We start from the raw sequence: 129,021 nt of genomic DNA, 5'->3' as shown, positions 1-129,021 counted from the left end.
AAATATTCAGGGGAAAAATCAAAGCACTAAGCATTTCTTCTGCCTCCATTACTGTTGCCTGCCTGCCACTCTACCCTTTGTATTGCAGGGCTGCCCTCGCCACTCCCACCAGGACTAGCTGCATGCCTGCAGCAGGACCTCCCACGCAGGGCAAGGACAGAAGCACAGTCAACAGACTTGGGTTACTTAGTAGGGAGCCAGGTTTGCAGCTGGGGCTAAAGAGGAAAAGCCCAGAAGGAAGTCCCATGAAGACTTCACTACTAATGGTTCCTGAGGGGCAAGATTCTCTCTCTCTCTCTCAATTCAGTGAATATACTTCAAGAATGTTTTTATAGCTGCGTGCAGTGGCACACACCTGTAATCCCAGTGTTTTTGGAGGCTGAGGCAGGAGGATCCAAGAGTTCAAAGCCAGCCTCAGTGAGACCCTGTCTCTAAATAAAATACAAAAAAGGGCTGGGTATGTGACTCAATAGTCAAGTGCCCTTGAGTTCAATCCCCCAAAAAAAAAAAATGCTTTTACGAAAAGATCCAGGAAGAACAACCAGCAGCAAAAAGGAGGGTGATGCTAAGACTCAGGGTTTTGGTAAGGAACTGGGAATGGCCAGGCAGCTCCAGTGCTTTGGGAGAGCTGGGCTGATCTGGAGATATAGCCTGGGCAGCCCCCTCCCTACAAGAGGCTTTAAGTGGTAGGCTGTTAGACTTTAAGGGAATCGCAGGGCCCACCAGCTCGCCACAGTTTGCTCCAGATATGTGGTCCCCAACCATCCAGCCCAGACTTCAATAACCTCCCTCACCTCCCAGTCAGCAAACAGCCAAATGCACCACAGCTAGATTTAGTACCCTAGACACCCTGAAGGGCTGACTCCCACAAAGGCCCCAGTGCAGTGCACATGTGCAGAGTCCAAGGCTGTGGCCCTCAGAGTGCATGAAACTGCTCTTTGAGACCAACTTCAGTTGCTTCTCAGTGCCTTCAGGGGATCAATACTGTCATTTCAAATCCAAATGACTCTGAGATGTAACCACTCATAGGACTTTGTCATCCAGCCCTTTGGCAGACTTCGGTCTGGTATCTGCTACACTGTTCCCAGCCTTGGAATGAGGAATGACAGGGCAGACCACTGAGTAGTCCACCAAGTAGTCCACCAAGTACTCCCCGGCTGCAGGGCCACTAATGGAATCTGAGCCTGGAGTCTTCAAAAGTTGAACTTTTCAGAGTCCCTGACTCTGTAGCTCCTGCCATTTAGTCTTTCTTTCCTTTCTCCAGCAAGAACCACAGAAAGCAGATGAGCAGTCAGCAAGGAGATCTCTTCCTGTGCTCCTGGCCAAGCTTGGCCCTCAAAAGGACACGGAAAACATCAAAAATGCCTCCATGGCATCACAGCCCCTAAATTGCTCTGAACTGCTCCCCAAAATGGAGCACGTGTGCCTTCCAGTTCATTGGAGAAAGCTCTCCTAGGCCGGCTGTGTTCCTTCCTCTCCTCAGCCCTGTCCTGGACTCTGTCTTTACCTATGGGCCTCCCAGCCTTGTCTGTTTGATTTCTCCTATCCCTTCCCAAATTACTCTGGAGTGTCCTCTTCTGCTCCAAGTAGCACCTTCTTCCCACAGCTGAGGCCTCTGATGCTTCAGACCACACTGCAAGGAAGGCAGTTTTACCTACCTCCATTGTGTCACAGAGAGGGATGGGGGCAATCCTTGGAAACGCGGGGAAACTAGCCCAGAAGGAATTCTGCCAGGATACAGGCCTGGGGTTTCCAACCAGGCTCTGCTCCCACCCAGCACCACCCACTCATCCATCTGTCCTCCCACTCCTCCACCCACTCAGCTCCTGCAAAGTCTCCTTCTTAAGTACATGCTGTCTTATTATTCCTTAATGAATTGTCTCATGTTTCTGAATCTCCAGATGGTGGCTCCATTCTCCTCCCACCCCTCACTTTCATGGAGCTTGAAGCCCTTTCTCAGGGCCACTGGGGTAAACGAAGCCTGAGGAACCACCAAGGGTACATTGAGCAGACAGGGCCTGAAGCTGCCTGGTAGCTGAATGTGATTCACCCATAAATCCAGGCCGTTGTGATGGCAGATGGGGTTGGGGAGGCATGAATTAGGTTTTCTATCAGGAGGGGGATAGCTAAGTCCACAGAGAGATTAAGCCACAGAGTCAGTTAGGGTGGTCAGGACTGGGATTCACATCCACCAAATTGGAGCTTCAGCCTGGGGAAAGGAACCTGAAATCCAAGTCCACAGGACTATGGCAAGGTTGGGGCAAAGCAAGGGAAAGAGGCAGGAATCCCTACTGGAAGGGCTGATGCCTAACCTGCCCCAGAGTTTCCCCAAGAGACCCAGCTGGCTTGCCTGGAGCAGAGCCCAGCTCTGAACCAATCAAAGACAGGTCAAAGAGAGATCCTCAACTAGAGCTCTCTGCACATGAAAACTTAGGTCTTTCTTCTAGAACTTCAATCATTGGAGTCCTAGATTTATGGATGGCTCCAGGGAAAGGACTAGGTACAGCCCCCTCGGAGCCAGTTCTGAGGATTTGCTCAACCCCAGTAGAGTATCCAGGACAGGTGCCAGGCCTAGAAGCATCACAGGGGGCACTGGTGGCCCTGATGCCCATCCAGGCAAGCCCCTGTTCAAACCACTGTCCTGGTTAGTCATTCCCACCACAGTGGAAGAGATCTACTCCTCACTCATCCTACAATCCCAGCAGGCTCAAAATGCCCACCTCAGGGCCCACTCCCTCCCCTTACCCAGATCTTATCTAGGTCACTTCTCATCCCAAGGATTTGATGATTTATGTCCACACCCTTATGAAAACCACATGCAGCTGTGTGGGCACAGTGGTGCACACCTGTAATCCCAGCTGCTCAGGAGGCTGAGGCAGGAGGATTGAGAGTTCAGAGCCAGCCTCACCAATGGCGAGGAGCTAAGCAACTCAGTGAGACCCTATCTCTAAATAAAATACAAAATAAGGTTAGGGATGTGGCTCAGTGGTCGAGTGCCCCTGATCAATGCCCAGTACCCGAAAAAAAAAAAGAAAACTACATGCACTCCAGCATCATGCAGTATTGCTTCAAAGCATTATCTAGACAGTTGCCATTACATGAATTTTTTTTTGTACCAGGGATTAAACCCTGGGGCACTTAACCACTGAGCCACATCTCCAGGTCCTTTTGTTTTTTGAGACAGGGACTCACTAAGTTGATGAGGCTAACTTTGAACTTTAGATCCTCCTGCCTCAGCCTCCTGAGTTACTGGAATTACAGGCGTGCACTGTCGTGCCTGGCAAGTATTTCAAATGATTAAAGTATGTTCTGCATTTCTTCTCAGCAATGCCAGAGATCGAAACCAGGGCCATATATGGAGTTGTATGTGTGTGTGTGTTATTTATTTTTTACTACAATTATTAGTACATATTAGTTATACAAAACTGTGTTTCATTGTGTCAGTTTCGTACGAGCACATGATGTACTTTGATCACATCCACCCACTCTATTTCACTTTCACTCTTTTCTTCTTCCCTAGTCCTGTTCCCCTTCCCTGATCATCCCCTTTCTGCTTTCATGTTGTCCTTTTTGTTTTTTTAGATTCCACTATATTTCTGCATTTATGAAATTATAAAAATAATATTACAAAAGGACAAACCTTGGAAAAGAGGAAAGACAAGATTTAGTTTTGAACATAGGACAAAATAATCGAGGTCAGGGCTGGGGGTGTAGCTCAGTGGTAGATGTATGGTAATACTGTGGTCAATCCCCAGCCTCAAAAACAAAACAAAAAAGGTCATGGTGTTTAAAAATGCAATTTAAAGCTGGATGCCATGGCACATGCCTATAATCCCAGCAACTCGAGAGGCTGAGGCAGAAGGATCACAAATTCAAGGCCAGCCTTAGCAACTTAGCAAGGCCCTAAGCAACTTAGCAAAACCCTGTCTCTAAATAAATAAAAAATAAAGTGTTGGGGATGGAACTCAGTGGTAAAGCACCCCTGGGTTCAATCTCCAATACCAGATAAAATAAAATGTACAATTTAGTGCTGAGTATGGTGGCACATGTTTATAACCCCAGCAGAAGGATCTCTTGAGCCCAGGAGTTCAAGGACAGCCTGGGCTATGGTAGTGAAACCCTATCTCATCAGAGGTGTTGGGGAGGGGAAGGGAGAACTGCTTTGGGTCTGGATGGTAGATGCTTGCATGAGGCCACAGATTCAGTCACCAGCCAAACACAAAAAAAAAAGAAAGAAAGAATCAATGTCCTATAAAATATAATAATGAAACAGATCCACCAGTCAACAACAAAACAATGTTACCAATAATATTGAAGTTTCTCAAGCGCTCACCCACTTGCTTGTCCATCCTCTTCACCCCAGTGACCAATATCCTAAATGTTTAGATTCATCTTTTTTAAAAAAAATCTTTATTTTCTTTATTTATTTGTATGTGGTGCTGAGGATCGAACCCAGGGCCTCTCACGTACTAGGCGAGTGCTCTACCGCTGAGCCACAACCCCAGCCCTAAATTCATTTAAGGAGGATTTCTTTATATATTTACCTTGTATGCATATATCCTTACATCCTGACATTTAGTTTTGCTTGTCTTTTAACTTTTTGAAAATTAGATATTATATATATTGTCCCCTTTCTGCTTTCATGTTATTCTTTTTGTTTTGTTGTCCATTTTGTTTGGGTTTGGTTTGTTTTTTTGGTACCAGGGATTGAACCCAAGGGCATTCAGTCACTGAGCCACATCCCCAGCCCTTTTTTGTATTTTATTTAGAAACAGGGTCTCACTGCGTTGCTCAGGGCCTCACTAAGTTGCTCAGACTGGCTTTGAACTTGCGATCTTCCTGCCTCGGGCTTCCCGAGTTGCTGGGATTACAGGCATGCACCACCACACCTGGCCTGTATGTATTCTTATATTTCATATTTTTGTCATTCAGCATATGCTTGTGGATCTATTCATGCTGTGTGGGTTTCTGACAGAGCTGTTATAAACATTCTTGACAGGTCTTCTGGTACCCATAAACATGAGTTTCTCTAAGGTATATACCAAGAAGTGAACCTACTGGGCAGGGATTGCTTCATGTGTAATTTGCAGACTCCAGTGCAAATGAAAACATGTACTCTTGATAAATTATTAGGGATTTCAAGATGACAGCAGCAGCAGAGAATCAGACCAGGTGTGAGCCCCACGTGATTGCCCAGGTGCACAGCTATGAGGCCACCCTCCCTCAGTCTTCATCCCTACTCAACAAGGTCATACAATGGTTTGTGCCTAATACAAGAGGCAGCCTGATGTCAGTATGTAGCACACCTGCTGTTTCCCAACCTCACCATCACTTGATACCATCAGACTTTTTAACATTTTTGTCCTTGTAATAAGGGTAAAATGGCATTTTGTTGTGGTTTCAATTTGCATTACCTTAGTTACCTAAGAGGGTATCTGCATCCATTTTGTGTTGCTATAACAAAATTCCTGAGGCTTATAAGGAAAAGAGGTTTATTTGGTTCACAGGGCCCCCTGTCTACATCATAATGTGGCAGAGAAGCAGAAAGACAAGCAAGCTTATGCAAAAGAGACTGAGCATATGGAGGGGACTTGCTTTATAATAACAATCTTTTCTTGTGGTAACCAATCCAGGACTGAGAAACACACTCCCTTGAGGTGCATATTATCCCTTCTAAGGGCAGTTTCTCCATGACCTAATTATCTCCCGTAAAGGCCCCATCACCTCAATACCACTACCTTGGGAAAGTAAGCCTCAGCATGAGTTTTTATGAAGACAAACCACATTCAAACCACAGAAGAGGGTGAGCAACTTGGGTGTGCATTGACTGTTGGGTGAGGTTTTTTTTTTAATGTTTTTTAGTTGTTGATGGGCCTTTATTTTATTTACTTGTTTATATGGGGTGCTGAGAATCTAACCCAGTGCCTCATAATATGTGTGAGACAAGCGCTCTATTGCTAAGCTACAATTCCAACCCCGGGTTTTGTTTTTTAAGACCATGGGCAGAGTTGTTTCTTTCTAGTTCTGTTCTTTTTTTAATATTATTTTTATTCTGTATTTTTAGTTATACATGTTTAGTTCTGTTCTTACACCTTGAAAACCTTGTGGACTTGGATAGATCACTCCCATCCTGAGGTCTCATTTTTCTCATTTGAACAATAGAAATATGTTGTTTTGGGTCTGAGGTTATGGCTCAGTGGTGGAGTGCTTGCCTAGCCTGTGTGAGGCACATCCTCAGCCCCACATACAAATAAAGGTATTGTGTCCATGTACAACTAAAAAAAAAAATTAAGAAATATGTTTTGTAGTTATTTTATTTTATTTGGTACTGGGGATTGAACCCAGTGGATGCTTTAACACTGAGCTACACCCCCAAGCTCTTTTTTTCACTTTTTGAAACAGGGTCTCACTAAGTTACCAAGACTGGCTTTGAACTTGGGATCGTCCTGCCTCAGTCTCCTGAGACTCTAGAATTATAGGCATGAACTACTGCACCCAGCTATGTCATAGTTCATGTAGCATTGGTAGTATAGTCCCTTCAGGCCAGGGGATATGTTCTTTTCATCTTTGGGTAATTAGCCAAGGGCTTAAGAAATGGTGTTCACATGAGTCCGTTGCTTCTACTGAATGAAGCATATAATACACCAGGTCGGTCAATAGATATCAACCAAGGTAGGACAGGGATGGGAGCCTCCACCTAGAAGCTAGAAGTATGGCAGAGAGATGTGCAGAAACGTGGCTCAAGTTGAGCTCAGCCCATTTCCACCACTGTGAGCAATGTACCTTCACCTCTCTATGCTCCTGTTTTCTCCTCTGCAAATGGGAATGATGACATCCCCTTCCAAGGGTTAGAGCAAGGATTAAATTAGAGGTAGAAGCAGTGACTGTTCTTTTCACTCTGCCTCTGAAGTTGTAAGAGACATTCCACAGACCAAACCTTGGGGATCACGCCTCTCTCTCTCTGGGCTCAAGTCTTTTTGTTGTCAGTGAGAGGGGTGAACCTACCACTGACTGTCCACCCTGGGCCACAGAGTTTCCAAGATGGATTTGCAGGAGGAAAAGATTAAATTCCATTAAGCTAGAAATCTGCCTGAGATGGTCAACACACACACCCAAGTTTTTTTGTTTTTGCTTTTGTTTTTGACTCAGTTGCAATTTACACAATACTATATTTTGATATTAACCATCTGAGACCTGTGTATGTATAATAGACTTAGGGGAGAAATTGCAATGTTCCTCCCCTTTTCCCCAGTCCACCGATGCCCTAACAGAAGAATTGTTGAAACACTTGGGATGGCTTCATCCTTTCAGCTGCTGAGTGACCCACATGAAGCAGGAGTCAGGGTTGCTAATTCTATCCCCCACACCAATGACCTCTAGTGGGTGAAGACCACATCTCCATCTGCCTCCTGGATAATGTCTCTTGCAAGCTATGTAGACACCTCTGACTACACAGGTCCAAAATTCACTGCCCTCACACCAGGTTCCATATCATCCCAGCGATTAGCATCACCTTCCTCTACCTATACACCCATGGCAGGAGCCTGGGAGCCACCTCCTCCTATCTCCCCAGACCCTGACCATCCCTCATCTTCTCTGTATCCCTCTGAGAACTTTTAAAGATCTGAATAATTTTCATCCAAGCCATGACACCTTTGAGCCTGAGCAAGGGCACTATTCATAAATGAGCTAGAACAACAGGAAAATACCAGTACATCTGGCATGGTGCACAAGAGACAAAGACAATGAATAATGATAACTACCAGGCACTGCTATAATAGCCAAAAATACAACACTACTTTACATGTCCACAAATTGGAGCCAGAGGATGGAATCTCATTCCACATTTGAAAATGCTCTCTCTAAATAATTTTAGGAAATTTAAGTAGAAAACAATAAAACAAGTAGGAAATTTAAATAATTTGAAGAATTTGAAGATAAGGAAAAATAAGTAGGAAAACTGAAAATAAATTATTTTAAATTTCAAAAGCAAATGCAAAGTATATGAAAGTATGTCTAATTATATATATATATATAATTTTTTGTATATTTATATATATAAATATATATATATAATTTTTTGTATATTTATATATATAAATATATATATATAAATATATTTGTATATATATATATATATATATATATATATAAATATACAAATTTTGGTAGAAATGTACCAATTGTATACTCACAGAAAAGTGTAGAAGGAATTAAAGTATGTTCTTCCTTAACCACAATTTCATTTTCCACAGTTTCAGTTACCCGCTGTCAACAGCAATCCAAAAATGTTAAATGGAAAATTGCAGAAATAAACAATTCATAACTTTTAAATTGCATGCTCTGTGTAATGATGAAATCTTGTGCTGTCCCTGCCCATCTGAGACACGAATCATCCTTTTGTCCAGTGTTTCCACACTGTACATGCTAGCCGTTCCTTACCTGTCTCATTTAGCTGTCTCATTTATCAGATTGACTATCTCAGTATTGCAGTGCTTGTAGCCCTTATTTTTTACTAATAATAGTCCAAAGTGAAAAAGTAATGATGCAAAGGAGGCATCCAGGCATAAAACTTGGAAGATAGCCAGGCAAGGTGGTGCATGCCTGTCATCCCAGCAATTTAGGATGATCGAAACATTCTGTCTTGATTTGGAACTTGGAAACACAGATAAGTACATTCGTCTAAACTCCTTAGATAATGGCTTAAAATTGGCACAGTATGTGAATTACACCTCAATAAAGAATAAAAAGACTCAGGCCTGACTCTGGTAATCTCAAGCAATAGGATCTGTAGACCTCCTCACTGTAGAGAGAGCAAGACCCCAGGAGGAGCTATGAGACAGCCACACTTGTGAGTGGTCATAGGCCAATGGCCAAGAGAGGTGATGTTAGAGGTTGTATCCACTGATCAATCAAATGCCTGCACTGATGATCACTTATCTGAGACAGTCACCAGTGGCCCTGGGTAAATCCTCATGGAGTGGGGTCAGGAGTTAGCACTGAGGCTTACTGTGAGCCAGACCTGGGCTAGACAGCCTGCAATTTATTCAGTTATCTCTGCAGACCTAACAAACATTATGAGAGCTCTGGGCAGAGGAAACTTAAGGTCATGGTCAGCATACAGTAGACCCCAGGATGCCTCCTTCCTGAGAGTCAGAACTGAATGTTCTCACCTCTGGTCATCACCTGCTGTCGTGTAGAAAGGACAGGATAGCAGGTGAGTGAGTGAGTGTGTGTGTGTGTGTGTGTGTGTGTGTGTGGGAGAGGGGGGGCGGTTGGGGTTGCCCATGTGGCCAAGTAGATTTAAATAGAACAAATCTCTTAGAAATCAGACTTGTGTCAGCAGTTAGTCCTCAGCATGCTTTACTGAAATCTTACATCTCCAGAGATGATCAGTTGCTCAGTTTAGAAAGCAAATATTCAATCAGCACAGAGAGTGTGCGGAGGTTCTCCTGCTGTGGCTGCAGCAGAGCATATGGTGTGTGGAAGACCAGGGACCTTGAATGCAGCAATTGAGGGTTTGTTCTCTGCTAGGCAAGAATAATAAGCTCCCCTTGGCTCTGCAAGAGGAGCAGGGGAAGTAAAAGTGGATTCATAAGTTAGAAAAACCCTCTGTGGTATGTGAAACTGCCTGAGATGGTGCTTGTGAGAGTGCTTTAAACATCATCTGTACTGCACTTGCACTGTATACAAACACAAGGCACATGCAAATAAGATTATCTGAGTTTAATAGGGACTATTTACTGTAATCCCCTCTTATCTGCAATGGATGCATACCAAGACCCTCAGTAGATGTCTGAAACTGAGTATAGTACCCAAACCACAAAGTTAATGCTTTTTCCATTTTGACTAAGCACTTACCACATACTGTGGCCAAAACTTTTGCAGTTTGAGATATGACAGGAAACTAGCATGAGTTTGTCTTTCCTTCACAATTTCATGGATAGATTTGTTCTTACTGTAGATCATAACAAATTTGGCATATGATTTTTTTTCTTTCCTTATTATGTCAAAAATTTTCACCTTTTTATTCTTGTGCTTTGGGGCCATTACTAAGTAAAATGTGAGTTGCTTGAACAAGAGCCCTGCAATACTAAGACAGTTAATTTGACGCCCAAAATGGCTACTGTGACTAATAGGTGGGTAGTATATACAGTGTGGATATGCTGGACAAAGAAATGATTCAAATCCTGAGTGGGATGGAGCAGGATAGCGCAAGTCTTCATCACCCTACTCAGAACAGCACACAATTTAACACTAGTTGTTTATTTCTAGAATTTCCCACTTAATATTTTTGAACCATGATTGACTGAAGATAACTGAAACTGCAGAAATCAAACCATGGCAAGGTACAGGTATACATGCACAGGTATTGATGTACTAAGGGGTTGAAAGTGTCAGGAACCCAAAGGTATAATGCAGTACCATTGGGGCCAACAAGAGAGAGCTGGAGACTGTTGCCCTACCTAGGCACGGAGGTACAAGAGGAGGGTTGTGTGAACAGGGCCATCTACAGGAGCTGCAGCCTTCAATCTTCAATCTTCTGGAGAATACTAAGCAGCCAACCACAACCCTGCAAGGAGACAGTGAAGGAATAAATGCCCTGAACTCATTTTCCTTCCACTCATCAGTCTCCTCCCCACCTCTCATTGCTAAGTCAAGTGAGAGCCAGCCAGAGGGTGCAGAGCAGGGTTCAGGGGGTATTGGCTATGAAGGGCATTGGCATAGATAAAAGTGACCTTTAACAATATGATCTCTATGTAAAAGGATAAATTAAGGTGCATTCTCTTAGTGGATTCTATGTGTCTGTTTAAAATATCATGGTAGATTTATTATACTCAGTCTGCGTGAGAAAGCAATGAAAATATATAAAACCATCCTATTTTTTAACATTTTTTTAGAGAGAGAGAGAGAGAGAGAGAGAGAGAGAGAGAATTTTTTAGTATTTATTTTTTTTTTTTTAGTTATCGGCGGACACAGCATCTTTGTTTGTATGTGGTGCTGAGGATCGAACCTGGGCCGCACGCATGCCAGGCAAGCGCGCTACCGCTTGAGCCACATCCCCAGCCCCCAAAACCATCCTATTTTAACATTAATAATTATATAAATAACACATGTATGTGTTCTGTAAAGCATAAGATGTCTGGTTGCCTCTTGGAGGTGATGTGGATGAGGTAGCTGTGGATATTCACGTCATGCTTTATATGTGTGGCATTATTTGAATTTGTAAAAATGAGCATGACATATTTTTCCAATTAAAAAAAAAGTAGAATATAAAAGTAAAGAAATTTTAGAAGCCAGAAGGAGTGAATAGGCTGAGGAAGAGAACGAGGCAGGAAGAGAACGATGCAGGGAGAGCTACAAGAGCTGCTTGACAGAGAGAGGCCAGGCAGTTAGGGGTCAGGACTAAGCATGGCAGGGACAGTAGGATGCAGTGGAGGACCGGACTGTGAAACATTGCAGATCCTTCTCCTCTCTCTTCTCCCTTGGAGATGGCAACATGGTTGGAAGCCAAGAAGGCAGCTGGTACGGTAGGGAAATTGAGCAAATATATTGAGCATAATGGGAGTCAGGATTCTCACTATCAAAGAACAGAATTACAAATACAGGAAGGAGAAAGGCTATAAAGAATACTGGGAAAAATGGAGATGAATTCTCTCTCTCTCTCTCTCTCTCTCTCTCTCTCTGTGTGTATATATGTGTGTGTTAACTTTCCATTGTTGTGACAAAATACCTGGGATAATCAACTTAAAAGAAGGAAAATTTTATTTTGGCTCACAGTTTCCGAGATTTTAGTTCATGCTCACTTGGATCCATTGCTTTTAGTTCCATAGCAAGGCAGAACATCGTGATAGGAACTGTGCTTACTTCCTGGCAGCCAAGAAACAAAGACAGAGAAGAGGCCCCATCCTCTCAATATCCCCTTCAAAGGCACACCCCCAATACCTAACTTCCTTCTACTCTGCCCCACCTCGTAAAGTCTCAACTACCTCCCATTAGCACCATAGACTAGCCACCAAACCTCTAACACATGGACTTCAGGGGACATTTCAGATGCAACCCATAAATATATGTATGTATTATGTGTATATATACATATATAGAGAGAGATAGAGAAAGAGAGGCAGAGACAGATGAGGGGAGAACTTTTATATACATATATAAAAACTATATATACAGATAAAATTGTACACCACAAAATAAAAAATAATAAAATACTATGAACTACAAATAATATAGGCATCCACAAATCCATATTAATTATAGAGATGGAAAGGCTCTTCCTTACATGCAAAGCCAACTCATAAATGTAGAAGGGGTGATGGAATTGGAGAAACCATAATTTGGTAAGCATCATAGTGGTGGATTGATTCAGGCAGGAGAATCATGGATGCATGGATTCTAAAGCTAATGGATAAAGGTTTGATGAGGAACAGAATATTACAAAATATAAACCAAAATTTGTTTCAACAAAATCACTAGTACACACACACTCTCTCCTGCCCCTCCCCATCAGGAGGTGAGCCTAGTTCCTCTCTTCTTGAGACACCATAGACTTCCAAGGCCAGGTCACAAGGCTTTATGGTGTTTGGCCTCGTCTCTTGGAACTCCCTCCCTCTCTCTGGGAACATTCCCTCTCAGAACCAGCAACTATGCTGAAAAAAATCACAAGCCCCAAGGGAAGGCTACGTGTTGTTGACTCTAGTTAATAATCCTAACTGCACCCCAGACCAGAAGCCATTTTAGAAGTGTATCCCCCAGCCACCAGCCAAACGCAAAAAAAAAAAAAAAAAACTAGTTCTTCATATAGAAGGGATTTAATGTCAGAAGGAAACTTGGAACATCAGGAAGAAAGGAATAACAAAATAATACTGTAGATAATTTTCCTCTTGCGACACTTCTTTAAAATCAGTTTGATGGTTGAAAGCAATATATACATAATATATGTATAATATTTTATATAATATATAATGTATAATATTTATGTAACATAATATATATATAAAATAATGTCTGAAGAGACTTTCAATTTCATAGACATAATATATAAAACAACTACAATATGAAGATGGGCATATAAAGAGATCTGGATATAGTGATGAGTTTCTACAATTCATTTAAGCAATCAAATATTTATTCTAAATAGACCGTGAAAAGTTAAGTATGTATGTTGTAATCCTCACAGAGACCAATTTAAAAAAACACATAAATAAGTATAGTAAAATAATACAGTAGAACCAGGCACAGTGGCACACACCTATAATCCCAGCAACTTGGGAGGCTAAGTCAGGAGGATCACCAAGTTTAGAGCCAGCCTTAGCAACTTGGTGAGACTGTCTCAAAATAAAAAATAAAAAGGGCTGGGGATGGAGCTCAGTGTTAAAGTGCCCCTGGGTTCAAATTCCAGTACCAAAAAAAAAAGGTAATACATTTTTAAAATTATTCACCTATAAACTAGCATCATTATAACTGGTTTATAACTCCATGTTTCATTTTCTGCATAATCTTAGAGGTTAATGCATTTAAAAGTATTAGTTTGTATTTTGGGAAACATAATATTATAAAAGAGTCATTTTGTGAAAAAAAATTGAAAAGGGTGGGATGTAACTCTTAAAGGAACCGTTTTTATATGTTATTGTGATTGATCTGGTATCATTTTAAATTGTAATATTATAACTTTGGATGTTAAGTGTAATCCTATGGTAACCACACATAAAATAGCTAAAGACAATACATAAAAAGAAATAAGAAAGGCATATAAATATCTCACTACAGAAACAATCAACTAAAAACAAAAGAATACAATAATGCGGGCCAAAAACGTTATAAGGCTTATTTATTTATTTGTTTGTCTGTTTGTTTTTAAATACAAGTTTTTTTACTTGTCAGTGGACCTTTATTTTATTTATTTATATGCGGTGCTGAGAATTAAACCCAGTGCCTTATACATGCAAGGCAAGCGTTCTACCACTGAGCCACATAATCCAGGCACCATGGCACACATTTGTAACTCCAGCACCTCAGGAAGTTGAGGCAGGAGGGTTGCAGATTCAAAAGCAATTTAATGAGACTCTGTCTCAAAATAAAAAATAAAAAAGGGCTGGGGATGTGGCTCAGTGTTTAAGCATCTCTGGTTTCAACCCCTGGAACAGAAAAAAAAAAAAAAAAAGGCAAAATAACACAAGTAAGTCCCTTCCGTTCAGTGATTAAATATAAATAAAAATATTTATAACTAAAGATAAATTGACAGATTGAATTTAAAAAACAATCCAACTAATATGCTGACTACAAGAATCTCACATTAGATCCCAAAAGAACAAATACATTACAAGAATGGAAATTCTACTTAAACAATATATGAAAGAAAACAGAAGTGATAGAAGAGATTTAAAATTTTTGAGTTTATGATAGATAAAAAAGGATATCATATGAATAAAAGTTTTGACACAGCACAAAGATATGATAATTACAAGCTTTTGTGTATCCAAAAACATCATCAAAATAAATAAGGCAAAAATTGACAGAATATATAGAGAAATAGTTGCAGTAATGTTGAAGACATCAATATCCCACTCTCAATACTGGGTAGAATGAATGTTGGGCATGGTGGTGGCACACATCTGCAATTCCAGCAACTCAGGAGGCTGAGGCAGAAGGACAGCAAGTTCAAAGCCAGTCTCAGCAATTTAGCAAAACTCAGTATCAACAACAAGAAGAAAAATTTCTGGGGATGTGGCTCAGTGGTAGAGTGCTCCCAGGTTCAATCCCCAGTACTGAAAAAAAAAAAAAAACTTTTTTAATTTTAAAAGGATAAAACAGCATAACAGATGATACATAAGGAAATGGAACACTTGGACAACACAATAAGCCAACTACAACTACATCTAACAGACAGAATATCTAGCATATAGAACAATATACCCCACTGTAGCATTACACACTACTTTTCAAATGCACATAAGATATTTTCCAAAATTGACCATATGTTAGGCCACATGCTAAAGTGTTAGTAGATCGTTGGGTTTTTGTTTGTTTGTTTATTTGTTTTTTGTTTATTTTTTGGTACTGGGGATTGAACCCAAAGATGTTTTACCACTGAGCTACATTCCCAGCCCCTTTCATTTTTTTATTGTGAGACAGGTCTTACTAAGTTGCTCAGGGCCTTGTTAAGATACTGAGGCTGGCCTCAAACTTGTGATATTCCTGCCTCAGCCTCTTGAATCACTGGGATTTCTGTACTACCACACCCAGTGATCTTAATAAATTTTAAATATTTTTTTAAATTTATTCTTAAGTTTTAGGTGGACACAATATCTTTATTTTACATTTACATGGTGCTGGAGGATCAAACCCAGTGCCTTGTGCGTGCATGCTAAGCAGGCACTCTACCACTGAGCCACAACCCCAGCCCTCTTAATAGATTTTAAAAGATAAATATCATTTCTTCCTACCAAAATGAAATGAAGTTTAAAAACAACAACAAAGGGAAAACTAGAAAATTCACAATTTGTGGAAATTAAATAAAACATTTCCCCCCCTCAGTTTTACTGAAGTATGACTGACAAAAATTGTATATATTTAAGGTATGCAATGTGAGGATTTGATATATATGATATATATTATTAGACCATTACCATAATCAAGCTAATATCAGTCACCTCACATAGGTGCTTCTGTGTGTGTTTGTTAAAAACATTTAATAACTACTTTCTTAGCAAACTGTAAGTATATAATACATTATTATTAACTATGGTCACTTTGCTGTTCATTTGATCTTCAGAACTTAATCATCTTATAACTGAAACTTTGTGCCATTTGGTCATCATCTCTCCATTACCTCTAACCCCCAGCCCCTGATAATTCCGCTCTATTCTTTGTCTCTATGGGTTTGATCTTTTTATATTCCACTTACAAATGAGATCATGCTGCCTTTGATTTGTCTTTCGGTGTCTGGTTTATTTTACTTAGCACAATGTCCTTCAGTTTAATCTGTGTTGTCACAAATAGTAGAATTTCCTTAATTTTTAATGACTCAATAATATCATAGGCACAAACACATACATATATACCACATTTTCTTTATCCATTCATCCATCAACAGGATTCAAGTTGTTTTATAATGCTGGCTATTGTGAATAATAAATAAGGGAACTTAAACATTTCTTCTAGATACCTCTGGACATTGCAATGTTTTGAATATGGTTTGAGTGTGTCCCCCATGCACCATATGTTGTGGACTTTGTCCTGAGTGGTAATTTGAGAGATGGTATGAACCTTTAAGAGGTGGGGCCCAGGGCTGAGTTTGTAGCTCAGTGGTAGATCACCTGCTTAGCACATGTGAGGCACTGTGTTTCCTCAGCACTACATAAAAATAAAATAAAGGTATTATGTTCATCTACAATTGTAAAAATATTTTTAAAAAGAGGTGAGGGCAAGGGAAGTTCCTTATGTCATTGGGGATACTGGACTTGAAAAGGATGAAGATATTTAATGTGGAATCCTGAGTTAGTTCTTATGGAAGAAAGTTTTTTATAAGAGTAAATGTGATCCCTAAATCATTCTATGGCTTCCTGTCTTGAGATATGCTCTCTTCCTCCCACACACATTTCTTCTACCACCATGAATTCCTCACCAGAGCAGAGTCAATACCCAAGACATGCCCTTGAAACTCCAGAACTGTGAGCTAAATAAATCTCTTTTCTTTATAAAGTTCTCAAATTTAGGTATATCATTATAGGGATGGAAAATGGTCTAATACAGATATGTATGCAGAAGTGGGATTGTTGAATCATGTGATAATTCTATTTTTAATCTTTTGAGGAAATTCCTACAATAATGTCTGTACCGTTTTACATTTCTGTCAACATTGCACCAGAGTTCCCTTTTCTCCATATCCTCACCAACACTTATTATCTTTTCACTTTTTTGATAATAACTGTATTAACAAGTGTGAGGTGATAACTCATTGTGGTTTTTCTTTGGTACTGGGGATTGAACTCAGCAGCACTCAACCACTGAGCCACATCCCTAGCCCTATTTTGTATTTTATTTAGAGACAGGGTCTCACTGAATTGCTTAGCTCCTCACCATTGCTGAGGCGGGCTTTGAACTCGTGATCCTCCTGTCTCAGCCTCCCAAGATGCTAGGATTACAGGTGTGCACCACCACATCTGGCTCTCATTGTGGTTTTAAGTTGCATTTCCTCGATGATTAGTGATGTTGAGCATCTGTTCATACCCTTTTCTATTTGTCTTCTTTGTAAAAATGTCTATTCAGATTTTTTGCCCATGATTAAATTGGGTTATTTGTTGTTGTTGTTTGCTATTTAATTGTATAAGTTAAATAGCAATACATATAAACAAGACATTCTTTGTTAAATTAATTTTATTATATTTTTAGGGCATGCAACCTTTTTACTCTATATATGTTATGGGATACATATAGAGAGTAAAAAGGTTACTATAGTGAAACAAATTTATAGATCCGTTATGTCACATAGTTACTTTGTTGTGCTTGTGGCAAGAAAAGCTAAGGTCCATTCATTTATCGCAACTCCCATAACAGTACAATTTCCTTACCTATGATTCCTATGTATTATATTAGATCTCCAGACCTGTTCATCTTATACATCTACTATTTTGTGTCCCCTGTCTTATATATCCCTATTTTTTCCCAGCTCCCCACTCCCCACCTGTCCCTAGTATCCACTGTTATGTTTCCTCTATTTAAATTTTTTTAAAAAGTTGCAACTTTAAGCAAAATAATGCAGTATTTGTCTTTCTGTGTCTGATTTATTTCACTTAGCATAATGTTCTCCAGGATCACTGGTGTTATACCAAATAATAAGACCTCTTTCTTTTTTAGGGCATATATACATATGTGTTTATATATATGATTAAAAAACAAGGAAGATTGCAAATTAAAACACAAATCCACAGTTTAAGGAACTAGAAAAAGAAGAAAAAAAAACCCTAAATCCAAAGCTAGCAGAAGGTAGATTATATGTATATAATCATAAGATTTTTTAAAATCATTCATCTGTCAATAGACACGTAGTTTGTTTCCATACCTTGGCTATTGTGAATAATGCTGCAATGAACAAGATTGCAGATATCTTGATGAGGTTATGATTTCATTTCCTTGGGTGTATGCCCAGAGGAGGGGTTGCTGAGTCATCTGATATTTCTCTGTTTTTAATTTCTTTAGAAACAGCCATACTGTTTTACATAATGACCATACCAATCCACATTCCTAACAATAGTTTCAAGGATTCCTTTTTCTCCATATTCCCACCAAAACTTGTTATCTCTTTTTAAATATTTATTTTTTAGTTACAGTTGGACACAATACCTTTATTTTATTTATTTTTATGTGGTACTGAGGATCAAACCCAGGTCATTGACCATGCTAGGCAAGCACTCTACCACTGACCCACAACCCCAGTCCCTGTTATCTTGTGATGTTTTGATAATATCCATCCTAATAGGTATAAGGTGATATCTCAGTGTGGTTTGGATATGTTTTTCCCTGGTGATTTCTGATGTGGAACACCTTAACATATAGCTGTTGGACATGTGTTTGTCGTCTTTGGAAAAATGTCTATTTGGTCTTTTTTAAATAAGGATAATTCATTTTTAATTTTTTTTAGTTTTAGGAGACACAATATCTTTATTTTACATTTATGTGGTGCTGTGGATTGAACCCAATGCCTCATGCATGCTAAGCAAGCACTCTACCACTGAGCCACCACCCCAGCCCCTATTTGATTTTTTTCCCATTTTAAAATCATGTTATTTTAACAACTCACTCTTACCAGGTATTGAACTCAGGGGCACTGAACCATTGAGCCACATCCCCCAGCCCTATTTTGTACTTTATTTATAGACAGTGTCTCACTGAGTTGTTTAGCTCCTCGCAGTTGCTAAAGCTGGCTTTGAACTTGCGATCCTCCTGCCTCAGCCTCCTGAGACGCTGGGATTACAGGCATGTGCCAGCTGCACCTGGCTCCAGCCCCTCTTTCTTCATCTCTTTTTTCTTCCTGACTAACCTGAGGTGAACAGCTTCCTCTGTCCTACACTCCTGCCCTCTTGTACTGAATTCATTTACTATTTCTAACAGTTTTTTTTTCTATAATCTTCAGGGTTTTATCTAAAATCATACCATCTATGAAGAAAATTTTACTTCTGCCTTTCCAATTTAGATGGCTTTTATTTCTTTTTCTTATTTCATATCGCAAGGTCTAACTTACAGTACTATGTTGAGCTGAAGTGGCAAAAGGAGGTATCCTTACCTCATTCCTTAGAGCATACATTTTAGTCTTTCACCATTGGCTATGATGTGCCCTGTGGAATTTTCGCATATGGTTTGTATTATATTGAGGTAATTTCCTTCTATTCATAGTTTGATAAACATCTTTTATTATGAAGGGCATTGAGTTTTATCAAATGCCTTTTCAACATTGAGATGATTGTATAACTTTTTCTTTTATTCTTTTTTAAATTTTGTTTTAAATTTTGTTTTTAGTCATAGATGGACACAATACCTTTATTTTATTTATTTATTTTTATGAGGTGCTGAGAATCAAACCCAGTGCCTCACACATGCTAGGCAAGTGATCTACCACTGAGCTACAACCCCAGACCCCTTTTACTCTATAAATGTTATGTATTACATTGATAAATATTATGTTAAACTACTCTTGCATTCCTGGAATAATTCCCACTTGGTCATGGTTAATAATTATTGTAAGTGCTTAAAAGAATTTAAAAACTAAAGTTAATTTATTGATATTTTGTTGAGGATTTTTGCATTGTAACAAATTGGTCTTCTTTTTTATGTTTTTAAATGGTCTCATAGACTGAGTTAGGTAGAGTTTAAGGAAGACTGATATATTCTCCTCCTTCTTCCTCTTCTTCATCTTCTTCACCTTCTTTTTCCAGTTCTGGGGATAGAACTGTTTTTTGACCTCATGCATCCTGGCAATTCTTTAAATGTTGGGTAGAATTCACCTGTGAGAGCCTCTAGTCCAGAAGGTTTCTTTATTGAGAGTGCTTAGTAGGTGTTGAGAATGTGGCTCTGTGGTAGAGCACTTCCCTAGCATGCCCAAAGCACTGGGTTCAATCCCTAGCACTAAAAAAAAAAAGTATCCCTATGAGAGTGTTTGGTTATTGATTCAATCTCTTTACACATTATGGATTTATTGAAATGTTCTATTTCTTTAGGTCATTTGTGTGTTCCAAGGACTTTGTCCATTATTTTTATGTTATTATTTTTATGTTTATTAGTTGACATGATTATTCATAGTATTCTCTTGTAGTCCTTTTGTATCTCATCAAGGATGGTAGTAATGTCCCTTATTTAATTTCTAATGTTACTTATTTGTGTCTTTTTCCCTTTGTCTGTTTTGTTAATGGCTTTTCAAAGAATCAACTTGGGATTTTATTGATTTTTCTCTGTTGTTTTCCTGCTATTTTATTCATGCCTACTCTAATTATTATTATTTACTTCCTTCTCTTAGCTTTGGGTTAGTTTACTCTTCCTTTTCTACTTCTTTTCTTTTAGTTTTAATTTGTTATATATGACAGCAGAATGCATTGCAATGCATATTACATATATAGAGCACAATTTTTCATATCTCTGGTTGCATACTCCCTTTTCTACTTCTTTAAGGTATCCAGCTAGTTACTGATTTGAGATCCTTCTTTTGTTTTTTAGTTTTTTATTTTTTATCCTTCCTTTTAAATTTTTTTTTTAATTTTTAAATGCCTCAATGCCTTTATTTGTTTTTACGTGGTGCTAGGATCAAACCAGTGCTTCACACTTTCAAGGCAAGTGCTCTATCACTGAGCTACAACTCCAGCCCTTATCCTTCCTTTTTTAACATAGGAATTTATAGCTATAGATTTCCTTCTGATCATTGCATCCTTTAAGTTTTGGCATATTATGTTTTCATTTTTATTTTTATCAAGGTATTTTCTAATTTCCTGTTATTTCTTGTTTGACCTACTGGTTTTTAAGAGTTTTTTTGTTCAATTTCCATGTATCTGTGTGTTTTCTGTCTGATATTCATTTCAAGTTTCACTCCACTGTGATTGGAAAAGATGCTTTGAATGATTTCAACCTTTTAAATTTTAGTAAGACTTATGGCCTACCATATGGTCTATGCAGGAGAATGTTCCATTAGCACTTGGGAAGAATGTGTATTCTGCTGTTGTTGTATGGAGTGTTCTGTTTATGACTATTGAGAGTAATTGGATAGGGCTGGGGTTGTAGTTCAGTGGTAGAGTGCCTTCCTAGTGTGTGTGAGGCACTAGGTTCTATTCTCAGCACCACATACAAATAGAATAAAATAACAACTAATTATTTTTAAAAAAAGAGTAATTGGTTTATAGTGTTGTTCAAGTTCATTATTCCCTTATTGTTCACTGTTCTTCTGTCTGGTTGTCCTTTCCATTATTGAAAGGGGGTACTGGGCTGGGGTTTTGGCTCAGTGGTATAGCACTTATATGTGTGAGGTACTGGGTTCAATCCTCAGCACCACATTAAAAAAATAAATTAAATTAAGGTATTTTGTCCATCTACAACATATATATATCTTTTTTTTTTAAAGTGGGTACTAAAATTTTTGACTATTTTTGTAGAACTATCTATTTCTCCCTTCAGTTCTGTCCATTTGCTTCATATATTTCATGGCTCCTTTTTTAGGTACATATATGTTTATAATTGTCATATATTATTAATAAAATATAATGTCCTTCTTTATCAATATATAATATTATACAAGCACTCTGCTTTTGTACATCTCCATTTCTCCCTCTGTTTTTGTATAAATTGAATTTTATACATTGTATAATATGTATGTGTAAGCCTACATTTATATAGGCTATTGTCATTGTTTTATGCTTTTGCCTCTAACATATAAAAAAAAGAGAGAGAAATTGCTGGGGTTGTGGCTCAGTGGTAGAGCACTTGCCTAGCATGTGTGAAGCACTGGGTTCAATTCTCAATACTGCATATAAATAAATGAATAAAGATCCATCAACATCTAAAAAAAAGTACAATAACTTGGCCTTTATCTTTAAAATTACCTATACTAGTGTTCTTTAATTTTTTCTTTATGTTTTTCAGGTTTACCTTTAGCATTTCTGTAGTGCAGAATGAACTCCCTCAGCTTTTATTTAACTTGAAATCTTAATTTTTCCTTTATTCTTTAAGAATAATTTTGCTTGTTATAGAATTCTTGTTTAACCGAGATTTTTTTTTCTTTTCAGAACTTTAAATACATCATTTACTGCCTCTGGCCTTCATGGTTTTTAACAACAACAAGAAGTCAGGGGCTGGGGATGTGGCTCAAGCGGTAGCGCGCTTGCCTGGCGTGCATGCGGCCCGGGTTCAATCCTGAGCACCACTACAAACAAAGATGTTGTGTCTGCCGAAAGTTAGAAAATGAATATTAAGGAATTCTCTCTCTCTCTCTCTAAAAAAAAAAAAAAAAAAAGAAGTCAGCTGTTAATTTTATTGAGAAACCCTTGTACATGATAAGTCACTTCTAGTTGCTTTAAAATCTCTCATTGTCTTTGAGTTTATACACTCTGTATATACTGTGTCTTGGTTTAGATCTCTTTGAGGTTAGCTTGCTTGGAATTTGAATTTCTTAGTTGTGTATCTTCACAATTTTTTATATCAGATTTTGGAATTTTTAGCCATTTTTTTCCTCAAAATTTTTCCTGTCCCTTTTTCTCTCTCTTCTCATCCTTAGAATCCTATGAATATGTTGATCTACTTAATGAAATCCCACATTCTCCTAATCCCATTAAATTTTCTGTCAATTCAATTGTTGTTTCTGTAGATGGACCGATTCCTGGACCTTCCTATTCTACTGTTTCCTGACATTATCTCCTTCCAATTGACATTTTACAAAGATGCCAAAGTAATTCAATGGAGAAAGTATAGTGTTTTTAACATAATGGTCTTAGAGCAATTGAATCTCCATGGGTAAAAAAATGAACCTTAATCTAAGCCTCATACCTTATGCAAAAATCACCTCAAAATGAATAAGAAGCTAGGTATACTGGTGCACACTTATAGTTCCAGCATTTGGGAGACAGAGGCAGGAGGATCACTTGAGTCCAGGAGTTCCAGTTCCAGGGAGGTAACATAAGGAGACCCTCTCTCAAAAAAAAAAAAATCAGAATTATAAATGTAAAATGTTAAACTATAAAATTCAAAGATGAAAACATGGGAGATACCATTACATGGATCTACTAGGCAAGCACTGTACCATTGTGCTACACCCCCAGCTCTTAAGTGTATGCCTATTAGAATAGCTAAAATAAAAATTATTAACAATGCCATGGGTTGGCCAGAATGTGAAGTAACTAAAATACTCATATATTGCTGGTGGAAATGTAAAATACACAATCACTCTGGAAAACAGTTTGGCAGTTTCTTATAAAGTTAAACATACATTTACTATATCACCCAGCAATCTCACTCCTGAGTATTTGCTCTAAAGAAATAAAAACTAGGGGCTGGGGTTGTGGCTCAGTGGTAGAGTGCTTGCCTAGCACATGTGAAGCCCTGGGTTCGATCCTCAGCACCACATACAAATAAAAATAATAATAAAATAAATGTATTGTACCCAACTACAACTAAAAAATAAATATTAATAAAACCCAATCATTGAAAAAAAAAAGAAATGAAAACTATATTCACACCAACACCTGTACAAAACCGTTCAGAGCAGCTCTATTCATAATAATTCTAAACTGGAAAAAAAAATAAATGACATTCCCCTGGTGAACAGATAAACAAACAGTGATATATGCATACAATTGAATGGAATATTCTTTAGCAATGAAAATATAAAAACAATTGATACAACTTCAAAGGCATTATGCTGAGTGGGAGAAGTCTGGAGGAAAGGGTTCAAACTTTATCTTATGGACTGTTTGTGTCACTCCAAATCGTACATAGAAGCCTGAATTCACAGTATGATGACATTGTGAGGTAGAAACTTTTTGTAGGTAATTAGATTATGAGGTTGGAGCTTTCAAAAATGGGATACCACAGCCAACTCCCTAGCAGCCTGAGGGTGATGCCTAGTATACTTTGAATGTGTTCCCTTAAAATTCATGTGTTAGGAAGTTAATCCCCATATTCATCTATTGATGGTATTAAGAGATGGGGCCTTTGGAAAACAATTAGGGTTAGATGAGGTCATAAGAATGGAGTTTCCTTAATGGGACTAGTGGCTTTATAAGAAGAGAGAGATCTGAACGGGCATGCTGCCCCTCCCTCCCTTGCATGTGATGTTTTTTACCAAGTTGTGAGGCAATGAAGTATGCGCTGACCAGATTCAGTCCCTTGACATTGGACTTCCTAGTCTCCAGAAGAAATAAAGTTATGTCTTAATAAATTACTCAACCTGTGGTATTTTGTTACAGTAATACAAAACTTACTAAGACAATGCGAATGCATGGAAGAAAGTTGAGCCTCAAAAACAGGGAAGCAGAGCCAGAATTTTACCTATGTTAAATGAGATAGTCCTTACTGTTTATACCAATTTGGCTTGTCAGGGCCAGGACTAAGATAAGACAATTGCGCTCCTAGGACAGAATATTTAAGCTTACTCTCAGAGGCTGATGCTGCAATTGCATGACCCTGAGATTATCTTTCTAACTATTGTGCCCCAGGTGCCTTGATTGCCTCACCCTGGTCTTGGTCTTGTTTGATTTAGGGCTTTGGGGGCTTATAGCTGAAAGTTCTAACTGGTAAGAGTAGGAGAGTGAAATTTAAGGAATGGATGGACAAGAGGGACCCAGAAAAGAAGATAAAAAGCAGTTGCTCTGTTTGGGCCAGAGCAATATTATATAATAATAGTGCTTTAGCCTAATATTAAAAGAATTGTCCTCCAGCAGGGTACATTAGTGCACACCTGTAATCCCAGTGGCTCAGGAGGCTGAGGCAGGAGGATTGCAAGGACATTCTCAGCAATTTAGTGAGGCCCCAAGCAATTTAGTGAGACCCTGTCTCAAAATAAAGTGAGCTATGGATGTAGCTTAATGGTGAAGAGCCCCTGGGTTCAATCTCCAGGCAAGAAATAAAGAAAGAAAAAGAAAGAAAGGGGGAGAGAGAGAGAGAGAGAGAGAGAGAGAGAGAGAGAGAGAGAGAGAGAGAGAGAGAGAGAGAGAAAGAATTGTCCTCCAACTTTGCAATAGTAGTTACAGTAGTTAATTTTTATGGTTTCAGGGACATTAGGGGTGGTGATGGTGATGTAATTTATGTAGATATAAAATTCAGCATATGTTTTTGTGTCTTAATTCTGCTGTTTAACTCATATTTATTTTTGTTTTTGTTTACTTTGTGTGTCATAGTCTGATAGTGGTGTGTAATTCATTTTATTATAACTGTATCTGTGTTTCTATTTATTGCAGTTATAAAGATTTTGGTTTCCTGGTTTGGATTGCTATGTTATTTGATGCATTTGGTTTCACAGTGCCTTTTTTTTTTTTTGTAGTTATAGAGGGACATTATGCCTTCATTTTGTTTATTTTTATGTGGTGCTAGGGATTGAACCCAGTGCCTCAGCAAGCACTCTGCCATGGAGATACAGCCCAAGCCCCATCACAGTGCCTATTAAAACCACAATATAGTCAGTTTGTCCTTTGATGTAATCTGAGATTTTCATACAGACATTTAAGTTCTTTTTTTATATATATTTTATTTTTTTGTTTTGTTTTGGGTGGACACAATATCTTTATTTTATTTTTATGTGGTGCTGAGAATCAAACCCAGTGCCTCACGCATGCTAGGCAGACTCGATACCACTTGAGCCACATCCCCAGCCCAAAATTTAAGTTCTTTACATTTTCCTTTTTTAAAAAATTTTTAGTTGTAGATGGACACAATACCTTTATTTTATTTATTTATGTGGTGCTGAGGATCGAACTCAGTGCTCCACGCGTGCAAAGCAAGCACTCTTCCACTGAGCCACAACCCCAGCCCTACATTTTTCTTATTTATTTACATTTGGCTCACTTTTTACATTTTGTCTAACCTTTATTTATCTAATTTTCTGGGGTTTGACATTGTTGTTTATGATTCCTTGCCATTTCTTCTCTATTTATATCTGTGTGGAAAACATCTAATACACTTCCTGGTTCAAAACTTGATTTTTGCTGTATGTATTATAGTTTTTTTTTCTTTTATAATAATAGGTTAATAATTTATATTATTATATAATAATTTATGAACTATATATAAACTTTACATTGAAAGTTTATATGAAATTATACTATTTTTAGAACAGCTTTTATCCTCTTTTTTATATTAAAAAAAAAGATTTAATGTCTTGCTTTCTGCTCTTCTTCTTCCCTGGTTTTCACTGCATAATCTGAGGTTAAAACCCCTATTTAAAAAAATCCTTTCTCATTTTTTTCTTTGCATTTTGTTTGTTACCATAGCAACAACAATTATTTTAACTTATCAGTATCAAACAGTCTCTACTGAGTGGTGTTTTTATTCAGTTATCTCTCTATCTTTAGCTAGTTCCAAGGCTCATTGCCAGTTCTTTTCTTTCATTTCATCATTCATGAGTTTCTGATTCATGTCTCAGTGATTTATTGAACAGTTCTGAGCATTTTTGTAGAAAAGGGAGGTAATCAGTAGTGTATTAGTCAGAACTCTAGTGGTTTCAAGTGACAGAAACTTAACTCAAATTGACTTAAGTAAAAAAGAGAAAGTCTTGACTCATCATCCTGTAAAGTCCAAGCTCAACCGAATGCAGCTCAGACTCTGGCATCAGAAAATTGTTCACATCTTTCAGTCCTGCTTTCCCTGTCTCACCATTATGCTCAAACAACATTTCTCATGTCATAGCATGTTAGGGCCCAGACTCACATTTGCTACCCTAGCACCCCAGCAGAAAGGAACACTTCTTTCCCAGTAGTTTCTACAAAAGTCTGAGTTGAGTATCATTGGCCTAGATCAGGTCACAAATCCATCCTTTGAACCAGTGTCAGTGATTGGAAAGCCCTGGCTCACATTGTACGCTTGGAAGCTGGGGTTAGTGTCAGACCTTCAAAGGACAGGAGAAGCCTGGAGTGGTGGCACAGGCCTGTAATCCCAGCAGCTTGGGAGGCTGAGACAGGAGGATGGAAAGTTCAAAGCCAGCCTCAGCAATGGTGAGGCTTGCTAAGCAACTCAATGAGACCCTGTCTTTAAATAAAAAAATACAAAAATAGGGCTGAGGATGTGGCTCAATGGTGAAGTGCCCGTGTTCAATCCCTGGTACCAAAACAAACAAACAAACAAAAAAAGACAGGAGAATGCAGATGGGACAGTTCACTAAAGTAAAAGGATTGTTGCCACCAGGAGAAGTTGTTGATGATGGGCAGTCCAAAAACAAACAAACAAACAAAAAACAGAATTCTATTGTTTTCCAATATTTTGCAAATCTGTGAATTGTCACTACTTTGGAAAGACAACAAGAAAGACATTCAAGTAGCCAGCTGGCCAGTCAAGCAAGGCCTTGTGCTTAATATGGTCTCACAGTGTCCCAGAGCCTAGTTCTTAGCTTCATTCTTCCAGAAATGTGTTTCTGTCAGCGTGACTAGATGACGGTTCCCTTCAGGCCTGGCTCATGCTGCCCTGACTCAGCAGAGACTCAATCTTAGATTGAGTTTAGACTCAATCTTAGAATGAACAGTAATTGCCACAGGACCTGAATAAGACTGTCCACTAGTCAGGGCACTTTCCCTGTCAGAAAACCACAAGCAAAGATAAACTCTAATCATAAGGCTTCTTAATGTTCATGGAACCAGACAAGGGGAGTTCTTTACAAAAAAAAATTAGTAGTCAGATGCATCATGTCATGACAGTATTTTGAAAGAAAAATCCTTTTATTCCAGTTAACTCTCATTAACAATAATATCTTACAGTTTGTCCAGCCTTAAGTTCTATACCATCTCAGTGAACTTCTATGCAGTAATACGCCTCTTCCATTACAGTTCTGAAGCAAGGAAATTATTAATAACAGAGAAGTTTAATTGATGGTTTTATACTTTATACTTTCACTCTCAATTACATTTTTATTCTAAAGTAACTTGGGGCTAGTGTTGTGGCTTAGAGGTAGAATTCTCGCCCAGCATGCATGAGGCACTGGGTTCGATCCTCAGCACCATATAAAAATAAAATAAAGGTATTAAAAAAAAGAAAAATAAATAAAGTAACTTTGCTATGAGAATCAGTTTTCCATTTCTTCAATTTGAATGTTTCTTTAAAAACATATATATATGAGTGAGTATGTGTGGGTGTGTGTATTTAAATTGTAGATGGACACAATACCTTTACTATACTTATTTATCATTTTTTTATGTGGTGCTGAGGATCGAACCCAGGGCTTCACATGTGCCAGAAAAGTGCTCCACCACTGAGCCACAACCCCAACCTCGAACTTCTTGATTAAACTAACTACTTGCAAGTCTGCACAATTCCAGTAATTCATTGAAATCCTCACAAAGCTTAACATCACCTTCGTTCAGAGTACACTCTAAAAACTGTTTTATCTTGTAGAATTAGAGTCCAACTGTACTGCTGCTACTACGGTGGTACCAGCAGGAATCCCTAAGGCTCCTGGTAGGTAATGTCAGGCCTTGATGGCTCAGCATTTTTTCCCCTACTGAAGCCACCACTCATGGCATAATCCAGTACAGCCTGTGAGTAGAGCCCACAGCCATTGCCACTATAGGTTCCATGTGGCCATCATACCTGGCATCAGGGATGCAGCAGCAGGTGAACCTGCTTCACTGACAATGCTGTCCTAGACACAGTTCTCATTTGAGGTGCTGAGCTGGTCAAAAGGGCCATTCAAGAGGCACAGTTTTGACATCTACAAAGCATCACAAGGGCATTGTGGTTCAGTGTCTAAAAGTATGAAACTCTGCCAGCGTGGTAGTTTTTTCAAATGCCCACAAATGCTGGACAAAAGGAAAATAAAAAATAGCCTAGTGCCACATCGATGTTCATAGCAGCACAATTCATAATAGCTAGACTGTGGAACCAACCTAGATGCCCTTCAATAGATAAATGGATAAAAAAAATGTGGCATTTATACACAATGGAGTATTGCGCAGCACTAAAAAATGACAAAATCATGGAATTTTCAGGGAAATGGATGGCATTAGAGCACATTATGCTAAGTGAAGCTAGCCAATCCCTAAAAAAAACAAATGCCAAATGTCTTCTTTGATATAAGGAGAGCAACTAAGAACAGAGCAGGGAGGAAGAGCATGAGGAAAAGATTAACATTAAACAGAGACGAGAGGTGGGAGGGAAAGGGAGAGAGAAGGGAAATTGCATGGAAATGGAAGGAGACCCTCATTGTTATACAAAATTACATATGTGAGGGGAAAGGGGGAAAAAAAAACAAGGGAGAGAATTGAATTACAGCAGATGGGGTAGAGAGAGAAGATGGGAAGGGAGGGGAGGGGGGATAATAGGGGATAGGAAAGGTAGCAGAATACAACAGTCACTAATATGGCATTATGTAAAAATGTGGATGTGTAAGCGATGTGATTCTGCAATCTGTATTTGGGGTAAAAATGGGAGTTCATAACTCACTTGAATCAAATGTATGAAAGACGATATGTCAAGAGCTTTGTAATGTTTTGAACAACCAATAAAAAAATAAATAAATAAATAAAAAAGATACTTCAAAAAAATAGTCTAGTCTGGCTTGTACATGGAAGGCAAGGAGGGGGAAAGAGATCAGTGTGGAGGGGTGATCAGCAAAGATCTCATTCCAAGTATAATGTTGGACCATTGACTTGCTTTAAGAAAGGGAGGAATGGAGTTGGGGGTGTAGCTCAATGGTAGAGTACATGCTTGGTATGTGTGCTATAATCTATAGCACTATAGCACCAGGGAAAAAAAAAAAAGAAAAGAAAAGAAAGAAAGGAGAAAAACAAGGTTGTTTTGTTATGCTATTATGGAAAGATTGATTTTGGTAGAAAAAGCAATTAAAGACCTGCAACACTGAAAGCAGAGGAGTTAATAAAGGCCATTGTCAGGTAGCTTCAATTAGTGAGTTAATGCAGCAGCAGGCTTAAACCAGCAGAGTTGTAGTGGGGATGAAAGACTATGTATATGGGCTGGGATTGTGGCTCAGTGGTAGAGCACTCGCCTTGCACAATGGGACCCGGGTTCGATCCTCAGCACCACATTAAAAATAAATAAATAAATAAAGGCATTGTATTGTGTCCATCTACACCTAAAAAATAAATATGAAAAAGAAAGACTTGTATAAAACACTGCTTCTCAAAACCTAATATGCATATGAATCACCAGGGGAGCTTGTTAAAATGCAGATCCTGATTCATGAAGTTTGAGGTGGGACCACAGATGCTGCAATTCTAACAAACTTCTAGATAATGCTGATGCTGTTGGTATAGAGATCACACTTTGAGTAGCAAAGATTTCTGTATTAATGAAATAGAATTTACAGGAATTTGTGATCAGTTAGGTGAGGGGGCTCAGAAATGCATTGGCAAACAAGTGTTCTACCACTGAGATATACCTCCAGCTTAAAATGTATTATTAGAAAATTAGAGCCAAATTTCCAGCTTGTATCTGGGTGAAGCTTATGCTATCCACAGATACAAGATGTGGAACAGGTTTGGGTGGGGTAGATAATAAGAGATAACATTTATTGGGTACACAACATAATATGCGCCAGGCTCTTCATGTATGTTGTTTTATTCACTCTGCACACCACATTTATAAGGTAGGTATTACTGTAATCCCCTTCTTAAGTCTAGGGAAACCGAGGCCAAGGTCACATAGGTGGTAAGTCAATCAGCTGAGATTCAAACCCTCCAGAAATCTAAGCACAAAACTCATGAAATTAACCATTGGCAGTTTTGGTATGTGGAGTTGATGCACCTGTGGGATGTTACATGGAGCTGTCCAATCTAAGATACTATGCTAACCTAGAGCTCAAGACAGATTCTGAGCAACAGTTAAAGATATAGGAGGAATTAAGGCATTAGAGTAAGGCATTAGATAATCCAAGGAGGGTCACAACCTACTCCTTCAGAATGCTGTCAGTCTTGTTTCATTTTCCTTTTGCACATATTTACTACAAAGATGGAATCTGACAGTATATTTTTCAGCATTTTAAATAAACTTTTTCCCTGTTTGGATTTTGTGCTTTTTTTCCCCTCTGGTTCTGGCGGACAGGATCTTGCTAAATTGCTGAGGCTGGCCTTGAACTTGAGATCTTCCTGCCTCAGCCTCATGAGTTGCTAGAATTACAGGCATGCACCACCACCCATTATTGTTTGCTCTTTATGCCTAACACTTACCAATTTACCAGTTTGTACAGGGTTTTTTGTTTGATATTGAGAATTGAACCCAGGGATGCTCTACCACCGAGTTATATCCCCAACCTTTTATTTTTTTTTTAAGAGAGAGAGAGAGAAAGAGAAATATTTATTTTTTAGTTTTCGGCGGACACAACATCTTTGTTTGTATGTGGTGCTGAGGATCGAACCCATGCCAGGCGAGCGTTCTACCGCTTGAGCCACATCCCCAGCCCCAGCCTTTCAATTTTAAGACAAGGTCTAGTATGCCCAGGCTGGCCTCAAACTTGAGATCCTCCTGCCTTAGCTTCCTGGCACTAGGATTATAGGTATGATCATGGTGCCCCCAGATTGTGTCTTCAAGTTGGTTTTTGCTTATTTTCTGGATCCTAGTGAACACACTCAATTTTCCAAGATCCTAGTTAACCATTCAATTTTCCACCTTCATTTCAGATCTTTTCACACCTAAGTCTTCTTCCATTATAATTTTGATTACTTCTTGCAATTGGTTTGCTGTTTTCCTTTGAGGGACACCTATAATTTGAATTCCTATGATGATCTTCATCTTCATCATCTTCTCTCTTTAAGAATTCCATCACTTTGTTCTATACTCTGGAAGTTTTTCTCATGTACATCTTCTACATTGCTGAGTTACTTTTGAAAGGAAAGTGACCACAACACTCGGAGCGACCAAGAGATCTTTATTGTAGTAGTGAAAAAGAGGAAAAAAGAGAGAGAGAGAAGGAGGGAGGGAGGGGGAGAGAGAGAGAGAGAGACAGAGAGAGAGAGAGAGAACAAGAGAGAGCAAGAGCAAGAGAGAGGGGCCCGGCAGGAGGGAGTTTTTATAGCCCAAATCTAATGGGGTCTCTGGATCTGCAAGCTCCCTTGTTGGCACAAGGTGGGGGTTAAGTGTTCAGCCTTGAGCGGAGGGGTTGAGTGTTCAGCTTTGAGGGGGGTGGGGGGCGAAGCGCTCAGCCTTGAGCGGAGGGGGGGGGCTTGGGCTTTTGGGTGTGAAGCAAACAGTTGATAAAGAACCAGACAGAGGGTTTGAGTGGCCAGAACATCCTGCAGCTAACTTTGTTTGGCATGCCCTGCAGACAACTTATTCAGCCTGTCCTGCACCTAACAACTTTTCTGTATCATTAAGTCTACTTTTTACTGCTTCAACTTTTGCTTTTACGTTATTGAGGTTTTAATTTCATTGTATTCTCCATTTATTTTGGCCTTTAAAAAATACATAATGTCCTCTTTTAATAAAGAATAAGAATCAGGTGTTTTCTAAAATTAGGTTCTGCCTCATGGGATACACACACACACACACACACACACACCACACATTTTTTGTACCAGGATTGAACCCTGGGGCTAAGTGCTTAACCACTAGATCACATCCCCAGCCCTTTTTATTTTTTATCTTAAGGTCTTGCTAAGTTGCTGAGGCTGGCATTTTTGCAGTCCTGCCTCACCTGGTTGGGATTACAGTTGTGCAACACTGCACCTTGCTAAATGTATTTTGAAGGAGTTAATTTTTGGCTGTAGTGCTTTATTTGTTTTCTCATGTGACACATTCCCCCCACCAACACACACAGGGTTGTTGTTTTTTTTGGTGTTGGACACTGAACCCAGGACCTCTCACATGCTGAACATGCACTCTCCCATTGAGATACACTCCCAGCCCTTCACACAGGGTTTTTCAAGGACTTGTTTATTCTCCTTTGCAACTGACTAGTTTATCTTTGTTAATATCTGAAAGTTCACAGTTGATGGCCATGAAGACCTCCCAGTTGGCCAAACAGGATTAGGGGTCTGCCGCTCCTACTTTACCCTCCAGAGATAGCAGAAATGGTGCAGAGGCTCCACGCCCAGTTTTTTTCTAAATCTTGATGTTTCAGTTTTAGCGACTTTTGTGTTTATATTTCATTATGTCTAAGTTTCTGCTCTTCTGTTCTAATCTGGGTCTCAGTCAGTGATGTCTTTCTAAAATGTCTCAACTCACTACCCACTAACTCCTTACTCTTGTTTTATATATCTTCATACTTAACAGCTTGAGGATTTTATTTATGTGTCTCCCCTCTCTAGAGGGTAATAATTTTTTTTGTAGTTTTAGATGGACAGCATGACTTTATTTTTATGAGATGCTAAGGTTCGAACCCAGTGCCTCACACATGCTAGGCAAGCCTTTGCCACTGAGCTACAACCCCAGCTCCTCTAGGCGGTAACTTCTAAAGGATGTATCCCTAAAAATATGGTAGACTCTTGACAAATATCTGAACAAACCTCTGGTTATTGGGTCTACTTAGTCGCTCATTTTGGTCCCTATATTTGTGTCTCACACTTCCTCGGTATGCAAATGTCTTTCTGCCTCGGTCATGCCTTCCGGTTTCTTTCCATATCCAAAGGTCTAAGTTTACCGCTGTGTGAGACTAGGATTCGCACAGGCCGGTAGCGGGGGTGCCAGTGATTGGGGTGTCGGGCGTCCTGGCGTCTCACGTGCTGTCCCAAGTTCCTCTGGCTGTGTCATAACTTCATTCCGGGTTCGCACTGCCCCGTGTCTCTCATGGTGGGTTCTGTCTCGACGCATCCGTTTCCTTCAGAGGCTCGACTGCGAATGCATGTGACCGCGCTGGACGACGCCTCCGCCTCCTCCGCCTCCTTTGCTGCGCTGCCGCCGCCGCAGCCGCCGCTCCCGCCGCCGCCGCCGCCGCAGTGTTCCGCCCAGTGCTCGCCGCTTCCGCCGGTCCGCTAAGCCCCGCCCTCGCTCGTCATGAGCCAATCCTCGAGTACGTCGCTTGTCCCCGCCCCGGCGCCCTCCTCGGCGCGCGCCCCTCCCTCCGCCCGCCGGCCCGCCCGTCAGTCAGGCAGGCAGTCTGTCCGAGCGGTCGTAACTCCTCCAGTTCTCTTGAGCATTGCCGTCCTTCTTTCTTCCTGGTCAGCAACAGCGGCTGCACCAGGAGCATCGCAGTTCCTTCGGGAGGCGCGGCAGGGACTGAGTGGCGACAGCGGAGCATCGAGCCTAGCGCAGCTGAGGCGGCGGCGGCGGCCGGGCAGCCAACATGGCGGCGGCGGCGGCGGCGGGCGCGGGCCCGGAGATGGTCCGCGGGCAGGTGTTCGACGTGGGGCCGCGCTACACCAACCTCTCGTACATCGGCGAGGGCGCCTACGGCATGGTGTGGTGAGTGGCCGCGCCCGCCCGCAGCCCCGACCGCGCCGGGACACACCACTGCCTGGGGCTCCAGCGGACGCAGCCGCGGCCTCACCCGCGCTTTGGCCTCCCGCGCCGCGACCCCAACCATAGGCTTCTTGGTCCACGCGACGGGGTTTTAGCGCGGGGTCCCCGGGGGGTGATAGATATTTAGGTGTTGTTAAGGGCGTTTCCAGGGCTGCTCTCTCGCGGTTGGGAGGGGCTCAGCGGGTGGAGGTTAGGAGACCCACGTACTCGGTCGCAAGCACGGACTTTCAAGCCTGGACCCCCAGGAAGGGAACCTCGGCACCTCTTGTCCCTTGATTGTCTAATATCACGGCCTCCTTTTTGAAGTTCAATTGTAAACCCTGGGATGCCATCAGATGCTCGTCGATGGTGGCGGCGGTGTTCTTGAAAGCCTTTCGCCTCAGCCTATGTGCAGAATACCGAAATACTATTTTTATTCCTTCCATCTCTGTTACCGTGAACAGCTTTCATTAAGTACCTCCAGTGATGCTAATGGTGCTTTTCTGCGCACGCTTTCTAAAAAGCATTAGTGACACCAGTATTGGTTGCGAAATATTTCAACCTTGAAGTCTTTAAGTGGGTTTTAATATTGTGCTGTTTGCGTTTCAGGAAGGACAAGCCAGCATCACTCTCTTAACTTATTAAAAATCTGTTTGAGTTGGGCCTAATTGGACTCCCCTCTCCTTACTCTAAGTGAGCTCTTTTAACAGCATAAATGCATCCAGACATTTTAGCTTAATTATGGTAGACTTTTCCTATTAATGTTTGGTTTGGGGTTTTTTTGTTGTTGTTATTGTTTTTTGTGCTGAGGATTGATTCTTTTGGTGCTTTGTGCATTCGAGGCAAGCACTTTACCTCTTAATATTTTTAGTGGTCAGTATATAAAGTCTAAATGGTATTCTTATCACATTCTGGCTGTCTCATCTTGATCCAGATCTCTCTAGAAACGATATTGTTTTTATTATAATGACCTAATTGTAGTGTTTTATGTTGATGAAGACTTGTGGAAGTAGATTCTCTTATACCTAAATCTTGGGTCTCTTGTATTAAACCAATTTATTGAATGCATCGTGGCAGGTACTGTGCTACCTCCATTATTTAATTAATTTTATCTGGCTAGCACCTTGTGGAAGGAAGACAGTGACAATATTCCTCTTTCAGGTAAGGAAGTATTTATAGGTGAAGCCATTCCCAAGGTCACAGACCTAAAGTCAGGTTTAAATTTATATACTGATATCCTACTTCAAATGCTGCAGCTTTTTTTCTACACCCAGCTTTCCTTAAATAGTATTAATAATAATTCAGAAGTTTAGCATATTTTACTGTTATGAACAAGTCTTTTTTAGAAATGCATTCAAATTTGAATGATCATAATTTTAGAAATGCCAAAGAGGGTATGTTCTTCCAAATGTCTTAACTAAATAGACAACATTTTTTTAAAAAATACTATGAATATTTTCATTTTCTTTAGGAGCAAAATGCTTCACAGTGTACCACTATGAAAATTAACTTGAACTCACAGGCTTAGGAGCCAAAAGAGATAGTAAATTAGGTCAGGCCATAGAGAAATAGGTTCTGAAACTAGTGGAGAGAAAGTACTGCCCAGAGCATCACTTCTGTCTCATATCTTATTGTTCTTGCACCTGCTGGTAAGTATTGCTAGTAAATATATCATTAATAGAGGCTGGAAGTTGCATCCTTTGGTCTCTTTCTAAAAATGAAATTTTTGAAATATGGTCTGAAAAATTTGTAGAAGATGTCAATTTAAAGTTTTACCCTCACACCATCTGATAAGATACTTAAAAGTCTGAAGATTATTTAGATCTGGGAACTCTTTCACCCACTACTGTCAATTTATTTGACCCAAGTCTCCAGTTGAAATGCCAAGTCCTCTTACTGTAATTTTTCTTTTCCTAAGTAAAATACAGATATAATTGGAATTTGAATCCTGGGTCCAGATGATAGCCTTTATCTTCAGGTTGAAAATACACCTTAGTATTAATTGAATCATCTGCATTGCACATTAGCTTTTGATCAATGTTGATTAACAAGTTCTGGGTTTTTAGAGAGCTTCTTGGCTGAAATGTTAATATTTGAATAATAATCTCTTAAAAACTTAATACTTCAGAAGGATTTAAGGCTGTTTTTAAGCAATTTAAAAAAAATTTTTCTGAATCAGTTCATTAGGAATTGTGGTAGTTTTATTCAGGTTTCTTTCCTAATCACTATGTGGATGTTATAAAAATGAAGAGGGTTTTGAGTTAGGCCTTTGAGAGTGGGTGTGATTTTGATAGGCAGATAATAGGAGCAGGTGACAGCTTGAGCTGTGAAATCTAATCCTGGAAAAGTACTTCAGTGACAAACTGTAAAGGATTTTTTTTAAAGATTATCTTTTTTTTTTTTTTAATATTTTTTAGTTGTTGATGGACTTTATTGTATTTATTTTTATATGGTGCTGAGGATCGAACCCAGTGCCTCACGCATGCTAGGCGAGCATGCTACCACTGAGCCAGAAGCCCAGCTCCTGTAAAGGATTCTTAATGGCAAATCTGAGTTTGACTGTATTTGTGCAGTGGAGAGGCATTGACATTTTTGAAACAGGCAGTCATGGTCAGTTTTGAGATTTGGGGGAAGATGGATCAATACTGGTAAGAATGATAGGAAAAAGAACTGGAATGGAGGCCATTGTAACTATCTAATGGAGTAGTAATCCTATGGCAGAGGGAATTAAGGGGTCTTGGATAGATGGCATTAGTCACAGGAGTTCTTATGGGAAGAACGGTAGAAAGACTTGTAATCATGGCATGTATGGGTAGAAGGAAAAGAGATGTATAAAGGATAAGAGAACAAGAAAGGTGGGGTTTATATTTCAGAGATTTCTGAGAGAGAATGAGACAATACCAAGACTGTCTTGGGAACTTGGGAGGATGGGGGTGCCATTATCCAAGAGAAGAGGTAGATTCTGGAGGCAGAGCAGATTTGTCTGGGAGGAGCAGTGAGTTCTGATGTAGGCTCAAGATAGTGATACCTACATCCCATTCAGGTTATATAAAGAGTGTCTTGAAATTTTTAACAGGGGAACAGGAACTAGAGATGAAATTTTGTGTATAGCCAATGATAGCTCAAATCTTGAGTGGAGGAGCACAGATTCTTATTTGGGGGTCATTGATTAGGTAAAATTGCAAGCATGTATTCATTTTTTTGGTGTATGACCTGTAACACTCAGTAGATTTTCAGAGGGGTTCATTATCCCAGAAAGGTTCAGAACCCTGAGATAGAAGAGATGGACCAAAGAGTTTACTCCAGCAAACAAATACTAATAGCAGACAAAGGAAGAGGAACTTGAGGACTGGTGAAATGTGTAAGAAAGACTGGTGGGATTAAGAGAGAAGTGGAAGGTGTATGCTTCATTGTCTTGATAACTAAGATAAGAATTTATCTGTTTTAGAGTAGTTGAGTTTGAAATTGTTTCTAAAAGTGACAGAAAGGTTGGGGTCATGTCCATAGAGATGTTAATTGAAGCCTTGTGAGTGGATGAGAAAATACCTGAGAACTGAGCCAAAGAAATGTCTACCTTTAGGTGTCAATAGATGGCAAGTTACAGAAGAGCACAGGAAATATTGTCTGAGAGATCAAAGAACAAAGTCAGTGGTCATTACAGTATTGGTATTGAATACTGTAGAGGGTGAAAATAATGCATCTGAAGACAAGCTATTTATATTTGTTGATTTTTTTCCACTCCCCTTTTTGAAAATGTGGCACACATCTGCAGTCTCAGGATGAAGGATTCAAAGTTCAAGGTCAACCTGGGCAATAAAATAAAAAAAGGTTGGGGTTTTAGCTAAAGTGGTAAAGTGCTTACCTAGCACACAAGAGGCCCTGGGTTCAGTGCCCAGTACTTCAGAAATGAAAGGATGGTTTCAACTGAAATTTTATTATGGTCACATTCCTGATGGTATGGTATTCTGTCCTGTTGAGGATTTTATAATTATATCAGTCTAGGGGCTGGGGTTGTGGCTCAGTGGTAGAGCACTCGCCTGGCGTGTGCAAGGCCCTGGGTTCAATCCTCAGCACCACATAAAAATAAATAAATAAAAATAAAGGCATTGTGTACAACTAAAAGAAATAAATATTAAAAAAATAAATTAAAAAATAATAATTATTATATCTGTCTAGAACTACTGTCCATTTATTCTATAGTTCTGTTTTGTTTTTAAACATGTATTGTCTAATCTTCAACCACCCTGCAAAGGTGGTTACTCTTTTTCTTTTTTTTTAGTCAGTAAGGAAACTTTAGTTAATTTGACCAAGATGCACAGCTAGGAAGTAACAGGAAAACCCATTCTGCCTGGTTCCTAAGAAAGATTACAATGGAAGAATGAGGGTGTAGTTCAGTGTAGAGCACTTGTCTACCATGTGTAAGGCCCTCAGTTTGGTCTTGGTATCACCCCCCCCCAAAAAAAAAAAATGAAAAAGTATGTTTTCAACAACAGAAAATGTCTTTTGCCTATTTTTCAACCAATCATGGAAATCCAGATGTGGTGGCACACGCTCGTGATCCCAGCTACTCAAGAGGTTGAGGCAGAAGGATGGCAGGTTCAAGGCCAATCTGTACAACTTGGCGAGACCCTTTCTCAAATTAAAAAAATTTTCATGCAAGGTCATTTACTCGAAATATTTAATGTGCCAGGATTCACACATGATCTATGCACTTGACTGACTTAATCCAAATAGTGGGATGAGGTTGGCCAGTAATACAAACACTATACCACCACTATATGGGAGAAATGTATGAAATGCTGGGAGAAAAAGAAGGCCTGAGTGATATGGGAGTAGGCTATTTTTTTAATGGTCTTACACACTTTTGAGCTTGGTGTTGCTGTATGAATAGATGTTTGCCTTCAAAAGTACTTTTCAGGCAAAGGGAAATACACATGGAAAGACACAGAAGGCTGAAAACATAATATGAGGTCAGGAAAACCACACATTGTTTGGGTACCAAGACTATAGAAAGACTTTGGGAGAAGGCTAGAGTTGAGAAAGTTGGGGTGGGCAGGACCAAATTCTGAAGTGCAGTGTTTTTAAGTTTGGTCTTGATTTTGTAGGTGATTGGAAGTCATTAAAGTATGGCCCTCGATATGGCAGTTCTTGTCAAATTTTTTAGTTGCATGCATTCTTTCACTTTGCTTCCCTTATGTTTTCTACTTGCTGTGCCTACTTGCTTTTTTTTTTTTTTTTTGCTTCTTGGTCTTGGGGTGATTTCACCCACCTTCTCCTGAGGTGTTTGGAAATGCAAGGGGCTTTTTTGTTGTCAAAATTTTGGTGTTCATGGATGGGTTGTAGCTCTTGTTGAGCGCTTTCCTCGCATGTGTGAGGGTTCCATCCTCAGTACCACATAAAAAAAATAAATAAAACAAAGATATTATGTCTATCAACTGAAAATTTGTTTTTCTGTGATGATATTGGCCTTTATTATCTATGCAATGAGGGCATACAAGCTAAATGACCACAGTGCACCATATAGTCAGTCCCTCCACTGGAGAATTGTACTGCAAGAGTGCCAATAGTATACCCCTCTAAACCTAGGAAATGTTGGGTTCTTTTCTAGCTGTGGCTTCTGCTAAGACTCATCCCTGTGAACTTTGCCCTCCCTTCCACCCTGAAACTGCTGGGTTTTGTGTCATCTGTTTGAAAGGGAGGAGCAACTTACTATCTTGATTGGTGACAGAGATCTGTTATACCAATTTTGGAGCCTGAAAATAAGAGGAGACCAATTTACATGAATAGCAGGAAATCTAGTGTTTCTGAACAAAGCTTAGAGTGCAAATGAAACTAAGAAGACATTTAATTTCAAAATTAATAGTACCTCTAATAATGTGCTTCTGGTAGTTAACTGTGTTACATTTTTCCCATGAATTTAATTTGTATATTCTCAGTTCTCAGGTATTATAAAAAGATTGTTATGAAAAGCATCCAAATTGAGTTTTCCCAAGAACCATATATAATTTATGCCTCACCTTGCACACACTAAGATATTTGATTAAAAAACAGTTGATTTGGGCTGGAGTTGTGGCTCAGCAGTAGAGCGCTTGCCCAGCACATGCGAGGCGCTGGGTTCAGTCCTCAGCACCACATAAAAATAAATAACTAAATGAAAGGTATTGTGTCTAACTACAACTAAAAAAAAAAAAAAACAACCTTTTTTTAAAAAGTTTATTTTTTTTTTCCAGTAAACATACAGAACTCCCTTCCTCTAGCGTACTTTACCCACCTATCTGCCAAACCTAGGTTACTGTTTCTTCCCTTTTGCTTCTCCTTTCCCATATACAACTTAGAGCTACCACACCAAGAGGTATCTACGAGCACACATTTAGTAGCCTGCGCTCTCTCTACTTCTACTAGAAAAGGCTACCTACCTAAGTTTTGAGTTGGCCCATACTGTACCAGGAGGAAGAGAGAGAACCAGGAAGATTCTGAACCTGGGCTTTCTGGAACCTGAGCAGAAAAACGGAAGGAGAAAGCTCAGCAAATTTATGGGTTCATGTTTTATCAATTAAAAATGAAGGGATTGGGTTCTATCTGGTTTTCAAACAGCTTCCTGAGGGACTTCAGGCCTTACCCTAAAAGGGGAAATTTCATGTGCAGCACACTCTTTTTCCTCATTGAAGCATCTCTGCATTTTCCTTTCCTTTTTCTTTTCTTATCCTCTTCTTCCTTCTTCCCCTTTCTCTTTTCTTTTATTCATTGGTCACCTTCACATATATACTTACAGGATCATCAGGGTAAAATTCCATTTGGGGAAAGGATTCAGTTGCTCTAAAAGCATTAGGAAACCAATAGTATAGATCCTCTCTAAGGTCCATCTCAGGTTCTCTGCCCCAAGAAAGAAAAATAAGGAACAGGTCTCCACCATCTCTGGTATAGTCGTGCATGTTGTGAGATCACTGCTGGAAAGAACAGAGAAGTTCTTCCTCCTCAGTCCAAGAGAAAAAAAAAAAAAAAGGTTTATGCCAGGTAACCTTACCTTCTGAGCCAGGTAGGAGATAAAGTCAGTGTCTGCCATGAATGCATGAGGTATTGGAGGTTTGGAAAATGTGAAGTAAATTTGGGACCACTTTTGTGTGCTTGAAAGTCTTCTAGATTTGACTCAGAGGACTGCCCCCACTCCTTTTAAGCTCCTTGAAAGGGAGGACTTTGTCCCTGCCTTATCTCCAGTATCTAGTGCAAGCATTGTACATAGTATTAGGTACTCCGTAAATATTTGCCAAATCAGGCAGAATGTAATAGTATCTTAGTAATGGTGCATTGAGGCTAGCTAACTCTGTGTTAACCTTATAATCATCTCCACCTTTCCTGTTTTCCATTCACTTTCCTATATTATTTGAATATGAATGAAGGAACAAACTGTAAGCCTCTTTATAAGCAGCAAGAAACATCCCATTTATCAATTTAGAAAACTGCATTTGAAATCTCAGCTCTGGCTCTAAAAGCTGGATGATTTACAGCATATCATTTAACTTCTCAGAGTCTCATTTTACTTTTGGTGAGACAGAGATTATGCTTTTTGAGTGTTGGACTGACTATATTAACTAAATCACTATGTAATTTTACAAATTTTGTATCCCAGTGTAGGGCTAAAGGTTAAAGTGTCAAATGAATGACTGGGGCATAGGCTGGACACCTGCATATATAGGTAACTTCATGGAACCTTTTTTTTTTTTTAAATAATGCTAATATATGTGACATAAAATACACCATCTTGGGGCTGGGGATGTGGCTCAAGCGGTAGCGTGCTTGCCTGGCATGCATGCGGCCCGGGTTCGATCCTCAGCACCACATACAAAGATGTTGTGTCCGCCGATAACTGAAAAATAAATATTAAAAAATTCTCTCTCTCTCTCTCTCCCTCTCTCTCTCTCTCTCTCTCTCTCTCTCTCTCTCTCTCTCTCTGTTTAAAAAAAAAAAAATACACCATCTTAGTTTGGGTATATTCACATTGTACAGCCATTCTCCAGAACTCTCTTCTTGCAAAGCTGAAATTCTAAACATATTAAACAACTCTCCATTTTCCTAGTCCATGTCAACCACCATTCTACTTTCTCTCTAAATTTGACTTGTATGATTGCCCTGTTTCATTTAGCATAATGTCTCAGGGCTCATCCATGCTGTAGCATGTCAGAACTTCCTTTTTAAGGCTGGATAATATTACATTGAATATATACATGTAATCCATTTATCATCTGTGGACACTAGGGTTGCTTCCTTTTTTCATCAGTTGTGATTAATGCTGCTATAAACATAGGTGTACAGATATCTCTTTGAAAGCTATTTTTAATTCTTTTTGAGTATATACCCAGAAGTGATATTTCTGGATCATAAGGTAATTCTGTTTAATTTTTTTTGACGAGTAATCACTATATTTCAAAGTGGTTGTATCATTTTACATTCCCACCAACAGTGGATTAGGATTTCAGTTTCCTCACATGCTTGCTACCACTTATTTTCTGCATTTTTTGATAGTATTGATCCTATTGGGCAGGATTAAAGAACTTGTTTTGCTGGGTCTTGTGCCTGTGTTTGATATACCAGCAGTGCATATTTGACAATAAGACAACTCTTATCTCAAAGGAATCTTTGGAGAATACAGTGGGGAGCTTAAAAACTAAATGTGTGTGTCCGTGCTTGTGTATATATTTTTCCCCAAGTGTGCTCTTTGTTCATAGAAAAAAATTTAAAAGTATTTCTTAAACAAAGTAGTTGTACAGTGTAACCATAATCCACATCTCCAGTCTAATCATGAGAAAACATCAGACAAATCTCAGTTGGGGGCAGTCCACAAAATATCTGACAAATCCTCCCCTAAGTGGTCATAGTCGTTAAAAAAGAAGAGAATCTAAGTAACTGTTATTGCCCACAGAAGAGTAAGGAAGTATGACAATTAAATGTAATATGTCCTGGATGGGACCTTAGAAAAGAAAAAGGACATTAAGTAAAAACTTAGGACATGAATTAAGTGTGGGCTTTAATTAATAATGTATCAATATTGGTTCATTAAATGTGACAAATGTACCATACAAATTTATCAATACCAAGGAAAATTGAATGTGGAGTATATGGAAAAACTCCTATCTTCATAATTTTTCTGTAAATATGAAGCTATTTTTAAATAAGTTTATCTTTTAAAAAACAAGTGATACAGTTTTAAATTATGTATATGGCCTTTTCCTTTAGCATAATGTAACTTCAGATTAGAGAGTATTTGCCTTTTTGTTGAGCTTTAAGAATTCTTTAGGGGCTGGGGTTGTGTCTCAGCAGCAGAGCACTTGCCTCGCATGTGCAAGGCCCTGAGTTCGATCCTCAGCACCACATATAAATAAATAAAGTTAGAAAAAAAAGCTATTAAAAAAAAGAATTCTTTATATATTCCAGATACAAGTTCTTTATTAAATATGATTTGGAGTTTTTTTTTCCTCCATTCTGTGGGTTGTCTTTTCACTGTATTGATAGTGCCTTTTGAAGCAAAAGTTTTTTGTTGTTGTTGTTTTGTTTTTGTTTTTTACCTTTATTTTTATTTATTTTTATGTGGTGCTGAGGATGGAACCCAGTGCCCCACGCATGCCAGGCGAGTGCACAACCACTTGAGCCACATCGCCCAGCCCGTCAGTTCTGTTCTATTGATCTTTCTTCATGCCAGTACCACACTGACTGGATTATTTTCTTGATTATTTAATTTGCAATAAGTTTTGAAATTCAGTACTACAAGTCCTGTAGCTTCACTGTTGTTTTGCAAGATTATTTTGCTTGAGTTTCCATATAAAATTTAGGATCAGTTTATTAATTTCTACAAAGAAGTCAGCTGAATTCTAGTAGGAATTGCATTGAAATCTGTACACCAACTTGGGAAATATTGCCATCCTAACCACATTAAGTTTTCTGATCCATGAACATGAATTTCTTTCTGCTTATTTAAATAATAATTTTAATAATGCTTTATAATTTTCAGAGTGTAAGTTTTGTACTACTTTCACTACATATATACCTAAGTGGTTTTTCTTTTTCCCTGCTGGTACTGTAAATGAAATTGTTTTCTTAATTGTATTTTTGGATTGACTGCATATGTATATGGTCTATTTTTGTATACCATATATTTAGTATATTGATCTTGTATTCTACAACATGTGCTGAACTCACTTATTCCAATTTTAGCAAGTTCTTCATGATTTTCTGTATAAAACGTGTCATTACAAATAGAGATAATTTTACATCTTTCTTTCCAATTTGGAAGCCTTTTATCTCTTTCTTTTCTTTTTTTTGACTAATTACCCTGGCCAGAGCACCACTCCTAATCTTTTACCATTATGAGTACAATATTAGATGGAGCTTTTTGGTAGGTGCCCTTTCCTTTTTATTCCTAGTTCCTTGAGCATTTTTAACTTGAAAGGGCTTTTGTCAAATGCTTTGGTGAGCCTATTGAGATGATCTGGGCTAAAGTTTTAAATGGCTTTCCAAGTGACTAAAGATTTATATAGGATTTCATTTTTTATTTAATTATTTTAAAACCATATTCTAATTTTTCTGAAATTGTATTAAACAGTTTTATTGTGAAGATATTTTAAAATTTTGTATTCTTTGACCAGTATCTTTCCAGTCCCCCATGAATGATTCTTTAACAAAAACAAGCCTTTTGCTGCAAAACACTTAATAAAAATATCCATTTTTGTTACTCTAGCTAGACTTTCCTAGGTCTTGCCCCAGAGTACAGTATGCCATGTTTCCTTTATAACCAGTTTCTTTCAGGAATTGTCTGTATTGCTGTCTTTTCTAGTACTCCTGAGTTTGCCTCTTCTGCTGCTGCTGCTAGATATTCCCTAAACCCACTGTCAACTGGCATTGCACACTTTGTAATTCCTCAGCTTTGATTTTTCTGTTTGGTGATTTTTTTCCTGATTACCTGCTCTATTCCTTCCCCCATCAAACAGATTCTGTGATTTTTCTGGAGCATTTGCTATTGTAAACTACTTTCTAAAATGTTACCTCTGCTTCTTTGCTGAGGCACCTCTTACTGAGTCTTTGGGCCCTTTGTTCTTAGTTCTTGGGCCCTCGTGTGTGTTCCATACAGTCTCTCTGGGTGACCTCATCCAAATTCCTAGGGACTGATGACTCTCCAGTCCTAAAAATAAAACAGAACCAAACCTCCACTTCCCTTCAAGGCATCCTTGTCTCTCCTTTAGGTCCCTGTCTACTGTTTTATCTTTTTCCTCCCACTTCTAGCTAAAGCTCTTTTTGCTGTGCTGGACATGTTCTCAACAGGATTTCTTTTGTTGTTTTAATTCTAACTTAATGCTTATGCTATGCCATTGTGTCCCCTTTTTCCCCCTTTCATGTCAACATAACATTAAATTTTACTAAAAATAGATCATTTAGATAACTGTTACCCTCTTGTTGGACATTCAGATTGCTTTAGTTCGTTCCTATTTTTAAATAATACAGTTATACATATTTTTAGTATAACAGCCCTCATCCCTTTTTGAATAATTTTCTTAGAATTTGTTATATTATGTGTATGTACATACACATGGATGCACAAAATGGGATAACCAGGTCAAAGAAAGAATAATGCTTTCATACTATGTGGCCATATTTCTCTCCTGGAATAGCATTTAAACTATGTTGCCATTAATTTTTTCCATATTTTTATTGGTGCATTATAGTTTTACATAATGATGGGATTTGTTAACATATTTGTACATGCACACAATGTAACGATATAGTTTGACTAATATCACTGCCCAGCACTTCCCCCTTTCCTCCCCACCTCCCACCCCTTGGTCCTTTTCCTCTATTTATCTCATTCTCATTTTCATGAGATTTCCCCCTCCACCTTTCTTTTCCTTTTTCCTTTCTAGCTTTTGCATGTGAGAGAAAACATACAATCCTTGACCTTTTGATATTGAGTTCTTTCTCTTAACATAATGGTCTCTAGTTCCATCTATTTTCCTGCAAATATCATAATTTTATCCTCTATGGTTGCATAAAACCCTATTGTGTATATATACCACATTTTCTTTATCTATTCATTCATTGATGGACAGCTAGGCTGCTTTCATAATTTGGCTATTGTGAACGTGTTGCTATAAACATCACGTATCACTGTAGTGTGATGACCTTAGTTCTTCAGGACAAATACCAAGGAGTGGTATAGCTGTGCCATGTGGTGATTTCTATGTCTTGTCTTTTGAGGGCTGCCATTAATTTTTAAGAGAATCTCTCTTTGCTTTCCCTTCTTGTAACATGGTATTCTTACTTATAATTGAATAGTAGGTAGTAGCTTATAGTTGTACGTAGAATCTACTTAGTTGCTTTATTTGAGCTTTATTTATAAAGCTAAACTTTTTTGAGGTTTTACTCATCTCATATTTTAACTGTATTCAAATTATTGTACTGTTTGCCTATTAGAAGTTGAGTATTAATCTTTATTTCCTGAAAATCATTAAAATATTTCTATAACCAAGTGTATTAATTCTTTATTGTGTTCTTTTATTGCTCCTGAATTGGTAAGTACACTGAGGCTTTTAACCTTTAATTTAGCCTTTTAACCTCTATAGAATTTATTGTAGACAAAAGTGCTACGTTTGGGAGGCGGCTGGGGTTGTGGCTCAGAGGTAGACTGCTCACTTACCATGCGTGAGACACTGGGTTCAATCCTCAGCACCACCTAAAAATAAAATAAAGATATTGTGTCCACCTATAACTGAAAAAATTTTTTTAAAAAAAAATGCTACGTTTGGGATGCTTATTTTGCTTCCTATTAATAGTTTATGTTTTATTAATGTTTACTAATTACTTTTCTTTTTTAAAAAATATTTTTAGTTATACATGGGCACAATGTCTTTATTTTGTTGATTTATTTTTATATGGTGCTGAGGATCAAACCCAGTGCCTTACATGTGCGAGGCAAGCGTTTTGCCACTGAGCCACAACCTCAGCCCCTAATTGCTTTTCACATAGTCATATTTAACTTATACATATTTACTTATGTCTTTCTGGAATCTGTTCCTTTGGTCTTGTTTAATACCAAGCCTTTTAAATTTATTTTTCTTTTTCCCAGATATCTAGTTTTTAATTCCCTAGCAGGATTTTGCCTTGGGGTCCTTGTCAGCTTTCCTACACTGGCAAAGTGGATTGGCCATGATAAAAAGTATCATACACATCCATTTCTTTTAGTTTTGTCCTCTCTAAAAACCCAGAGCCATTTGTCTCCCTGCTCCAGGTTCTCGTGCCTTAATTTGGTTTCTGTTAGCTCTCCAGAGTGAAGGAATCTCTTACCTTAAATTCTTTTTTATTAGTTACACATGACAGTACAATGATCTTGACAATTCATACATTTGAATCAAATGGGGTATAATTTTCATTTTTCTGATTGTACAGGTTGCAGAATCACATTGTCATACAGTCACCTATATGCATACATCAATAATAATGTCTATTATTACCTTAAATTCTTAAGTGTTAGCACTTGACATAGTGATAAAAATTGCCCTGGGGGTGGTAATGGGGGGTTAAAGAGAAAATACTTTCTTTTTTTCTTTTTGTGTTAATTCACATGTCAGAAATGTTCACTCTTTTAAAAGTATATAATTCAATTGTTTTCCATATATTCACAGTTGCATAATCACCACCACCATGTAATTCCAGAACATTTTTTGTCATTCCAAATGGAAACCCTATAACTTGTCTCTTTCCATTTCTCCTCCTCACCATCCTCTAGCAATCAACCTCTGTCTCCTTTAATAGTGCATAACCTGCCCTACTTGCCTCTTTCTGAGCATATGTATTTTAACTTCCTTATTTTTCTGTGTTTTTGTATCAGCATTTACTTTTCAGAGTCATGCCACTGATTTGGCATTAGCTTCATAAAATCAACTTGAAGCATCTTAATTTTTTCTTTTATTTTTAGTTGTAGATGAACACAATACCTTTATTTTTTATTTATGTATATATGTATGTGGTACTGAGGATCAAACCCAGTGCCTCACACGTATAAAGCAAGCACTCCACCATTGAGATACAAACCAATCGTATCTTACCTAATTGTATTAGGCCCAGGTATGCATTGTCTAATCATTCTCTTTCTATATTCTAGACCTTTCTCCCGCCACCCCCCCACTCCCCCCCGCCACCCCTGCCCCCCCGTCATTTAGATTTTGTTATTCGCCCCTTTTTTAAGCCTCTGCCTCTAAACCCTAAACTGTGTTAGGCACAGTGTTCTTTCATTTTCACCAATGATATTCTTCGCTTATATTTTCAAATTTGAAAAATATTCTGTGATGATATTCTTTACTGTGATTTATAAATAGTTCTTTTCTTCAAGTCTCTCTTACTGTGGATTAATTACTTTGATGTTTTTCAGCTCTGATGATTTTCACTTGTACTCCTCTGCCCATTCTGTCTGGTTTCTATCATAATTACTATTGATCATTTTATAATGTATATTCTGCTTGACTCATCTTTTTATCCTGTTTTTTTTCTGTTTCTTCTATTTGTTGCCTTCAGAGATGTTCTCAGTTCTTTTGTAAGGTGTCATAATTCTGCATATTTATTCTAGCCTGTTCTTATTTTGCATTCTCCTTATAGGGAACACCCTAACTACAGTTTGTTAGCCTTGCTCCATCTCTGTCTCTATTTTTGTAGCCTTCTGGTTTTCTCCTGTGTCTTTATGATCTGTTACCACTCCCAGCTCCTGGGTTGCCCTTTAAAATTTGCTCACCGTGTTCCTTGTGGACTAGTCTTATCTTTGTTCTTGTTTATAACATATTTATTTTGTTGGAACTCAAAGGAGGAGGCATTCTGTGCCTTTTGTCACTTAGCTCTTCCCAAAGTTCCATTGTGTGAGACTTTCTGGGCACATTCTTGTATAAATGGAAATAAAATGGAATGATCCTAATTCTTTCAGTGGGTAGCTTTGGCTAAGTCACTTTAATTCAATGGTAGGACTTTGACTATTGTGTTCTAAAAAATAGGCATAACTTTTATATTTAATGATGCAACAGGAAAACTAATGCAAAATTTATAATGATCAGTTGAAAAATAAGATAAACATGATTATTGAATTATTTAACATTACTTTTAAATGATAAAATAAGAAGGGGAAATTATGGTTGGGGGCATGGAATGTGGTAAAAATCTTCCAAGTGGTAAATAATCTTCCATTTATTTGTATTTGTGTTGAATTTATGATGCAAGTTCTCAGGCACTTATTTCTTCCAAATAACCCAGCATGTGAAAGAGAAGTGTGTCTATTTTACAGAAAAAATATTGAGGTTTAGCAAGGTAAAGAGAGTAAATTGTTCGGGGCATAGAACTATGACAGTGTAAGAACTTGAATTCAAGTTTCAAGACTTCCAAGGACAAGATTTGTAACTTGAATCCAAAGAATAGTTTTAAAATTATTTCTTCAGATATACATCACTCTTATCACTCAGTAGGTTAGTATAGATCCTATACTTCATAGAGTTGTGATGATGTGGAGTGCGTGAAGACTGCAAGAGTTCAATCTGTTGTCCTGGAGATTTCTGTTACTCTGAATGTGTAAAGGTCAGGACTGTGGGCATGGTTGTCCTCTGGGGCATAGTGAAAAGCTGTAACATTGCCACTGTCTCTGGCAGAATTTATGTTTAGCTCTTTGGTTTTGTTTAGAAACAGTTGTATTTCATGCTCCAAGGATAAAAGTAAGGAGCACAAAATTAGGAGAGAAAAGAAAAGGAACTAACACCAGAATCTCTACAGTAATTTGAGCAATGAAAAATTTTTGTAATTTCACCAAAACTCATAGTTCTGTTTGACCAGTGTTCTACAGCATTCTTGTGGATCTCTGAAGTCCTTAGAGGATCCTTTGTGCCCCTTCCCAGACTTTTGGAAGGCAGGACATCAGGTCATGATCTGAGGCATGAAGTATTAGATATAAAAATTGGAAAGCTGGGCTGAGGTTGTGGCTCAGCAGCAGAGCGCTCGCCTAGGACGTGCGAGGCCCTGGGTTCGATCCTCAGCACCACATAAAAATAAATAAATAAAATAAAAGATATTGTGTCCAACTACAACTAAAAAATAAGTATTTAAAAAAAAATGGAAAGTTGCCAAGTACAGTTACACACACCTGTAATCCCAATAGCTTGTGAGGCTGAGGCAGAAGGATCAAAAGTTCAAAGCTAGCCTCAGTAAAAGCAAGGAGCTAAACAGCTCTAAATAAAATAAAAAATAGGTCTGGGATGTGCTCCTGAGTTTAATCTCTGTTACCCCTCCCCCACCCCACCCCCCAAAAAGGAAAGTCTTCAAAAAACAATGCTATGGGGCTGGAGTAGTGGCTCAGTGGTAGAGAACTGGAATGTGTGAGGCACTGGGTTTTATTCTCAGCACCGCATGTAAATAAATAAACGTCCTTTAACAATTAAAAACTATAAAAAAAAAAAATCCCAGGCAGTGCCTTTGTCCTTTCAGGAGCATCTGGGCTTGCTCCTGCAGTATATGGCTATTATATACTCCTTCTTATTCCTTTCTGTCTGCAGAATAATCTCGGGGTACACATGGCCCTCCCGGAATCCTCAGCACTCCAGAGAGACATCCCTTTACCAATCTGTGGTCTAGTGTGTGCCTAGACTGTGCTCTAGCTCTGGGTGCTCTGGGAAAAGGAGCTCAATGACCTTCCTCAGCTTTGCATGGGTTCTGTCTGGGATAGGTTTTACTTTGCCAGGGGCAGTATTCTCAAGGGGCATAGATAAAGTGGGACAAATTCCTCTGGGTGAGAGTGATGTGGATTGAGCAGATACCCTGAAAGGCATCTGTCACAGAAAGTCACCTGTGAGAACTTTGTTTAAAAAAAAAAAAATTTTCCCCCAGTCTCTACTTCCAGAGTTTTGTTCAGTCAATAGACGTGAAAAAGTTAATACTAGTAGGTAGGTAGAAGGGGAAGGTCCCAAAGGAAAATTGGGAGAATTTGTGTTCTTTTGCTTGTCTTTGTTCCATAGGGAGACTGTTCCTATGTTAGAAACACGGGGTGCCACAAGGAATCAAACGTGTTTGGAAGTAGCTTGGCAAGGCAAACTTTACTTCTGTAGAAGGGTGTGCTACCAAAAAAGTCTGGCAAACAAGCACACTTGGGTGGGTAGTCTGCCTGTTTTTATACCCAATGCAGCAATACCCCTTGCTCCAATAGGAGCAAGTAGGCTGATTTTTAAATTGGGGTGGGCAAAGGAAAGAACTATAGTTAAACTGACTACAATTAGATCTCAAAATGACTGCATTTGGCTCTTATACCCCAATTAAGGCTAAGTACTGTATTCTGAAAATGGACCACCAAACTTTTCTGTTTCTCACACATAATAGAACTAAACCATGGGATTAGGGCCCAGGACAAAGTGGGCGAAGGAAAAACTGTCTGGAGAAATTATTCTTGATTTTGATTGTATGTCACAGTCACTGGAATCCTTTAAAAGTAAAAAATCCCTGCCCAGACTGCAGCCTAAGCAATTCAGTTAGAAATTCTGAGTGTGACATCAAGTACTTCTTTTTATTTTATTTTATTTTATTTTTTTATTTTCCTGAGATCCCCCACACAGACCTTTTTAGGTGGGTTTTGTTTGGTTGGTTGGTTGGTTGGTTGGTTTCCTCTTCAATTTCTAGTTTATGAAAGAAAACATTCAATCCTTTATTTTCTCAGTTTGGCTTATTTCTCTTAACAAATGCTCTTATGTTCCATCCGTTGTCCTGCAAATGACATACTTTTATTTTTCTTTATGGCCAAATAAAACTCCATTATGTATATATGCACCATATTTTTTTATCTTTATTTTTATTTATGTGGTGCTGAGGATCGAACCCAGGGCCTCCCGTGTGCAAGGCAAACACTCTACCAATGAGCTACAATACAAGCCCCACCATATTTTCTTTATCCATTCATCCACTGATAGATACTTAGGCTGGTTCCAAAATTTGGTTATTATAAACATGGATGTATGCATGTATAATTATAGTGTATGGTAACTTTAATTCTTGAGGTAAATACTAAGGAGTGGTATAGATGGGTCACATGGATCATTTCTAGTCTTTTGAGGAACCTGCATACTGATTTTTCAAAGCCTCAGTGATTCTAGTATATAACCAAGTTTGAGAACCATTGGATCAGAGCAGCAAGTACTTCCTACCATCATAACTTTTCCTGTTTCCTTATTTATACATATATATGTACCAGGAATCGAGCCCAGGGGCTCTTTAACCACTGAACCACATCCCCAGCCCCCACCTCTTTTTTTAATGTATGCGTTGAAAATATTGAGCATTTACTTTGTGCTGGACCCTTTTTTCTGAGTGTTTTTGGTCCCTAATTTATTCGTCTACATTCTCTCTCAAATTGTTTTCTTCTTTTCATAACTTTCCTTCCCATTCCCTTTTCTTTATAAAGTTGAACAAAACTATTAATTATAAACCTGGTTCAGTACTGTTAACTAGGAACAATGTCACTTTTCTTTTTCAGGAATCCATGTAGCATTTCACTGTTGTATCTTCTAAAGTCTTTTCCAACTATGACATTTCTTTGGTTTCTCCCTTACTTTCCACCACCAAAAATTCCCTCTGCCCCATGGTGCTAGAGATTAGACTCAAGGCCTCACACATGCTAGGCAAGTGCTATACCATTGAGCTACAAGCCCAGGCCACCATGGTACTTTCAGAGAGTACTCGACTGTTATCTTGCAGTCTTAGTTGGGGTTTGTTTAATGTTTTCTTATGATTAGAGTAAAATTATTTATATTTAGTATGCAAGAATACCACAAAAGTGATGTTGTACCCTTCTCAGTACATCACATTAAAGTGTTCATGATGTTGATACATCTTATTCCTGAAGATGTTAATTTGAATCACCTGGTTGAGGTGGCGTCTGCCTATTTATCCTGCTGTAATTAATAAATAGGTGGGGGATGTACATTGAAACAATGATCACATTTTCACTCACGATTTTGTCATCCATCCATAGATCTTGTTTGAAACAATTGTGGTATGTGCCTATTGGTGATTTTTTTTTAATTCCCTTCATTTTTGTATTAAAAATATAGGTTTATGAATATTCATTTTATTCTAAGGGCTGTAACCCAGTGCTATCATTATTTATTCCATTACAACTTCAACTTTTGTTTGCATCTTCTGGTTGGCCTCTAGATCCTTTCAGTAAGCCCCATCCTTTTCTTAAATAAGATCTTAAGTATGTTTATTGCTACTGGGATTTCTAGGTCTTCTCAACAGATAGACAAATAAATAAAAATAAAGATAAAAAAATATGGTGCATATATACACAATGGAGTTTTATTTGGCCATAAAGAAAAATAAAAGTATGTTATATTGCCTTTAATAATAAGCCCCATCTTAATCTTAAATAAGATCTTAAGTATGTTTATTGCTACTGGGTTTCTAGGTCTTCTCAACAGACAGAGCTTGGAATATATATGTATGTATACTAAACCCATATATTGCACATGTCTGTGTTTCTGTATCTGTTTACATTGAAGAAACTATGAGTTTTTACTGATACCTCAGCTTCTAATCTAACACCATTTGGTTTATTTTAGTCCTCACATTTTCTTGACCCAACCTGGCTTTCATTATCTTCCTTTCTTTCTCTTTTCTTTTTTTAACATATTCGGCTTTAGTCTATATATAGTTTCAAAATTGCTAACCTGACATGTTAGAGACAAATTCACTAACTAGATTATAGGATATGCATGTGGCTCTGTTATTTATGACTTTAGCTGTACAGTATCCAGGTAAAATACTGTCTTATAGAGTTTTATCCTCATGCCCTTCAGTGTGGTTTGTTCATTTGTAGTGTGGTCAGGTTCATTTGTTTCCATTTTGGATTCTTCCCATATCCTGGTTGGTTTTATACATGACTGTAGTTGTGAGTCATAGCTATATATGAGGTATACTCTGAAATGTCCCTTCTTTATCCCTACCATCTTTTTCCCATTCTCTCTTCCCTGGTTCCTGTAGATAGCCTGTGTATAGTTTTTGGTTTATCTTCCTATATTTCTTTTATACAAATAAGCAGATACATGTATATTTTCTTGTTATCCCTTCTTACCTGAAAAATGCATAGTATAAATATCTTTTGTACTTTGCTTTTTTTCACTTAACAGTACATCTTGGAATTCCCTCCTTGTTTTAGAGATCCTTCTCATTCATTTTTACCGCTGCAGAATACTCACTCCACGGTGTGGATGTATCATTGTGTATTCAGCCCATCTCCAATGTATGGGCAGTTGAGTGGCTTCCAGTATTTTGCAGTTACAGATAATGCTGCTGTGAATAGCTCAGTATATATGTATTTTCATATCATTGAAAGTTTGTAACGTAGAGTAGATTCTTAGGAGTGGGATTGCTGTGTCAAAAGATAGATACACATATATAGTTTTGTTAGGTATTGCCAAATTCTTTTGAATATATATATATATATATATATATATATATATATATATATATATTTAGTTGTTGATGGACCTTTATTTAATTAATTTATTTATATGTGGTACTGAGAATTGAACCCAGTGCCTCACACGTGCTAGGCAAGTGCTCTACCACTGAGTTACAATCCCACCCAGTATTGCCAAATTCTTCTCAAGAAGGATTGTGCAGTTTGCATTCCCAGCAGCAATATGTAATTGTCACTTGCATATATTTTAAAACTGCACATACATATAAATGAGTATCAAATTTTACTCATGGTCTTCCTTATCCTGCCTACTTCCTCATCTGTCATGATGGGTTACAAAACACACTAACTACAGAGACTTTTTAAAGCAAAGAAGTAAATTAGTTTTTTAGGTAATGACTAGAGATTTTCTTACTGGCATTTTAAAGGTACAATTATGTATTACATTTTTCTACTTTAGCACCTATTATATAAAAAAAAAATTACCACCTGCTTAGTTGTACAGGCAGCTCTTTTCAGTTTAGATAATACCATGTACTTCAAGTGTATACATTTTTGCCATCTTAAAATCATTTTTCACATGTGTGAGACAGGTGTTTAATATTTTTGACAATGAGGCAATTTGTGAAAGATTTGCATTTCTTCACTCCTTTATATAAAGTTTCAGTGATGAAGACCACTGAGTCTCTCCCCCTTGGAACTGACTCTGAGGGTACAGCTTGCAAAAGTATATAAGCCCTTATGAAGTTGTTCATTTTTGTCTTGATTTTCCTCACAGGCTGCTGATATATCCTATAGAAAAATAATCTGCTTGTCATGATTGGCACCACTAAAAATCTCTGAATTCTAATTTCCACTGGTCTTCAACACGATCTTTTTGCTTGTCCCATTTGGATCCTTCTTATCTCCCCTCAGTATGGATTGCCTTTACATATCGTGCCTTCATATCTGTTTTCCCATTTCCACACCCCTCTCTCCTCTTGCATGGGAGAGAAATTTTGGCTTATCCTGAAGAAAAAGATCTAAATAGCCAGAACTTTTCTACATGAGAGCCTAGTTTGGGAAGCAGTACATCTTCTGTGCCATGATCAGTATGATGAATTATTATTTTTAAAAAATATTTATTTTTTGGTTGTAGTTGGATACAATACCTTTATTTTATTTGTTTATTTATTTTCATGTGGTGCTGAGGATCAAACCCAGGGCCGTGCATATGCTAGGGGAGTGCTCTACTACTGAGCCACAACCCCAGCCCCCATAATGTTTTTTTTTGTTTGTGTTTTGAAGACCTATTATCTTTCAGGTTGTACTTTAGTTACCTCTGTAATATTCACAATTCTTCAGTGTCCTTCATTTTTTAACCAAGCAGTTGATTACCTGGAGATGTTTGCTCAGCCTGTTATGTCTCAGCTAGTGAGGGATATGAGGGATAGGGCCAGAACTGAAACTTTGCCAGGTCTTTAACCTCTATTTTTTACTGGAGAGATTGAAAAAATGCATATGTATCTGACAAAATTTGTTTATGCTCTAGGCTCTCCAGACAACCTGTACTGAGGAGATTGATATGTAACAGTGACATCAAATTTTAAGCCATGATACCTATATGGTGTCAGGTCATTGACTTTTTTTTTTTTTTTTTTTTATGTTTTTGTAGTTGTAGATGGACAGAATGCCTTTGTTTATTTTTATGTGGTGCTGAGGATCAAACCCAGTGCCTCACACATGCTAGACAGGTGCTCTGCCCCTGAGCTACAGCCCCAGCCCAGGTCATTGACTCTTTTTTTTTCTTTTTAAAGAGAAAGAGAGAGAGAATTTTTAATATTTATTTTTTAGTTTTCGGCGGACACAACATCTTTGTTTGTATGTGGTGCTGAGGATCGAACCCGGGCCTCACGCATGCCAAGTGAGCGCACTACCGCTTGAGCCACATCCCCAGCCCAATTGACTCTTAAAATATAAAATTATGAGTAAGTGCAAAGGCATTTACTAGCATTGGTTTTATAGTCAAAATGACTTTAGACTCACTTTTATTTGCTCACTTAATGGTTTGCACCTTTAAAAAAAAAACAAGAACTTTTGTACCAGCTTTCTTTCTTACTTAGTGAATTATTAGAGAACCAAGTTAAAGCAATAAGTACATTTTCTTTCAAAGCATCATTAGTATTATCTACCTACTTATTTTTGGAACATTAATTTGTATCAGTCTAACTTACTTAGCATCTGAAGACAAGTTAATTTTTATCTGTGAAACGAAGTACTGTAGTTTTGTGTGCAGATAATTAAAGTTCACCAAAATGGGTAGCTTAGAGAACAGCTTAATAGCTTCCTCTAAAAATAACCCATTCACAGTTGATAGGTAGCATTTTAGTTGCTTAACAACATATACAATATGTGCTGCTTGTACATGATAAGATACCATTTTATTTAGACAGACTTTATTATCTACAAAGATTATTTATCCTCTCCTATGAGATGATTGTAGTGATAGAGCTTAGGAGGAGAAAATCTGAATATACAGAAATTTTATATCAAAACCTGATATAAAGTGGGTGTTCACTCTCAAAACCTGATTGAAACATTTCCCTTGGAATAAATAGCCTTCAATATGAGCTTATGAACCATGGAAAGAAATCAACCCCATAATTTTGTAGCACAGTTTGAAAAAAAAAATTTAAATCACCTTTTTGAGGTATAATTTATATTTAATAAAATGCATCTCTGGGGCTAAGGATGTAACTCAGTGGTAGTGGGTGTGCTTAGTATGCATGAGGTTCTGGGTTCAATCAACTAAACCCAGAAAGGCAAGGGTGGTAAAATGTATCTTCTAGGTGCACATTTAAGTGAAATCTTGACAAATGGACATACTTGTAACTGTTACCACAATGAAGACAGACAACATTCATATCACCCCAGAAGGCTCTCTTCTGCCCCTTTGCATTCCCTTTGTACCTCAGACAACCACCGGTCAACTTTTTATCACTGTGGATCAGCTTCAGCTTTTCCAGCATTTCATGCCTTCTTTCACTTAGCATAGTGATGCATCCTTTTTGTACCTATCAGTAGTGTTTCCCTTTTATTGCAGAGTTCTGTTCCATTGTATGGATGTACCAGTTTATGTACCCTTTACTTCTCGGTGGACATTTGGGTTGTTCCCAGTTTGGGAACATTTGTGTACAAGTCTTTGTGAGCATGTAGTTTCTCTTAAGTAAATACTTAGGATTGAAATCACTGGGTTAGTGCAGTAGGTGTATTTAATTTTTTCAGAAACTGTCCAACTCTTTTTCATAGTGGTTTTGCCATCTTGCAATCTCACCTAGTATGAAAGTTCTAGCTTTTCTGTATCCTGATAAGCACTTGCTATGGTCAATCTTTTAGCCATTTGAGTTAATAGGTATGTTGTTTTAATTTGTATTTTCTTTGGTCATTTCCATATGTTTATTATCACACAGAAAGTATGTATTCTTTTGCCTGTTTTTAATATTGAGTTTCCCATTGTCTTATTTTGAAGTCCTAAGAGATTTCATGTCTTCTTAATACAAGTGCTATGTATTGCAAATTTTTTTCTTCCATCTGCATCAGACCCTGATGGGAGGGTCAAAAATCTCATTCTCAGATGCCATTCCACAGTAGCCTTTCCTTTTCTGTCTTGGTATCTCCTGTCTCCATTGTAATCATTCTTGTATACTCCAAAGGCTTTACCACTCCCTTCAGAGGTGTAGTTGTTTTTCTTCTTAAAAATTATTTACTGGGGCTGGGATTGTGGCTCAGCAGTAGAGCGCTCGCCTAGCATGGGCGGGTCCCGGGTTTGATCCTCAGCACCACATAAAAATAAAGGCATTGTGTTGTGTCCATCTACACCTAAAACATAAATATTTTTTTTTTAAATTTACTAACTTGAGAGTGTTGTGGTTTATAGCACTCTTGGGTCTGGGGTACTAATTGTCCTGCAGTAGGACAATTTTACACAATGAACTGATCTGCTAAAAATGCTAGTTTTGTGTTTGTTGCCTAATCCAGAGCACTCTGTTACCTCCTACTGGTACTATTACAGTGCTTCAGTTTCCTTTAAAAAAAAAACAAAAAACAAAAAAAAACACCGTTTAGCCCCTGTCTTAGCTGGAGAAATCATTTAAAAATATAAATTGGGTACTTTTATCCCTAGCTTAAAGTGGAAGCACACTTAAGACAAATCTTAAATCCTTAGCAATTGCCAGGTGCTGCCTATTTCTTCAGCCTCATCATGAACCATGCTTTTGGCTTGGTACATTCTAGCAACATTGGCCGTCTTATGGATCCCCAAATATTCCACATTCCCTGTTTGTAGAATACTTGTCTCCTCTGGTGCCCCCCAACTTGGCTAATTCCTGCTCATTCTTCAGGTCTTTGTTTAAATGCCCCTCTAATTTCTCTAAGGAGAAAGAGCCTTCTGTAAACCACTAACTTAAACCAACTTCTCCTTTTCCCTAATGACGTTAACGATATTATTTGCATTTTCCTCAGCATCCATCATAACTTATAATATGGTCATATTATATGTATTAATATGTAGTAATACCTATGTCTCTATATCACCCTTATTTTGTATAAAACTACGAAGCCAGGAAGTTTTCTGTTTTCATTGCTGTGTCCACAGTGCATCTTTGTGTATACTATGTTAATGCCTTAAATTGCAAGATCAAGCAGCAGATCTAACTACTAATATAATTTCAAAGTAGGGAAGGTTGTAAGTATTCTGAAAATTACTGTCAGAGTAAATTGTAGATTTCACTTTTTCACTTTGATTTAACCTTTTGCCCTTTCCCTAGACAGATTATGAACACCAGCCACATTGAACTGTCCAGCTCTTATACCTAACATTCCATTCTTTAGCACCTGCAGGTTTTTCTTACGAGCTGTGTGTTAAAATCTTGCAGGGCATGGTGCTATATCCCTGTAATCCTAGGAGGATCTCTCTGAAGTTCAAGGCTAGTTTAAGCAACTTAGTGAGACGCCATTTCAAAGTACAATTTAGAAAGGACTGGTGATATAGTTCTGTGATAGAACACATGCCCAGCAGGAGCAAGAATGTGGGTTCCATCCTGGTGCCCATGACCCCCCAAATCCTGCCTGCTTTTGAGCCATCATTAAAATACCACATTCTAAAAGAGGTCCATAGATATTAACATAAAACAGTGTCTGGTACATAAGAAGCACTTAGGAAATTGTACCTATTATTTGCCAGGCATAGTAGTGCACACCTGTATCCCAGCTATTTAGGAAGCCCAGGAGGATCACAAGTTTGAGGGCAGCTTGGGCAATTTCGCAAGACTCTGTCTCCTCCCCAGCAAAAAAAAAAAAAAACAGGATGAGGATATAGCTCATTGATAAAGTGCTTTCCTAGCATGTGTGAGGCTCTGGGTTCAATCCTTGGTACGGGGGGTGGGGGAGTAACTATCACCAAGTAAGAATTTTTCATAGAACTTTTTTCCAGTAATACATTAGTTTTACATGAGTACAATGAGAAAATGATGTAATAGACCCAGACATTTTTTGTTCTTTATACTTAGTTCCAAAAAAATCATCAATCTACAAAAGTCATTATTATGTGTAATAGGTTTAAAGTAGTTTGTATGTTTGTTTTTTACTATGCCCAGGATGGAACGTGGGGCTTTGTGCATGCTAGGCAAGCACAAGCACTCTACCACTGAGCTACATCTCCAGCCCTTTCAGTCATCTTTAATAAAACAAAACCTGCAAATGCCTAAGAGTTCTTTACCCTTCACATTTTTAATGTACATTTGTTGCTGCTGAGTACACATCTGACTCATAATACACACCAAAATAAGAATCTGTGTAGGAGAAATAAGACTTGAAAGTGCTACATTAACTGTGTTAACCGTTGTTGCATTTTACATGGTAGTAAATATAGCATTGGGAGACATGTTCTAGTAATAGGTGGCAGGAAAAGTCCTCAGTGTGAGCCTGTGTGCGGAGATGGCTGCTCAGACAGCATGACTATAGACAGCTTGTGTAAGAATGCAGTATTGGAAGTACAGCTGGAAGAATCAGATTGGTTCACTGCCTCATGAGCTTGTGTGGGCTCTACCAGCACAGAGAAAGGTTTTAGTTGCTAAGTGCCCTACTTTCAGAGCCATGGACAGATCTAAATATATGTAGAAAAAAGCAATTACATTTAAGGATGATGGAAAAGGAATTAACATGAGCAAAGTAGACTGGGAGTATAATTCAGTGGTAGAGCATTGGCTTAGCATTTCAGAGGCACTCTGTTCAATCCCCAGCACTGCAAAAAGATAAAAAGAAAGAAAATGAGCAAAGAAATATATCAGAGAGAGGAACTATACTACAAAAGTAAATCTATTCAGATGAATTGAGTCTTAAGAATAAAGTTTAGGGGCTGGGGATGTGGCTCAGTGGTAGAGCCTTTGCCTAGCATGTGCAAGGCCCTGGGTTTGATTCTCAGGACCACATATAAATAAATAAAATAAAAGTCCATTGACAACTAAAAAAAAATATTAAAAAAAAAAGAAGAAAGTTTAGTTCCTTTAAATTAAAAAAGGCACAGTTTTCATACAGCAATTTAGAAAAGGCCATTTTCTCCCACATATTGTATTTTTTCCCCAAACAAGACTGCTTCTGCCAGTCCTATCTGGCAAATATGGTAGTAGATTTGAAATGTCAAGTGGAAATCTGAAAATTTTTTTCTCTTTTAATCTAAGAGATAAATGCCATTATTATCTGGAACAAGTCTGGGCTAATACTTTGATATCAAAGTTTTTAGTCTCTTTGATGACAGTTTCTTTCACTAATGTCTGTTGTTTAGTTTTAAAACCATCATTGAAATGGCACTTATACACTAGTTTACAAATACACAAATACACTGTATTTGTTTTTTCCTTGATATTAATACTTTTATGAAAATAAGTATTTACTGTCCTTTAAACTTTGTGTATGTGAAGATATTTAAAACTCTATTTAAATGTAGCTTAAGCCACTTAATCTTGCCTACAGCTCACTATTTTTTTAAGTTTTTTTAATATTCATTTTTTAGTTTTCGGCAGACATAACATCTTTGTATGTGGTGCTGAGGATCCAACCCGGGCTGCACGCATGCCAGGCGAGAGCGCTACCACTTGAGCCACATCCCCAGCCCCTACAGCTCACCATTTACTGTTTTTCTCAGATGGCCAGTTCCCACCCCATTTAAGTGTTAGATTTGGGATGCTTTCTATTGCTGTGTCTTAGTTTGACAAGTTTTTGATCAGAGTATAATGTGTTGCTAATTCCAACCATTGTATTTTTTCATCTCTAGACATTCTAGGTGGTCTTTTTTTTAAATTTTTTTTTTAGTTGTAGTTGGACATAATGCCTTTATTTTATTTATTTTTATGTGGTTCTGAGAATCGAACCCAGCATCTCACATGTGCTGGATAGCGCTCTACCGCCGAGCCACAACCACAGCCCTCAGTTGGTCTTTTTTAAGTAGCTTTCATTTCTCTCCTCATGCCCAGGCTCCCTTGTGTGTATATATATATATATATATATATATATATATATATATGTGTGTGTGTGTGTGTGTGTGTGTGTGTGTATTTTGATATATGGAATAAATTTAGAGTAGCTGTTTTTATTTATTTATTTGTTGTTTTGGGTGGTAGTGGGCTTCACCATGCTAGGCAGGCACTCTACCACTGAACTACAACCCCTACCACCACCTGCCTGCCTTTCTTTTTTCTTTTGTTGAGACAGAGTCTCACTGAGTTACCCAAGATGGCCTTGAACTTGCAAACCTGTCTCAGCTTCCCAAGGAGCTGTAATTACTGATATGCATCAATGCATCCAGCTTGTTTTAACATTCTTTTCTACTTAGTCTGTTATCTTTGTTCCTTCTGGGTTTGTTTGTTTGGGATTTTTTGTTTGTTTTGGGTTTTTTTTTTTTTTTTTTTTTTTGGTGGGTTTTTCTTTTCATTGTGGATCATATTTTTTGCTTTTGGAATACTATGATGGGATGCAAGTCATTTTTAACTTTACATTATCGAATACTAGTTATTTTGGTATTCCTTTAAATACTTTTGAGCTCTTTTTTTCCTCTGGGAAGTAGTTGTCTGAAATCTTTTGAAGGCTTGATTTTACACATTCTTGGCAGGACCAAAAGAGCTATTAATGAAAACTAATTCAGTCTCATTACTGAGGCAGTACTTTCTGAGATAATTTCTAAGGGCTCAATTTGATGCTCTGTATGTTGGGATGTCTTTCTTCTCTGACTGATAAGACAGACTATTCCCAGCCTTGTTCCACTTGTTCCTTTCCCATTAAATTTCCCAATAAAATTCCCTTGGAATTTTATTGTGCATGTTCTCTGATAAGTGCCATATGGGAACCTCTGCAGATTTTCCCAACATTCCCTGTGATGTTCTTGCCTCTCTAGTACTCTGCTCCACAAATTCTAACTGACTTGAGCTCTCAAATCCCAAGTTCTTCTGTCCTTGGCTCAAGGAAAATGCCATTTGGGTTTTCCTGTTCTACATTGCAACCTGAAAATCCTTCAGTAATAAGCTGGGTTATTCACAGACCTCACCTTCCTATCTTATGCTGCCTTTTGCACTATCAGAAAAGCATGTGTGCGCGCGCGCGCGCGCGCGTGTGTGTGTGTGTGTGTGTGTGTGTGTGTATGTGTTTGGTTTGGGGGTGGTTTTTGTTTTTGTTTTACAAGTTGTATAAGACAGGAGAGTAGATCTCTTTCTCCATGATGGCTAAGAGCAGAAACCTTTAAAAGTATTTAGAACTTTAGGAACTGCTTTAAAAACTCAAGTTATTAAAAAAAAAAAAGTTATTTCTTTTCTTTTTTTAAATTAAGTTACCAAATTTTCTTTCTTTTTTTAATATCTTTATTATATTTATTTATTTTTATGTGGTGCTGAGGCCTCACGTGTGTGAGGCAAGCGCTCTGCCACTGAGCCACAACCCCAGCCCCTTCTTTTCTTTCTTTCTTTCTTTTTTGGTACTGGGGATTGAACTCAGGGAAACTCAACCACTGAGCCACATCCCCAGCTCTGTTTTGTATTTAGAGACAGGGTCTCACTGAGTGCTTGCGCCTTACTTTTGCTGAGGCTGGCTTTGAACTCTCAATCCTCTTGCCTCAGCCTTCCAAGCCACTCAGATTACAGGCATGTGCTACCACACCCAGCAAAACTATAGTATCTTCAGACTTATTTTAGTGGACATACCATGACCTGTTATTAATACTACATTATGTATTGATCCTTATGTTTGGCAATGAAGGTTTTGTTTTTTTTTAGACAGTGCTGCAGTAAATGTCATCTCTATTTTTAAGGATGCTCAAAGGGAGAAAGGCAAGTGGGATGATGTCTTAATTTATTTCAGTTTGCAGAGTATTTAGGCAATAGCAAGTATTCAATAAATATCAAATAATTTGAGCTGGAAACAGTGACCCATGCCTGTAATTCCAGATACTCAGGAGACTAAGGCAGTAGGATTGCAAATTCCAGGCCATCCTGAGCAACTTGACAAGACCTTGTCTCAAAATAAAAAATAAAAAGGGCTGGGAATGTAGCTTAGTGGTAGCACATCCCTGGATTCAATCCCCAGTACCCCCCACCCAAAAAAAAAAAAAAAAAGTAATAAGTGGGATTTAACTTAAAAGTTTCCGGTGATATTTTTAGGAATATTTTTTTTTTTCTGTCAAACTCACCTGCATTTTTATATCTAAAGTATTTAACTATGAAATAATTTATTCACTCTAGTTATTCTTTTTTTACAAAAATTTATTAATTGTAGTTGGACACAATACCTTTATTTTAATTATTTATTTTCATCGAACCCAGAGCCTCGCACATGCTAGACGAGAGCTCCACCACTCAGCCCCAGCCCTCATTCTAGTTATTCAATTAAACCAAATTATCTACATGCTAATTATTTCATCAGCTTTACAGATATCATTTTGTAGACTACCTTTTTGGGTATAAACCAACCAGTGGGTTAGCTGGGTCAAATGGTGATTCCATTCCAAATTTTCTAAGGAATCTCCATACTGCTCTCTAGATTGGTTGCACCAATTTGCAGTCCCGCTAGCAATGTAAGAGTGTTCCTTTTCCCCCACATCCTCACCAACACTTATTGTTGCTTGTATTCTTAATAACTGCCTTTCTGACTCGAATGAGATGAAATCTTGGAGTAGTTTTGATTTGCATTTCTCTAACTGCTAGAGATGTTGAACATTTTGTTCATATATTTTTTGATCGAATGTATATCTTCTTGGTAATCAACTTAACGAAAGAGATAAAAGACCTCTGCAATAAAAACTACAGAACACTAAAGAAAGAAATTAAAGAAGACCTTAGAAGATGGAAAGATCTCCCATGTTCTTGGATAGACAGATTTAATATTGTCAAAATGACCATACCACCAAAAGCACTATACAGATTTAATGCAATTCCAGTCAAAATCCCAATGACATTCCTTATAGAAATAAAGCAATCATTAAATTCATCTGGAAAAATAAGAGACCCAGAAAAGCCAAAGTACTCCTTACTAAAGAAGAGTGAAGCATGTGGTATTACATTACCAGACCTTAAACTGTATTACAGAGCAATAGTAACAGAAACAGCATGGTATTAGCACCAACATGGACTTGTAAACTAGTAGACCAGTGATACAGAATAGAGGACACAGATATAAACCCATATAAATACAGTTATCTCATACTAGAGAAAGGTGCCAAAAACATACATTGGAGAAAAGACAGCCTCTTCAACAAATGGTGCTGGAAAAACTGGAAATCTATGTGTAGCAAAATGAAACTAAACCCCTATCTCTCACCATGCACAAAACTCAAAGTGGATCAAGGACCTAGTTATTAGACCAGAAACCCTGCACCTAATAGAAGAAAAAGTAGGCCCAAATCTTCATCGTGTTGAATTAGGCCCCTACTTCCTTAATAAGACTCCTAAAATGCAAGAAATAAAATCAAGAATCAATAAACAACTGAAAACCTTCTTCTCAGTAAAAGAAACAATCAGGTGAATTAGAGAGCTTACAGAATGGGAGCAAATTTTTACCACTCCCATATCAGATAGAACATTAATCTCTGGGATATATAAAGAACTCAAAAAGCTTAACACTAAAAAAGAATAAATAACCCAATCAATAAGTGGGCTAAGAAACTGAAAGGCACTTCTCAGAAGAATATCTTAATGACCTGGAACGTCATGTTCAAATAGAAAATTCTCAGGCTTCTTAGAGTTCTGTGCCTTCATTTCCAGGAAAGCAAGCCTCCAATACAGGCGTTCTCTCTTTTGAGCCACAGTAATGTCTCCCACTATGAACTTAAGTGTGTACGCATAGGATCTGCCAGTCTACACAGTCCATGTGCATCTCACACTTGTGAACACCTGCCAATTGACCACCTTTTGGGTGCACAGATTGGAGGGAAATTCCGCTCTCACTAGAGTTGCTGGGCATAGGCCTGCATAGTTCTTGTGCAGGGAAATCTGGGGCTCCTGGTGGGCATGGTCCCCACACCCTATAAATCTCTCATAGAAGGGACATGGCTAGGTGAGGGCCAGTGGTCCCCATAAAATGTCCTGATTATAACCCATCCATGTATTTCTGTTTGCTTTTCCTTGTGTCCTTGCTTTTATTTCCTGTAGGATATGGTTTATATAAACCTCAGTCTTCTTTTAATCCTTCCTTTAATACCCTTATTTGCAATTACGCTACCCAGATTCTTCTTGAGTTTCAGAAGTGCTTTTACTGTGCTAAAAGTGTTATGTGTTCCTGTCTCTCTTTCCTCACTGATTTGCAAGTTTCTCAAGAGCAGGATCATTTGTTTTTGACTTCAATCCTAACATGAAGTCTTACAAATGGGAAGTGCTTAATGCATATGGCTTGAATTCACCACAGCTTTGGCGGCATTCTCCTGTTGTTGTAGTAACCCTATCAAAACAGGAAATGAAGTTAGTTTAACATGACTTGTTCATTATTGACTCATGCTGGTTCTCTTTTCTTACCTACGTGATCACAAAACATGTTAAATACTCCAGAATTTTGTAGAACACATCTGAGACTTGAAGTTGTGTTCATTTAAAATGAATGGGTACTCTGAATTCCTTGAACTCCTCAAGGGCAGAGTATTATCTAGAATCTTCATATCCTAATGTCAGAATGAGTAGTCTGTTTACAGAAGGGACTAACCCAATACTTGATAAATTATTTGCTTAAGTGAGAATGAGGTTAAATAAAGATATTTTATACCACCTTGCAGTAATTATGTTTTAAAAATATTTTTATATTGGTCAAGAATTCCAAAATAATTGTGTCTTCTTTAAAGGGTATTCTACTGGTAATTCTTTTTTTTTTTTTAAACTTAAAAAACACGTTAAAAATTTTTTTGTACTTTATTTTTTGAACAGATTCATAGTAGATCCCTAATCAAAATAATGTAGAATATAGTGTGAACTGTTTTGCACCCCTCCCTATCCCTATATGCCCTGCTTCTGCCTAGCGTTCTGTCCTTCCCCTTATACATACTCATACTACTTTCTTGTGTATCCTTTCCCAGTTTTTTTAAATGCAAATATTAGCAAATGTTGATTTTTATTTATTATTTACTTTAATTCCTCATTAGGAAAAGATAACATACTAGCCACTGATGTAGACCTTAATTTTTTTTTTTTTTTATTTTGTTGTTCTGTTTGGAGGAGTTTTGTTTGTTGGTTTTTTTGGCTTAATATTGAAAATGTTTCCACATCATTTTTCTCTTCACCTCTAGTATTCCATTATATGGAAAACCAATTCCCTATTTGTGGGCTTTTTTTCTTTAATTAAACTTTACTTTGAGTTGATTATAGATTCTCACACAGTTGTAAGAAATAAAACATAGATCCCAGTTCTCCCCAATAGCATCATCTTGCATAACTATTTCAGTACCACAACAGATGAATACTAGTGCAATTTACAGGGCTCATTCATGTGTCACTAGTTTTATAGGCACTCATTTATGTGTATATGATTATTTAGTCCTGTACATTTTTTTAAAATGCTGTCATTTATTCTTTTCTTGGGGGGGGGGGCGGGGGGGTGTACCAGGGATTGAACTCAGGGGCAGTCAACCACTGGGCCACATCTCCAGGCTTATTTGTATTTTCTTTAGAGTCAGGGTCTCACTGAGTTGCTCAGCACCTCACTTTTGCTGAGGTTGGCTTTGAACTCACAACCCTCCTTCCTCAGCCTCCTGAGCCACTGGGAGTACAGACATGCGCCACCAATCCTGGCTTGTACAAATTTTATCACGTATAGATTCGTGTAGCCACTATCATTCTTTTTTTTTTTTTTTTGGTACTGGGGATTGAACTCAGCTGTACTCAACCACTGAGCCACATCCTCACCTCCTCAACCCTCACTGAATTGCTTTTACTGAAGCTGGCTTTGAACTTGTGATCCTCCTGCCTCAGCCTCCTAAGTCACATCCTCAATCCTCACTGAGTTGCTTAGCACCTCACTTTTTGCTGAAGATGGCTTTGAACTCGTGATCCTCCTGCCTCAGCCTCCCAAGCCACTGGGATTACAGGCGTGTGCGGATCCATTCTTTTTTGACATCTGTTGAAATATTTTTTTCTTTTATTAAATATATCTTTTTCTCTCTTTTTTAATGGTTTGAATCTTAAATTGCCCTCCCCCCCCAAAAAAAAAAAAAAACTCATGTCGAAGTCTTGGTCCCAGCTGATGACACAATTGGGTGGTAGTGGAAACTTTAGAATGTGGAGCCTAATGGGAGGGAATTAGGTCACTGGGGGTATGACCATGAAAGGGATATTGAGACTCTGACCTCTCCTTTCTCCCTTTTGACTCCTGGTTGCTACAAAATGAGCATCTTCACTCTACCAGGAAGTCCTCATCATGATGTTCTGCCTTACCCACAGGCAGAAAGCAGTGGGGCCAAATGATTATGGACTGACACCATGAACCAAAATAAACCTTCCTTTCTACAGGTTGATTTAATTTTTTAAATTATAATAGCACAACAAAATTCAACATCTTACCCATTTTCAAGTGTACAAGTAGGACTGTAAACGTATCCATTGTCATGCAATAGATCTCTAGTACTTTTTCATCTTGGAAAACTGAAACGGTACCTGTTAAGTGCATCTACCTATTTCCTCCTCCCCTTGTCTTTGGTAGCCACCATTTAAAAAAAAAAAAAAAAAGATATTTATTTTTTAATTGTAGTTGGACACAACACCTTTATTTCAATTGTTTTTTTATGTGGTGCTGAGGATCGAATCCAGGGTCTCGAACATGTGAGTTGAATGCTCTACCGCTGAGCCACAACCCCAGCCCAGTAACCACCATTTTACTTTCTGATTGTCTGAGTGTAACTAGATACCACATGTGAGTAGAAACATGCAGTATGTGTCTTTTTGTGACTGACTTATCCCATTTAGCTCATGGCCTCACAGTTCATGCATGTTGTAGCATGAGATAAAAAGGTTAAACTTATTCTTGTTTTCTTTTTCTACCTTTATTGGAACATAATTGACAGATAAAAATTTTATATATTGATGGTGGTTATTTTTTGGTTTTGGTGGGTTTTTGTTTGTTTGTTTGTTTGTTTGTTTTTGGTGCCAGGGATTGTTGAACCCAGGGCTATTTAATCCACTGAACCACATCTCCATCCCTTTTTCGTTTTTATTTTGAGACTTGTCTAGCTAAGTTGCTTAGAGACTTACTAAATTCCTGAGGCTGGCTTTGAACTTGTGATCCTCCTGCCTCAGCCTCCTAAACCACAAGATTACAAGCACATGCCACCATTCCCGGCTGATGGAGATGTTTGATGTTAAGTATACATTGTGAAATGATTCCCATGATCAAGCTAATTAAAATATCTGTCACCTCTTTTCATGTATGTAGGAAGAACATTGATCTACTCAGCAAATTTTATGTCTACAATACAGTGTATTAAGTACAGTCACTATGCTGTATATTAGATCTCTAGGATTTATTTATCCTGCACAACAAACTTTGTACTGTTTGACCAATGTCCTTCCACCCTCCAGCCACTGGCAACCACCATTTACTCTGCTTGTATGACTTTTTTAGATTTCCCATATAAGGAAACAACATGCAGTATTTCTGTGCCTGGCTTATTTAACTTAGTATAATGTTCTCTAGGTTCATTCATATAATCACAAAAAAAGAAGTTTTTTTTTGTTTGTTTGTTTTTTTTTTTGGTACCTGGGATTGAATCCAGGGGTGCTTAACCACTGAGCAATATCCCCAGCCCTATTTTGTATTTCATTTAGACACAGGATTTCACTGAGTTGCTTAACGCCTTGCTTTTTTTTGTTCTGAGACTCCTGCCTCAGCTTCCCAGGCCACTGGGATTACAGGCATGCACCACACCTGACCTCCCTTATGTTTTATTCTAGTTTTTTTTAGGTCTTATGTTTAAGTCTTTAATTTATTTTGAGTTGATTTCTGTATATGGTGTGGGATAAGCATCAATTTCATTCTTCTATTTGTGAATATTTTATTTTCCAGACCATTTATTTAAGAGACACGCAAAGATAATTTGACCATAAATGCATGAACTTTTTTCTGGGTTCTATTAATGTCTATATGTCTGCTTTCATGCTAATACATGCTGGTTCCCTGCAAGCATTCTCCCCCCCACCAGATATTTTTAGTTGTAATGCACACAATACCTTTATTTTATATATTCATTTTTATGTGGTGCTGAGGATCGAACTCAGTGCCTCACATGTGCTAGGCAACCGCTCTGCCACTGAGCCCCAGCCTCTTAAGGGTGTAATTGACAGGTAAAAAAAAAAGCAATATATTTGCAGTGTACAATATGTTATGTTACATGTTGTGAAATGATCACATTAAGCCAATTAATCTATCCATCATTTTACATACTTAACATTTTTCTGAAGTTGTCATGCCATACAACAGATCTTCAGAATTTATTAATCTTAACTGAAAGTTCATGCACTTTAATATTTCCTCAGTTTTTCCTACCTCCTATCTATACCATATTCCAATTACTATAACTTTGTGATGTGTTTTGAAATTAGGTAAGATGATACCTCTACCTTTGTTCTTTTTTTTTAATATTTATTTTTTTGAAGTAGTTGGACACAATACCCTCATTTTGCCTATTTATTTTTATGTTGATCGAACCCAAGGCCTTACATGTGCTAGACAAGCACTCCACCGCTGAGCCACAATTCCAGCCTCTCCCTTTGTTCTTGTTCAAGAGTCCTTTGGCTATTGGTTCCTTATAAATTTGGGGATTATTTCTGTGGAAAAAATTTTAAAAGGCCATTGAAATTTTCATAGGGGTTGTACCGAATCTATTGATTGCTTTGGATAGTATAGACATAGACATTTTAACAATATTAGTTCTTTTTTTAATAAATTTTTAGTTGTAGATGTACACAATACCTTATTTATTTATTTATTTTTATGTGGTGCTGAGGATCAAACCCAGTGCCTTACACATGCTAGGCAAGTGCTCCACCATTGAGCTACAACCCCAGCCCACAATATTGGTTCTTAACAGCCATGAGTACAGGCTGTCTTTTCATGTATTTGTGCCTTTGGTTTCTTTTATCCATGTTTTATAGTTTTCAGCATACAGATCTTTTACCTCATTGGCTCAATTTATTCCTAATTATTTTATTGATGCTATCATAAATGGATTTATTCTCTTAATGTCTCTTTTAGCTTGTTAGTACATAGAAGCAGCTGATTTTATGTTAATTTTATGTTTGCTACTTCATTTATCCTAACAAGTTTTTTTTTTATTGGTTGTTCAAAACATTACAAAGCTCATGACATATCATCTTTCATACATTTGATTCAAGTGGGTTATGAACTCCCATTTTTACCCCAAATACAAGTTGCAGAATCACGTCGGTTACACATCCACATTTTTACATAATGCCATATTAGTGACTGTTGTATTCTGCTACCTTTCCTATCCCCTACTATCCCCCCTCCCCTTCCCTCCCATCTTCCCTCTCTACCCCATCTGGGATTTTCTTTTCTTTTTTTTTTTTTTTTTTTGTCTTTAGGATTTTCTACATATAAGGTCATGTCTGCGAGATAATTTAAAAATTTCTTTCCAACATAGTTGCCTTTTATCTCTTTTTCTTACCTAAATTTTGTGGCTTACAGTCCTAGTACTACATTGAATACAAGAATTGGGAGCATTCAGCCCTTATCTTGTTCTTGACTGTAAGGAAAAACTTTTCACTGTCAAGTATGTTAGCTGTGAGCTAACATACTTGATCTTTAGCTGTGAGCTTGTTATATATGGTCTACATTTTGCTGAGGTATATTCCTTCAATACATAATTTTGTGGGGAGAGTAGCAGGGATTAAACTCAGGGGCACTCCACCACTGAGCCACATCCCCAACCCTACTTTGTATTTTATTTAGAGACAGGGTCTCACTGAGTTACTTAGCACCTTGCTTTTGCTGAAGCTGGCTTTAACTCAGGATCCTCCTGTCTCAGCCTCCCAAGTAGCTAGGATTACAGGCATGCACCACCGCACCCAGTTTGTGTACATAATTTGATGAGAGTTTTTATCATGTGAAGGATGTTGAATTGAATTAGCTTATTTTTTTAAGACTGGGTAATATCCATTATATATATATATATATATATATATATATATATATATATATATATATATATATATATATATATACACACACACATACACTACATTTTTAATCCATTCATTGGCCAGTAGATATTTGGGCTGCTTTTACATCTAGGCTACTGTGCTTGATGCTGCCATCAACATGGGTATGTCATTATCTCTTGGAAATCCTGTTTTGAATTACTTTGGGTATATATATCTAGAAGTGAAATTACTAGATTATAATGCAATTCTATTTTTAATTAAAAAAAATTTAGCTGGAAATGGGCACAATACTTTTATTTATTTGTGGTGCTAAGGATCGAATCCAGTGCCTCACACATGCAAGGCAAGTGCTCTACCACTGAGCCACAACCCCAGTCCTGTTTTTAATTTTTTGAGGTAGCTTCATACTGTGTTGTGCAGTGACTATACCATTTTATATTCCATGAACAGCGCATAGGGTTCCAAGTTTTCCCCATCCTTGTCAGTACTTGGTATGTTCTGTTTTTCTCAATAGTGAAAATCCTGGTAATTGTGAGGTATTAACTCATTATGGTTTTGATTTTGTATGCTTCTTGGCCATTTGTGCCTTTTTTTTTTTTTTTTTTGCAGAAATGTGTATTCAATGTGATCCCTTATTTTTAGTGTTTCTTTTTTAATGAACTGTTCTTGGATTCTTATGATAAATATTACTTGGTCATAATATTTTTTTTAAATCACTAGTATTGGAGATTGAACCTAAGAATGCTCTACCACTGAGCTATATCTCAAGCCCTTTGTATTTTTTCATTTTGAGATAGATTCTCACTAAGTTGCCCATGCTGGCCTGAAACTTGTAATCTACCAGGTAGCTAGGATTAGCCTTGCACCACCATGCCCAACTTGGATTATTGTTTTAATGTGTTGTGAAATCACATTTACTCATTTATCTTTTGATGTTCAAGCTTGTGCTTACAGAAAAGATTGATCATTAGTTTTGGTTTTAATTCTTTTGCATCTTAATTTATTTAAAGTTTGTTTGCCTTATAGGAATTAGTTAGGAAACTATTTTTTTCTCTTTGGTTGATGAAACTCTTTATTTTCTCAACTATGAACAATTTATTTAACCTTTGAATTTTTTCTTTTTGAAAAGAGCAAGTTTATCAGTTAAAAGGAAAAATATAAGTATCCTGAATTTAATCCATCCCCAAAACTCTATAATCACAAATCAGATTACAATCCCAAGCTGCAACTATAAATTGTTTAAAAGACATACATTTTGGGGCTGGGATTATGGCTCAGGGGTAGAGCACTCGCCTAGCATGGGCAGGATCCCCGTTCGATCCTCAGCACTACATAAAAATAAAGGCATTGTGTTGTGTCCATCTACACCTAAAAATAAATAAATATTTAAAAATAGAATAAAAGACATACATTTAAATTACAGAACTGTAGTGTGTTTTTAGTTGGGGAGAAGAGGGAGATGAGCAGAGATCCCAGGGAACAAAAACAATATTGGCTCTATCAAATTAATTTTTAAACACCCACTATTAAGAGGCACTGAAAAGTCCACCGTAAAAGATATGCCAATGAAGTATGTTTGCCAAGTATCAGAACAGTAAAATATATAAAACAAAACAGAGACACCCAAAGAGAGATAGCAAATGTTGAGTTGTTAATGGCTGGGGTTGTGGCTCAAGGGGTAGAGGCACTCAAGGGGTAGAGCATGCTTGAGGCACTGGGTTCAATCCTCAGCACCACATAAAAATAAAATTAAGGTATTGTGTCCACCTACAACTAAAAATATATTTTTTAAAAAAGAATGTAACCTCTTTGTGATCAGTACTGTGATGATTGTATTAACCAAAAACTCAGCAAAAAGAAAATGGGGAGAGCATCAGAAACAGACCACACTCCATGGACAGGGTCACACCTTTTTTTGAAGTAGGAATGGCTTTCTAACTTAAAAGATGTCAGTTACAGAGTTGGGGTTGTAGTTCAGTGGCAGAGCACTTACCTAGCACATGAGAGGCCATGGGTTCAATCCTCAGCACCACATAAAAAATAAATTAATAAAATAAAGCTATGGGAAAAAAAAGTTACCTTATTAAAAAAAAAAAAAAGATGTCAGTTATTTCATCACTGAATGTTCATGCAAAAAGAGCACACTGACCTGAAATCTTGTTGAATTATCATGTAAAGCAAATGTGTGATTTGGCTACTGTTTAGAAAAACTAGAAATTTATTAAGTTGAGTTGAAATCAAGTGTTTCACATCTTTTTAAATTATTTCTTCATTCATTCATTCATTTTTGCAGTATGAAAGATGGAACCCCAGGGCTTCATTCCTACCACTGAGTCCTTTATTAATCTCTCTCTTTTGTTGAAGGTGTGGTCTTTATGAGATTTGCATTACCAAAAATGTTTTCTTTCCTAAAAATATGTATTCCCAATATTGAGTGAGCTTGCTTAAACTACACATCCAAGTAGTGATTTTTCTATTTAAGGAAATATATTTCACTTCAGAATATTTAGGAACAGTGTAAAGTATATTAATGATATTGTGAGATCATTGAAGCTGAATAAGTCAAGTTCCCTCCTAGAGCATAGTCTTATGGTAGATTCAGACAAATGCAGTGATTCTTAAAAGAGATTGATAAATATCATTATAGAAGCACAAACTTTAGTCCAATAGTTGTTTTACTTGCCCTTACCCTGAGGAAACAAGAAACAGTGTTTTATTGCCTATAAATATTACTTCATTGCTTTGGTCAATAGGCCAGATATTGATATTTATTACTATAAAAAACTTTTATAGAAAATATCTCAATAGAATGTTGATTATGAAGATATAATACTCAAGGTTTAAATTCATCATGAAATTTTTATTTTTGCTTCTGCTTGGAATTAATATGAAGTTGGATCTTAATTGGGCCCTGTGTTTTGGCTATGAAAATATTTGTTGAAGTCTATTTTACAGGTTTTGTTGTAAAACTATCCCAACCTCCTGGTTCCGTTTCTTGGGAACAGAAAAGAAATATGTCATTTTGCAATTAAGAGAAAAAGTATTGATAAAGAAGTAATCAAGGCATTTTCTTGGTTTGTTTTTATTAGGGTTGAATAAATATGTAGTTGATCATTTGAACATTTCTGCTGAGTCAGAGGAATTTACTACAACAGTAAGCTCTTGTTTTGGAGGCAGAAGTGATTACTCTGATCAGAATGCAGTTGCTGTCTAAGACAGTGGGAAAATGATTTTGTATATCTGGCATAAACCCATGTTTTGGGTTTATGAAAATGGGCATCCACCTAGTGAACAGGGCTGAATCCTCTGTTAAGTTTGAATCCTCTGTTATTTTTTGTCATATTCTGTCAGTATATTTTCTCCCTACTTTGAGACCTTTTTTTGGATAACAGATATTTACACCGAATGATAAAATTTTAATATTTTACCAATTTGTATTCTTTCCACCAAGAGATTGGACTGTTGTTAATGCCGTCTCTCCCTCCCCGCTTTTTTTCAAGCTCTGCCTATGATAATATCAACAAAGTTCGAGTAGCTATCAAGAAAATCAGTCCTTTTGAGCACCAGACCTACTGCCAGAGAACCCTGAGGGAGATAAAAATCTTACTGCGCTTCAGACATGAGAACATCATTGGCATCAATGATATTATTCGAGCACCAACCATTGAGCAGATGAAAGATGTGTATCCTTTTCTGGCTGTTAACTGACTCTACTGCTTAATCATCTTATTGAGTAAAATATAACTTGAAATTCGCTAGATTTATCAGAGTAAAGGAAAAATATATAAAGCACATTTAAGAGGAGATTGTAATCTACTTGCTATTTACCATAATGCTTGCATGATTTAATTTTTTTTCCTCTGACTGATTTTATCTTTTGTCAGTAATTAATTTTAGTATCTCTTAGGTAAGTTTAATGTTTTCTTTGTTGGTTTCAGTAAAGACTTTCTTTAAATGTAGTTATGGAAAGTATTGGTTAATATAATTTCCAGTCATGTGTTTTCCATTCAATGGATGGTTTGTTATCGTGGTAAAAAAAGGAAAGGAAAAATCAGTCAAGAAAGAGGGTTCACCAGATATCGACCTAAGTCAAATCAGTACTGTCCTGATCTTCAACAGTGTCATCGCTCCTCTTTAGGTCTCCATTTCCTTATTTTTAAAGTGAAGTAACTGGACCTCATGATCTTTAAGGCCAACTCCACCTGAAATTAATGTGAATAACTAGGACTAACATTAGAAATCTGGATTAAGGCCAAGTGTGGTGACACATGACTATAATCCTAGCAGCTTGGAGACTGAGGCAGGAGGATCACAAGTTTGAGGCCAGCCTCAGCAATTTAGCAAAGGCCTTAAACAACTTAGTGAGACCTTGTCTTAAAATAAAAAGGACTAGGGATTTAGTTCAGTGGTAAAGTGCCTCTGAATTCAATCCCCAGTGCCAAAAAAAAATCTGGATTAAGCAAGATTACATATGAAAGAGGCATTAAGCATGCTAAAGGCTACTATAATATTCCTACCAATTTGTCCAATTTGTGATTTACTCCTCCTTGGAACTGCATTTTACTGTTTCTAGGGGGCTCTTTACATTTTTCAATAGCTCTGTTAATAAGGTGTAGTGATATTTTAAGTGAAATGCCTCCCATTGCTACCATCTGTAGGTCCTACTTTATTTTTCTTTCACCCTGAAAACAACCTTGAAGATGACAGGGTTTTTACGTCCTGTGTCTTGAGTCCCATGTAGGTCTCATCTAACATGAATATGGGAAACAGAAGTATTTATGCAGAAGTGAATTTTTTAATACAAAAATGAAATATTATGGTAAAGTTAAACAAAGGTTTCTGTAATTTCTGTAAGAAAAAAGGTAGCCATAGCTGTGCTTAGATATACAGCTAGATAAGAAAGCAAGAGAAGCAAAGCCAGCACACACCCCTTCTAAGCATAACTTCCCTTGGTCTTATTTATTTTTATAGGATCTTAACAGTAATCAAAGAATCAAAAAAAAATTAAGACTGAGAGGTTTAGTTTCAACATTTTTCTGGAGTTTTATGGTTGGTTTCTGAGGAGATGGGGAGATGGCACAAAGAAAGGAAGAAAAGAATAGTGACATTTATAAGTGGTTGCTGGGCCAAAGAAATGAAGGAGTGTATGATGCTTTTGGCCACCACCTACCCTCTCTAAACTTGAGTGGGGAGTTAATGATGGTAGATAACTTAGAGAACAAGGGAGTTGAGACTTAGATTAGCCAATATTTCAGTTTCAGGTCTTAGGGTCTATAATCAGCCACATTATACAGGTATAATGCCTGTTTCCCACAGGACCTAGTCAGGGAGTTAACTATTTCAGATTTCTTCCAGAAAGGTACACTAAATTTTCTTCATTTTTCTCCTTTCCCTTGAAAACCTTATGGGCTATTTGGGAAGAGAACTGAGAGAGGGTGAATTTTGTTGTTAATGTTTTGTTAAGTTTGACCAGCTATTTGGTATTTACTTTAACCTGTCCAAACAGATATATAGTACAGGACCTCATGGAAACAGATCTTTACAAGCTCTTGAAGACACAACACCTCAGCAACGACCATATCTGCTATTTTCTTTACCAGATCCTCAGAGGATTAAAGTATATCCATTCAGCTAATGTTTTGCACCGTGACCTCAAGCCTTCCAATCTGCTGCTCAACACCACTTGTGATCTCAAGGTCAGCCAGGTTATTTATTTTTAGGGTGATATATATTTGGGGGGGACTCTTTCATATTTAAGATTATTTCAGAAAACACTTAGCAAAAACTTAGCAAAAAATGCAAGTAAAAGGTGCCAGTCATCATCATCTCTATTCCATTCTTTCTTCCATTCCAGAGATAATAAACTATTAACAAATTGGTGTATTTTCTTCCAGCATTTTTTGTGTTCTCTTATTATGTGTACATTTTAGTATTTTTTTATGTGCAAATAGTTATTGTATTATATGTTAAGTTTTTAAATTGTTTCATTCGTGATCTTTTCGTTCAAGCTTTCTATAAGAAACTCTCAGAAATCAGTAGACAACTTAACCTTACTATCTTCTGTCCTCAGTAAGACCTTCCATAGAAGGAATCTTTTATAGTTTTCAAATTTATATTGAAGATATGCACTGAAATTTATACCGAAGATATATACTGAAGATATACTGAAGATTAATAGATGGCAGAGAAATAAAAAGGGAGATCTACAGGTGTCTTCAGTTGTAATGAAAGAATGGAAATTCACATTAATAATATTAAGATGCAGTATTCCCCACATTGATCTACAGATTCAGTTCTGTCCCTATCAAATACCCAGCACACTGTGTTTTTGGTTTGGGGGGTTTTGTTTGTTTAATAAATTGATGGACGAATTCTAAAATTCATGTAGAAATTCAGGAGGCCAAACAGTCTTACAAAGTTAGAAGACTTGCACTTTCTGAAGACTCAAACTTTTTAAAAAAAATATTTATATATAGTTGTAGATGGACAGCATGCCTTTATTTTATTTATTTTTTTATGTGGTGCTGAGGATCAAACCCAGTGCCTCACACGTGCTAGGGGAGTACTCTACCACTGAGCTACTGCCCCAGCCCCAAGACTCACCCTTTTTGATTTCAAAATTTAATACAAAGTTATGGTAATTAAGATAGTGTGGTACTGGCCAAAGGATAGACAGAGTAGAATTGATAGTCAATAAATAAATCCCATGTGTCTGTGGTCAGCTGATTTTTGACAAGGATATCAAGACCTCTCAGTAGGGAAAGAATAATCTTTTCAACAGATCATGCTGGGACATCTGGATAGACACATCAGAAGAGTGAGATTGGATGCTTCCTTTGTACCTGTACAAAAATGAACTCACAAACAGATCAGAGACCTAAATTTAAGAACTAAAACATGTAATACTGTTAGAAAACACATGAAAAAATCTTTTTGATCTTGTGTTAGAGCTTCTTAGACATGACACCAAAAGCATAAACAACAAAAGAGAAAAACATTGGATTCCATTAAGTTGTGAAGCTTGACCTACAAAGTAATTCATCAAGAAAGTAAAATGACCTGAAAAATAAGAGATACCATATACCTAATAAGGGACTTATAACTAGAATATAGTCAACCTCTGTATATTGTAGGTTCAGCAACCATAGGTTCTGCAGCCATGGATTTAACCAACTGTAAATAGAAAATATTCAGAGAATAAAACACATCTGTACTTACATCAGCAAACTTTTTATCATTTCCCAAGCAATATAGTGTAACAACTGTTCAGTGTTTATATAGCATTTACATCATGTTAGATATTGTAAGTAATCTAGAGGTTAAAGTACATGGGATGATATTTGTATGTTGTATGCAAATATTATGCCATTTTATGTAAGAGATTTGATGAGCATGTGTTGGTTTTTGGTATCCTTGGGGTCCTAGATCCAATCACATACCAGATACCTAGGGATGACTATATATGAAGAATTCTTACAGTTCGATGATAAAAAGATAAATATCCAAATTGAAAAATGGGGAAAAGATCCTAATAGACCTTCCTCTGAAAAAGATATTTAAATGCACAATAAGAATATAAAAAGATGCCTAACATCATTAATAGGAAAACATGCAACCAAAATCACAGATATCATTTAACACACATTAGGATGGCTATGATCAAAACAGAAAATAACAAGTATTGGCAAGGATTTTACTCCTAAGTATATACCTGTCTCCAAAAACATTTGTTCGCCAATGTTCATGGCAATATTCCCTGTAGCCAAGAAGTGGAAATAATCCAGATGCCCAGTTAATAAAGGATTAATAAAATGTGATAGATCCATAACAATGAACTGCAAAGGAGTTAAGTACTGGTAATGCTACAACATTGATGAATCTTTCTTTTTTTTTTTAATTTTTATTGTTGGTTGTTCAAAACATTACATAGTTCTTGATGTATCATATTTCACATTTTGATTCAAGTGGGTTATGAACTCCCATTTTTACCCCGTATACAGATTGCAGAATCACATCGGTTACACATCCACTGATTTACATATTGCCATACTAGCGTCTGTTGTATTCTGCTGCCTTTCCTATCCTCTACTATCCCCCCTCCCCTCCCCTCCCCTCTTCTCTCTCTACCCCATCTACTGTAATTCATTTCTCCCCCTTTTTTTTTTTTTTTCCCTTTCCCCTCACTTCCTCTTGTATGTAATTTTGTATAACCCTGAGGGTCTCCTTCCATTTCCATGCAATTTTCCTTCTCTCTCTCTTTCCCTCCCACTCTCATCCCTGTTTAATGTTAATCTTCTCATGCTCTTCCTCCCTACTCTGTTCTTAGTTACTCTCCTTATATCAAAGAAGACATTTGGCATTTGTTTTTTAGGGATTGGCTAGCTTCACTTAGCATAATCTGCTCTAATGCCATCCATTTCCCTGCAAATTCTATGATTTTGTCATTTTTTAATGCAGAGTAATACTCCATTGTGTATAAATGCCACATTTTTTTTTATCCATTCGTCTATTGAAGGGCATCTAGGTTGGTTCCACAGTCTTGCTATTGTGAATTGTGCTGCTATGAACATTGATGTAGCAGTGTCCCTGTAGTATGCTCTTTTTAGGTCTTTAGGGAATAGACCGAGAAGGGGAATAGCTGGGTCAAATGGTGGTTCCATTCCCAGCTTTCCAAGAAATCTCCATACTGCTTTCCAAATTGGCCGCACCAATTTGCAGTCCCACCAGCAATGTACAAGTGTACCCTCTTCCCCACATCCTCGCCAGCACTTGTAGTTGTTTGACTTCATAATGGCTGCCAATCTTACTAGAGTGAGATGGTATCTTAGGGTGGTTTTGATTTGCATTTCTCTGACTGCTAGTGATGGTGAGCATTTTTTCATGTACTTGTTGATTGATTGTATGTCCTCCTCTGAGAAGTGTCTGTTTTGAGTTCCTTGTATACTCTGGATATTAGGGCTCTATCTGAAGTGTGAGGAGTAAAGATTTGTTCCCAGGATGTAGGCTCCCTATTTACCTCTCTTATTGTTTCTTTTGCTGAGAAAAAACTTTTTAGTTTGAGTAAGTCCCATTTGTTGATTCTAGTTGATGAATCTTTCAAACATTAAGGAAAATATCTAAGAAGTATACATGTAGATATCATTTTCTGGATTTCTGTCTAGTAGACATTCCTGTGTAAAGCTATGTTGGATCAGGGAGATAAGTATCTGCTCCTAAAATCTGAAAACTGATAAATCAGAAATCTGATAAACAGATCATTGTAATAATGTTATAACTGAGATAAAGGGGCTGGTGTTGTGGCTCAGCTGTAGAGCACTTGCCTCAAATGTGTGAGGCTCTGGGTTCGATCCTCAGCACCACATATAAATAAATAAACAAAGGTATTGTGTTCATTTACAACTGAAAAAAAGGTTTTAAAAAAATAACTGAGATATAGAAAAGAGTTGTGTACAAATGCAAAGAAGAGAGATAACCAGTTCTGGTTCAATCTATGAGAGGTGCCAGGAAGAAGGTGGTATCCATGTCAGACCTCTGAGAATGGGTAGACTTTCAGTAGCTGGGTGGCCATATTGGGAATAGGATATTGTAGGCAGAAGGAATGATGGAAATAAAAAGTAAGGAATGAGTACATAAAACACTAAATCCTCTTCTGTGTGCTTGCAGCATTAAATGAATAATAGGGAATTAGTCATTGGCTCTAGGGTGGAGAGGTTGGGTAGAAGTACGTTACAGAGAGCCTTCTGTAACTATCTAAGAAAGGCAGTGGGGACCTAATGCAGCAGCACACACCTATAATCCCAAAGACTCAGGAGGCTGAGTCTAGAGGGTCACAAGTTTGAAGCATCCTAGTCAATTTCTTGAGACTGCCTCAAAATAAAAAAATGAAAAGAACTGGGGAGGTAGTTCAGTGGTAGAGCACCCCTGGGTTCAATTTGAAGAAAGGAAAAAAAAAAAAAAAAGGCAGTGGGTTCCATAGTCAGACAGTTGGCTTATACACTGTCAAGGGATATTTGAAACCGAGTGCCCCACATTCAGTGAGATGTGGAGATTAAAAGTTGGACCATTGCCTCTTAGAATCCTGATATGGATTCTTAGACTTTCCACATGGGCTATAACTGTTTCCTTCTTTCTGGATCTGTGCACCTAAAAGCCAGTGAGTACAATAAGATTGAAGCTGCTTTTAGGAATGGTGTACTACTTCTTTAGCTCTTAGAGATTTTTGTTTGGAAAGTTGCAATGAGTATTTCCCAGTTGTTTTGTTTTCCCTTTAAATGTCTGACAGAACCCTACTATAACAGAATATTTTGAGTTTTGGAGATACATTCTCAGTTCTTTAGTATATAATATTTCTGGAAATAGTTTGCTCTTAATTTTGCTTGAAAATGCTCATCCTTAAGAATAAAACAAACAGAACGAGACTACTTTCTTTATTATCTCTCACTGTGAATGGACTTGTCCTTACCTAGCTAGAGCCATTTTATTCACCTACTCACCAAAACATGTACCCACACTGATAAATGAGTTGGTCATCCTCATAAAAAAACAGGCATTATTTTCAAAACTGAATTTAACACAGAGAGTCAGAAACCCAAGAAAGTATTTTATATATTTAAATTAGTACAATTTACTTGAATGTTTAAAGTGTGCATATGGAGTTTGTATCATGGATATAAATATTCAGGAGAGCATTGTACTCCAAAGATGACTGTAATGCCCATCTCTCAAGCCCCTATGCCTTACCTAACTTATTATTTTTGGTCCTTTAGAATTTCTTAGCAGACAGTAATGTCATTTCTTCCTTTATCCATTAATGTCAGTGTTACTAAAGTGTTTCCTACTCTTCAACTCTCAAGGTATCAACTATTCTTAGTGACTTAAACCTTAAACTTTTGACTGATACCAGACAAGGTCAATAGCAGTAAGTTTTCTTTTTGGTTTCTGTAAACACTTTGCATTTATTATCTGAAGCCCTGAGGTCCAGCAGATGTTGACATTTTAGAATTCTCTGGGAGCCTTACTTATAGACCTTTTATTTCTCAGGGCCACAAAAACATAAATTAGAGACCTTAATTGGAGGTTCTTAGCATATTTTTAGTGTGACTACCAGGGAAATGTGCTATATTGATTGCACTCATTGTTTACTAGGCTGACCACACAGAAATCCCAATAGAAGTCATTGCAGCCCTTGTGATTCTGGATGTACCTATAAAGGAGTATTCTGGAGGATACAAAATGAAACATGTCTTTGGGGCTTACTTTGTTTCATGAAATTTTATTTTACACAGTCCAAAAAGTAGCCAGATAGAAGTCCTAATATTTATAGGTCATTTTATGTTTCTTATACCATATCTTATTACTATTTTATTTTGTAGTCTTAGCAGTTAGTCATTAATGCAATGTAAATTTGGTTAGTCTTTGGTGTTGTCATATTAAGATAACTTGAGAGGGAGAAAAAAATGACATGAACTTTCCATTGATGACCAGGAAGGAAGTTATAAAATCTTCAAGAGTCATAAATCCCACAACTCCTTTATTTTTAAAAATATATCCAGTGACATGGGAAACCTGCTTGTTCCTTGTCCTAAGTATAGGAGATACAAATGATAAAAATATGGTTCCCCTTACACCAGCTCACTTCTCTGAAGAATTGAACATTTCTCCTTTTTTTCCAATGGGAAACTAGATTCTGTGTATCAGGGTAAACCCCTGTTGAACCACAGACCTTTTAAAAGAATACCAGCTAATAAATTCAGGGGAATAATAAAATTAGAAACATCTCCATTTTGCAACCCCCAATGAAACAATTGACTGTATATCATTACCTTATTTTACTCTAGTCCCCAGGTGGGCTGTTACAACCTTTTCTACTAGACCCCTCTTCACCTTTCACCTATAGCATATCCAGATCTTTAGTCTACTATTAATTTACTATCTACATGCTCCATTCCCCACCAAACTGCTGTGCCTTTCCCCTACCCCACTGGGGACTTAATGTTTCATGATCTCACTTAATGGCTTTCAGACCAGATTTCTTGGGGAAAAGAGACAGGGAAAAGCAATTACACATTTGGTTTAAATTTTAAAGAAATAGATATATAATTACATCATTCAGAGTGTTAGAGTATGTTGTTTGCCTAGTGAGGATTTTTAATTCCACTTTTTTATTTTTTCCTTCTTCCTTAATATTGCCACATTTAAAATATAATTTTATTATCATTGTGATATTATAAGCCCTGATGTTTTTAAAAGATATAGTGATTTATATATTATGAAAAATAGTCATTACTAGAATCTCTGCACATTAATCCACCTAGGTTGTGCTTCTCAAAAACATTTCAGGTGAGGCATTTTTTTCATCAAATGTTGGATGTTCACTATGTGTAGCAGGAATAAAAAGTAAATTAAGTACTGCTATTTTCTAGGGACTTACATACTAATGGGAAAAACAGACACTTAACACAGTTGTTTATTATGGATTGTGATAGTATACTTATAGTATAACTCTAACCAAATAGTATGGGAGTTCATAAAATTAAGCAGTTAATTCTTGGTGGTGGTTTTAATTCCTAGGAAACTCCTCAGAAGAGTTTTCATGTAGGTATTTAACTTACTGGAATGGCATGGATAGGGCCCACAGGTGAGATGATATTGCTTAGCCAAGGAAAGGGAAATAGGTGTCAAGTAAATTAGAATCAAAAGTAATGGTGAGAGATAAAAACAATGTGGAAGTTAGGTTGGTGAGAGTTTGAGAGTAGTCTAAAAGTTTTGCTTGAAGAGTTTGGTCTTTGGGCAAGAGTTGTACCTCAGTGGTAAAGCACTTTCCTAGAACATGTGAGGCACTGGGTTTGATCTCAGAACCGCATAAAAATAAATAAAATAAAGGTATTGTGTCCATCTACAACTATTTTTTCTTAAAAGAGAGTTTGGTCTTTATTCAAGCCAAAGGCATGACTTATTTAGAAATAACACTTAATATGAATTTTTATCTAAATCTACACAAACTAACTACAATGGCAGTTGAGATGTAGGAGAAGCAGCCAGTTCAAGAGATGTTTTGGAGAATTCTACCCTACCCTCTCTGCCCCTCAAACATGCCCAGCTGGTTCTTCTCTAGGACCTCGTTCTGGCTTTCCCAGGTCTCCTCAGGGAAGCATCTCTGCAGTATTCTAGAATCATTTTATATGTATCTTCATTAGGGAGTGCCTGTCTCATTAACTCAGCACAGTACCACTGTAGTTACTCTTGCTCTATGACAAATCACCCCAAAACATAGTGACCTAAAAGAGCAATGATCATGTATTGCCTCATGGTTTTCTGTAGGTCCAGAATTCAGTCAAGGGGCAGCCCAGGGATGCCTGGTTTCTCTCCAGTATCTGGGTCTTTGTCAAAAGATAAGATAGGGTGTAAAATCATCAGTTATATGCTTGATGGCAATTGGTGCTGCCTTTTGGCTGGGATGTCTATGTGTAGCCAGGCTTCCTCTTGTGGGTAGAGGGTTCCAAGTACCACAAGAGGATCAAGTAGAAGCCATATGTCAGTTTATAATGTAGAATACTTTCACTGTATTCTATTGGTTCAGGTGCTTAGAGGTTCACTCAGATTCACAAGAAGAGGAGATAGACCCGACATCTTGAAACAGGTTCAACCAAAGAGCTTAGAAGAAAAGCATAGGGAAAACTGGGATATAATTCAGTGGTAGAGTGCTTGCCTAACATGCATGAAGCCCTAGGTACTGCATAAAAACAAAGAGGAGAAAGAAATACAGTGGGGTGGGTTATATTGGCAAGGCAGTCTCTCTCTCTCTCTCTCTCTCTCTCTCTCTCGCTCTCTCTCTCTCTCTCTCTCAAACACACACACACACACAGTTACTCATAGCATTCATTATCCTTGTCTTCATAGATATTAAAGAATCTTAACAAGCCTTCTAAAATACAACTTCCATATTTCCAAAGTCCTAGAGGAATTTAGAAACATTCACTTTAGTACTTAACATTATTGATCTGCGGATTTCATACATTTTTTTAATCTATGTGGGATTTGTTATGTGATTTGAGAGAAACTGGATCACACATACATTGAAAAGTTCAAGCCAGGGCTGGGGTTCTGGCTCAGTGGTGGAGCACTCACCTAGCATGCATGAAGCACTGGGTTCTATCCTCAGCACCACATAGAAATATTGTGTCCACCTAAAAATAAAAAAGTTCAAACCACAGAACTAGGATGAATTAGCAATAGTCCAACATGGCAAATGAAGACTCAGCACTCTTCAGACATGGAAGAAATCAGTCATTCATTACTTCTGTTTGTTGGTTCATGTTGCTAGTGAGTGTTGTACTGGAAAAACTTCCTGCAGTTTGCTTCAGAGGAATTGGTAGAAAAGGCTCAAAAGAAAAATGAGATTTAGATATATTGAAAGCCTTCAGATGGTCAAGCAGAATTGAGAATTCAAATATGTTCCCTCTCAAGAGCTTATGACTGAGGCTAGGATGTAGCTCAGTAGTAGAGCACTTACCTAGCATGTACAAGGCCTTGTGAAAGCTCACGGCTGTTCCTCAGCTAGATCTCCTTGAGAGGCCTATGACTATTGATGAGTCTAATATCATTGGCAAGGAGGCCATCTCTGAGAAGAGAGTCCCAGGATTTACATTGAAGTTTACGTAGATTGCAAGAATGCAGTGACTGGAGTTGATCATAACTACAGAAGACAATATTTCTCACCACTTTACCAAGTGAGAGTCCATATGGAAAGTAATATGTGGAAGAGTCACTGGGACAGCAGATGTGCTATCTGCTCCTTTTAGTGATGCAGTGACAGTGTGTCAAAGACAGGGAAATTATGCAATTCAGATGGGCATTTCCTTGGATGCTCTAGTTGAAGCAGGCAAAAGAGCCTATCGCTACTACTGACAATGCCAGCCTCCAAGGTGGGATGACCAGAGGAAGATATTTGTGAAGTAGGTGAGATCTTTCCAAATCTTTCAATTATTGAGGCACTCTTTTGTGAGATATCTAAACAGACTGCTATTCTGCTAAACTCCCATGTCCTACAGATGTCTCTTAGATTTGTCCCTTCTTCATTGACCCTATTATCTCTAGCCTGAGTTTGGGCCCTTGTTTCTTAGATGACTGATGTAGTAAGCTTCCATATTAATCTATGTCTTCTAGGCTACCTTCTCCTATACTCTGGCCCATCTTGTTAACTTGTCTCTCCTGTGTCTATGTGTCTCTCTCCTGTGTCTATGTGTCTATCTCCTTCCTCCCTCTCTTTCTCATTAGTTTCCCAGAGGCCAAAGAATTAAAATATCCTGCATTTATGGATAAAATACATTATGTTTATATACATTAGAGTTTGATGAAATAGCTAGTCCCTAGTAACCGCACGGTATTAGATGGCGAGATGATGAAAGTCTAGGAGGTGCTTCTGAGAGTGAGAAGGAAATGAGAAACTGGGTATCTTTTTAAAAAGAAAATAATGTATCTTCCATACATGAAACTTTTGAAGCTTTAGAAACTTAAAACTTTTTAAAGATTTGATTACTTGAAAGGGGAAGGAAGTGAAAAGAATCTTGAGAAATACCAACATTCTTGGACTAAGTAGAAGACTAATAGGAAATGGAGCCTAAGATAAGTCCAGTGCTCATTAAAGAGCTCATCACAGGAGCTCTAGTAGTATGGGGCTGAAAAAGGACTCTAGATGGATTTGATGACTACCCAAAACAATTTGTCAAGTACCTAAGCAAAATTGCTGTGTGATAAGCAGATAATGAAATTGACTATTAAAAGGCCCTGTAACCTGTTTCCTAATCTTTAGCACATGGATAGTCATCGCTACTTTTCAGGTTATTGGAAGGATTAAAAAATTCCCAGCAAAGTGTCTGACACAGTATGATAGCAAGTACTTATTATTACTGTTGTCTTTTTTTTTACTTTTAATGTTATGTTTTGATGTCAAGCTGATTAGAATTTCTAATAATGGCATGTCACTTTTTATCTTAGATCTGCGACTTTGGCCTGGCCCGTGTTGCAGATCCAGATCATGATCACACAGGATTCCTGACAGAGTATGTAGCCACACGTTGGTACAGGGCTCCAGAAATTATGTTGAATTCCAAGGTAAGGACCTGTTTGCATAAAAAGAAAATCAGAAGTAAGAGAACTTTCTGAATGTGTGACTGTAAGCCTTCCTTTCCAGCCTCAACTTGGGTTAATCCTTGTCCTGTCTGACCAGCCCACATAGGCCCAGAGCCAAGGTGCTATCTTAATCTCTTCTTCAGCATTGAATTCCTGGACATTGGAATTTGCCCTCTCCATCTCAGCTGAAGTATTGCTGGCCTGATGAGAGTCAGAGGGTTTCATCTCCAGTCACATTTACCATAAATGGTCTGTGTTCCTCACCTTGGTTCATCCTCCTGCAGTCCTTTCTGTGGCAACTTTCACACCTACTGCTGCCAAGGCGCATTCAGGCTGTCTTTTTTCAGAAGTTACGGTAATCTGTATTTCTGTGAACACAGACTAGGGCTGTCCTATAAAAGTCAGATATATCTCTTAATGAAAAAATGTCTCCTCAGCAAAATAATAGTATGATTTGTTATTCTTTCCATTTAAGAACTGTCGTGGAGTCTTTCAAAACTATATAGTCCTGCTTCCAAATGAAATATTTCCTCTACATCTCCCAAGTGGCTAGGGAGAGTACATGGAGGTTTTGTACGAACTCTGTTGACAAGGTCTGTCTCTTGGTCATAAGAAATGATTGAATACATTTACAAAAGCCAGAAAAAGTGAGCTGGGGTTGAGGCTCAGCAGTACAGTGCTTGCCTGGCCAGTGTGAGGCTCTGGGTTCGATCCTCAGCACCATATAAAAATGGATAAAATGAAGGTATTGTGTCCAGCCAGAACTAAAGGAATAAATTTTTTTTAAAAAAAGGAAAAAGTGAAATATTCTTATATTTAAATATTCTTAATTCTATTTAGAATTAGGAATCAGTAGGCAAAATTGAGGGCAGCTATGGGAGATTAGGTTCAGTATTTTTAACATATTATCTGCAAATAGTATGTGGAAAAGTTTTCAAAATTGGATAGTATAAATAGATCTGACATACTAGCTATACCTAATATCACAGGATGAGATTCTTAAATAACAAGAAAATATAACATGAAGAAAATAATATGAATTCATATTGGGCATTGTGTCTAAGGCCCAGCAACCAGAAATAGTCCTGAGAGGCTTAGGAAATGAACAGGTCTAATTAGCTTGTGGGCTCCATTGTCTTCCTCCATTCTTTATGTGTAGAGATAAGCTATTAAGTGCTTTTGTGAGGAAATGGAATTTGTTTCCAGCAGATATTCTTGATATCCTACATTTTTTCATTATAAAAGCAAAATTCCACTAAAAGAAATTGTATCATAATGAAGGATTTGGTGTAACAGGTGTTCCAAAGAAGAAAATACTGTTGATTCTCTTGTAACTCTGTATTACAAATAATCCCACACACAGGTTCGTTCTTTGATGGGCCACATGACAGCCATTCCAGACAAGGATCATTGATATGCAGTGTACATTGCTGGTTGTAAAAGACAACCAGTGTGGTAGATCTTTATCATGGTGGCTTCTTGATCTTGAGTGTCCTGTACTGCCTTCATTTTTCGGTTACCATCCATGGGGAAGTAGCCAAAAATGGTAGGGTTAGCTCTGTGTTCTTCCAAATGCCGAACACTCCCTTCTACTTGCAGAGTTACTACAGTGAAAACTGTAAAATCTTTATTTGCAGCATCTCTAGCCCCTGGGAATGTTCCTTCTAGCGGTGTATTCACTTTTTTCTTTTCATTAACTTAAAAAATATTCAAACATATTTTTAAAAATTGAAAGTACATTGAATACCTGTGTACCCTTTACTTTGATCTACCATCTTAACATCTTGCCATCTGTTTTTTTTTTTTTTAATATCTGAGCTTGCAACAACTAAACATCTTGCCATCTTCTTCTCTCCCTCCCTCTCTTTTCTTTCTCACTCCGCTTCCTTCTTTTTGACATGCCATCTGACACTTCACCAACACCTTATTTCCATACCATTTGGGGCATTATCAATACCCCTAAAAATGGAATGCTCTTCCCCACAGCCATGATACTTTAGCATATCTAAGATACCAACATTAATTCAGTGTCATTTTTTTGAAGAATGAAGATCAATTATTTTGCAGAATGCTGTGCAGTTTTGGGTCCTGGATTTTTGGCACAAATACCACAGAAGCAGTGTTGTATTCTAAGTGCCTAGTATCAGAAGGCACAGCTGGTTTGTGCCAAATAATTGGTAATGGTCACATTGCTCTTTTGATTAAGATGGTATCCTCCAGGTCTCCACAATCAGATTATCATTACCCTCTTTATAATAATAGTTTGTGGGGAAATACTTTGTTTAAAGTTGTCGTCTTCTTCTTCTTTCTTCTTCTTTCTTCTACCTTTATTTTGCTTATTTTTTTTTAAATGGTGCTAGGGATCGAATCCAGTGCCTCACATGTGCTAGGCAAGCACTTTACCACTGGGCCACAACTCCAGCCCTAAAGTTGTCTTCTTTATCAGACTTGAACCTGGTATTCTTATCATTCATTGATGATTTTATAACTCTATTATTTTGTTTTAGTTATCTCCATTTATTTATTCTATGATTTATTATCCATCTCTATCGTTAAATGTTTTTGTTCCAGATTTGGCAGGTAAGAGCTACTTTTGACATTCCCACTAGCATCAGGTACTTCCTTGCTTTCTGGCATTAGATGCTCTGGGGTCACCTTGTACTTGCCCTGCCCCAGACCTGGAGCAGCCATTTCTCCCTTTTTTAGCTATTTATTTTTTTGTGTGTACTTTCAATATTTACCTTTGTTACATTTGGCCCAAAGCAAAAAGTATTATAGATTATAATAATTTTAGACTTATTTTAAAATTCAGACCCATCTTATCATAGCTATAAATCTTATCACTGTTTTTTTATTTGATTTTCCAAAAAGATTTCATTCTTAACCTAAATTTTCAACTGTTTGACTTAATTTTTTTTCTATTATTATTTCTACAGTTCTCCTACTTATCACCAGAGGCAACTTTTTCTTTTCATAAAATTCAGCTTTCATTCCTTGGAACTTTTTGTTGTTGTTGTTTGATGCTATTATGATTTAGACAGAATTCATCCATGACTTTGAATAGACTTCCTTTAAGAGAAATTTTATAATTCAGAAAGGAGATGAGAATATTGGAGGCAGCACACTCTTTTTTCCCCCAGAGATCACAGTTTTTCAACCTGATGTTTTCGTTTTTGTTTTTTCAGTGCTGGGAATCAAACCCAGTGCCTCATGCATGCTAGACAAGCACTATACCACTGAGCTGGACATCCCCTAGTCCTTTCAACATGATGTTTTTTAATACGATTTGCAAGATGGCTAGACATTCTGAGAGTACCGCAATGATCTTTCTTTTGAGTTGACTTCCAGGTTTACAAAAATGAATAGATGGGCCACAAATATCCTAAAACAATAAATGTTATGACTTTTTTCTTTTCCAGCTCCCATTATAAAAAATTTTGAATCTGTCTTTCAAATATTTTTTTAAAGGACTGATGTATACTTTTGAAATTCCAGTTTAATGATAATATTATAGAAAAAAGAAATTTAAGTGATCTTGGTTGTTTGGCATCTCATAAGAAAGCCAAATTATTATTTGTTTTTTCAGTGTTGTTACTCAATTTTAAAATCAAAGGAGAATCTCAAAACTCTTAACAGCCATGTGCCTGTCACATAGGGAAATCTCAACATGTTGTTTGCAACAGCAGATATCATTCTTAGCCTTTTCTCCCTTTCTGCTGCAGGGCTATACCAAGTCCATTGATATTTGGTCTGTGGGCTGCATCCTGGCAGAGATGCTGTCCAACAGGCCCATCTTTCCAGGGAAACATTATCTCGACCAGCTGAACCACATTCTGGGTAAGGTTCCTGAGCACAGTTTACATCAAAGTCACATCATTAACTGTAAAAGAGTTCTGATAATTGAAACCTATGATAGACATGAGGTTTTTATCTTCTCTGATTTAAAATGTTAAAAATCTTTTTCATTAAGAAAGGTAAGGTTGGTGACGAGAAGACATAAAGTAGTACCAGGGTTCATTCTGTCCCATAGCTGGTGGTGTGCAGTTGTTTGTTTTAATCTTGGTAATTAACAGCTAATTATTTTATCCATTAGGTATTCTTGGATCCCCATCACAGGAAGACCTGAATTGTATAATAAATTTAAAAGCTAGAAACTATTTGCTTTCTCTTCCACACAAAAATAAGGTGCCATGGAACAGGCTGTTCCCCAATGCTGACTCTAAAGGTAAATTTTACTTTGATTGTCTCCCCGCCCCCCAACCCCTGGCTTAACTTCATGTTTGTCTGTTTGTTGTATTTGTTAAAGTGTTAGGTCACTGTCCTAAAAAAATCAGCCTATGGCTCTTGGGTAACTCTTTATTTAAAAAGTGTTTCTTCTCATACTTTATTGCCCACCACTCCTGCCTTGCTGAGATGGAATCCAGGGTCTGAGTCAGGCTAGGCAAGCACTTTGCCACTGAGCTATATCTCCTTTCTGGGGATGACTCTGGTTTTCTACCTTTTGGTTTCTCTGCTACTTTTTAATTTTGATTATGTTCACATCTTCAGGGCTCAGAAAGCCTAGGAGCCTACAAAATAAATTACAGTTGAATATCCCTTACCTAAAATGTTTGGGATCAAAAGTATCTGGGATTTGGATTTTTTTTGTGTGTGTATTTGCATAAATATGACAGATATCTTGGAGATGAGACCCACATCTAAACAGAAAATTCATTTGTGTTTTAGTACCCCTTATACACACAGCTTGAAGGTAATTTTATACATTATTTTTAGTGCACCTGTACTTTGAGATTTGTCACACGAGATCAGTCAGGTGTGGAATTTTCCACCTGTGGTATCATGTTGGTGTTCAAAATATTTCAGATTTTGGAGTATTTCAAATTTAGGAACAGAGATTTTCAACCTTATAATCTTTTTATCTTCTCATTTGGTTTTGTTTGTTGTTATTGTTAGGGGTTTTTTTTGGGGGGGGCAGGGGGGCAGGTTTACTGGGGATTGAACCCAGGGATGTTTTGCCACTGAGCTACATCCCCAGCTCATTTTTATATTTTATGTGAGACAGGGTCTCACTAAATTGCTGAGGCTGGCTTCAAACTTGCAATCCTCCTGCCTCAGCCTCCCAAGCTGCAGGTATTACAGTTGTGTACCACATGATTACCTGACTCTTTTGATAATTTTTAATGTCGGGTAAATTGGAACATAATTTACACAAAGTTCACACTTTTTAGTTGTTCAGGCTTCTGAGTTTAAACAAATATATACTTTTTTTTTTAAGTTGTAGATGGACACAATTCCTTTATTTTATTTTTATGTCATTCTGAGGATCAAACCCAGTGTCTCACATGTGCTAGGCACGTGCTCTACTACTGAACTAGGACTCTAAGCTGCACCAAACGTATACTTTTAAGTTAACCACTACTGCAATCAATATATGGAATAGTTCCATCATCACTAAAAGTGTCCTGTGCCCTCTTGGGGTCAGTTTTTTCCCCAGTCTCTGGCAGTCACTGATCTGATGTCTATCCCTATAGTTTTGCCTTTTCTAGAATGTCATATTAATAGAATCATAGAGTATGTGGCCTTTTGTCTACATTCGGCTTGAAGCATTTGAGATTTAGAAAGCATTTGAGCATCTCATTATTTATCTTACTCTTCACCAAATGGTGCTGGAACAATTAAAGACGATCATGTGCAAAAAGCAAAACAACAATTAAAAATCCCTAAAATTGGAACTTAGACCTAAATATAAGACCTAACGGGTTTCAGTTCTTGCGACTAAAAGGCTCAGGGGTAACTTCAGTTGAACTGGGCTAACTGGGCTGCGCAAAAAAGCCACACAAGAGACACAGATACCTTTTTCTTTGGGGTAGCTGTGACGGCTCCTCTGACCTTAAGGGTCCACAGGAAGAGAGAGCGAGAGCATGCGCTGACCCCTTTTATTGAGGAGAAGCTATTCAAATGAGGCAAGGGGTCAGGTTTCAGGGGGCTGAGTCTATCTTCATGATGTCCACTGTCAACAGGTTGATTGACATCTGGGTAGGCCACACCCAAAGGGACAGTAAGAGAAGAGGACACACATAAGGCACTTCCATGGAAGATTCTATCCTAAACAGGTCAAGGGGTTATATTACAAAGGAACAGGTGAGCATAGCTTCACCCATGGGGCTGTAGCAAGACACACCCATGCATGAGACACCAACCCTCGAACCCAAGGAGGGTGGGGAAAGCTCTGCCACATTTCTGTGACTGAGCGCCTCAGTACCCAGCCGGGGAGTGTGACTCAGTCATGTGTGAGGTTGGTCTCCCACACTAAAACTAGTAATCTTAGAGAAAAAAAATAGGACAGAATCCTCATTACCTTAGTTGAAATTTTCTTAGATTCAATACCCATCTTTTTTTTTTTTTTTTTTAAGTAACACATTAGTTTTATCCTTTGTATAATTTAGGGTTGACTTTAATAATCTTAATGTCTTTTATTCTCATTTTACATGTCTCTGATAAAAATATTAGTTAGCTATTTTTTTTTAATTTTATACCAGTATAAAAATATGGTAGATAGGTAATGACTCTCCCCATTCTAAGATGCCCATGAATCTGAGTGTGTTTGGTTGCATGGCAGAGGGGAATTACAGATGTAATTAAAAGTAAATCCATTGACTTTGAGACAGGAAGTTATCTTGGATCATATAGGCGGGCACAATATAAGCACAGGTTCTTTTAAGTGTGATAGGAAATCTGAATGATGAACCTGAGATATAGCAGCTTACCAGTACTTTGTTATTTATCTTTCCATATCTACTCTTTCTATATACATATGTGTATTTTTACCTAAAATTTACTTTTAAAAAGTAATTAGTAGGGCTATAGCCAGTGGTACAGTGCTTGCCTAGCAAGCATGCACAAAACTCTAGATTTGATTCCCAGCACCACAAAAATTATTATTATTATTAAAATTAACATTTTTTGTAAAAATTCAAAAAATTATGGGACTGTTTAACTGAGAAGGTAAAAATTATTTTAGAAGCAGCTCTTGAATAGCACTGTTAATAGAATTGTGTTTTGAATACTCTTCCATGTTTAATACATAGATCTGGCTTATCTTTAATGGTTTTGTATTATTTCTATTCAATCTTCAGTTGGATATTTAGCTTTTTCTGATTTATTTTTTTTTTATACCAGGGATTGAACCCAGTGGGGCTTAATCACCAAGCCACATCCCTAGCCCTTTTTTATATTTTATTGGAGATAGGGCGTTGCCGAGTTGCTTGAGGCCTTGCTAAATTGCTGAGGCTGGATTTGAATTCGGGATTCTCCTGTCTCAGCCTCCCAAGTCACTGGGATTATAAGTGTGTGCCACCGCACTCAGCTTTTTCTAATTTTTGCTATTTTATCTATATGTATGTGTGTGTGTGTGTATATATATATATAGATAGATAGATAGATAGATACTGTATATATCTATATATATAGTACATATGTATGTGCATGTGTACATATATGTATCAACATATAACAATTGCCTATGTAGATGTTATTTCCTGAGTCACCTTTTTAAAAGGAGGTGCATACCTAACAAAAACTACATAATAAGATTTTCTGATAATAGACCAACTCCAGGCTCCACTTCTTGTTTGTTTCTTCACTCTTCTATTGTCAGTCATGTTTCATATTAAATTATTTCTGAAGTTTGTTTAGTAGGGTGGGCGTTGCTGGGTATTGAACCCAGGAGTGCTTAAAGCTATATTCCCAGCCCTTTTGTTTTTTATTTTGAGACAGAGTCTTGCTAAATTACTGAGGCAAACTTGCGATCTTTCTGTCTCAGTCTCCTGAGTCACTGGAATTTCTTAAACCACTGCACCCAGCTCTGAGTCTTTTTTTAATACTTATTTTCCTTAGTTTAAGGTCATGAACTTTGAGATTGGTTCATGAAAGTACAAATTAATACCACTAAAATCTAGGAAATTAATTTTGAGATGTAAGTATTGGATGAATATAATACAGATGCAGGGAAAAGATAGAAATAGAATGAAGAAAATGGAAAAATAGGAGTTAGTGGTACAGAGGAGAACAGTAGAGCATCATGTGTTTGGAGCCCAGGCTTTGCAGCCATACCTCCTGGGTTTAATCCACAGCCTAGCCACTTACTAGTTGTGTGACCTTTAGGGAAACTACTCACTCAACTTCTCAGGGCCTTATTTTCTTACTTATAAAATAGCATTAGTAATAGTACCCATGTCAGGATTCTGTGAATGTCCACTCTTCTAGCATTTGTAGGTGTAAAGTTTGAAGATCCTTCCATATATGTAGTTATGAAGAGCGTTCCCTTGTAGGGATGGCCCATAAATGTCCTTAATCAGTCTCATACTGAACATTGAAGTTCACATGACCTATCTGTTGGTGCATGAGCTATCTATTGCTGCATAACAACCACCCCAAAACTCGGGGCTTGAAACAACTGCTATGAGTTTCTTAGACTGGTATAACTGAGTGGGTCTGCTGACTCCCCTCCAGTAGGGTGGTCCAAGGTGACCTCACCACATCTTGCCATTGGTCTTCTTCCTCACAGTTGTTGTTCTTTCATCCCATAATAAACAAGTCTAGGCTTCTTCTCCTGATAACAAAAATATTCAAGAGCAAGAGCAGAAGCTACAAGGTCTTTTGAGAGCAGGTCCCAGAATAGCAATCTGCCTCACTCAGTGGGTCAGAGTAAATCACATAGGCAAAACAGATTCAAGTGATGGGGAAATAAATATTCCCACTGGTAAGAGAAACTGCAAAGAATTCATGCCACAATTAGCATGCCCTTAAGTTATTTGTAGTTTTATTATAATATTTGAATTTATTCATTTAATAATAAATATGGGTGTCTGTTCTGTGCCATCAAGGTTTCTATGGCCCTAGACATAGAACCAGTAACAAAGAGATAAAGGACTGGTCTGCAGAAAACTGATAGTCCAGATTGTATCAAATATGAAAGTAACTTAAGAAAATGAATGGAAGACCTCAAGGAACTCAAAAGAAAGTCTAGTTAATGATAGTTCACAGAAAGGAATATAAGCCAGGCGTGGTGCTGCACACCTGTAATTTCAACTGCTTAAGAGGCTGAGGCAGGAAGATAGCGAGTTCAAAGCCAGCCTCAGCAAAATTGAGGTGCTAAGTAACTCAGTAAGACCCTGTCTGTGTCTCAGTGGTTGAGTGCCCCTGAGTTTGATCCCCAGGACACCTGCGCCACCGCCCCCCACCCCCCGCCCCACCAAAAAGAAAAAAAAAAAGGAACGTCTCTTAAATATGGGGAAAAGCCACTCATTTTTACTCACACAAAATATGAACATTGAAATATCTGTAATTCCTTTTGTTTTTAATAACCCCACTCATCACAAGAGCAGAAGTCAAAGAGTTTGATAGCACATTGGGTGGTCAATGCTGTGAGGAAGAGATGTTCTCAAGACAGCTTGCTGGTAGAGTGTAAATTGGTTGAGTCTCTGCGGAGGTCATTTTGGCAATTCTGTCCCATATCTTTTTGTTCCAGCATTTCTGAGTATTGAACTTTTGGGTCTGCCAACCAAATGGAGATGAGGGTGGCATTGAACTTGTTCATCTTTAATTAAAAGAGATTGAACATTTTTCACATATTTGTTAGTAATTTTTGATTGCTGAGTCCCTTGAGCCAATAGTATTGTAAATTTTTCTTCAAAGGAATCTTAACTAAGAAATCTCTCCAAAATGACTCCAGTGAGGGGGAAGAAATGATTATTATTCAGCAGATGGTGCTAGGCTGGTGAATTGCTATTTGGAAGATAATCAATTTAAATCATTACTCACACATGAAAATTAATTTCAAAATAATAGATGATTAAGTGTTTTTTTTTAAAAAATCAAATCTAAAAACTAACAATATTTAGAGTATTTGGTGTTGTTCTGATCACTAAATGAAGAAAGACTATCTTCATGAGCTTTTTTTTTTTTTTAATCTTTTTTAGTTATAGATGGACACAATACCTTTATTTATTTATTTATTTATTTATTTATTTATTTATTTATTTATTTTTAAAGAGAGAGAGAGAGAATTTTTTAATATTTATTTTTTAGTTTTCGGCAGACACAATATCTTTGTTTGTATGTGGTGCTGAGGATTGAACCCGGGCCGCACGCATGCCAGGAGAGCGCACTACGGCTTGAGCCACATCCCCAGTCCAATCTTCATGAGCTTTAAAAACAAATCAAACAAACATGAAGGAAAGAGAATAGATTTTGTGACCTTAAAGTTTAAAACTTAGGAGAAATTAGACTGTTTAGGTTGAATAGTAGTTAAACTAAGTAACATTTAAGGATTCCTATCCTATCACATGGAAGGGACCATTTGCCCAGTGGTCTGGAATCTGCCTCCTGAGTTCAAACCAGGGAGCCACCATTTGGAGCCTTTGACTTTGAACCAGTGATTTAGCCTCTTAGTTTCATGATTTCCACATCTCAAAAATACAAATTCAGTCCCACCTCATATGGTAATTGAGAGGGTTAGGTGAATTATCATTTATTGATGCTGGATTCATCATTAATATTATTCATATATAAAGAATAGAGACAAATGTAAGACCTCAGTGGGTAAATAAATAAAGAGTTAACAATTCACAGGAAATATAGGAGGAACAGTTTGGGGGATATCAGTTGAGAATTTGGTTTGAACTTGTTAAATTTAAGTCACCTACCACGCATTAGAAATCACCCAAATGCCAAATGTTAATCAAATCATTTAGTAGATTATGATATATTTACTTAAAGGAGTATTGTAAAGCCACTAAAGGTGATTTTTTTTTTAAGTTTTGATAGGGAAATAATGAGTAATATTTACTCAGGAAAAATAAGACAACATTTGTTATACAGTATGATTTCAGTTATGTAAAAGAAAGTGTATAGAAAATTTCAACAAAATACATCAAATGATTACCAGAGGTTACTCTTAAGTGACGGGGCTATGGGTGCTAGAGTAAGGGAACTTCGGGGCAGGTTTGATGGTTAGCTATTTGAGGCCTGCCTTTTCAGTTTCACATAACAAGAACTTGGAGAAAACTGACCTGTTTTCCTGATTGTTTTAGCCCAAGTCATGGGACTGATCTCAGTTGCCTGTTTGTGCCCAGCTTAGATGCCATCACCAGTCATTGTGGCCAAGGGGGGACTCAGCTGAATGGCCAAACAGTGTTCCCATTCCCACAACACAGCCAGGGAACATGGGCAAGCCCATGAGCTCCCTCATAGCAAACACAGCTTGCTTGCAGAGGCAGTGAACTCTGGCAGGTAAAACCAACACATGACCATCATCTTGAAGAAGGGTGAGAAATACTATCTTTCTCTCTTAAAAATAATAATAATAACAACAACAACAGGGGTTGTAGCGCAGTGGTAGAGCACTCACCTAGCATGTATGAGGCCCTGGGTTCAATCCTCAGCACCACAAAGATAAATAAATAAAGGTATTGTGTCCATCTACAACCACAAAATATTTAACAATAAATAAATAACAAAATGCAGTTCATGTCAGAAATCTTATCTCCATTTCTCAAATAACCTGTTTGAAGAGTTTATGAACTTTGTTATTGCTCACTTGGATTCATGCATTATTTGTAAATAGGATCATAGGCTACATCCTCTTCTTTTACCTACAGAGAGTTGTATTTATTCATCTGAAGCTTGACCACCCTAAACTAATGACAGTTTTGAGAGTTATTTAACCCATGGCCTTTTATATAAGAGATTGAGAAGAGAGAAGAGTGATACTATAAGAAGCTGGAGAAAACAAACCTTCAGTGGGCAATGGGATAGAAATAGGAACCCCTTAAAATATATAGAAAGACTAGACAAAGCAAAGAAAAAGTGTCATGTGTTTTCATAGAAACAAAAGATGGCATTTTAAGAAAGGCTATCTGGGCACAATGGCATACAGCTGTAAACCTCTAATTCCAGAGACTCTGGAGGCTGAGGCAGGAGGATTGCAAGTTCATGGCCAGACTTGGCTGCTTAGCAAGACCCTCAGGACCTTAGACCTTGTCTCAAAATTTTTAAAGAAAAAATATATATAGCCAGTCATGGTGGTACATGCCTATAATCCCAGTGACTCGGGGAGGCTGAGGCAGGAGACTCACAGATTCAAAATGAGTCTCAGCAATTTAGCGAGGCCCTAAACAATTTATCAAGACCCTAAACAATTTATCAAGACCCTACTCAAAATAAAAAAGGCTGGGGTGCGGCTCAATGATTAAGCACCCTTGGGCTCAATCCCTGATACTTAAATAAATAGATAGATAATAAAATAAAGACTATAAAGGACTAGGAATATAGCTCAGTGGCAAAACACTTCCTGAGTTAAGTTCCCAGTACCAAAAAAGAAAGTGGACTACACAGCAGCATCATGGAGCAAAAAAACAAACAAAAAAATACCTGGCAAGATATAAACTGAAAAATGTAAGTTGGTTTTCCAACTATGGAGTAGTTGGTGACCACATAAGATTAGTAAAAACAAGAGTTGGAGTGAAAAATTTGGAAAGTGAAAGTAGAAATGACTGGTTCGGCTGGGGCAGGCCGCACATAGGAGAGAATTGGTTTTAAATAGGAAAAAAATTCTCTTGGCATTGTTGGTGAGGATAGGGGAAGTCCAGGAATATTACCTCTGGGGTTCTCAGTTTTTCCTCGGAAACATCTGTTGAGAGTAGTGAGGGTCACTTGATAGGAAGGAAGGCCATGATTTAAGCCATACAAGATGAACCCACTGTTAGAATAGAGGAAGGAGTTGATCAGGACTTTCTTGGAGTTCTTAACGGCCTTGATGAAATGGAAAATCTTGAATTTTTATAACATAATTGTTTGTTTGTTTAATTGTAGATGGATACAATACCTTTATTTTATTTATTTATATATGGTACTAAGGATCGAACCCAGTGCCTTATACGTGCTAGGCAAGTGCTCTACCCCTGAGCCACAGCCCAGACCCACAACATAATTGTTCTTGATATTTGTGACTTAGACCTGAAGTCTCCAGGATCCTTTCCAGGTGTTCATGAAGTTAAAACTGTTTTCACAGTTGCACCAAGCCATCTTTACACTGCTGCTCTGCCATGCTATCTACATTCATGGTACCAAAGCAGCAGTGAGCAGGACTATAGCAACTCAGCCCAGGGCAAGACCATGGCACCAGGGTAGGCCTCAGGCTCCACACATATAATTTTCTCACAGCTAAAATCAACACCAATTACACAGAGGATGTGAAACGGTAAAGAGTGCTCACTCTTTTAGATACCATCCTCAATACATGTCTCTCTGAGCTCTGTGCTGCATATGGAATGGTTTCACAAGGAAAAGTCTGGTATAGTTACTTGAGCTGTGAGCTAAGTTAAGTGCTTTTTAAAATTGATTCTGAGGACAGGTGCAGTGATGCACCCCTGAATTCCCAGCTAATCAGGAGGCTGAAGCAGGACGACTGAGAGCTTAAAGCCAGACTGGGCAACATAGCAAGATGATATCTTTTTAAAAAAGGTGGGGGCGGGGGAATAAAATGAAACTGATCATCAGTAATTTTTGAGTTATAAGAAGTTCTAAGATCATAAGGTTTGAGAATTGGGGCTACTGAGGCAGAGTTTGTACAGTTTGTACAATTTGGGCATTTTCTCTGAAAATGAAGGTTCTTGCCCAGAACCTTCATTTGGGGATAAAAGTGACAGGTTGCATCATTGATCCAGGATCAAAGTTTTGCTGAGTAGGTGAAGAGATACTGTAGAGAGCCAGGCAAATGGCCTGCTCAGGATCTGCCCAGGAGGGGAAAAGAGCTAATAAATAGAAGAGAATGATGGAGGCCAGATTGCTATATATCCTTGAAACTTAAGACAAATATGGGATTCTGGGAGGACACTAAGGAGAGTCATGTATCATGGTCAGATGTACTCCCAGCCTCAAAGGAACTTCCATTCTTTCAGGGGAAGGAAACCTGCTCCCAAGTAAGCATGCACACAGGGAACCATGATTCATAGTATGTGAATGGTGCCAGCAGATTGCTGTGTAGCGTGGGAGGAGGAGGCCCAGCACTCTGACTATGGGATCAGCACCTGCCAGCTGCTTCCCATTTCTCTCCTTTTCTCCTTTGGTAGCTGTGAATAATGCAGAAATAGCACTTGCAATAAAAGAAAGCTGAGATTCAGTTATTTTTCAAGTGGGGGGAGAAAAGCTACCTTCCTTTGAAATTTTTATCTGGAGGTTTAAGGTCCTAAGATTTAGTTAGAAAGAGCTAACAGATCTGTTTTAGAAATGCTTAAGCTACAAAATACAAGTTGCCTCGAAGTGATTCACTACTTACACCAACAAGCGTGAGCCAGGGAGAAGTACCCCCCAATAACTTAGAAACAGTGCTGTTAGAATCTGTGGTCAGATTCAACCTTTTCCTAGCATAGACTGTACTGGGCAAAAAGCCCAAATGACTTCATTGCCTCTCAAGAAAGTCATAGGGAAAGTATCTGGAAGCTCTTTGTGGTAAGGGATGGTCCAAAGCAGGAAGTAAGTTAGGTCTTATTACCTGTTACTGACAATAGGAATCTAAAGCTCATGATACATCTAAGAATTCTCATACATACATCTACCAAGTATTGGATACAACTAGGATTTGAGCTGGAGGTATCTGAGTTCTTGACCATCATGTGGCATTGTCTTGACTATCAAGAGGGCCTCCTCCTAAACCTCACCAATCTGAAGACCCTTTGTTACAGCTGCAGGCATGAACACCTCTTCTGCTGGGCCAGACTGCTTCAGTCAAGGCCAAACCTGTCTGGAGATCCCTGCTCCAAAATGTTTTCTAACATATAAAGCAAAGTGTCATTATTCCATAATTTCCTAAAGTACATTTTAGATATGTATTAAAAAGATTGTAGACAAAGACACAAATAAATTTGAAATGAATTGTAGAAATTCATTGTCTGGTTTATTTGGTTTTTTTTCTTAAATACAGCACCCACTTACACTTATTAGATATGAGAAAAGTTCTCTTTATTATGTCCAATGTGTCATTTATGACATTTATTATTTTTTCTTAAATATAAGAGATTGGGGGCTGGGGATGTGGCTCAAGCGGTAGCGCGCTCGCCTGGCATGCGTGCGGCCCGGGTTCGATCCTCAGCACCACATACAAACAAAGATGTTGTGTCCGCCGAAAACTGAAAAATAAATATTAAAAATTCTCTCTCTCTCGCTCTCTTGCTCTCTCTCTCTCGCTCTCACTCTCTCTCTCTTTAAAAAAAAAAAAAAAAGAGATTGGCCCTATGGTGGCATTCAATAAAGGAAATTGAAAGGGGGGGGTCAGAACTGTGTGTATAACATATGTGAACATGCACACGTATATACCCTTTATTTCGTTTTTTGTTTGTTTTGTTTTCCTTTTTTAAAAAAAAAAATTGTAGTTGTAGATGAGCAAAATGCCTTTATTTTATTTTATTTATTTTTTTAATGTAGTGCTAAGGATCAAACCCAGTGCCTCACATATGCTAGGCAAGCACTCTGCCACTGGGTTACAGCCCCAGCCCTGCACACACCCTTACAATAACCTCAGGCAACAGAATACCTCCCTGACCCTCATTTAGTAAACAAGCAGTCACTTTGGACATTTTACTTATCTACTTTCAAGAGTTGATTGACTTTTTTTAATGAATCAATGATTAAAACTTTTCTTGAAAGTAAGCTAAACTGATCACAAATATTAAAGTGTACCATATACATTTGATTATTAAATGATCTTTTACCATTCTACTCTTAGGTCTTAGTGTACTAATTTGAGATGGGCAAGATTGACATTGCCACCTTAAAATAAAGTAAGAAATAATCATTATTAGAAAAGAAACTTCATTAAGCTTGCACATATTTTTGGTTTTGTTTTAAGATAATTTACACTCTATAAAGAACTTGTGTTCAGATGTCTAAATTGTGGAACTAACCTAGATGTCCCTCAGCAGATGAATGGATAAAGAAAATGTGGGGCATATGCTCAGTGGAATATTACTCAGCTTGGAAGAAAGAAGTGTGAAATTATAGCATTTGCCAGTAAATGGTTGGAGATGGAAAATATCATGCTAAGCGAAATAAGCCAATCCCACAAAATCAAAGACTGAATGTTTTCTCTAATGTGCGGATGCTATTTTACAATAAGGCGGGGTGGGGTGGCAGGGGAACACTAGGGAAGAATAACGTTAGATTAGGTAGAAGGGGGGGGTATGGAGATAGGAAAAAGACATTATTACCGTATGTATATATGTGACTACATGACCCGTATGATTCTGCAGCATGTACACTCAGAAAAATGAGTCATCTATGTATGATATATCAAAGTTCATAAGTGCATTCTACTATCATATATAACTAATTAAAACAAAAATATTAAAAAAAAAAAAAAAGAACTGTATTTGTCGTTGACTAGTAGTTTCTCAGACTTGCAGTAGGTTCTCATACTTGAGCCTTGAATTTTTCAGGGGTGCCTGAAGGTCTATGAACTAGGATTCAAGAAAAGATCAGGTAGTTCCTTTTTTATCCATTCCATATTTTGAGGCTCCTCCTGTTAGGATTTAATTTGAAGAGAGAACCTGCTGCTTAAGTTGAAAAACATTGGTCTAAACATTGTTAAATGAAAGGAGTCAAAATGTTTTTAAAAGAAGAGCCTTTTGTAACCTGATCTTCAAAACCGTAATGTATACATAAATATTTTCTTTTTTGTACCAGAGATTGAACCCAGAAGGGCTTAACCACTGAGCCAAATCCCCAGCCCATTTTTATGTATTCTTTTATGCATGTGTTTGTGGGGTTTTTTGGTGGTGGTGGTGGTGGTGGTGGGTTTTTTTTTTTTTTTTTTTTGGTTTGTTGTTGATAGACCTTTATTTTGTTTATTTATATATGGTGCTGAGAATCGAACCCAGTGCCTCACACATGCCAGGCAAGTGCACTACTGCTGAGCCACAGGCCCAGGCCTCCCCCCTGCCCCCATTTTTATATTTTATTTAGAGACAGGGTCTTGTTGAGTTGCTGAGGACCTCGCTAAGTTGATAAGACTGGCTTTGAACTCTTGATCTTCCTGCCTCAGCTTCCCAAGCTGCTGGGATCACAGGCATGCACCATCACGCCCAGTCAATGTATTTTCTTGCATCTATTTTTTCTTGTGAATTCCTACTCCTCATGCCTGTAATCCCAGTGCTCAGGAGGCTGAGGCCAGAAGATTTTGAGTTCAAAGCCAGCCTTAGCAACTTAGTGAGGCCCTAAGCAACTCAGCAAGACCCTGTTTCTAAATAAAATATAAAAAGGGCTGGACATGTAGCTCCATGTAAACCCCCCTGGTTTCAATCTCTGGTACAATCCTACTCCTTCTAATACAGGAAGTATCTCATTATATTTTCCCAAACCTTTGTCCCAGGCAGTGTTAACCTTGCCCTTTGGCCACAGTCATGACCTGAGGTGGTCACTAACTACAGAGGCTAGGGTAGGCTTCTCATTAGCTGCCCATATGTTCCATTCCCATTGATCTGCACTTGATCCTCCTATTGGGCTTCTGATGCAAAGGAAATGCTCAACTCTTTACACCTAGCCAGATCAAAAGAGTGCTTTTAACTTTGGGCCTTCCAGAAAGACTCCCATCTAGGAAGTAGTAAGCCTATAGCCTGTGGATCACACGTGACTGTTAGCCAGGACCTGAAAAGACTATTGTCTTTTATGACTGTAGAGACCTTTCCTTTGTGTTGATGGATAAAATGACCATAGCAAAAATGACTTCAGAGTTAATCTGAAAGGAGGACTTTGCTTTCGATAACTACAGATCAGTGATTTGGAAAATGTCACATTTTTTAGGCAAATGTAAGTTTGTGTCCTCATCTTCCACTTTTAGCCTTTGTCTAACCACTCCATCTTGCTGAGCATTGAAATCTGTGATTGGTGGTCAGCAGAGGCATTCAGTATGCTAGCTGGTTGCCCCTCAGTAATGCTTCATTTCATTTTTTATGGATCAGTTTACTTAAATGGAAAGTATTTTAGTGAATACTTCTGCTTCTCACATTACAAAACCTTTATCTTTGTAGCTCTGGATTTACTGGACAAAATGTTGACATTCAACCCCCATAAGAGAATTGAAGTCGAGCAGGCTCTGGCCCATCCATATCTGGAGCAGTATTATGACCCAAGTGATGAGGTAAGAGTCCATGCTCCTGGCTGCTTGTTCAGGGATGTAGACCAGTGAGCAACAGGCCTAACCATGTTCAGCTTGTGAGGTTATGGTTGCATACCTGATCCTCCCAACATATTTACCTCCTCTACCTTGAGGACAAGCACTGTGGGACACAGTTTGAGATCCCTGTCCCCAAGACCTACCTTTCTACCTCAAAAGACTTCCTCCAAGTCATCTGCAGTACATGGATAACGGGGAATAGCTTCACCAGTGTGGAATGTAGAGTATGTAGAGGGCAGGGAACTGAGGCTGGAGACCATTGACATGGTCCAGAGAAGGAAAAGACAAATGTACTGACCTTGAGGATGGAGATGAATTGGCAGCCTGCTAAGGAAGGCAACACACTGAGTGAGAAGTCAGTCTAGACAGTTCCCACTGTGCCTGGCAACTCTGTGTTGGGTATGCCATTCTCTGGAGATAGGCCACAAGAGTCTGTTTTATTGAGAGATTTAATGTGACCAGAGGGGCATGTGCAGCTCTTCAGAGCCGACTAGACATCCCTGTAAAAGAGACTTGGTGTCTTGTTCACTCCAAGACAGTTCTCTTACTGTACTTCTCTGGTTCCTCTATGGATTCAGTTTAACCTTTATTCTCTGGAGGTTAACAAAAATTCAACATGAGCCAAAAGTTTAGATTGTTCTGGTTGAAGCTTACGTAAATAGAAAATAAAGCCTCCACATCCTCTTCTTAAAGGAAAGAAGCAAGTGTATTATCTTAAAATTACAGGACAAAATGGAAAAGAAAAATGAAAAACTAGCAAAGCTAAAAGCTGATACAGAGAAAGAAGATAGAAATCAAAACAAGGGAGTATTTATTAATTGGCTTCCCCTTCCACATCCATCTCCCACCAAAAAAAAAAAAAATACTTGAGGCAGTTTGCAAAGATACTACAGTTCAGTCAGTGACATGGAAACAGGTGAAAATGTGTCTCATCCTGGCCTTGTGAGCTAAAGATTTCCTAAGATTCTGTGTCCTAATCAACAAGTTTGGGCAGTGCACCTATATGTAAGATTCCTAGTATGATCCCAAATACAGATCACCCTCCAGAGAGAGCTACCTGTTCTTCTCTTGGAACTTGAATCCTTTTCCCCTTTCAAGTAGCCAAAGCATACTATAGTATCTGAGGTTCATACTTCCTCCCCCTTAAGTTCTCATGAAGATTAGGTGGGTGAGATCTGGGGGTCTTTTCAACCACTGATTGACAGTTGCCATCATCATCAGCTTAGTTTTGTTTTTGTTTTGTTTTGTTTTGGTAGTTATAGATGGACAGAATGCCTTTATTTGTTTAGTTTTATGTGGTGCTGAGGATCGAACCCAGTGCCTCAGCAATGCTAGGCAAATGCTCTGTCGCTGAGCTACAGCCCCAGCCCTCAGCTTAGTTCTTTAACATTGCATTAGTTTGTGGACATTTAAAAATAGGTGCTGGGGATGTAACTCAGGGGTACAACGTTTGCCTAACATGTGCAAGACCCATGTCAGTCTCCAGCACCAAAAAAAAAAAAAAAAAAAAATCAAAATGTAGAGGCTGGAATGTAGTTCAGTGGTAGAAATTTTGCCTACCATGCTTGAGGCTATGTGTTCAGTCCCCAGTACTGCCCCCCTAAATAAAAATGTAATATGGGCTGGGTGGTAGAGTGCTTGCCTGGCATGTGCAAGGCTCTGGGTTCAATACTTAGCACCCTAAAAAAATAAAATAAAAGCATTCTGTCCATCTATTAACTACTAAATGAATAAATATGTAATTAATTATCTTTGTCATTCAGTATATATGGAGGTTCTTTGACCTAAACAGTTTATATATTTCTTAAATAACTTTCTGAGTATGCATACAGTATGGTAAGAATTAAATTAAAAATGTGTGGGGCTCGGGATATAACTCAGTGATAGAGCATTTGCCTTGTATGCGTAAGGTCCTGGGTTTAATCTCCAGGACCAGGAAAAAACAAAGGCAAAAAACTTGGAGAAAGATATTTTAAAAGATCTCTTTAATCGTTTAATTTAGTTGCAGTTCTTAGTAAAATTTTGGAATATTATCTTCATAATCTTATGTTTCTATATCTAAATTTTTAAAGTAGGGTTAGTGTTCATTCTGTTAAATGCAAATGCAAAACATGGGCATCTTTGTAGCTTTTGTTTCGGGGGGGCTGTCAGTTACTGGGGATTGAACTCTAGGCACAGTAACACTGAGCTATAACCCTAGCCTTTTTTTTTTTGGTACCAGGGATTGAACTCAGGGGCACTTGACCACTGAGCCACATCCCCAGCCTTATTTTGTATATATTTTTTTCTTCTTTTCTTTTTTTAACCCTTATTTTATTTATTTGTATGTGGTGCTGAGGATCAAACCCAGGGCCTCACATGTGCTAGGTGAGCACTCTACCACTCAGCCCCAGCACCAGCCCCCCTATTTTGTATTTTATTTAAAGACAAGGTCTCACTGAGTTACTTAGTGCCTTGCAGTTGCTGAGGCTGGCTTTGAACTCAGGATCCTCCTATCTCAGCCTCCCAAGCTGCTGGGATTACAGGTGTGCGCCACTGTGCCTAGCTACATCCCTAGCGCCCCCCCTCCCCTTTTTTTTTTTTTTTTTTTTTTTGAGACAGGATCTCACCAAGTCTTTGGGATTACGAGCATGTACCACTGTAGCCAGCTGCAGCTTCATTTTTAACAGCTCTATAATCGTTCCTCATAACAAAGATGCTATAATTTAATCAAATGCATTTATTTTAGTCTCATGGGTTTGGATCATATAAACATACCACCTCCACAACAGCACATTTCTGTTATTACAACATCCAGTACCTTGAAACATTTGCAAGTTATTCTGGGATTTGTGATAAGTTTACAAAAAAACAAAATGGGTTCAGTTGCTTTGTTTGTGTGTGGGTGTGTGTGTGTTTTGCTGGGGATTGAACCCAGGGCCTGGTGCATGGTGGGCTGGTGCTATACCACTACATCCCTACCCCCCAGTCCATTTATTAAATGCTTATGAGAACGGTGCTTTCAGGAGTATGGGCACAAATACAATGTTTATCAGAACTCTCAGATGTTTTTGTTTATTTCATGGTGCTGGGGATCAAACTCAAAGCCTCTTACATGCTAAGCATGTGCTCTACCACTGAGCTACACTCCAAGCCCTGGTGCTCTCAGGTTTTATGAGACTTCAATCTTGTTGTATAAATTTCAGAATGTAATTTAGAGTCATTTTATGAATCTAATCAGTAAATTACTGCCTGAACAAGAACAACTTTTGACTAATAAATGTTTTGCCTTCTCTTAAAGCCCATCGCTGAAGCACCATTCAAGTTTGACATGGAATTGGATGACTTACCTAAGGAAAAGCTCAAAGAACTCATTTTTGAAGAGACTGCTAGATTTCAGCCAGGATACAGATCTTAAATTTGTCAGGTACCTGGAGCTTTAACCACATAGTTAACCCTAGAGAAGGAGAGGGAATATAAGTGTCATTAGAAAGTAAAAGAATTCAATGTATTCCTCTTTACTTAAATATACATTTTTATACTGACACTTTTGAATTTAAAACTGGGGAAAATACATTCTGTCTTTCACCATTGTGAATATACTTGGAATTTTTTAATTTCTGGCAGTTTATATTGACCTACAGTTACAGTGACATGAAGTTTGAATGACAGTTTCTAGAGTAATAGCTACAGTAAGACTGGTGTTTAGGCACAAGGGGACTTACAAACCTGATTTTTTTTTTTTTTAATATTTTTTTGGGCTGGGGATGTGGCTCAAGTGGTAGCGCGCTCGCCTGGCGTGCGTGCGGCCCGGGTTCGATCCTCAGCACCACATACAAACAAAGATGTTGTGTCCGCCAAATACTAAAAAATAAATATTAAAAAAATTCTCTCTCTCTACCTCTATCTCTCTCACTCTCTCTTTAAAAAAAAAAAAAAAAAATATTTTTTAGTTGTAAATGGACACAGTAACTTTATTTATTTATCTTTATGTGGTGCTCAGGATCAAACCCAGTGCCTCACCCATGCTAGGTGAGTGCTCTACCATTGAGCATAGCCTCAGCTCCAAAACCTGGTTTTGTTTTGTTTTGTTTTTTTTTTTTGAGAGAGAGAGAGAATTTTAATATTTATTTTTTAATTTTCGGCGGACACAACATCTTTGTTTGTATGTGGTGCTGAGGACCGAACCCGGGCTGCACGCATGCCAGGCGAGCACGCTACCACTTGAGCCACATCCCCAGCCCAAAAACCTGATTATTTTTTGAGAAAATAAATTCATGGGATAGAATAAGTTTGAGGCCTTCATTCCTGAAAATTTTAGGTTTTTTACTTTATACGACATTTTAAACATTGGGAAATTTTAACATGCAACTTTTGAGGCCCTAGGACTTCCCCTTTTCCCCCCAGTACTAGGGATTGAACACAGGGCCTTGCTAGGCAAGCACTGTACCACTGAGCTCCATCCCCAGCTACCTAGAATGTTTCTCTAAGAATTAAGAACATAGAATTTCATGCAGTAAACACAGTGACTTTAAGTACACACACAGTGACCAGTCAGGACAGAGAAACACTGATAAGCCAGTGAAGTGCTAGGAAGACAAGGAGCATGAGAGTGAAAAATCATGAAGACTGGACATGGGAAATAGTCAGGAAAGGAAGGAAGATGCATGGAGTCCCAAGAAGACATAAGTTTTCACAACCTAACTTAATGGGTTGGTTTGGTTTGGGTTTGTTTTTGATTTTGGTAGTACTGGGGATTGAACCCAGGGCCTTGTGAATACCAGGTAAGCATTCTTACCATTGAGCTACATCCCCAGCCTTTATTTTTTATTTTGATTCAGTCTCACTAAGCAACTGAGGCTGGCCTCAAACTTGCAGTCCTCTTGCCTCAGCCTCCAAAGTTGCTGAGATTACGGGCATGTGCCACTGTGCCTGACTTAACTTCATTTTTTTAGATGCATAGTACCAGTGTGTACAGAAGGGGTATGTGCACAGGGTAACTCTTGTACTTGCTAGGAAACATGGACATCGGGTTCACCACTTTCCAAAGAGAGGAGCCAGCCATGTGCTCAGAGTAACAGTCTGATTGCTGAGCATTCATTGTGTTCGTTTGTTTTTAAGACAGGGTCTTGTTAAGTTGCTGTTGTCTGGCCTCAAACTTGCCAGGGCTAATCTCAAATTTGCAATACTTCTGCCTTAGCTCCCCAGATTGCTGGGATTACAGGTGTGCACCATCAGGCCCCACATTTCCCTTGGTCTTTAGAACATTCTGTTCCTTAAGATTCCATTGGTTCATGTTCATTTCCAAGCACCTCCTTTAATTTAGATTTTTGAATAATTCAGAGAGTTTTACTTAGATACTTGTAGGAGTCACACACCACATACACGCACACACACTTTTTATTAGAAACTGAAAGTCCTTCCTTTCTTTATTCAAGAGTAATGAATGTAATTATTTGGCAACTGCTTGTTTGTATAATAGACTGTCTTTTGATTCTTATCTTTTTCTTGCTGCCTGCTTTTTTCAGCAGATTCATAGTATGTGAGCATCTCTCTGAAAAGGGTTCACTCCAGGACTCCCTTCCTCCCATGGAAAGTGCAGCCACCAGTTTAGCAAATCCAAAGAGTTACAGAGTGTTACAGAGTCCTCTGTATCTGCCTCTTTTGGGAGACGGATAAAAAAGAAATGGAAATTTAGGTGCTTGCCCCTGAGAAACTCCTAGTGGAGACCTAGTTCTGTAATTAATGCTTCCCACAAGGGAGTCCAAACACGGTTCTCTGTTCAGATCAGGAGTATGGGCAAGCAAAGCTGGGAAAAGCTTCATCAAGGAGGTAAAGGCTAAGCTGATCCATTAGAGGGATTTATATGGACCTGGATAGAAACTGCACCAGGAATACAGTACAAGGTGGTAATGTTGGTAAATTTAAAAATGTACAAAAAAAGAAAATACAAATCTGGATTTTCCAGAACATATGGTGAGAGGAGAGAGAATAAAGCTTATGTCAGAACCCTAGAAATGACAGGGAAGTAAAGAATTGCGAGGAAGGGGGAATGCTTTACATGGAAGCAACATGGAAGGAGCCAGAGATATCCCTTGACAGGCAGATGTGTCTGCAGAGACTGCAGACAAATGGCCAAAGTGGCATTGAGGTTGTGTTGGAACAGGAGGCCAAGGGTGGAGTTTTGGAATAGTGGTTTTGGCAGTGATTTTTTCCTTTGAGGTTTTCATTAGGTAGATATCCATCCTCTCCTCGTTGTTTTTATCATCATATTGGGGTCTGGAAACAATACCTCAAGATGTGGGATCCCTGGGACTCTGTTGGTCAGTTCCCAGGCTGGAAAGCAGAAGCCACTCCAGGTGTTCCACACAAAAGGCAGGTGATTGATCAGAGGTGTTAGAAGGGCTCAAGAGCAAAAGTGGAAAGTGGAATTACTACAGATTGGTCACTGCAGGAAGCTATTCCTGTTCTCCAGCTAAAATAGTAAGAGGTTGTTAACCAAAGTCCTTGATCAAGTGAGGATGCTGGGGAACTCACTATAACTGCAGCTGTCAGAGACTGCAGACACTTCTCATCAGGAGACCTTACTGTCACTGACTCAGGGAGACTGTGGAGCCAAAGCCACTAACATCATCCAGTGCCTCTGAAATCTAGGAAACTACCCTCCTCATGCTCCTGAAAAACAAGGGCTCCCTCATGATTCCTTTCACAGGTTATTTTTCTTAAACTAGTGAGTAGATTCTGATTTTCCCCATCTTCCTTGTCTTAGTTCAGACACATTTCCACTTAGTCTGTACCAGGTACTTTGTCAGACACCAGGAATAAACAGAACAGACAGGCCTACATGTGGCCTCCAAGGAGCACCCAATCTAGCAGGGGAGAAACCATATAACCAGAGCAACTCAGAGCACCTCTATAACAGAGGTGAGTAAGGGCACAACAGGCCCCAGAAGTAAAACTAAGCATCATAGAGTGAGGCATTTGTGCTATGCTGAATCTTGATTACTGGTGGGAAAGGGAACACAGTAGTACTAAACCAGGAATGGTAGAGCATGTAAGCACAGGCTCGAGCTAATAAGTAGGAGGAGTCTGCAGAGAGAGGGCCAAGCCCAGGACATAGCCCTTGCCTTATTAAGGAGGCTAAATCTCCTTCACAAGTAGTTACCCATCCTGAAGTGTTATCTCAGGAGACTGTAAGGGCAGCAAGGAAGTAAAAGGACTTTGCAAGCAGAGACCAATGGGATGGTTGGCCAGGGTACTCCTGGGGCTACATGATGTGGCTGCTGACTAAATGCCCTTTGAAGTTAGCATTACAGACAGGGACAAGATTCTCACTAGGTGCACTCCAACTCTGAATTCAGGTGTGGCAAGTATATCACTTCTGTGTCATTATTTTGTTCTAGGCACACATGAGGCACGCAGATGCTCATTATGTACTTAGAGCCTGGTCTTTTCCATTGTTCTTTTAAATGGCAGTTTTCAGCTATTCTTAAAAGTTCAAAGAATTTTAAAGTAAACACCCGTATTCCCACCACCTAGATTCTACAGGGTTTCTTTTTGGGGGGCAGGGAGGATTATCAGTAATTGAACTCAGGGGCACTTGACTACTGAGCCACATCCCCAGCTCTATTTTGTATTTTATTTAGAGATAGGGTCTCACTGAGTTGCTTAGTGCCTCGTTTTTGCTGAGGCTGGCTTTGAACTCGCAATACTCCTTTCTCAGCTTCCTGAGCCACTGGGATTACAGGCATGCACCACCACACTGGGCTATCTGCAGTTGTTTTACTATGCTTGGTTTCCCCCTTAATATGTTCCTCCATCTACCCATCAATCCATTTTCTTCATGTATTTCAAAGGAAGTTTTCAACATCTAGACTGACTTATAGTTTAGTCATCTGGAATATAAAAATGAATCCAGCAGGGAAGGTGGGACTAGGAAATCTGTAACCTACCAGCCAGGTTCTTTTCATAAGCATTTCATTAGTGGTCACAGCAGCACTCTCTGAAGTCAGCACACACTGCAGGTCTATGATTAAGGATATAAAAGATTAGAGTACCTAAGGGTTTTGCTCAGGATTGTAGATCAGGGCTGGGGTTGTGGCTCAGTGGTAGAGCGCTGGCCTAGCACATGTGAGGCACTGGGTTTGATCCTCAGCACCACATAAAAATAAAATAAAGGTATTGTGTCCACCTATAACTAAATATATATAAATATATATATATATATATATATAAAAGATTATACATCAGTGCAAAACTAAGCAGAGGATTCAGGCATTGTAGACTTAAGATGCCATTTTCTTTTTTTTTTTTTTTTTTTTTTAATATCTTTGTTTATTTATTTTTATGTGGTGCTGAGGATTGAACCCAGGGTCTCACATGTGAGAGGCGAGTGCTCTACCGCTGAGCCACAACCCCAGCCCAAGATGCCATTTTCTTATGATCGATCAACACTGCCTCCCGCTAACCTTGTTCCCTAGAGAGGTCTTGGGACTTGTTCACAACACTAAGGAACATGTTCCTGAGTTCCTTTCCTTATAGACGTGAGATAAAAAGCTCCAAATCAGAAAGCCTGCCAGGTAGAAGACACAGGGAAGTTATATAGAGGTGCTGATCACCTACTTTGCTGAAGCTAGAAAAAACTGGAAAACGTGCACACTGGGGACCTTTTTTTGGTAGAGGAAGTTCTCAAGGGACCCCCCCCCCCCTTGCTAGGGCCAGTATTTGTGTGGGGTCTTAAAGGATCAGAGTATTTCATTGTATTTTGCTTGTGGAAATGTTCTCAGTTACCAGTCTCAAAGGTATATGAAGTCAGTACCTGTGACATGCCTCATCCTCAATTAGACCCATCTCCTCAGTCCCCTGCCATGAGACTGTGAAGATGAAATACTCATCTTTCTTTCTCTTCTGCCTGTTAGTGATACAAACTTTCTCAGAAATTAATTACTCGGGACTATCAATCTCATCTCCCTGTGGTTTCCTGGAAGGTAAAAGCATCTTAGGGCATCTTTAACTTAGGGGAGCCAGTAGGTTTGGCTGCAACTTAAGATGTGTACCTCTAAACAGCAAGAGCCACTTCCCCCTCAGTCCATTTCCTTGTCCTTAGTTGGACCATGACACCCATCCTTCATGCCCTAACTCCTAAATGGCAAGTGAAAGCCATAGCAGTGCTGAGGGTAGAACCTGGGGCCTCACACAAGCTAGACAAGTGCTCTACCACCTAGCTACATCCCTAGCCCTCTGCTAGATATTCATGTTCCGACCCTCTGGGAACCAGCCCCAGCTTACTTTTCCAGAATCCCACCCCTGCTGTCCACCAGCACCAGGTTTAGCTTTCAGAGAAAATTTGAGCATTAATAACAACACAAACTCTGTTGTCAGTGCAGTTGACTTAATTCTACCTGGTCATTCAGAGAAAAAAGAGGCTTAATAAGAATAGGAGACAGAGAGAGGGCCAAGCCTCTTTTTTGCATAGAAATAGACACATTACTTTACAAAGACCCTTAAACTTTTTTGACTTTGGATGGATGCCATGTGGTTACTAAAGGGCATCCCAGGAACACTGAAGCCAACCTGACTGTGTATGTCAGTGCCTTTCCTATGATTGTTATGAAAAAAAGCCTCTGAGAACTGTCTGAGAAAGGTGCTGTTGAAGTCTGGGCAGAGCACCAGCCCCTTCAAAATTGCCATGTGCTACACATGCCCACAAATGTGTAAATTAAGTGATTTTTTTGTAGTAATTTTCCCCCTTTTGCTTTTTTTACTTTTGTTTCATGATGCTGACGATGACGTGTTAATGTTCATTTTTTTCACTTCTCCATTTTGTAATGCTGCTGATGTTGATTTAACATAATTCAGTCCTAACTCCCAGGTTTATTTGTGTTTTTATAGGACAAGGGATCAGAGGACTGGACGTGCTCAGACATCGATGTTCTTCTTTCCAGTTCTTGGCCCCTGGTCCTGTCTCCAGCCTGTCATGGCTTATTCAGTTTGACTCCTTTGAGCCGTTCGGAGGGGCGGTTTCTGGTAGTTGTGGCTTTTATGCTTTCAAAGAATTCCTTCAGTCCAGAGAATTCCTCCTGGCCACCCCTGTGTGTGTCACCCACCGGTGACTGGCAGCAGTATGTACTTCCAATGCACGTACTGCTTACCGTTGCTTTAGTCACTAATCGCTTTCTGATTTGAAAGATGCAGTGGTTCCTCCCACTCCTGAATCCTTTCTACATGATGCCCTGCTGACTGACCTATGCAGCCTCACCAGAGCAAGAGTCTTTCCACATTGGCTCTAGTCACTGGCATCTTTATGATAGGGAAGGCTACTACCTAGGGCACTTTAAGTCAGTGACAGCCCCAAATTTGCACTTCATCTGTTGACTGTAACTTTCCCCCAGAGCTTATGGAAATACCTTGGATGACATTGCAGCCTACAGCAAGTGCTTCTGTCTCGGGAATCCTTTGGGAGCACTTGTCAGTGTCTTTTCTAATATCATGTTAGTTACTAACATATTTAAGGTATGTGCTATTTGCCCAGCTTTTAGAAAATTCAGTCATTCTAAATAGAAAGGAAGTACTGCACCCAGCAATGTCATTCTGCAGATTTACTGTGGTTACTTATAACAATTATAGAGGTATAACACTTGTCAAAATGTATTACATGCAGTACTTACTGTTTGCTAAACCTACATAAAAAGATTTTAAATGGCAGCTGTGCTCAGCATTTGATGAGACACAAAAGGTGACAGTACTGTGGAATGTTTCTGGAGAAGTAGTGAGCAGGCTGATCCACGATGGAATTCCACATACCCGGTGCATATATACCCTGAACTATTTCAGTAACCACATTCAATGCTGGAGGATTTAGCAGAGAGGAACACTGCAACTTTAATGAGAAAGTGTACAATTCTTTTTCCTTCTATAGCATGTCAGCATCTCAAGTTTATTTTTCAACCTACAATATAACAATTTGTAATAAAGCCTTCATGAGCTCATGACATGAAGCACTGTTCTGTCGTCAAGTACTCTTTAAATATTTCTGATACTGCTGAGTTAAGACCATCAGAAGAAGCTGAAGCTAGCATTAAGTCATGTTCAGAGCTCTCCATATTTTCCTAATCTCTTTAAGTATTTGTTCTGCCACTGTGTACTGTGGAGTTGACTCGGTGTTCTGTCCCAGTGCGGTGCCTCCTGACTCCCCCACTGCTCTCTGTGGTGAGAAATTTGCCTTGTTCAATAATTACTGTACCCTCGCATGACTGTTACAGCTTTCTGTGCAGAGATGACTGTCCAAGTGCCACATGCCTATGATTGAAATGAAAAATCTATTGTTACCTCTGAGTTGTGTTCCACGGAAAATGCTATCCAGCAGATCATTTAGGGAAAATAATTCTATTTTTTGCTTTTCGTCTCTCAGCTGTCCTATTTTTCTTTTTTTCTTTTATTTTTGACAGCAATGGAGAATGGGTTATATAAAGACTGCCTGCTAATATGAACAGCAATGCACTTGTAATTCATGGAAATAAATGTACATCTTTATCTTCACATTCATGTTAAGATTCAGTGTTGATTTCCTCTGGATCAGTGTGTCTGAATGGACAAAACAGGTTCTGTTTGTGCTCCAAATAGAAGTGCCCATGGGCCTCACTTCCCCACCCTAGGCATTGCCCCACACTTCAGTTTACATGAGGTGGCTTACAAAGGGCCTTTTTCCCTCTGCACAGCAGATAATTCTGACATGTTTCTTTGTTCAAATATTAAGTCTCAAAAAAGTCTGTCAAACCCTGGGGACAAAAGCCAGACATCTCAGGTTGGAATCTCTGGTTCCCTCCAAAAAGGGGCTTGCCTATATGCCCCAGAGCTGTTGCTAGCACAGCCAAGTGCTGGGAAGAGCTGCCCAGCACCACATGGTGCATGCCACCTGGCCAAGTATGCTGACACACCTCATGTGACTAAAGAAAGATGGCTGACTCATCCTTAGAAATAAGAATCACATCTTGATTCTTGCCCTAAAAATACATAACTAACTTTTCACTTACATACTCAGAGCTGCCATGTCATGGTCCATGCAGCATTGACAGGATACAGAGATTTGACTGTTATTTGATATATTGATAAATAAGTCAGTTTTCATTTTAAAAAGAGCATTGGCAGTTTTATTACTCATTTCTTTGTACTTTTTTAATGCAATGTTAATATTATTAGTTTAATTTGCAATCTTCTAGGTAGAAAAACTAGCCTTGGCTGCTAATATCTAGGGGCTACAAGCTCTTTGCCATCCTCTTTGTTGGTACTGTGGAATCAGATTGGCATGAAACCACTCACTGCATTGTTGAATTACTGTAGCCACAAGTGGTATACTTTTCATTAATATCATGTGAAATGTAGTTTAACAGGTCAGAGAATTGTTATAACCAAGGTACCTGTGAAACTACAAGTTATTATGTATAACAGACACATCATTTTGGTTTTATATTTCTAAATATGTACAGATTATGTCATCTCAATTCATATTGGTGATGCTGAATGCCTCCATTATTAGCATGCTCAGATAAGCTTTCCGATGGATGTCTTTTTTGGTGTCTAAAATGTAAGCAAAAAATTCCCATTGAAACATTCCAAGACGTTCTGTTTGGTATGAAACAGCCAGCCAGTAAGCCTTTGGGATAGATGTGAGAACCAATTATGAAGACTCTGCCCTGACAGTCTTTAGAGCTTACAAAGAAACACAGACCACAGTGGAATCTGGGTAAACAAATATCATCATGTTCTGTGTGCAGGTGTGGTATGTTCACACTCATTTCTGCTGTTTTCAGGCAGAGGCAGTGGGTGTGGAGAAAACTGTTAGCTTCAGTAAACTATACATGGCTCACCAGTAGTTGTTTCTGAGGAATCATGAAGGTAAACCACCCACATGCCACATAATATTCAGCCCATTCAGAGGAGACTTTGATCTTTATTTGCTTTTATGTTAATATGGTTTTTTAATTAACTTTTATATAGTATGATAACTGTATGTTAATACACACATACATATGCACATGCTTTGGGTCCTTCCATAATACTTTTATATTTGTAAATCAATGTTTTGGAGCAATCCCAAGTTTAAGGGAAATATTTTTGTAAATGTAGTGGTTTTGAAAATCTGAGCAATCCTTTTGCTTACACATTTTTAAAGCATTTGTGCTTTAAAATTGTTATGCTGGTATTGAAACAAGATACTCCTATAGTGCAGATGAGAAGCATGTAAGAGTGGAGTAAGGATGTGGTTTCTCTTACTGTCATCCAACTCGACATGATGGATCAGCAACAACTGGGAATCCAGAGTGAATTCTGAGTGAATTCTCTAGGGTTATACCAGGTTTAGCTTAAGCTTGTTGCCTTTTTGTGCTGTTTATCCGTGTAGAGCACTCCAGAAAGTTCTGAAACTGCTTTGTATCTGCTTTGTACTGTTGGTGCCTTCTTGGTATTGTACCCCAAAACTCTGCATAGATTATTTAGTATAATGGTAAGTTTAAAAAAATGTTAAAGAAAGATTTTATTAAGAATCTGAATGTTTATTCATTATATTGCTACAACTTAACATTTATTTGTGGTATTTGTGATTTGGTTAATCTGTATAAAAATTGTAAGTAGAAAGGTTTATATTTCATCTTAATTCTTTTGATGTTGTAAACGTACTTTTTAAAAGATGGATTATTTGAATGTTTATGGCACCTGACTTGTAAAAAAAAAAATCTACAAAAAAAAATCCTTAGAATCATTAAATTGTGTCCCTGTGTTACCAAAATAACAGTACTGTGCATGTATAGTTTAATTGCAGTTTTACATGTGAAAGTATGAAATCGTCTAGGCCTTAATTACAGCAAGTAAGCCGGCCTTCCTCCTTTGACCTTTGCTTATGTCAATTAGTGATAGGATCATAAGCTGGTTCTCTAGAGTCAAAAAGGGGTTTTAATTTTAGTCCTCTACATTTCCTTAGGTATAAATGGGGGAGAGGAAGGTGTTCCCCACGTCCTCTCTTTGTATGCCTCCCACCCTTATCTTCAGCAGTCCTAGTATGGGGGCAGCTCTTTTTTCAGACCAAGAAGTTATAACTGTATTAGTGAGTCTTAGACATTTTGATTCATGTCAGTATTGAGCATTATGCAGTGACTTATTCACAAGACAGAAATTTTTAGTTGTTGTTTATTTGGTACTGGTGATTGAACCCAGATTGCCACTGAACTACATCCCCCTCCCTTTTTCATTTTGAGACAGGGTCTTGTTAAGTTACTGAAGGTGGCCTGGAACTTGTGAACCTCCTGCATCAGCCTCCCAAATTGCTGGGATTATAGGCATGTGCCCTGGTGGGAAATGTTTTTGATGTAGTATTGTAGGAAAAAACACAGGCCCCTAAACCAGGTTCTCAGCCTGACCCTCTGCTTTGGGTTGCTCATTCCTACTTGTTTGTGCTTCAGTCTCTCCATGGCAGACCATCAGCTATGAAGCAGAACCAAAATTGCCTTGTATGTGGTAAAGATTATAAAAATATATTTCAAGTGATTTACCTCAAAGCAAGAATTCAGTAAACAGCAAGTCTTCTTAAGTGCTTTTTTTTTTAATTTCATTAAATGTTAGAGCATTAAAATGTCTACTTACTAAAGAAACTGCTTTCTGTAGATCTGAGAAAGGAAAACCTATCCAAAAACTTTCTTCAGGGAAATATAGCCTAAACTGGAAGTTTTCAAGGGGACATTTGAAACACTTGAGGGTACATAACATTCACTTTCTCCTTGATGGGTTAACACTTTGTTGTTGTCCAAATCCAATAGAAAGTAGTCACAGTCTGTTCACAGAAAGCTGATAATCACAGTTTTCCCCACTTTACCGATAATGAGCTCCTTCCTTAGTAATGGCATACCAATTCTGGTTGGCAGTAGACCAGCATCTGGACTGTCTGCTGTATTTAATCAAAACCAAGTGTTTAGAGCTGGGCAGAGGTCACTTCAGGTCATCTGAGAGAGGAGAGAATAAAGCCAAGCAACGGGTCACAGAGAGGTGGAAGCAAGGAGGGAATCACACCTCTGAGGCCCCAGGGTGAGGGTATCCAAAAGGGAGCAGTGAAGGAATGAGTTTTTATGAGGGGACAGTGGTACCTCTGAGTGAGTCTAAGAGGAAGGCACTATCAGGGAAGAGGAGATGGAGGATTGGGGCTGGGCTTGCCAAGGGGAAGAAGGAGGTGGAGATGGACACAGCCTCACTCTTTGAGTCTGGCCAAGGATGGCTAAAGACATTCATTTCATAGGTAAAAAGGAAGAAACAGGTCATGCCCCATAACATGTCTTTTTGGGTGAAGTGTGTGAGGATGAGGAAGATCCTCCTAAGAAGTGGAAATGAGAACTGCCCACCACTGAGAGAGGCCTCAGTGATGCAATAGGACATTGTTCATATATATCATTAGCTGGGCGGGGCAAAGGGAAGGACCAAGGAGATGAGATGGAGTGGTAAGACTGAGGCCATAGGACTAGGGGGAAGGAGCTGCAGTAGATGGGTAGAGATCACATGGTGAACACCCGCTGCATACACGAAGCAGACATGATGGGGAGACTGAACAGATACCTGCCTCGTTTTCAGGTTTGTTTATTATTTAAATGAAGAAACAAACCTGAACTGTATATGGGGAGCAGAAATTTGTTGTGGTAGGGCTGTGAGATCAGTGCATTGGATGTGTCACCTTTGTGGATAGTGATATTAAGATGGTAGGTAGGAGGGCTGGGGATGTGTGCATAAGGCCCTGGGTTTAATCCCCAGCACCAATTTGAAAAGATGGATAGCCAGGAGAAAGAGACCCTGTTCGATTTCAGTTGCGAGTCATTGAGTGGAAGAAACCATGGGTCTCGCCTCAGTTTACTAATATGCTTTCAGATCAATTCAGCGTACACTTACTGAGTTCCTGCCATAGACCTGCAGAGCCAATGGCTCGGCTGCATCAAGGATTTCCTCCATCTTCACAGAATCCCTGGAGTTGTAAGTTTGAGAAAGAGGGGAGAGCTTTTCATCTATATAAAGGGCAAAAAGACCTATGTCCAGTATCTTTGTGATATTTCTATGGTGATACATAGAGTGTGAGTTTAAAAGCTTGATGATAACAGGAACGTGGAAAGTAATTTATCTAAAAACAACTTTCCCATTCTGAGAAGATAAGACACTCAGTGGCCATCAAGTTTCTCATGGGCTTTGAGAACCATTATAGTGGTGCAGACAAACATGGAAAATAGGCAAGATCTTTTTTGCTTGAAATGAAAAACATCTTTAATCCCTGATGCTTGGGGAAATTCTTCCTTCATTCTGTTTCTTAATTTCGTCTTCCAAAAGACAATAGTTTAAGGGAATTCTTTGTATAAGATATTCACCCTCAGGTGATTGGACACAGTTGGGAACTACAGCCTGTGATGTGCTGGTCTGGGTCCCGAGGATAGGAAGCCCAGCAGTTTCAGCTCAAGGATTTAGAACAATAATGCTCTAAACACAAACTTGGGGAAAAAAGAGTCAAAATATTAGGTAAGGGCCAGGCACAGTGGCACACACCAGCAGTCAGTTCCTGAGGATAAGGCAAAGCAATGGCTTGAGCCCAAGAAGTCAGGACCTTCTCAATTAAAATATTAGATAAGAGAAGCACCTGATTGGGAATTAGGAAGAATTACTCTTTATTTGTTCTAACTGCTTATATGGGACAGCAGCATGCATTTTGATTCAATGTACACAAATGGAGCACAACTTTTCATTTCTCTGGTTGTACATGATGTGGTCACATCATTTGTGTAATCATACATGTACTTAGGGTAATGATGTCTGTCTCATTCCACCATCTTTCCTACCTCCTTACCCACTCCCCTCCCCTCACTACCCTCTACCCAGTCCAAAATTTCTCCGTCAGGAAGGATTACTCTTGAATGGCCAGAAGGAGCAGGGGAGCCAATACCTGTCTTGTATAGTAAGACCAGAAGGTAACACAAACCAGTTGTCAGTTGCATAAATGGTAGGAGGAAGCTGCCTATTGGGCCAAGGAGGGCACATCTGTGTGGTGGGAAATCTGGCAATAGAAGCCAAGCATATGAAAGAGCAAGAGGGGGTGGAAGTTGTGCAACCTGGGACACTTGAACCAGGGCCATAGCTCTCAAGCCCAGTACAAGGCACTGGAGGAAGGTATGTTGCAGATTGGCAATATAGGCACACAGGCTATCCACACATAGATGATCCTTGTTCTAGTTGTTTTTCCATTTTTGTTGGTTTTAGAGTGCTGGGAATTGAACCCAGAACCTTGTTAGGCAAGCCATGCTACCACGGAGCTACATCCTCAGCCCTCTTTAGGGTCACTCTGAGGCCAATTTAGAAGAGGCAGGCAGGGAGTCAATGGCCACATTACCAGCCCATAAATCTACATTCCCCTAAGCCCAGAGATTTGTTTTATTCTCTGTCCAAAAGTGCCATTACTTCCTTTTAAAATTATAAAGTATTCCCACTTCATGGGGAGCTGGCTAAACTTTAATAAGCTAGGAAATGTGGGTTTTTTGAGATGGAACCAACCATAATCCAAGACCGCAGCAAGAGACATACACCAGAGACATGAGAACAGCTCCAAGAGCCAGTGGGCTGGGACTGTAGCTTGGTAATATGTCATGCTCAGGTTTTTGCATTTTTGAATACTTATCACAATTGCCCTTCCCTGAAATGAAATCTAAAAACTACCTGCATCCCTTACCTATCTGCCATCCACCAAATAGCATAATATTCTTCCAGAACATTTTATTTATGAATCAGATGATGAGAGAAACCAGAGAGAAGAACAAATGTGTCACAAAAGAACAAGCAATCAAAGAAACAGCAAGGCCACAATGGTTGTCGGCACCTCCACTACAGATTGAGATGGGCACATGTCACCTGCCCATCTCATGGTCCATGCAGGAGAGCCTGTCATGTTGGGTAAGGTCATCCTCCTGGTTTAAAAGGACAGGAAGAATTGTTAAGACCAGTGGAGAAACCATATAAATAAACAAGGAGGGGAAGGCAGCAGTATTGCAGTAGTTAGGCATTCAATTTTAGTTAACAACTATAAAGAGGGAAAAATCGGCCAGGAATGGTGGCACATATCTATAATCCCAGCAGTTTGGGAGGCTGAGGCAGGAGGATTGCGAGTTCAAAACCAGCCTTAGCAATTTAGCGAGGCCCTAAGCAATTCAGTGAGACCCTGTCTCTAAATAAAATACAAAATAAGGCTGGGGGGCTGGGGCTGTAGCTAGTGGCAGAGTGCTTGCCTAGCATGTGTGAGACACTGGGTTCAATTCTCAGCACCACATATAAATAAATAAAATACAGGTCCACTGACAACTAAAAATAATAATAATAATAAAAATAAAGGGCTGGGGAGGCCTTTTAACGTATTCCAAGGGCCGGACTGTGGGTCTCTGCGGCGGTGGCATGAGAGCAGAGTCAGAGCTGCAGTGGCATGAGTCACGGCCAGACAAGCACTTAGAAAGTTTCTTCCAATTTTTGGCCGAGTATTGGTCGAAAGGAGTGCATGTGAAACTGTAACCAAAGGAGGCATTATGCTTCCAGAAAAATCTCAAGGAAAAGTATTGCAAGCGACAGTAGTAGCTGTGGGATCAGGCTCTAAAGGAAAGGGTGGGGAGATTCTGCCAGTTAGTGTGAAAGTTGGAGATAAAGTTCTCCCAGAGAATGGAGGCACCAAAGTAGTTCTAGATGACAAGGATTATTTCTTATTTAGAGATGGTGACATTCTTGGAAAGTATGCAGACTGAAACAAATCGCTGTTGAAATGGCGTCCTATGAAGCTGCTCATTCCACTGAAGTGCTGAAACCTTTCATCATGTAAATAATTTCCTCGTCTCTTATAATAAACTGATGATAATCTAATAACATCCACTGTCTCAAAAAATTAGTTTCCCTGTACTTATGTAAACATTTCCAAATAAAATATGTAATGATTTAAAAAAAAAAAAAAAAAAGGGCTGGGGATATGGCTCAGTGGTTAAGTGCCCCTGGGTTCAATCCCTGGTACCCCCCCCAAAAAAAAAATTGAAAACATTACAATGCCATAGGGGCTTCAAAGAAAATATCTACAAGGATGAACTAAAGGTACCAACTTCGACAGTATTAGAAAATGTAATCACTGCTAGATTGAAAATAAAAATCTAAATCAGCAAGGGCAGCTGCCTCTTGTCTGTGTCAGTTGATTGGGAAGGAAATGTGGGACCAAAGCAGATTTTAAAAGGAGAAAGTGTGGTAGGAAGGCATTAGGGGAATTAACACCAGGGATCAATGTTATCAAATTCCACCCCTGGGAGCAGAGTCTGGGAGCACAGCATTTAAAGGGCTTCTCCAAAGGGAGAAGCATGGGGCAAGGAGAAGTTACAGGGGCCTCGCTGTTAAATTCTCCGGGAAGAGCCCACTGCTGCCAGTCACATGCAGACCACACAAAGAACATTTTAATGAAATTCAGAAGGGGAGAAAAAGGCCAATGAGGTCATTGACTGAAGAGTAAATAAAATGCCTCAGCTCTGACTTGTTTCTCTGTTCTCTGACCAATGATGTAGGCTGGGGACACTAGAAGCCAGCAGTCAGTGCACTTCAACACAACCATCCCTCCCTGGACCCTGGAAGGCAGGGGCCCAGGACAAGCCCCACCTTGATTCTCTCTGGCATCCCTCTAAAGGGAAGGGAGATCCTCAAGCACACAGGAACCTTGAGGCCACATGGAACTGGCTTGGACACACCCTCTGGCCACCCTTTGTTGCTTACCTCGCTGACATTGACATGCTAACCCAGGTTTGCATGCCTGTGCAAGCACCTGCTATTTTCATTTAAGAACAGGCTGTCATCATAGAATGCCCCATCTGAGATGAAAGCAAAATATCTCTGCTGGCAAAGGAGCTCCAAAAGGAAAGCAGATACACCCCTGAGATACCACCGCAGGGCATCTCAGGGACAGCCGGGGTTTGGGTAGCATCCCTGTGAGGCTTCCTTGCTGCTGAACTATGATGAGACCCGGTCTTTGTACAAATGCCAGGGACTAGCTTGATTTTAAAAGGAGAAAGATCTCTACTAGGATGCTCAGAAAGCCTGGGGTCCAAGAGAGATGTTCCGCTCTTGACCCTGCTGCTCAGTGGTTCGCTGATTTCAGGCAGGACCCTCCCTGCCTTGGGCCTCTGCCTGATGACAGGCCCTGCCTCTTAGTGGCTTGCTAGTTCACTCCTTTCCTTCTTGTGTGTCTTGTTTGCTTTGAGTTTTCTTTTTCCTTGGAGAGAGCAGGGGTATGTTTCTGTTTCTGGAGGCCCTGTCAGGCCCCTGAAAGAGCCCCACTGCTCTGGTCTTCAGTGCCAATGAACAGCACAGCAGCAGCCTCCATTCAACATCCTATCTCCGTCCTACCTCAAGCAGCAACCACACACAACAGAAATCAGATGGTGTGATCTCCCAAGTGGAATGTCTCCTGCAAAAGGCCCTGAGTCTACATAGTGTTAACTGCTGCTGCTGCTACCACCTATGGACCCCAGACCTTTCCAGGCTTGCCCCTCTGCACCTCAGCCCAAGGACCCTTTGCCAGGACTTCTTGGCCAGGGTGAATTCACAGCATGAGCCTACCAGACCTAACTCCAGTGTTGAAACAAACCAGACATTGGAGGAAAAGCTCAGGACCACAACCCCTCAGGCTGGAGCAGGAAGGCAAAGCTTTACCCAGGATGGAGGCCAAGACCTCCCCAGCTCTGCCATGGCAGCCCTGCCTCTGAGATTGGCCAGTTGAAGGGTGTCCCTGTGATCCAGGATTCAGGTAGTGTTCCTTGTATACCAGGGAATTTCTAAGATGCAGCATTCTCTTGACAGGTACAAGAGGGTTTTTTGTTGTTTTGGTGTTTTAGCTTGTTTGGGTATTTTTTGTCGTTTTGGTGCTGGGGATGGAACCCAGGGCCTCATGTATGCTAGGCAAGCAGTCTACCACTGAGCCACATCCTAGCCCAAGCAAGAGGTTTTTTAATACTTTATAATTACTCTGATAAGCAGGGGAGGGGAATCATTAGAACTAGAAAGCATTTCATGCAGGCATACCAGATGGCAAGCATGGAGCCTGCATAGAGACTCTGAGAATTCCAGAACATTGCCATCCACAAAAAAATCTTTCATTTTACCTCTTTCATTGATGCATCGATTTGTTTACTTAGCATAACAAGCAGACCTCAGGCTGCCTATTCAACTAAGGAGGTCCCCAGCATACCTTTGATGTATTTAAAATCTTTTGACTTTTCAGTGGTGCAAAAGTGATGCGCATTCAATAGAAACCATACTTTGAATTGTGAGTTTTGATGTTTTCTCTGGAAAACATGCAATATGATCCTCTCACAATGATGCTGAACAGCAGTAGCAGCTGTTTTGAGATCACAAAAGGAAACAACCAACACTCCAGTGTGCTGTGTTGTAAGCTAGGATGTTCGTAGGTTAAATGGATTAAATACAATTTTGAAGTCAGGCATTGTGGCAGCATGCCTGTAATCCCAAAGATGCAGGAGGCTGAGGCAGAAGGACTGCAAGTTCAAAGCTAGCCTGGGCAACTTAGCAACTCTGTCTCAAAATTAAAGAATAAAGAGGGCCCAGAATATAGCTCAGAAGTAAAGCACCTCTGGGTTCATTCCTCAGTACTTAAAAATAATAATAATGATATACTTTTTGATGCTTTCAATTTATGAAGGGTTTATCAGGATAAACCCATTATGAGTGGAGGAACTCCTGATTTCTTCTGCTTTTCAGGCTCTAACATTTGTCTTGAGAGCAGTTAATACTCCTTTGTCAAAATCCTCTGATATCAGGGATCCCTATATATCTCATTCACTGTGGTTATCAAACCTCATTTTAGACACCTCTTGATTCCTGTGAATGTTCTTTTCTTCAGAAAATCTGGCCAATTTTCCCTTCTTGTACAT

At 38.5% G+C, this 129,021-nt stretch overlaps 2 protein-coding genes and 1 non-coding gene across 3 annotated transcripts; 2 read left to right on the top strand and 1 right to left on the bottom strand.

Annotated features, from left to right (window-relative positions):
- Positions 1-4,431: 4,431 nt before the first annotated feature.
- On the bottom strand, positions 4,432-4,504 carry Trnat-agu (transfer RNA threonine (anticodon AGU)). The gene has a single exon. It is a non-coding gene; the product is annotated as a tRNA-Thr (tRNA).
- A 29,687-nt stretch (positions 4,505-34,191) lies between these two features.
- Mapk1 (mitogen-activated protein kinase 1) lies at positions 34,192-118,591 on the top strand. Its single transcript, XM_046421134.1, has 9 exons — positions 34,192-34,533; positions 76,215-76,397; positions 78,221-78,410; positions 88,711-88,827; positions 92,568-92,682; positions 92,939-93,070; positions 106,929-107,038; positions 110,355-110,480; positions 116,945-118,591. Exons 1-8 carry the CDS (start codon positions 34,415-34,417, stop codon positions 110,469-110,471), a joined length of 1,083 nt encoding a protein of 360 aa, XP_046277090.1. The 5' UTR covers positions 34,192-34,414; the 3' UTR covers positions 110,472-110,480; positions 116,945-118,591.
- A 6,371-nt stretch (positions 118,592-124,962) lies between these two features.
- Positions 124,963-128,767, top strand: LOC131423280 (10 kDa heat shock protein, mitochondrial-like). Its single transcript, XM_058571803.1, has 2 exons — positions 124,963-125,011; positions 125,540-128,767. The coding sequence occupies exons 1-2, from the start codon at positions 124,963-124,965 to the stop codon at positions 125,845-125,847; spliced, it is 357 nt and encodes a 118-aa protein (XP_058427786.1). The 3' UTR covers positions 125,848-128,767.
- The last annotated feature ends 254 nt before the right edge of the window (positions 128,768-129,021 follow it).

The sequence above is a fragment of the Marmota monax genome, unplaced genomic scaffold, assembly GCF_021218885.2.
Source record: "Marmota monax isolate L192 unplaced genomic scaffold, Marmota_monax_Labrador192_F-V1.1 WCK01_AAM20220418_F8-fsc00157, whole genome shotgun sequence".
Taxonomy (NCBI): Eukaryota; Metazoa; Chordata; class Mammalia; order Rodentia; family Sciuridae; genus Marmota; species Marmota monax.
The sequence above is the reverse complement of the archived record's forward strand: the minus strand, read 5'-3'. Positions and strand labels throughout refer to the sequence as shown.

Excerpts from the sequence above, each read along its gene's own strand:
- LOC131423280 (XM_058571803.1), top strand. The coding sequence starts at position 124,963 with ATGTCACCTGCCCATCTCATGGTCCATGCAGGAGAGCCTGTCATGTTG. Across the intron at positions 125,012-125,539 it reads AGGAGAGCCTGTCATGTTGG|TCACGGCCAGACAAGCACTT; the intron begins GTAAGGTCATCC and ends CAGTGGCATGAG.
- Mapk1 (XM_046421134.1), top strand. The coding sequence starts at position 34,415 with ATGGCGGCGGCGGCGGCGGCGGGCGCGGGCCCGGAGATGGTCCGCGGG. Across the intron at positions 93,071-106,928 it reads CCCCAATGCTGACTCTAAAG|CTCTGGATTTACTGGACAAA; the intron begins GTAAATTTTACT and ends TTATCTTTGTAG. Across the intron at positions 107,039-110,354 it reads ATTATGACCCAAGTGATGAG|CCCATCGCTGAAGCACCATT; the intron begins GTAAGAGTCCAT and ends CTTCTCTTAAAG.